Source organism: Erinaceus europaeus, chromosome 10 (genome assembly GCF_950295315.1).
Source record: "Erinaceus europaeus chromosome 10, mEriEur2.1, whole genome shotgun sequence".
Classification (NCBI taxonomy): Eukaryota; Metazoa; Chordata; class Mammalia; order Eulipotyphla; family Erinaceidae; genus Erinaceus; species Erinaceus europaeus.
The window spans coordinates 124,393,895-124,528,882 of NC_080171.1; the positions used below are offsets into that span (position 1 = coordinate 124,393,895).

Here is a 134,988-nt window from a genome sequence, read left to right on the forward strand (position 1 = left end):
CTGATGTCTCATCTGTGGACTGTGAGTCTCTAGGCTAAGAAGAAAGCGTGAGCTGTCAGTATTTTCTGGAGCAGGAATTTGTGCTGGTAAATTAGGAATTAAGAGCAGCACAGACTGTCTGTTGTCACGGCAGGTGCTGGTTCTGGGTGCTCATCTCTCTAGTGTTTTTACAAAGTGGCAGCCTGAAAGTTTGCAACGCTGTGCCCAGATCCTATTTTTAAACACAGACTCACACACCCTAGTGCCTGTTCACTAGCATTATGGGCAAGCTAGTAGTTTCTTTGTGGCGCTGAGGAGAAATCAAACAGGTTTTCCCCCCAAATTAAAGTATATATTCCTTTGGTCCAAACCTGAAAGGTGTCTGTGACAATTCTATGTGGGTGGGTGGTTGTGTTTTAACTAAAATGGAAAGAAAGTTAAGAGTGGGTAGAAAGCGATGCCTGTCAGCTGTTGAGAGGTTTCTTTGGCTTCCAGGGAAAGGGCAGGACTGAAGACCAAAACTGAACCTACATTTGTAAACATTCCATATTTTAGCTTTTTCAACGTCTGTTTTGCTGGAATGCAAGGGAAACATTTTGCTCCTTTGATTTCTTGAGATTTGGGAATAGGTTTGCCTGTTGCACAACCCTGACGTGCAGATTACTGTAACTGTGTCTCTGTTTATACTGTTTTGCTGGCAGGGTTATTTGCTGCAGCTCAGTGCCAACACTAAGAATCCACTGCTCCTGGTGGTCATTTTTTCCTTTTTTTAATTTTTAATTATTTTTTTGCCTCCAGGGTTATTGCTGGGGCTCAGTGCCTGCACCATGAATCCACTGCTCCTGGAGGCCATTTTTTCCCCCTTTTGTTGCCCTTGTTGTTGTAGCCTTGTTGTGGTTATTATTGTTATTGTTGATGCTGTTCGTTGTTGGATAGGACAGAGAGAAATGGAGAGCGGAGGAGAAGACAGAGAGAGGGAGAGAAAGACAGACACCTGCAGACCTGCTTCACCGCCTGTGAAGTGACTCCCCTGCAGGTGGGGAGCCGGGGGCTCGAACCGGGATCCTTACACTGGTCCTTGCGCTTCGCACTACGTGCGCTTAACCCACTGTGCTACCACCCAACCCCCATTAATTTTAATTTTTTATGTATTTACTTATTTTTAACCAGAACACTACTCAGCTCTGGCTTATGGTGGTGCAAGGGACTGAAACTGGGACCTGAGAGCATCAGGCATGATAAGTGGCATACTAATTCATGCATGTTGAGCACGCCTACTAACTGCCACACGCTAAGCTAAGAGCTGGAGATAGAGCTGGATGCACGTTTTTCTGCCGTGAAGGACCTTATAGCAGATAAGCCAGGACTGCACAGAGTCGCTCTCAGACCTCTGCAGGGCACGTCCGCACAGGCCCCTGAGTCTTGAAGAGCATATAGGGCTTGGCTGGGTGAAGACATCAGGGAGACAGACATCCCAAATGGACAAAAGAGCCTGGAGAGGCTGCGTCAGAGAGAGCAGGCAGGGAGGGCACAGCTTATCCTACTCAGGAAGCACACAACTGGTCCTCTCCAGGTCACAGATACTAAGGAGCTTGCTGCTACTTCCTTTTCTTGATTTTTAAATTTCTTTATTGGGGGATTAATGTTTTACAGTCCACAGTAAATACAGTAGTTTGCACATGCATAACATTTCCCCGTTTCCCACATGACAGTACAGCCCCCACTGGGTCCTCTGCCATCCTGTTCCAAGACCTGGACCCTCCCCCACCCACCTACCCCAAAGCCTTTTACTTTGGTGCAGTCTTTTTTTTTTTCTTTTTTTAATTTGTGGGCCCTACCCACCTGGAAACTGGCTGCCTAATCAGCCTGAGTGTGGGCCCCACCCACCCCTAATCAGCCTGAGTCAGGCACCTGTGGGTGCCACCATGGGCGCACCGGCTGGCTCTGACCTTTCTGACCTGCTGCTTGCTAGAGGAGCCAGGAGAGCCCCACACAACCACACATGGAGGAGAAACTTGAACATCACTGTGAACTGAATTCATTAGCTCACAGTTAATAGACAATTGCATATTCATGTGTGAAACAAATTGTCACTTTTTTACTTTTAAAAAATTATTAGTGGGGAGTCAGGCGGTAGCGCAGCGGGTTAAGTGCAGGTGGCACGAAGCACAAGGACCGGCGTAAAGATCCCGGTTTGAGCCCTGGCTCCCCACCTGCAGGGGTTGGGGTTGTTTCATGAGTGGTGAAGCAGGTCTGCCGGTGTCTATCTTTCTCTCCCCCTCTCTGTCTTCCCCTCCTCTCTCCATTTCTCTCTGTCCTATCCAACTACGATGACATTAACAACAACAACAATAATTACAACAAGGGTAACAGAAGGGAAAATAAATAATAATAATAAATATTGGTGATTTAATCATGGTTTACAGAATCTTAAGATCACAAAGGCATAGCTTCACAGCACACCCACCACCCCAGCTATGCACCCTTGGCTTGCCCTCTCCTCCACGGATGAACACCACAGTTTTCACAATCTTAGCGATAGTTCAGCCACTTTTTTTCTAAAGCAATTTCTTGTGTTTCAGTTATTCATACTACACACATGAGCAAAATTGTCTTCTGGAGAAATGTAGGTCATCTGGTAACAGACGTAGACTATAGCACTAAGCACCTTTGGAACACAACACTGAAGGATAAAATTCCTGGATTTTACCTTTCCCCCTCTCCAACACTTTTAGTGCGGAGTCAAGGGATGGGAGGTAGCACTGTCATTATACAGAAGTTTTCATGCCTGAGGCTTCAGAGTTTCAGGTTCAATCCCAGCCACCACTACCAGCCAAAGCTGCAAGTGCTCTGGTGAAAAGAAAGAAGAAATGAGAAAAGAAACAAAAAAAGGGAAAAAAAATGATAAAACAGTCGGGATGAGTTTAAGACCTCTTGGATACAGGATACCACTGAGTTACTTCACGGGTCTTTTTTAAAGTCACTTTAAAAATGTTGGCACTGAAGACAGTCAGATCCCATGCAGCTAGATGTTGCACCTCTCAGAACTCACTTTTAAAACCCGATATTGTTGAAAGGTCGTCTTGGGCTCATAACACCGAGAGTTGCTGCCTTCTGAGGCTGAGTAAGAGCAGAGCTTCTATTTGACAGCGTATCACTAACTTTTCCCACCAAGTGCTCTCAAGCATTAAAAAGAAAGAAAGAAAGAACGAAAGAAAGAAAGAAAGAAAGAAAGAAAGAAAGAAAGAAAGAAAGAAAGGGAGAGAGAGAGAGAGAGAGAAAGAAAGAAAGAAAGAGAGAGAGAAAGAAAGAAAGAAAGAAAGGGAGAGAGAGAGAGAGAGAGAAAGAAAGAAAGAAAGAAAGAAAGAAAGAAAGAAAGAAAGGAAGAAAAGCTCTTGGTAATTCATATTTGGAAACCCACTTAAGCGTCTTCCTGGGAATTAATGCACTTACCATGTATCACTGAGAAGAAGACGACAGGCCTTGGTGGTGAAGCTCATGCCAGCAGTGGCTACCGCTACAGAGCCTGCCTCCTTCTGCAGTGCTCTGAGTGTAGACTGAGACTAGTTCCCCTTTGCCAAAGACTCTCCTGGCATCTGCTAACTGTGTTAGTTACACCTGCGGGGAAAGGTAGGGAGTCTGGTGAGTGACATCTTGAAGCTGGACCCAGCATTGTGCCTTCATTGGTGGCAATGACTGTAGGGAATTGAGAGACTGAGGACTTCTGTAGCCCAGAAAAACTGGCAAATGACTTCCAAACAACAGTAAATCCTCCAGGGAAATACAGAGCCCTGAGAACAGCTAAGAGCATGTATTTCTCAATCAGATAAAGTACTTCTGGGTTTGATGACTTTATTTAGTGTCCTATGATAATGGCTTTTTCTTCATAATTGATTTCATTTCATTCACTCCACTATCTTCCTTACTCTGCATTAGAATGATATTTCATTGAAACTGAGAATAAAGTATGATTAGGCATGTGTACTAATGTGTTGATTTTCAAATCTCAGTTGTAGAGAAAATGGACAATGTTACAGGAGGCATGGAGACATCCCGCCAAGCCTACAATGACAAGCTCACAGCTGTGGAGAGCGACCTGAAGAGACTAGGTAATATGCGACGACAGTGAGCACTGAGTTGAAGTCCTTGGCTCTGCTTGGTGTGAGTGTCCGTACTGTTAGCAACTCAGCTTTGTCCCAAAAGTCATTAGATTTTTGTGTAAGGCACTAAATATTTCTTCATGATTTCATTCAAAGATTTTTTTTGGCGGCATTAGGATCTCATCCATACACAATTATACCCCTTCCAGGAAGATTTTTTTTAAACTATGTTTATTTTAGACTGAAAATGAGAGAGAGGGAAGCCCCACAGCAGCACTGCGCCACCTGTGCAGCCCCCTGCCATGGTCCACGGGGCGGTGTTGTGCTGTGCCCGTGTGCACTCGCGTCAGGAGAGCACAGAGGGACCTCCTGCCTCCTAATTTAAACTTTCAACATCAAGGACCATCTTTCTTTACTTTTTTTTTTTTCTTTCCATCTGGCTGTCACTGGAACTTACTACCGACACCACAACTCTACAGATTCCAGCAGCCAGTTTGTTCCTTCTTTCCTTCTGATAGAAATGGAGAGAAAGTGTGTGTGTGTGTGTGTGTGTGTGTGTGTGTGTGTGTGTGTGTGTGTGTGTGTGTGTGTGTGTGTGTCAGAAAGAGAGAGGGGGAGAGAGACCTGCAGCCCTGCTCCATTGCCCGTCTCTGGGGAATCAAAGGCTTGGAACTAGAGCTGTGAACGTGGTGACGTGTGCTCTGCTGGGTGCACCCCTGCCTAACCCCTAAGGACCAATTTGTTCTTTATTAGTGATTTAATATTTATGTACAAAAATATAAGATATGCAGGGTATAATCCGCACTGTCCCCACCCCCAGAGCTCTGTGTCCCCACTCCCTCCATTGAAAACTGCAGTGGTTCTCCCAAGGCCACAGATACGGGCTGAATGTTATGTATTTATATATCCACCTTTTCTGTGGTCCTGCTTTCTCTTCCTTTCTAAATCACACCTACACCTGTTACTACATCCAAGTGTCCTTCCTTTTTTCCCCCTCTTCTCTCTCAGGGTCCTGATGGAGTTGGGGTTCAGAGCCCCCTAGGACCAGTCTTTTAGTGAATCCAGCCCCTCAAGTGATTGCCTATACCAGACAAAAATCAAAGGCCAGTCCTCATAAACTAAAACCACAAACAACTTTCACTAAAGGCTCTTTGAGAAGATGCTTGTTAAATGCTAAGGTTCCCTGTATTTTAAATTATATAAAGGAATGCTAGAGGATAATATATATATATATATATATATATATATATTTATTTTCCCTTTTTGTTGCCCTTGTTGTTTTATTGTTGTAGTTATTATTGATGTCGTCATTGTTGGATAGGATGAGAGAAATGGAGAGAGGAGGGGAAGACAGAGAGGGGGAGAGAGAGACAGACACCTGCAGACCTGCTTCACCGCCTGTGAAGCGACTCCCCTGCAGGTGGGGAGCCGGGGGCTCAAACCGGGATCCTAATGCCGGTCCTTGCGCTTCACGCCACATGCGCTTAACCCGCTGCGCTACAGCTTGACTCCTGAGAGTAATTTTTAAGAATGATTACTTTTAAATAAATATCTTAGTAGTACTTATTTGTTGAGTAGAGACAGAGAAATCAAGAGAGACGATGGAGATAGAAAGAGAGAGGGACGGGGGGGACCTGTAGCCCTGCTTCACCACTCATGAAGTTTTCTCCTTATAGATGGGGACGGGGGCTTGAACCCAGATCCTTGTGCACTGTTTCTGTGTGTGCTTAACCAGTGTGCACCACCCAGACCCATAGAGGTTGATTGTTAAATAAAAGATTGCAACCTATTCTATCTTGCTTTTTTGTTGCTGGTTTTTAATATTTTTATTATCTTTATTTATTTATTGGGTAGAGACAACCAGAAATCGAGAGGGAAGGGGGTGGTAGAGAGGGAGAAAAACAGAGAGACACCTGCAGCCCTGCTTCACCTCTTGCAAAGCTTTCCCCTGCAGGTGGGGACCAGGGGCTCGAACCTGGGTCCTTGTGCATTGTAACGTGTGCTCAACCAGGAGTTGAGTACACGCCATACAGCCCCTATTATTGTTGTTGTTTTAAAGGAATTTTGGTGAATTTAACAGATTGTTTCCTTCTTGACACTCTGCTCTAGTGTCACGTCTAATACCTTCTTGATACATGTGCTCTAGACACAAGAAAATTCCCCTCTTCCTGATAAAGTTTTTACCCGTTAGTCCTTGTACCCAGCACCCGCTCAGTTTCCTGGGGATCTAATTTCTGTAGGGACAGTGTTACTAGTGCAGAACGGCCTGCGTGGACCCCAGGTGTGACATGCAGCATACCACCAGTCTTTGGGGGGGTGGGGTGGTTATTACATCTGAACACTTCCCCACATCAGCAGTCTAAATAATGGACTGTTTCGCTGCAGGGGACCAGACCGGGAAGAAAGCTGCAGGCACCAACTCCGAGCTCTCTACCTTCAGAGCAGACATTCTGGATCTGCGCCAGCAGCTCCGCGAGGTCACAGAAAAGACCAGCAGGAACAGAGACACGCTGGAGAAGCTGCAGGCGAGCGGGAACGCGCTGGTGGACAGACAGAGTCAGCTGAAAGAAGCTCTGGAGAACAATTCCTTCCTCATCACCACCGTGAACAAGACCCTGCAGGCGTACAACGGCTACGTCAGCAACCTGCAGCAAGACACCGGCGCCCTGCAGAGCCACCTGCAGAGCCAGATGTACTCACACAACGTGGTCATCATGACCCTCAACAACCTCAACCTGACGCAGGCGCAGCAGAGGAGCCTCATCTCCAGCCTGCAGCGCTCCGTCGACGACACCGGGCAGGCCATCCAGAGAGTCAAGAGCGACTTCCAGAGCCTGCAGCAGGTGCTCCTTCAAGCCAAGAAGGACACCGACTGGCTGAAGGAGAAAGTACACAGCCTGCAGACGCTGGCCGCCAATAACTCTGCCTTGGCCAAAGCCAACAACGACACCCTGGAGGACATGAACAGTCAGCTCAGCTCATTCACAGGTCAGATGGACAACATCACCACCGCCTCACAGGCCAATGAGCAGAACCTGAAGGACCTGCAGGACGTGCACAAGGACGCAGAGAACAGAACAGCCGTCAAGTTCAGCCAGCTGGAGGAGCGTTTCCAGCTCTTTGAGACCGACATTGTGAACATTATTAGTAACATTAGTTACACAGCCCACCACCTGCGGACACTGACAAGCAACCTAAATGAAGTCAGGACCACGTGCACAGATACCCTGACCAGACACACGGATGACCTGACCTCCTTGAACAGCACATTGGCCAGCATCCGTTTGGATTCTGTTTCTCTCAGGATGCAGCAAGATATGATGAGATCAAGGTTAGATACGGAAGTGGCCAATTTATCTGTGATTATGGAAGAGATGAAGTTGGTGGATTCCAAGCACGGCCAGCTCATCAAGAATTTCACAGTACTGCAAGGTAAGTGAAGAGCCTGGTTTCATGTCTAGGTTAGACAGCTACTGCTGTGGGACAAGTCATTCTAGAACCAGCCAGCTTGCGAGCTCATGGTTTCTCTGAGTCAGGAACTCAGGAGTGCCTCCGCTGAGTGATTTTCGCTCCATGTCTCTCATCATGCTGTGGTCAAAATGGTGTTCGTCTGAAGCCTGACCTGACATGAAGGGGCCTGTTCCCACAGTGACTCAGTCACAGGCCTCTGGAGCCCACAGCCCCCCATGTGGTGCTGCCTCAGTGTCCTCACAACATGGCAGATTAACTTCTCAGCAGAAGGACTAAGAAGGAAGCCAGTTCATTTTTCTATAACAAGATTTTTTTTATAATTTTTTAAAAAAATTGTTGGAGGATTAATGATTTGCAGTCAATAGTAAGTACAGCTGTTGTAACGTGTAACATTTATCAGTTTTCTGCAAAATACTCCTCCCCCCAGCTAGTTCCTTCTCCACCATCACACACCAGGACCTGAGCCCCCGCCCTGAGGCCTTGACTTTGGGGCAGTACACTAAAGCCAGCCCGAGTTCTGCTGTGTGTTTCCTCTTCTGTCCTTCTTTCTCAACTTCTGTTCATGAGTGAGATCATCCCATATTCATCCTTCTTTTTCTGGCTGATCTCACTTAACATGATTCCTTCAAGCTCCATCCAAGATGAGGTGAAGATGACATCATCATTCATCAGAGCTGAGTAGTAGTCCATTGTGCATCTAGACCAAAACTTTCTCATCTGTGAAGAGATCCAAAAGGCCAACAGACATATGAAAAAATGCTCTAAGTCATTGTCAGAAATGCAAATAAAGGCAACAGGGAGATCCCACTCCACTCCTGTGAGAATGTCACACATCAGAAAAGGTAACAGCAGCAACAAATGCTGGAGAGGGTGTGGGGACAAAGGAGCCTCCTGCACTGCTGGTGGGAATGTCAGTGGGTCCAGCCCCTGTAGAGAGCAGTCTGGAGAACTCTCAGAAGGCTAGAAATGGACCTGCCCTGTGACCCTGCAATTCCTCTCCTGGGGATAGATCCTAAGGAACCCAACACACCCATCCAGAAAGATCTGTGTACACCTGTGTTCATAGCAGCACAATGTGTAATAGCCAAAACCTGGACGCAACCCAGGTGTCTACTTATTTTTTGACTTGGCTTCAGACCATCACTTTCACCACATTCCTTTCTGAGAAATAGTCCTTAAATACAACCCACAGGGGAACTGGGCGGTAGCGCAGCAGGTTAAGCACACGTGGCTCAAGGCGCAAGGACCGGCATAAGGATCCCGGTTTGGGCCCCCGGCTCCCCACCTGCAGGAGAGTCACTTCACAAGTGGTGAAGCAGGTCTGCAGGTGTCTGTCTTTCTCTCCTCCTCTCTCCATTTCTCTCTGTCCTATCTAACAACAACCACATCAATAACAACAACAATAATAACTACAACAATGAAACAAGGGCAACAAAAGGGAATAAATAAATATTTTAAAAATACAACCCACAGTCAAGGGAGAGAAATTGCATTCTGTACCCTTTTTTTAATTGAAGGAGCATCACAACATTAAGAAAATTTCAAGTGTATATCATTAGAAGCCAGTGTGTCTGTCTGTCTGCTACATCATGCTGACCACTGAAAGCCAGTGTGTCTGTCTGTCTGCTACATCATGCTGACCACTGAAAGCCAGTGTGTCTGTCTGTCTGCTACATCATGCTGACCACTGAAAGCCAGTGTGTCTGTCTGTCTGCTACATCATGCTGACCACTGAAAGCTCAATTCTGCCCTCCAACACATGGCTCTCTGTGCCCAGTGTGGCTACCTCTCTGCCTCCCCTTCCACTTCTGGTGATTCCTGAGAGTTCATCTTAGTTGCACTCAGTCAGTCATCTGCTTGCTTGATTTCTCTGTCTTCCACATATGAGTGAAGTCACGCTGCGTTTGGCTTTCTCTGTCTTACTTTAGGAAGCATAGTACCTTCAGCTTCATCCACATTATTGCAAATTCTGGGATTCCACCTTGAATCTCACAGTTTGAAAGGAGGCATGACTAACGATTTGCAGACAGCATCTAAAGTCACTCCATAAAAAGCTTGTTGAATGAGGGGTTGGTTGATTTGGTTTTTCTCAGTCCCGGAGCTAGTTTTTTCCTCTTATCATTTTATCAGGGAGTTATCAGCTCTCAGTCCTGGAGCTAGTTTTTTCCTCTTATCATTTTATCAGGGAGTTATCGGCTCACAGTCGCACAGTTTGGGAAGGGGTTGAGCATGCTTTGCAGACAGCTATCATGGAGAGAAGGACATGCCTGAGCTACTTTGATGTCACTACGGGCCGGGCTCCTTTGAAAGGAAGATGAAGTACTTTAGGTCAGAGGGTCACCACTGAAAGCCTCCTCCTTCCACAGACCACAAGCAGATGAACGGCTGGCACTCACAGTAACTAACTGTAGGGCCAAAAGGAAGGCCTCGCACCTGGAACCTGAGGGTTTTAAAAAATTTTTTATTTTCCCTTTTGTTGCCCTTGTTGTTGTAGTTATTATTGTTGTTACTGATGTCGTCATTGCTAGATAGGACAGAGAGAAATGGAGAGAGGAGGGGAAGACAGAGACGGGGAGAGAAAGATAGACACCTGCAGACCTGCTTCACCGCCTGTGAAGTGACCCCCCGCAAGTGGGGAGCTGGGGGCTCGAACCTTACGCCGTTCCTTGCGCTTTGTGCCATGTGTGCTTTACCTGCTGTGCAGGTAAAGGGGTTAAAGGTGAACTGAATCTGTCCTCAAGTCTAAGGAAGATTTAAGAAGTGGTTACTGAAAGAGTAATTTACGAGTTTTCAGAAAAGTAAAAATCATAGGGATGCACTCTCTAAGATAAATGAACTTTATTTTACATCTTCACATTATCAAAGTTACTTGACTGTCTAAACTAGGAGAATGAAAAATAGCATTCCTAAACTTCTCCAAAACATTTGCCACTGACACCCTCAAGAACAAGATGGAGAAACAGGTGCTGGGTTTCAGCACAGTTGACTCATTTTTTTCATGCATTAGTGCTTATATCTTTTCCTTGAGCTGTGTAAAGAAATAGGAATTTTTGCAAAGCACAAGGACCCGCATAAGGATCCCGGTTCGAGCCCCGGCTCCCCACCTGCAGGGAAGTTGCTTCACAGGCGGTGAAGCAGGTCTGCAGGTGTCTGTCTTTCTCTCCCTCTCTCTGTCTTCCCCTCCTCTCTCCATTTCTCTCTGTCCTGTCCAACAACAAGAACAGCAATGATAATAATAATAACAACAACAATGATAAACAGCAAGGGCAACAAAAGGGAAAAATGGCCTCCAGGAGCAGTGGATTCATGGTGCTGGCACCGAGACCCTGCGATAACCCTGGAGGCAAAAAAAAAAAAAAAAAGAAGAAGAAGAGAAAAGAAAAGGTAAGATGTGCCTGCAGGAGACTGGGTGGTAATTTCCCCAGGAGAGCACACACTTTACCACATATGAGGACCTGGGTTCAAACCCCTGGCCACCACACAGAAGGAAGGGGGGCTGCTGGAGCAGCGCAGAGCTATGGTGTCTATCCTCTCTGTGTCTCTTTACTTCTCTCACCCTCTATTTGAGAGGAAAAAGATTCTTCCAGAAGTGCTGGTGCTAAGTCTAGAAACATTTCCCAGCAAGGGAAAGGGATGATTTTTACTTTCTATTAAAAGCAACTGATGTTGGTGGGTTGGCAGTGGTTCACAGTCCTGTGAGCTCGCAGGGTGTAGCTTCGCAGCCCTGTGTGTGTGGCTCACTGCACCCATCACCAAACTCCCAGCTGTCTGCTTCCCATCTGATCCTGCCCATGGTCTTCACAAAGTCTGAGTTCAGTTACTCCTTTTTGTGAGAGTTTGCTTGCTTTAGTTAGCTAGATTCCACATGTGAATGAGACCATCAGTAGTTGTCTATCACCTCTTTTTTACTTAGCAGAATCACCTCTAGTTCCATTTTTTCACACTGAATACAATGCCATCTTTTTATATATATTTATTTATTCCCTTTTCTTGTCCTTGTTGTTTCGTTGTTGTAGTTATTATTGTTACTGATGTTGTTGGACAGGACAGAGAGTAATGGAGAGAAGAGGGGAAGACAGAGAGGGGGAGAGAAAGACAGACACCTGCAGACCTGCTTCACCGCCTCTGTAGCGACTCCCCTGCAGGTGGGGGGATGGGGCTCGAACAGGGATCCTCATGCCAGTCCTTGAGCTTTGTGCCACGTGCGCTTAACCCACTGCTACTGCCCGACTCCCCAATGTCACCTTTTTAAATTGCAGAGTAGTATTCCATATATTCTTTATCTAATAGTCTGTCAACAAGCATTTAGGTCGCATTCATATTTTGGCTTCTTTCAAACTGGTGCTCTCATATCCTTTAGATATATGTCTATGGTATAAGCTGTACTTATTAACCTTACGGGATATATCTTCTTTTTAAAAAATACTTTCACCACTTATTTGTTATTTGAGAGGGATGGGGAGAGAGACAGAGAGATGCCTGCTGCAGCTCTGCTTCACCACTCACAAAGCTCTTCCCCTGCAGGTGGGGACGGGGGCTCAAGCCTCTGTGCCAATGCCTGGTGACGTGCGCTCAGCCAGGCGTGCCACTGCCCGCCCCAAACGTAATCATTACTGTGCTGGGAAGCCCAGAAAGTCACATGACTCGCTGTACTGTAATATCGTCTTGCTGTGATGGTCCAAAACAAAACTTGCACGCAGCTAGTGAGCCCCCAGGGATTGGTAGCGGGTCTGGCTGGTAAGCGGCAGCTTTGCCCGTGACTGAGAAGAGGACCCACTCAGCCGGTCCTCCTGTGACATCAAGCTCTGTATGCCGGCTGGCGGGTGTTGGGGTCGTAACCTCAAAGCAGACGAGTCTCAGCTCACTGGAAGGAGCACAGTGTGTCTGCCGGGGAAGCTGGTGTGACCGCTGACAGTGCAGTACAAGCAGGATAAGCAAAATGGTGGGGGGGTGGGGGTTACTCTTCAGTCTGACAGGACCATTCCTGTCAGGAGTCCTGGGAGACTCCTTTCCAAACAGCCTTCACAGCCCTGCGCGCTGAGGAAATATGCCAGGATGCTGGAGCGCAGACTTCCTGGGCTGTGAAAACGTACGGCAGGTCTTGGGAACCCACCTGGTAGGGAAGGCCTGTAAGTGGAGAATAAAGCTGCTTGTCTACAGTTGTGTGAGGACTGTCACATGGAAGAGATTGTAATGGCATCTGTGGACTTCCGAAGGCTAAGACAAAGACTAGTGTATGTTTGTTAGTGTCAGGTAACTTTTTAAATTATATTTAATTCCCTGAAATAAAGTGGATGTTCCTGAACATATAATGGTTTCCCTGAGCAACTCCAGAGAGGCAAAATAATTTCAAATCTGTGATTTGCAGCTTTGAGTCTTATCTTGAGTAAGGGGTGGACCTTCAGATGATGAGACATTTCTTCAGGGCTCATTTTCCAGATCTTTCATTCTCAGCAGATGTGCAGCCTCAGCATTAATATAAGAGCTGTCTAAACTTTCTTTTTTTTGCCTCCAGGGTTGTCACTGGGGCTCACCTCCAGCACTACAACTCCACTGCTCCTGGCAGTATTTTTTTTTCATTTTATTGGATAGAAACAAAAAGAAATTGAGAGAGGACGAGGGAGATAAAGAGGAAGAGAGACACCTGCAGACCTGCTTCACCACTTTTTTCTTAATATATTTCATTTATTGATTTTTGGATAGAGACAGCGAAATTGGGAAGGAAGAGGGAAGATAGAAAGGGAGAGAAAGATACCTGCAGCACTTTCTCATCACGCATGAAGCTTCCCTCCTGCAGGCAGGGACTGGGAGCTTGAACCTGGGTCCCTGCACATAGTGGTGTGTGCACTCAAGTAGGTTCACCACCGCCCAGCCCTGAGAATTCCACTTCTAAATGGAATGCCTTCCATCCACACGCTAGAATATGCATGTCTAATCTGAGAGAGAAAGAGAGAGAGAGAGAGAGAAAGTAAATGAGATGGAACAGAACTGGGTTAATGTTGGCTTTTGTTGGGCTGGCTTCTGCAAGATTCAAAATATTCTTATAGTTTCCAGGAAACTCCTGCTGACTCACACTTGATAGACGAGTATAGTTCAGTCCTAGAAGATACTTGTCTCACTAGAGTAATATCTGAAGCTGATGGCACTGAGCCAGATAAAAAGGATCTCTTTGTCCATACATTTTAAAAAGACCTTTTAAAGAAATCCTTCTTATTTTCTGTCAAATGCTATAAAGACTTTGGTCCTACTTATGGGCATGGAGGATGTAATAACTCATACTGTACATCTCGGGCAGGAAGTTTGTCTCACATCTTGAGCTGGGCCTCTGCAAGCTAAGGGAACAGAACGTACATCATCATAATGCGATCCTGGGGCTCCCTGCATCTGTTCCTCTGGTCCTGGGCCCACACTTCCAGAGGGATAGAGAATAGAGAAGGGGCCGGGTGATGGCGCACCTGGTTGAGCATACATGTTACAGTGTGCAAGGACCCAGGTTCAAGCCCCTGGTTCCCACCTGCAAGGGGAAAACTTCACAAGTGGTGAAGCAGGGCTGCAGGCGTCTCTGTCTCTCTCCCTCTCTATCACCCCCTTCCCTCTCAATTTCTGGCCATGTCTACTAGTAAGTAAATAAAGATAATAAAAAAAAATAGAGGAGGGTTGGGTGGTAATGCTACAGATTAAGTGCACATGGCGCAAAGCGCAAGGACTGGCATAAGGATCCTGGTTCGAGCCCCCGGCTCCCCACCTGCAGGGGGGTCACTTCACAGGCGGGTGAAGCAGGTCTGCAGGTGTCTGTCTTTCTCCCCCCTCCCCCCACCTCTCTCCATTTCTCTCTGTCCTATCTAACAACAACAGCATCAATAACAACAACAATAGTAACCACAACAACAATAAAACAACGAGGACAACAAAAGGGGAAAAAATAGCCTCCAGGAGCAGTGGGTGCAAGGTGCAGGCACTGAGCCCCAGCAATAACCCTGGGGGAGAGAGGGGGGGGGAGAGAATGGGGAACTTTCCAATGGAGGGGATGGGATACAGAACTCTGGTCGTGGGAATTGTGCCAAATTATACCCCTCCTGTCCTACAATCTTGTTGATCATTATTAAATCACTAATTTAAACAAAAAGAACAGGAATCCAGGACAGATCTGCCTAGGAGCTTCTCAGATTCTGTGCCTTGGCTTTGTCTGTGCCAACCCTTCAGCTTTATTGGGACGTGAGGGAATAAAGAATGCAGTACCTCACAGAGGGCTAGTTAATATTCAGACCGATATGACTGAGCTCAGGTGTCAAATCCTTGTCCAAGACCTCCCTGCTTTTGAACCCCCACCAACATTGTAGTAAAAACACCGGGTTCATGAAAAAAGGAAGAAAAACAGATAGGAGTCTGAGTTTTTTTGGTTCCTAATCTGATACCCAGCCCTAGGTAAAAACCAAACTCAGTGACACAAACCAGCTTTCGTGTGTGTGTGTGTGTGTGTCTGTGTCTGTGAATATATGTGTGTGAGTACAAGTGTGTGTCTATGTGTATGTGTATATCTGAGTGTATGAGTGAGTGTATATGTGTGTGAGTGTATATGTGAGTTTGAGTGTGTATATGGGTGTATGTGAGTGTGTATGTGTGAGTGTATATGTGAGTGTGTGTGTGTCTGAGAATGAGTGTGTGTATTGTGTATATGAGAGTGTGTGTGTATGTGTATGTGTGTGAGTGTATATGTGTGTCTGAGAGTGAGTTTGTATATAAGAGTGTGTATGTGTGTCTGAGTGAGTGTATGTGTCTCTGAGAGTGAGTATATATTGTATATATGAATGTGTGTGTGTCTGAGAGTGAGTGTGTATGTCTGAGAGTGTGTATATGAGAGTGTATGTGTGTCTGAGTGAGTGTATGTGTCTGAGAGTGAGTGTATATTGTGTATATGAATGTGTGTGTGTGTGAGAGTGAGTGTGTATGTCTGAGAGTGTGTATATTGTATATGAGAGTGTGTATATAGTATATGAGAGTGTGTATGTGTGAGTGAGTGTATGTGTCTCTGAGAGTGAGCGTATAGTGTATATATGAATGTGTGTGAGTGTGTGTGTCTGAGAGTGAGTGTGTATATTGTATATGAGAGTGTGTATGTGTGAGTGAGTGTATGTGTCTCTAAGAGTGAGTGTATATTGTGTATATGAATGTGTGTGTGTCTGAGTGAGTGAGTGTGTTTCTGAGAGTGAGTGTGTATATGTGTGTATGTGAGTGTGTGTGTCTGAGAGTGAGTGTGTGTATTGTGTATATGAGAGTGTGTGTGTATGTGTATGTGTGTGAGTGTATATGTGTGTCTGAGAGTGAGTGTGTATGTCTGAGAGTGAGTGTGTATATGAGAGTGTGTATGTGTGTCTGAGTGAGTGTATATGTCTCTAAGAGTGAGTGTATATTGTGTATATGAATGTGTGTGTGTCTGAGTGAGTAAGTGTGTGTGTCTGAGAGTGGGTGTGTATATTGTATATGAGAGTGTGTATGTGTGAGTGAGTGTATGTGTCTCTAAGAGTGAGTGTATATTGTGTATATGAATGTGTGTATGTCTGAGAGTGAGTGTTTATGTCTGAGAGTGAGTGTGTATATGAGAGTGTGTATGTGTGTCTGAGTGAGTGTATGTGTCTCTGAGAGTGAGTGTATATTGTGTATATGAATGTGTGTGTGTCTGAGAGTGAGTGTGTGTGTCTGAGAGTGAGTGTGTATGTCTGAGAGTGAGTGTGTATATGAGAGTGTGTATGTGTGTCTGAGTGAATGTATGTGTCTCTGAGAGTGAGTGTATATTGTGTATATGAATGTGTGTGTGTCTGAGAGTGAGTGTGTATATGTGTGTATGAGAGTGTGTATGTGTATGTGTGTGTATATGTGTGTCTGAGAGTGAGTGTGTATATGTGTGTGAGCGTGTATATGTATGTGTATGTGTGTGTATATGTGTGTCTGAGAGTGACTGTGTATATTGTGTGTGTGTGAGAGTGTGTATGTATGTGTATATGTGTGTCTGAGAGTGAGTGTGTCTATGTGTGTATGAGAGTGTATGTATGTGTATGTGTGTGTATATGTGTGTCTGAGAGTGAGTGTGTATATGTGTGTATGAGAGTGTGTATGTATGTGTGTGTATATGTGTGTCTGAGAGTGACTGTGTATATTGTGTGTATATGAGAGTGTGTAAGCCACTGCACCCACCATGAAAATCTTATTAACCCTCCCTCCAACAGCCAACGTAGTTTTCACAAAGGCTAACACACAGTTTGGTTGTGATTTTTTTGCAAGTTTGTTTGTTCTTGTTATCTATATTCCACATATGAGTGAAGCCAGACAGCAATACATGCTCGCTCTTTCCTTGTGTCACCTAGTAGGATCACCCCTGATTCCTTCCATTCTGTCCCAGGCTACACAATCATTTAAATTTTTTTAATTTATTTTAAAAAGGAGACATTAAGGATAAGAGGGGTACAACTTCACACAATTCCCACCACCAGAACTCCATATCCCATCCCCTCCCCTGATAGTTTTCCTATTCTTTATCCCTCTGGGAGCATGGACCCAGGGTCATTGTGGAGAGCAGAAGGTGGAAGGTCTGGCTTCTGTAATTGCTTCCCCGCTGAACATGGGTGTTGACAGGTGGATCCATGCTCCCAGCCTGTCTCTCTCTTTCCCTAGTGGGGCAGGGCTCTGGGGAATCAGAGCTCCAGGACACAATGGTGGGGTTGTCTGTCCAGGGAAGTCTGGTTGGCATCACAGTCACATCTGGAACCTGGTGGCTGAAAGAGAGTTAGCATCCAGAGCAGAGCATCCAGAGCAGAGCATCCAGGGCAGAGCATCCAGAGCAGAGCATCCAGAGCAGAGCATCCAGGGCAGAGCATCCAGAGCAGAGCATCCAGAGCAGAGCATCCAGGGCAGAGCATCCAGGGCAGAGCATCCAGGGCAGAGCATCCAGGGCAGAGCATCCAGGGCAGAGCATCCAGAGCAGAGCATCCAGGGCAGAGCATCCAGAGCAGAGCAGCTTGCTGACTGACCCCATAGTTTCTGTATCCAGTCACCTGCCAATGGACACAGAGGTTGCTTCTCTATTTCCCAACCCCTCTATCATTCTGTATTTCCTGTGAGTGGAGGAGAGAGAGAAAGGAGATCCATAAAAGCAGTGCTCACCATGCATAGAACCCCCTTGCTGCTGTCCTTGGTGCTCCCATGTGGTGGCTGGAACTGAGCCCACTGAGCTTGGGAAGGCATGCACTCCACCCATTGAGTGACCTCCCCGCCATGCACTCCACTCATTGAGTGACCTCCCTGCCACAAGCACACTTATTTTTTAACCCATGTTTACTGAGTAGCTGCAGTGTGCCAGCCATGCAGATACTCAGTAAACCATTTGGGTAAGTTTCTGCTTTCAACATTACTTTTTTTTTTAAGAAAGGAGACATTAACAAAACCATAGGATAAGAGGGGTACAGTTCCGCACAATTCCCATAACCCGATCTCTATATCCCATCCCCTCCCCTGATAGCCTTCCCAGTCTCTATCTCTCTGGGAGTATGGATCCAGGGTCATTGTGGGTTGCAGAGGGTGGAAGGTCAACATTACATTTTTAAGGTACTGATTATCATTTCCCATTCTTGAGGGAGAAAACGCACAGAGGGCCTACGTAGTTTGTCGGAGGTCAAACAGCTAGGATGGCCAGCAGAGTTAAACTCTTTCCAGTTCCCAAGCCTATGTTTCCTCTGTCTCCTCACCATCCAGTGATGATTTACGAGGGGAGGTTAAAATACAAGAGACTTTACAGAGGCCAGGTGGTGGCACACCTGGTTGAGCGCACACATTACAGTGCACAAGGATCTGGGTTCCAGCCCCTGGTCCCCACCTGCAGGGGAGGAAGCTTTGTGAGTGGTGAAGCAGGGCTGCAGGTGTCTCTCTGTCTCTATCTTCCCCTCCTCTCTCAATTTTCTGTCTCTACCCAATAATAAACAATATATAGGTATATATTTTTTAAATATGGGAGACTTTATTTTCAGGAGAGCAGTCAGAGCTTCAGTCAGTTAAGACTGGACCTGGGGAGATTCATAGCAAGACTGAAAGCAAAACAGATCAAGCAGGAGGCCTCAGTGTCTCCCACTGACCACCCCACCCCACTGCAGACTACTGTGCACCTTCACTTTAAGGTACATAGAGGACCAGTGGGGTCAGAGTGTTATGTGGAAAACTGAGCAATGTGACATGTGTACCAACTACTGCACTTTACTGTCTACTGTAGACCATTCATCCCCCAACAAAGGAAAACATGCTTCATCCTTTCTGCCATAAAGGCCGTCTGCTTCTATAGAAAGAGCAAGTCTGGTTCTCTTCCACTTCAGTATGAGAAGACTTAAATTCCTAGCCCAGCCCCACCATCAGTTTCTGGAGAACCATGTTGTGCTTGCCGGGCTTGTGCCCTGAGCAGCTAAGTAGCCCTGAACAGAGCTCGGCGTCTCTGCCCTGCGCGTCCACAGATATGCCCTGTCATAGGAGACCAGGTGACCTGTGTGAAAGCGATGTCCAAGACAGTCCTGGCTGTGGCCTACTTGTGGATGTTCCTGGGACATTCAGTGACGTGAACAGAGTGGCCCATGGGCATCTCTATGGAAGAAGCAGGGTGAGGAGGAACTCGCCCTCCGGGAGTTGCTCTTGGAACTCTTAAGTTTATCCTGGTAGTCTTGCTTTGTATAGTTTAGTGAACATTTTTCTTCCTACTTGATTGACGTACCCCCTAGACTGCCAGGCCCTCTGTTCCCCTTGGTGCTCGAGTGCAGGCATGCTCCCTTTTTATTTGGACTTTATGATAGTTTGCACAAATATCTGGACTTGTGACCTGAGCTCTTCCCATTGTCTTTAAAATATTGTGGGTATTTTAATTATATTTTTGCACTCACAGAAGCCACCAAAAAAAAAAGGAATGACTTTCTTCCTTTAGTGGAAATTTGTCACTTTCCCTCCCCTGCCCACTTGAGGGTCACTGATTTTTTTTCCCTCCAGTACACCTTCCGGTTGCATGATTACACTAACCGACCAAAGATATTGCCCTGACATTGCTGAGCCCTGGCTAAGGCCAGGGAGCTTCCCACAAGCACCTACTGTCTCCCCCGCCCAGCGGCTGGTGCACAGCGACCAGAACTCAGCTCTAAGGACCAAGTGTCCACAGACACAAGCGAGAGGACAGGAGCTCCAGGTGGGAGGTGACTGAGGCAGGAGCCTGGGCTTGGTGCGGGAGAGGGCAGACTCTGCACATCCAAGGGCCCTTCCTGTGGACTCTAGCTCTTCTATCTCACAGCATGTGCTTGTCCTGGTAGAGGCCAGTAGTATCTGTCAAGCCAGTGAGAAGAGGAAACAGAAGGAATTATTCCATGGGCCGCTCAGCTCTTCTGCTAGTGGCAGAATGGTCCCCAAGGACAGGGAGAACCCCGAGTGGCATGTCCACGGTGCTCTGAGCGCAGAGTCCTCTACGGCTGACGCACACAGAAGTGGCTGTGTATTGTTACGGTATATTCTAAGCGTCGAGGCAGGAAAGGCTCGCTGCTTAGAGAAGTTTGTTGTTAAAGAAAGATACCAACAAGAACATAGTAAAAACAGTAAGCAGTCCTTAATCTATGGAATGTTTTTTAGTCGGCATTTTGATAAGACAGAGTCCTCACAGTGAAGCCTGTGTTTATGTCATCTCCTTTTTCTGTTTTAGGTCCTCCTGGCCCCAGGGGTCCAAAAGGTGACAGAGGACAGCAAGGACTCCCTGGTGCCACTGGCAGTAAAGGACAGAAAGGAGAGAAAGGGGAGCCTGGTCCCCCCGGCCCTGCTGGAGAGAGGGGCTCTGTTGGACCCATCGGCCCCCCTGGCGAGCGCGGCAGCAAAGGCTCCAAAGGCTCACAGGGCTCCAAGGGGTCAAGGGGATCCCCGGGAAAGCCCGGCCCTCAAGGCCCCAGTGGGGACCCTGGCCCAGCAGGCCCACCAGGCAAGGACGGACTCCCAGGCCCCCAGGGCCCTCCCGGCTTCCAGGGACTACAAGGCACCGTGGGGGAGCCAGGGGTCCCCGGACCCAGAGGGCTTCCAGGCTTGCCCGGGGTGCCAGGTATGCCAGGCCCCAAGGGGCTCCCGGGACCCCCAGGCCCATCAGGGGTGGCCATGCCTTTGGCCCTGCAGAATGAGCCAACAGCTGCTCCTGAAGCCAATGGTGAGTGTGCATCCTTCCTCACACCGCACACAGGGTCGTGCGCCCGTCTCAGACCAGCCCCATGCGGAGCTGACACACCGCTGTCTTTGGCCAGAAAGCCATCGTGGGAGAAGGGGCCAGGCGGCGGTGCACCTGGCCGAGTGCACGTGTTACAGTGCTCAAGGACCCAGGTTCGAGCCCCTGGTCCCCACCTGCGGGGGAAAGCTTCATGAGCGGTGAAGCAGGGCTGCAGGTGTCTCTGTCTCTCTTCTCTATCTCCCCCTTCCCTTTTGATTTCTAGCTGTCTCTATCCAATAAAAAAATAAAGATAAAATAAAAGCCATCATGAGGGGGCTGGGCGGTAGCACAGCGGATTAAACATACGTGGCACAAAGCGCAAGGACCACCGTAAGGATCCTGGTTTGAGCCCCTGCAGGGGAGTCGCTTCACAGGTGGTGAAGCAGGTCTGCAGATGTCTGTCTTTCTCTCCCCATCTCTGTCTTCCCCTCCTCTCTCCATTTCTCTCTGTCCTATCCAACAATAACAATAGCAACAACAATAATAATAACGATAAAGTACAAGGGCAACAAAAGGGGAAAAAAAGCTCCAGGAACAATAGTAACCCTGGAGGCAAATGAGTAATAATAATAAGCCATCATGAGAGACATTCACAGGCCAGGTAGTGCCACTTGGGCACATATGGTTCTCTTTCTACACTGTCAGCTTCTCTGGTGCTTGTTTACTTAGCCAAGCCCGCCCCTCAGGGACAGACATGCCCCAGAGCACTTCCTTTGTGAAAGCTGGAGGCTTCCCACCTCCTGGTGGCCCCCGTCCTCATTTTTATTTTATTTTATTTATAAAAAGGAGACACTGACAAAACCATAGGATCAAAGGGGCACAATTTGACACAATTCCCATCACCAGATCTCCGTATCCCACCCCCTCCCCTGATAGCTTTCCTATTCTTTATCCCTCTGGGAGTATGGACCCAGGGTCATTGTGGGAAGCAGAAGGTGGAAGGTCTGGCTTCTGTAACTGCTTCCCCGCTGAATATGGGTGTTGGTAGGTGGATCCATACTCCCAGCCTGTCTCTTTCCTTAGTGGGGTGGGATTCTGGGGAATTGGGGCTCCAGGACACATTGGTGGGGTTGTCTGTCCAGGGAAATCTGGTTGGCATCCTGCTAGCATCTGGAACCTGGTGGCTGAAGAGAGAGTTAACATATAAAGTGAAACAAATTGTTGACTAATCATGAACCTAAAGGCTGGAGTAGTGCAGATGAAGAGTTGGTGGGGGGCATGTCTCTGTTTTGTAGATAGCTAGTAGGCATATTGTAGTTATATCACAAAAGGCCTGTGACTAGATTAGTTACTCTTTCTCTCAATCTCTCTCTCTCTCTCTCTCTCTCTCTCTCTCTCCCCCCTGAGCCTGACATCTGATATGCAGGTGGATCCAAGTTATTGTCTGGGGAGATGATGTCATGGCTGGAAAAGGACCAGAAAGCTGGATCAGGGAAGAGAGTAGCTCCCTAATATGGGAAAGGGGTATAAATATTGTTGACTGCACCATCCTCATTTTATGCCCTTCACTTGGGGACCACTGGTCCTCGGTACGTGCAGTGTAGCCTGTTCTGATGCCCAGTTCTTCTCTTTTCTTTTCTTTTTTTCCCTCCAGGATTATCACTGGGGCTTGGTGTTGGGTCTAGGAATCCACTGCTCCTGGCGGCCTTCACCCCTCCCCTAATTTTACTGGATAGGACAGAGAGAAATTGAGAGAGGAGGAGAGATAGAGAGGGAGAAGGAGAGACACCTTTGAACCTGCTTCACCACTTGTGAGGTGTCCCCCTGCAGGTGGGGAGCTGGGGGGCTCGAACCAGGATCCTTGAGTGGGCCCTTGTGCTTAGTGCTATGTGTGCTTAGTTGGGTACACCACTGCCTGCGCTGCCCTCCACCCCACCCCCGCGGTTTATTTCTTTTGGAGATGGTGATATAGCACCTTCTCATCTCAAACCTCTGGTAGAACTCTCCGGTCCTCTCCCTTGGCACAACCCTACCTTCACCGTGTTTCCTGCTGCAGAACTCAGGGCGGCTCTATTCTGCGAGCTTGGCTTGGGTTATAGGGTCCATGGACCTCAGACTGATGCTGACCCCTGCGTCTGCCCGGCTTCTGCTGCTCTGTTGTTCCTGCCACTGTAAAGACTGGTCCAGGACAGAAGAGCAAACCCCCCATGTAGGTGTTTTCCAGATTCACAGCTTTGACTGACTACAGCAGCCGCTTCCTGAACCCCACACACGTACCCACAGGAGGGAGGCAGGGCCATCACGGCAGCTTCTGGGACGTGACTAAGAGAAGTCCCAGTGCTCTTCTTCCCGTCAGCGCTGTTAACTTTGTACTCCTAGGTTGCCCACCCCACTGGAAGAACTTCACAGACAAATGCTACTACTTCTCTGTTGAGAGAGAAACTTTTGAGGAGGCAAAACTTTTCTGTAAAGACAAGTCTTCACATCTCATTTTCATCAACACAAGAGAGGAGCAGGTATGTTCTGGCAAACGTGGTTGGGGAAGCTGTAATTTACGGGTCCGTTACACGTGGGAATTGCACACTGACTGAGGATCCAGACGCCAAGAGTAACAAACACAGAAGGCTGAGGTATGGAGACTTGGGCTTGACTAGATGTGTTCAGGACGGGAATGCTGTCCTTGCTTCCACTCGGGGCATTTCGCCGGTCAAACTGGAGACACGTGCGTCCCACAAAGGCTGTCGAGCTTGAAGCAGGAGAGACACAAGGAGGCACGGACGGGGGGGGGGGGGGGGAAGGGGAGGACAGGGGACCAGCTGGGTGTGACACAGCAGAAGAGCCTGCAGGGCTGAGCCCTCCCGAGACAGCTGCAGAGACCGTTGGCTTGGCCTGGTACGGGGCTTTTTTCTCTCTAAGCCTCACAGTTACCCAGCACTCTTTCTTTGCTCTTTGTCATGTCTTTACTTATTTGTATGGATAGTGGATAGAGCAGAAAGGGAGAGGGTGATGGGGAGACAGATCCCTGAAGCCCTGTTTCCCCCTGCAGATGGGGGTCACAGGCTTGAACCTGGGTCCTTGCACACGGTAATGTGTATGCTTACCCAGCTGCACCAGCGCCTGCCCCACTTTGCAGAGAAGAAAGCTGAAATCAGAGGGTTAGCGGCTTTCTTTAAGGACAAGTAGATGAGGACAGAAATGGAAACCGAGCCCTCCTAGCAGCGAACGCCTGAGTCTTTCTCTGACGCCATCTGAGCTTGGTGGTCCACCCTCGGGCCTGCACTCCCCCTGGCTCAGCGCCTGTTCCCTCGGCCGTATGGGCTGTGGTGCAGCACAGAGACTGTAAACCCCACACAGGCTCTCCACTAGAGGAGCAGCTTTGAGCACCATGAGTGCTGCTGTCTTACTGAAATGGTTGCAGACAGGAATTCAGTTGGTGGAATTCACTGAGTTTTCTGGAAGGATCCAGAGGAAGAAAAATATCACTTAAATTTCATCTGTAATTTTATGATTGGGGGGAAAATGTCAGTCCAAAATAAGTACAATAAAGAAATAAAAGGACATCAACATCACTGCACATGTTCTGACAAACATCCTCTGATAAACTTTTTTTTTTCTTAAATGTTAAAACAAACAAAAAATGTCCCTTGGACATCTGTCTCAAAAAATAATACTTCTGGGGGCCGGGCGGTAGCACAGCGGATTAAGCACACATGGTACGAAGTGGAAGGACTGGCATGAGGATCCTGGTTCAAGCTGCCGGCTCCCCACCTGCAGGGGAGTCACTTCACAGGCGGTGAAGCAGGTCTGCAGGTGTCTCTCTTTCTCTCCCCATCTCTGTCTACCCTCCTCTTTCAATTTCTCTTTGTCCTGTCCAACAACAACGACAGCAATAACAACAAGGGCAACAAAATGGGGAAAATGGCCTCAAGGAGCAGTAGTGCAGGCCCCAAGCCCCAGAGATAACCCAGGTGGTAAAATAGATAGATAGGTAGGTAGGTAGATAGATAGATAGATAGATAAAAAGAAAGAAAGAAAGAAAGAAAGAAAGAAAGAAAGAAAGAAAGAAAGAAAGAAAGAAAGGAAGGAAGGAAGAAAGAATAGTACCTCACTGTCACTGCCATATCTTTCAGCAATGGGTGAAGAAGCAGATGGCCGGGAAAGGCAGCCACTGGATCGGCCTCACGGATTTGGAGCAGGAGAACGAGTGGAAGTGGCTGGACGGGACACTTCCAGAGTTCAGGTGAGTGTGCAAATTGGTGGCTGGGAGAAACAGCGCCACTTGCCATGTTGGTTCCACTTCCTTCCTGACTGTAGGTCCTGGACACTCTTCACACTGAGAGCCGGTTATGTTTCCACGTGGAGAAAATTCTAGCGGGGAATAAATATGCTGTGAAGCAGCTATTCCCCCCACACTTTTTTTTTTTGTCACCAGAGCTTCACTGCTCTGGGCTGACTTTTTCAGACAGACAGACAGACAGACAGACAAGGAGACAGACAGAAGGAGAGGGAAAGGCACCACGGCACTACAGCTTCTTCCAGAGGCCAGAGACTGGGCTCACATGACAAAGCCGCCACAACATCCAGATGAGCTGGCTTCCTGAACTTTTGTCAAGTGGATTTTCATTTTACATCTGTGGAGAATAGAACTGAGAGACTGAAAAGCACAGGCTGACATTCTCCCAAAATGCAGCTGTAAACATTAAGGAGGCCCAGGCCCCGCAGGCATGTTTGGAGCCCGCCCAGCCGTGCTCTGCTGAGGACTCAGCACCTCCCTTAGGGCCGCACAGCCAGTGCACCCCACACAGCTGGGAACTTGGCCAGAGGGATTATGAATTATGAATCTAAGTCTCTCCTACAGAGGGAAAGGCAGGTGTTTGTAAAGGCGTGAAAGAGAGCTGCAACAGAAGCTGGCCTCTGTAGAGGTGATAGACACCACAGTGGAAGCCCTCTAGCTACTCCAGTCCTGGGGCACAGACCTCTGGAAGCACCTCATTCTACCCCGGGGTGTGTCCCGTCAACTCCTTTTTTCTAACTCTTTAAATTTTACTTAATTTACTATTGGGTAGAGACAGGCATTGAGAGGAGAGTGAGAGATAGAAAGGGAGAGAGACAGCCCTGCTCCACCTCTTGTGAAGCTTTCCCCTTGTAGGTGGGGACCAGGGGCTCAAACCCAGGCTCTCGACACTGTAGTGTGTGCGCTCAACCAGGTGCGCCACAGCCCGGCACCCTCAACTCCTCACTAAACATGTTGCGTCGCCACCAGAATTCCACTTCCTCTCACTCCTGCTTTGCCTGCAGCGGGGTGAAAACATGCAGCCGAGAGCCAGCAGAGCAGGAGTGTGAGCAGTGTGGCTTTACCAGGTCAGCTCCGCTGAGGCTGACGCTGCCACAGCAACTGTGATCTTGCCCTGCAAGGCCACAACACAGGAAGCTGGGCAAGGAGGGCGGCTCAGGTCTAGAACAGTGGCACAGCCTTCAGGCTCAACTGTCAGGGTCTCAGGCCAGAAGATGCACTGGTGTGTGTGGGGGGAGGTTAGCATGTTTCTGTGTGCTCCTGCCTGGTGAGTGGGGGGTAGTTAGCATGTTTCTGTGTGCTCCTGCTGGTGTGTGGGGGAGTTAGCATCTTTCTGTGTGCACCTGCTGGTGTGTGTATGGGGAGTTAGCATGTTTCTGTGTGCACCTGCCTGGTGTGTGGGGGGAGTTAGCATGTTTCTGTGTGCACCTGCTGGTGTGTGGGGGAGTTAGCATGTTTCTGTGTGCACCTGCTGGTGTGTGGGGGAGTTAGCATCTTTCTGTGTCCACCTGCTGGTGTGTGTGGGGGGAGTTAGCATGTTTCTGTATGCACCTGCCTGGTGTGGGGGGGGAGTTAGCATGTTTCTGTGTGCACCTGCTGGTGTGTGGGGGAGTTAGCATGTTTCTGTGTGCACCTGCTGGTGTGTGTGTGGGGAGTTAGCATGTTTCTATGTGCACCTGCTGGTGTGTGTGTGGGGAGTTAGCATGTTTCTGTGAGCACCTGCCTGGTGTGTGGGGGAGTTAGCATGTTTCTGTGTGCACCTGCTGGTGTGTGGGGGAGTTAGCATGTTTCTGTGTGCACCTGCTGGTGTGTGGGGGCGAGTTAGCATGTTTCTGTGTGCACCTGCCTGGTGTGTGGGGGGGGAGTTAGCATGTTTCTGTGTGCTCCTGCTGGTATGTGGGGGGAGTTAGCATGTTTCTGTGTGCTCCTGCCTGGTGTGTGTGTGGGGAGTTAGCATGTTTCTGTGTGCACCTGCTGGTGTGCGTGTGGGGAGTTAGCATGCTTCTGTGTGCACCTGCCTGGTGTGTGTGTGGGGGAGTTAGCATGTTTCTGTGTGCACCTGCTGGTGTGTGGGGGGGAGTTAGCATGTTTCTGTGTGCTCCTGCCTGGTGTGTGTGTGGGGAGTTAGCATGTTTCTTTGTGCACCTGCCTGGTGTGTGTGGGGGGGGAGTTAGCATGTTTCTGTGTGCACCTGCTGGTGTGTGTGTGGGGAGTTAGCATGTTTCTGTGTGCTCCTGCCGGCACATGTGAGTTTAAGATACCACTCTCTCTTCCTGCAAGTATGAAGTATGAAGGCTCAGTAACTGCAGCCTAATTTACTGTGACATGTAATAATAAACACGGCACAGTCTAGGAAAAGTCAGTGCCGTAGCAAGCGCACAGCTTGCCCCAGGGTGGACAGGTCTCGGGTCCAGGCATTGGCCCCGCACTCATAGCTGTGGGACCTTGTGGCCATGGGCAGATCTCACACGCAGAGCCCTCCCTCCGTCCCTGACGGTCCGTGTGGACCCAAGGGGGTGCTCAGGAAATGGCACGTGTCACACTGGTGCTGCCGTCACCACAGCTCCTGGAGTAGTGAGGTTTGCCTGCTGGCCGGCAGTCCCACCGCTGCGCCGCCAGCGCTGCTCTGCAGTTGAGTGAGTGCCACACGTGATGACCTCCGCTCACAGCCGGCTTACCACGTCCGAAGCACCCCTGCCCTGCACCCCCATGCGATGGGGCTGGGCCTCAGGCTCTCAGTCTGCCTCCCCACGTACTGTCCTGATGCACATTCCACCTTCAACCTGTTCCTCTTTGCATCTGTGCCCTCCATGCACTGGCCCATCCTGCCCTCCCCATAGCAGTGCCCACACCAGAGAAAGGCAGTCTCAGGGGTCGGGTGGTAGCGCAGCAGGTTAAGCGCAGGTGGCTCAAAGCACAAGGACCAGCATAAGGATCCAGGTTTGAGCCCCCGGCTCCCCACCTGCAGGGGAGTCTGCAGGTGTCTGTCTTTCTCTCCCCCTCTGTCTTCCCCTCCTCTCTCCATTTCTCTCTGTCCTATCCAACAACAATGACAGCAATAACAACAACAATAATAACTACAACAACAATAAAACAGAAAGGGAAAAAATAGTGTCTAGGAGCAGAGGATCCGTGGTGCAGGCACCAAGTCCCAGCAATAACCCTAGAGGCAAAAAAAAAGAAAGAAAGGAAGGAAGGAAGGAAGGAAGGAAGGAAGGAAGGAAGGAAGGAAGGAATAAAGAAAGTCTCCTGACTTTCTTCTTGCTCTGTTTCCCCAACACACACGTGCACGCACACACATGCACACACACGCACAGGGAAGGGGGAGGTTTGAGATTGTTTCAAGACTTCTGGGGGTTGCTCTTAAAAAGGAAACAGATGAGGGGAAAAGTTCTCTCCTCTGCATATCGCTGCCTCTCATTTCACAATAGACTGAAAGGACAAAATGGCTACATGTACTGAATGGCTAAGGGGCAGAGCACTCGGCTCATTTCCAGTCAAACGTGCGACCAGACCTGCTGCAGTGTGTGATTTTTTTTTTTTTTTTGCCTCCAGGGTTAATGCTGGGGCTCGGTGCCTGCACCATGAATCCACTGCTCCTGGAGACCATTTTTTCCCCTTTTGTTGCCCTTGTTGTTTTTATCATTGTTGTGGTTATTATTATTGTTGTTGCTGTCATTGGATAGGACAGAGAGTAATGGAGAGAGGAGGGGAAGACAGAGAGGGGGAGAGAAAGACAGACACCTGCAGACCTGCTTCACCGCCTGTGAAGCGACTCTCCTGCAGGTGGGGAGCTGGGGGCTCAAACCCGGGATCCTTACACTGGTCCTTGTGCTTTGTGCCACATGTGCTTAACCCGCTGCGCTACCACCCAAATTCCTGCATTGTGTGATTGTCAGGGGTCCTCTGTGATGGCTCAGGACAGTGCCAACGGCAGGGGTTTTTGGTGAGCACTCCAGCATAATTGCAGAAGTAAGACTGGGGGTCTGGTGTGCATGACCAAGGTCTTATTTAACAATGAAGGACATAGTTTTTAAAAAATTTCATAACAACAGATCTCAACATCAAAAAACAAAGTCTACAATCTTTTTTCCTGCTTAAAATTTCCCTTTCAGTTCTTCTTTCTCAACTTCTGTTGATGAGTGGGATCATCCCATACTCGTCTTTGTCTTTCTGACTTAGCTCACTTCACAGAATTCCTTCTAGCTCCATCCAAGGTGGATTCATTGTTCTTAATAACTGCGTAGTATTCCATTGTGTATATATACCACAGCTTTCTCAGCCACTCATCTACACATTCATATAAACCTTCTCCACAGAGAGTTGGGCGGTAGCGCAGCATGTTAAGCGCATGTGGCGCCAAGCGCAAGGACCAGCATAAGGATCCCAGTTCGAGCCCCCGGCTCCCCACCTGCAGGGGAGTCGCTTCACAGGCGGTGAAGCAGGTCTGCAGGTGTCTGTCTTTCTCTCCCCCTCTCTGTCTCCCCCTCCTCTCTCCATTTCTCTCTGTCCTAGCCAACAACAACAACAATAACTACAACAATAAAACAACAAGGCTACAACAAGGGCAACAAAGGGAATAAATAAATAAATATTTTTAAAAACCTTCTCCACCTGATAACTCACTAGAGATAAAAAAAATTGGGGACTGGGTGGTGGCACACCTGGTTGAGTGCACATGTTACAATGTTCACGGACCCGGGTTCAAGTCCCCCCTCCTCACCTGCAGGGGGAAAGCTTCATGAGTGGTGTCTCTCTGTCTGTCTCCCTGTCTCCCCCTTCCTCTTAATTTCTGGCTGTCTCTATCCAATAAATAAAGATATTTTTTTAAGAAATGTAAAAAGATAAGGAGTTGAAATGTACCGGACTTCCTCTGTCTCTATGGAAAGAGAGACTATGATGTGGAGAGCCTGCCTTTAGGAGGCGAAGATATTCACACACACGCGCGCGTGTCTGTTAGCCTTCACCTAACTGTGGAATAGATGTGCTTCCTGTTAAGAGGAAGCAGCTCGGTGATCCGACTTCCTGGTGGCAGAGAGAACAAGGAGGCCGGGGTGCAGCCCTACTCACGGCTCCGCCTGCCCAGATGGGAGCATGGGCGTTCGGCAGCGTGTCTGCCTTCCAGGACGAGGACAGGCTGCAGCTCGCTTGCTTTGCGTTGATGGGCCGTGGGGCTGTACAGGCAGTACTAAGTTTCTCTTTTGTTGACAGAAACTGGAAAGCTGGGCAGCCAGATGACTGGGGCCATGGCCACGGCCCAGGAGAGGACTGTGCTGGGCTGATTCACGCCGGCCAGTGGAACGACTTCCAGTGTGAGGATGTCAATAACTTCATTTGTGAAAAGGACAGGGAGGCAGGTAAGCAGTCGATGGGAAGAAAGAGCCGCACAGCCTCTGCCCCATCAAACAGTGAGTGCGGGTGGGTCTAGGGCCCTGGACGCACGCTCCGAAGTGTGGGCACCTGGGTGAGTGCACACACCACAGCGCACAAGGAAGGACCCAGGTTCAAGCCCCCGGTCCCCACCTGCAGGGGAAAGCTTCACGAACAGTGAAGCAGGGCTGCAGGGGTCTCTCTGTCTCTCTGCGTTTCTGCCTCCCCCTCCCTCTCAGTTTCTGTTTCTGGCCAATAATCGATACATTAAAACATGTAAGTGTGGTTCCAGTCTTGGTTCTGCCTCTTAAGAGCTCAGCAGGTCGCTGATCCCCACACCCAGTGACAGTCCCCTCTCTCCGGTCATTGTAAGGGTTTGAACGCATCAGTAAGTGTGCTCGGTGTGTAGGAATGACACTGGGCTGCCGGGCCTTTATCTCAGACGGCAGTTCAGAGTTCTTTTTGTTGCTGTTCTTTAACACACACATCAGTGTTGCGTCTTGCTTACAACATTCTACACACAGATAGTTTGGGTGGCCAAACGTGCAATTCTGTATATTTTGTAATAGCGTTTTATTTATTTAACCTTTACATTTTTTTTAATTATCTTTATCTATTTGATAGAGATGGCCAGAAATCAAGAGGAAGGGGGAGACAAGGAGGGAGAGAGACAGAGAGACCCCTGCAGCCCTGCTTCACCACCTGTGAAGCTTTCTCCCTGCAGGTGGGGACCAGGGGCTTGAACCTGGGTCCTTGCTCACTGTAACATGTGCACCCAACCATCTACACTACCACCTGGCCCCTCTTTATTTTATCTTTTATACAACAGAAAGAAATTGAGAAGGGAGATAGAGAGGGAGAGAGACAGAGAGACACCTGCAGCCCTGCTTCACCACTTGTGAAGCTTTCCCCCTGCAAGTGGGGACCAGGGGCTTGAACCTGGGTCATTGTGAACTATAACATGTGCGCTCAACTGCATGTGCTACCACCTGGCCCCCAATTCCTTGCATATTTAACTGAGCATCTACTGTGGGCCAGTTGTGCCAGATAGCAGAAGGGTACAGTCTGTAACCCCTTTTAACCTCATAAACCAAAGAAGCTGTTTGAATTTCAAATGATCCTTACCTAACGCTTTATCTAAGGTTGGTACATGACCTCCTTGGGTGCTGTTTCTTATTTTTCACCATCAGAACTAGACTTTAAAGTTTATAATGGGAGGAAGATAAAATATTGAATGTTTGGGGCCAGGCGGTGGCATACTTGGTTAAGCGAGTACATTACAGGGCACAAGGACCCAGGTTCAAGCCCCTGGTCCCCACCTTCAGGGGGAAAGCTTCACGAGTGGTGAAACAGGGCTGCGGTGTCTCTCTGTCTCTCTCCCTCTCTATCTCTCCTCTCAATTTCTGTCTCCATACAATAATTAATTAATTAATAAAACATTAAAACAATTTTTAAAAAAATATTGAATGTTAATTGTGTGGGGTTTTGGGGGGTTTGATGAAAATGTCTTAAAATTAGTTCTAAGATAGTTTTGTGCATATACTAAAACTTTATTTTAAATGGGTAAATAATATTTCAGAATCCCCCCCATTTTTTTTCTTTCTGTCACTGGGGCTTCACTGCTCTGAAGTCAGTTTTTCGGGTAGAAACAGACAGTGGCCCAGAAGGTGATGAAAGTTTTGTTTAAGGTGCAGTGACTAAAGGGGTGGGCCTAAGAGCTCAGGGTCCCAAGGCCAATCCCTGTATCTCATGTACAAAAGGGCGCTCTAGTCCTCTCTCCTTGACAAATAGGTGAAGGTTTAAAAAGAAATAAAGGAAAGAAAGGAGGGAGGAAGGGGAGAAAGGAGGGAGGGGGGAAGGAAGGAGGGAGGGAGGGAGGGAGGAAGGAAGGAAGAAAGGAAGGAGGGGGGAGGAAGGAAGGAAGGAAGGAAGGAAGGAGGGAGGGGGGAGGAAGGAAGGAAGGAAGGAAGGAAGGAAGGAAGGAAGGAGGGAGGGGGGAGGAAGGAAGGAAGGAAGGAAGGAGGGAGGGGGGAGGAGGGAAGGAAGGAAGGAAGGAAGGAAGGAAGGAAGGAAGGAGGGAGGGGGGAGGAAGGAAGGAAGGAAGGAAGGAGGGAGGGGGGAGGAAGGAAGGAAGGAAGGAAGGAGGGAGGGGGGAGGAAGGAAGGAAGGAAGGAGGGGGGAGGAAGGAAGGAAGGAAGGAAGGAGGGAGGGGGGAGGAAGGAAGGAAGGAAGGAAGGAAGGAAGGAGGGAGGGGGGAGGAAGGAAGGAAGGAAGGAAGGAAGGAGGGGGGAGGAAGGAAGGAAGGAAGGAAGGAGGGGGGGGGAGGAAGGGGGAGGAAGGAAGGAAGGAAGGAAGGAGGGAGGGGGGAGGAAGGGGGAGGAAGGAAGGAAGGAAGGAAGGAGGGGGGAGGAAGGGGGAGGAAGGAAGGAAGGAAGGAGGGAGGGGGGAGGAAGGAAGGAAGGAAGGAAGGAAGGAGGGGGGAGGAAGGGGGAGGAAGGAAGGAAGGAAGGAGGGAGGGGGGAGGAAGGAAGGAAGGAAGGAAGGAAGGAGGGAGGGGGGAGGAAGGAAGGAAGGAAGGAAGGAAGGAAGGAAGGAGGGAGGGAGGGAGGGGGGAAGGAAGGAAGGAGGAAGGAAGGAAGGAAGGAAGGAAGGAAGGAAGGAAGGAAGGGGAAGGAGGCCTCACAGCACGGAAGCTTTCCCAGTGCAGCAGACACCAGGCTTGAATCTGACTGTGCGCGCAGCATAGTAGGTGCTCCCTAGGTCAGCTTGCAGCCCACGGCCCTTCATTTTAAGATGGTAGCCAACAAGAGCTTGAGTATACTTTTCTGATTTATTGTTGGCAGTAGCCAGGGCATAAGCTTCTGTGTAGCCATCTGGCAGCACTGCGGTCACCTCAGTGTCTAATCTAGAAGTCTTTACTTTTTATTGATTTAGTAATAATTGACAAGATTGTAGGATACAGAGGGTACAGTGCGATACAGTTCCCACCACCAGAGTTCTGTATCCCATCCTCTCCACTGGAGATTCCCCATTATTTTTCTTTCTTTCTTTTTTCTCCAGAGTTATCGCTGGGGCTTGGTGCCTACACTATGAATCCACTGCTCCCGTGGCTGTTTTTTTCTCGTGGATGTTCCTATTGTTGTTGTTATTTTTGTTGTTGATAATGATGCTTCTGCTGTTGCTGTTGTTGGATAGGACAGAGAGAAATGGAGAGAGGAGGGGAAGACAGAGAGGGGGAGAGAAAGACAGACACCTGCAGACCTGCTTCACTGCCTGTGAAGTGACTCCCCTGCAGGTGGGGAGCTGGGGGCTCGAACTGGGATCCTTGTGCCGGTCCTTGCGCTTCCCACTATGTGCACTTAACCCAGTGTGCTACCACCCAGCCCCAGTTCCCTATTCTTTACCCTTCTGGGAGCGTGGACCCAGGATCATTATGGGGAGCAGAATGTGTTTCTGTAATTGCTTCTCTTCTGGATATGGATGTTGGCAGGTGGATCCACACCCCCAGCCTGTTTCTTTTTTTTTTTTTTTGCCTCCAGGGTAATCGTTCGGTCTTGGTGCCTGCACTATGAATCCACTGCTCCTGGAAGCATTTTTCCCCATTTTTGTTGCCCTTGCTGTTGTTATTTTTTTTCCTCCAGGGTTATTGCTGGGCTCAGTGCCTGTGCCATAAATCCACCACTCCTGGAGGCCATTTTTTCCCCCTTTTGTTGCCCTTGTTGTTGTAGCCTCATTGTGGTTATTATTATTGCCATTGTTGATGTCATCATTGTTGGATAGGACAGAGAGAAATGGAGAGAGGAGGGGAAGACAGAGAGGGGGAGAGAAAGACAGACACCTGAAGACCTGCTTCACCGCCCGTGAAGGGACTCCCCTGCAGGTGGGGAGCCGGAGGCTCAAACCAGGATCCTTATGCCGGTCCTTGCGCTTTGCGCCACATGCGCTTAACCCACTGCGCCACCGCCCGAACCCCCTTGCTGTTGTTATTTTTGATGTTATTGGATAGGACAGAGAGAAATCGAGAGGGGAGAGAGAAAGACAGACACCTGCAGACCTGCTTCACTGCCTGTGAAGCAACCTCCTGCAGGTGGGGAGCCAGGGGGCTCGAACTGGGACCCTTATGATAAGAATATAGCAGACGAGATTTGGGGTCTCTGTTTTGGAGAAAACTAGTAAGTCTATTTTAGGTATATTCCAAGGGGGGGCCATGACTTTACTAATTTTTGTCTGAGCCTGACAGCTGACATGCGGGTGGGCTAAAGGTGTTGTCTGGGGAGATGGTGTCAGAGCTGGGAGTAGGGCTAATAGCTGGATCAGAGTATGGAAGAGAGTAGCTCCCAAACATGGGCAAAGTGTATAAATACTGGTGACTGTAGACGCCATCGATCCGATCTGGGACGCATATCTTAACATAAACAGTAAGAACTTCCAGTCTGGCCAACTGCAAGGACTAGCCATGAATCTCCACACAGCAGATCTCAGTAGACAGAGTGGTAAATACTGCAGGCTCATCATTCCCCTTGTTGACCATTTGGGGTTTGATTTGGTGCTAAGTTTGCACCAGTAGGCTCCTTCGAAATGAAACTTACTTTTTCCTTAAGTGAGAATCTATAGAGGTTTCTTTGAAAAATTGAATACTGTGGAATAATATAGTTTAGATTCTGTAAAATACATTTCCCTTTTTTGAATTGTACTTTAGTCTTATTCTTTAAGGAAAGCTAATTCGCATCCTTTCTCCTCTGTTTCAGTGCTACCCGCCACACTCTAGTGGGCTGGGGTTCAATAACGTGAGCAACTTGAGAGACAACTCAAGGACAAAGGACACTTCTGTTGGCATCACCTTCTCACCATTGAAAAGGGCACCGAAAGCCAGTTACTGAAAAAAAGTTGACAGCTATGTTTTTCCTGTCCATCATTACTCAAGGACTTGGGGACTAAACTGCCCCTCTGGAATTGACTGTAGTATGCACGTGGACTGAATCACATAGATGTCTCTCAGCCAAAAGCCATACAAGTACAAGCCTTATCTTCCAGAGTATATGGAGTGTTCCAAGCATAAAAAGACTCATTGGTTATGAGTTATTGGAAGAACAGATACTGTGTGAACAGTACCGTACATTCCTAAAATCTCAAAGGTAGAAAAGTAGGCAGACATACAGATATATAGGCAGACTCTTAGTATGATATGAAGTGTACTTAAAGAGCTTTGAAAACCTTGTATTTTTGTACAAAATATGTGCCTTTTATATTTTTACTCTATTTTTTTCCTTTTGTCTTTACCAATATAATACATGGAGCCAAAGAATACAATAATGGTACTAATAAAAACTCATAGGGCTTCTTAATCAGATTCAATTATACTAGCCACAAAGAAATTGTCTAGTTTGCATTTAAAAATAGATTAAATCTTTCTGGGTATATATGTTGATGTATAATTTCCCCAGAGGAATCAGACACTTGACATGCCTGGGCTGTCTTTGCACAGAGCAGCTCAGGCCCAGCATATGTCTGACTCAGTGGAGGGAGCTGTGCAGAACAGCCTTGCCGGGTGGCGGCCACATCCAGGGCAAGTGGGCCACTCGGGGGGCGTCTGCGCCCCATTTGGTGAATGAGTCGGGGTGGCTCAGAGGAAGCTGTTGGAAAGAACAAGACAGCAGAGCCTGGCTCGGTGGGCGAGTGCCCACAGCTGGTATCTGCCACACTGCGGCTCACAGTGACTGTCCACACCTGAGGCAGCATGTGGGCCAGAGGCAGGGGAGCCCGGAAGACGGCGCCAGCTCTGCACTCTCTGGAAAGATCTGTCGTGCCTTAGGTCAGGTTCTAAACATGTGATTCCAAGGCACATGCCTGATGAGATAGATGCAAGAGTGGACTGAACACTGACGCGTCCCTCTGGACACACACCTCTGCTACTCTGCCAGTGAGCAATCACATGTGAAAGGTGCTGAAAGCAGGCACAGGAGGCCAGTAGGCTCAGAGCTAAAGTCTCCACCCAACAGGCTTTTCTCTCCTCCCTCCCATGGAGCTCCCCAGAGAATGCTGCTGGCGTCCCAGATAAGAATGGCCAAGTTGGGAGTCCTCAGTAGCCAACAGTGCAGCGGGTTAAGCACAGGTGGCGCAAAGCGCAAGGACCAGCATAAGGATCCCGGTTTGAGCTCCCGGGCTCCCCACCTGCAGGGCAGTCACTTCACAGGCGGTGAAGCAGGTCTGCAGGTGTCTGTCTTTCTCTCCCCCTCTGTCTTCCCCTCCTCTCTCCATTTCTATTTGTCCTATCCAACAACAGCAGCAATGACAACAACAATAAAACAATAAGGACAACAAAAGGGAATAAATACATAAATAAATATTTTTTAAAAGAATGGCAAAGTAGACAAAGACAGTTTGATTTTACAGCTGCAGCCCTGTGGGTGTGTTCTCTTGTCCTGAGTTGCCACTCATACCATCTGAGTAGCCCAGGGATGGTCAGCAAACAGTCCCCCGACGCCAGCTGCCCCCGTGCAACCCTGACAGGCTGGCAAAGCCCAGTGTCTGAACCACTCGGGTTACATGGCCTCTGTATCATTTTGTTGTTTTCAACGGGCTGGCTTCACGGGCGGGTAACAGACGACCAGGGACTCATGGTTGAGCTGTACACAGTATCTCTTTATTCATGCAGGACGCAGCGCAATCTATACCAAGCTAGACTAAAACTAACACAACCACCAACTTCAACTTACCACTAGCAAAACGAACAATGTTGTTCTTATATACTTTCCAAGTAGGGTATAAACAGGATGTGATGTAGAGAGGGTGGAGAGAAAAGTGACTGGTGAAAATCAGGGTGTGACAAGGAGAGGGGGCGGAGCAGGCGAGAATTCTACCACTGAACCACCAATGCCCTGGAGGGAGTGTGGTGCTTTATGTAAATGTAAAAGTGATTTATGTAAATAGACCGCTTTGAATGGGATCAAACCAATCCCTATACAGGCATACTGGTGCTTGGTTAAGCAGAAGTCAGGGGGAGCTGGCATACTACCCAACATCATTTCAGTTTCAAACCTCTTACACACTGCACTCAGTCGTGTTCAAATGAAACTTGAAATATTTGAAACAGTCCAGGTACTGTTTCTCTTACCTGAGAGAGAAGGGACAAGAAGGAAGATGCCTGGAGGAAGTGAAGGCTGTGCTGCTGGGAAATTGAGGGAAAATATATATACATGTGGACATAGGTATTACAGAGTCAGCCCATGTACATGCAGACATGGATATTACAGAGTCAGCCCATGTACACGCGGACATGGATATTACAGAGTCAGCCCATGTACACACGGACATGAGTATTACAGAGTCAGCCCATATACACATGGACATGGGTATTACAAAGTCAGCCCATGTACACGCGGACATGGATATTACAGAGTCAGCCCATGTACACGCAGACATGGATATTACAGAGTCAGCCCATATACACGCGGACATGGGTATTACAGAGTCAGCCCATGTACACACGGACATGGGTATTACAGAGTCAGCCCATATGCACACGGACATGGATATTACAGAGTCAGCCCATATGCACACGGACATGGATATTACAGAGTCAGCCTATATGCACACGGACATGGATATTACAGAGTCAGCCCATATGCACACGGACATGGGTATTACAGAGTCAGCCCATATACAGATGGACATGGGTATTACAGAGTCAGCCGATATACACACGGACATGGGTATTACAGAGTCAGCCCATATGCACATGGATATAGGTATTACAGAGTCAGCCCATATGCACACGGACATGGATATTACAGTCAGCCCATATGCACACTGACATGGATATTACAGAATCAGCCCATATACACACGGACATGGGTATTACAGAGTCAGCCCATGTACACGCGGACATGGGTATTACAGAGTCAGCCCATGTACACGCGGACATGGGTATTACAGAGTCAGCCCATGTACACGCGGACATGGGTATTACAGAGTCAGCCCATGTACACGCGGACATGGGTATTACAGAGTCAGCCCATGTACACGCGGACATGGGTATTACAGAGTCAGCCCATGTACACGCGGACATGGATATTACAGAGTCAGCCCATGTACACGTGGACATGGATATTACAGAGTCAGCCCATATGCACATGGACATGGATATTACAGAGTCAGCCCATATGCACATGGACATAGGTATTACAGAGTCAGCCCATATGCACATGGACATGGGTATTACAGAGTCAGCCCAAGTACACGTGGACATGGATATTACAGAGTCAGCCCATATACACACAGACATGGGTATTACAGAGTCAGCCCATATACACATGGACATGGGTATTACAAAGTCAGCCCATGTACACGCAGACATGGGTATTACAGAGTCAGCCCATGTACATGCGGACATGGATATTACAGAGTCAGCCCATGTACACACGGACATGGGTATTACAGAGTCAGCCCATGTACACACGGACATGGGTATTACAGAGTCAGCCCATATGCACACGGACATGGATATTACAGAGTCAGCCCATATGCACACGGACATGGATATTACAGAGTCAGCCCATATGCACACGGACTTGGATATTACAGAGTCAGCCCATATGCACATGGACATGGGTATTACAGAGTCAGCCCATATGCACACGGACATGGGTATTACAGAGTCAGCCCATATACACACGGACATGGGTATTACAGAGTCAGCCCATATGCACATGGACATAGGTATTACAGAGTCAGCCCATGTACACGCGGACATGGATATTACAGAATCAGCCCATATCTGTGCCCTTGGGAGAACTCTGCAGCTTCAGTGGAGGGGCTGGGACACAGCTCTGGGGGTGGGAGCCATCTGAAATTGTACCCCTGTTATCTTACAGTTTTGTAAATCAACATTAAATCACCAGTAAATGTTTTGATTCTGTCATGAGTAGGGAACAGGACTAGCTAAGGCACCTCTCTTCCAGTCTAATACTTGTCAGGCACTGTTGGAATTCAGTCTCACCATCTCTCCAAGAACCCCCCCAAAGCAGGCAGGCCTCTGCTCACATTTTATAGAGAAGAGAGGGGCCCAGAGAGCTGTTGTCACACTGTCACTCGGGCGTAGGGCAGAATTCAGACATGAGCTTTGGGAAGCGCAGCTCTCTCTGGGAACGAAGTCATCACATTATGAGATGCCGCGTGCACACGGCACCCGCCGTGATCTGCATAGCAGCTTCGCTGCACCGCACCCAGCTGACACTCGGGAGGATGGTTTGAGTGAAATAGGAGGTCTGCAAGCACCTGACTTGCTATGGGCTAGGAGGAGATGGAAAAGATTTTTCTCTTTTCCTTTTCTTTCTTTCCCCCTCTCTCTCTTTTTTGTTGTTGTTGTTGTTTTGTTTTGGTTTTTATCATTGCTGTTGGGAGGTTAATAGCTTACAGCACAGTTGTTAGCACATGAGCACGATTTCTCATCTCACCAAGACAGTTGCCTAAGGAAACAAACACTCATCCAAAGAGCTCTGTGTGTCCCCATGTTCACAGCAGCGCAGACTCAGAAGCAGCCCAGCTGATGAACATTTCTCTTTCCAAATGGCGCAAAAAGAATTCATTTTGGGGAGTCTGGCGGTGGCGCAGCGGGTTAAGCGCAGGTGGCGCAATGTGCAAGGACCGCCATGAGGATCCCAGTTCAAGCCCCAGCTCCCCAACTGCAGGGGAGTCGCTTCACAGGCAGTGAAGCAGGTCTGCAGGTGTCTGTCTTTCTCTCCCCCTCTCTGTCTTCCCTCCTCTCTCCATTTCTCTCTGTCCTATCCAACAACGAACAACATCAATAACAATAATAACCACAACAAGGCTACAACAACAAGGGCAACAAAAGGTGGGGGGTATGGCCTCCAGGAGCAGTGGATGCATGGTGCAGGCACTGAGCCCCAGCAATAACCCTGGAGGCAAAAAATAATCATTGATTTTAGGGCTGAGTGGTGGCACAAGGACCTGAATTCAAGCCCCTGGTCCCTACCTGCACCGGCAGTGCTGCAGGTGTCTCTCTGTCTCTCTCCTTCTCCATCACCTTCTTCCCTCTCAACTTCTGTCTTTCCAATAAGTGAATTAAGGTAATATTTGTAACTAACTTCTAGAGCACGCAATCTGTTGTTTCCCTCTTGTGTAAGCAGTGTTCAGCAGTTGCCCCCAATCTGCCTTCCAATCTGTAGCAACTGGAGTTTAACTTCAAGCAAGCAAAAAATAGGAATAGCTGCTCTCACAGAAAAACAAAGAGCAGGCGTTGGAGGGTGTGGAAAGCTATTTCATCCTGCAGCAACACCCAGAATGGACGTTTTGTCTCCGATGGCAAAGTTCTACTGTTCTTGAACTACAAAGCATGTCGAACACACACAACAGCAGTGTGCAGATACTTAGCACCGTCTCTCCTTATGCGTCCACAGCCCTACATCCCTGTTTCAGAAGGAAACTTGGACGGGATAAGGAAAGACACTGTTAGGCCTGCTGACTGCCCACATCACGGTCACCGCTGCTTTGCCACAAAGCAAACTTGCCGGGTTCCACAGTCTTACACCCCAAATCCAAGTCCACCCCACCCCAAATCCATAGCATCATAATTTATTGTCTACTTATTTACTATTTTATTTTTAAAAGATTTGGGGCTGGGGGTGGTGCACCACCTAGAAAGCACATGTGACAGTGTGCAGGCACCCAGGTCCAAGCCCCCAGTCCCATCTGTGGACGGGGACTTCATGAGGGCACTGTTGCAAGTGTCTCTCTTTCCTCTCCTTCTCTCTCTCCCCCCCTCTCAGTTTCTGTCTTTATCCAAAATTAATGAATAATTAAATAAAATATTAAGATTTATTTAAAATATTATTTATTATTCAAAATATTACTTATGGGGGGCCAGGCAGTGACACACCTGATTGAGAGCTCACATTACAGGGCACAAGGACCCAGGTTCAAGCCCCTGGTCCTCACCTGCAGGGGAAGCTTCACAAGTGGCGAAGCAGGGCTGCAGGTGTCTCTCTGTCTCTCTCCCTCTCATCTCAATTCCTCTCTGTCTCTATCCAATAAATAAATAAACAAACAGAAATATTTTTAAAAGATTATTTATGAAAAAGAGAGGAAGATGGTATTCCTCTGGCATGCATGTGCCAGGCCTAGAACTCCAGATCTCATGCTTGCAAACCCGGCAATCTGTCTACTGTGCCACCTCCCAGCCTGCACTTACTGATCATGTTAAATGATGCAATCTCCAAGTACACCATCAAAATTCTGTCGTGTGAGAACAAACTAAAAATACTAGGAGTCTGAATAAAACTACCAAAATGCCAAAATGAAGAATGTATAAAAGGAAAGACTGGTGGATTTTCTTAAATAAATTTCTTTATTTATTGAACAGAGACAGAGGGAAGTTGAGAGAGGAGAGAAAAATAGAGAGGGAGAGACGGAGTCGGGCGGGGCGCAGCGGGTTAAGCGCAGGTGGCGCAAAGCACAGGGACCGGCATAAGGATCCGGGTTTGAACCCCCGGGCCCCCACCTGCAGGGGAGTCACGTCACAGGCGGTGAAGCAGGTCTGCAGGTGTCTGTCTTTCTCTCCCCCTCTCTGTCTTCCCCTCCTCTCTCCATTTCTCTCCATTTCTTTCTATTCTATCCAACAATGACAGCATCAATAACAATAAGGAAAACAAGGGCAACAAAAGGGGGAAAAATGGCCTCCAGGAGCAGTGGATTCATGGTGCAGGCACTGAGCCCCAGCAATAACCCTGGAGGCAGAAAAAAAAAGAGGTAGAGACAGAGAGACACCTGCAGCCCTGCTTCCCCACTTATGAAGCTTTCGCCCTACAGGTGGGGGTGGGGGTTAAACCTGGGTCCTCACACACTAGCGTCTGCGTTCAACCAGGTGCGCCACCACCTGGCCCTGACTGACGAGTTTCCCGACCTCTATCAGCAAGGCCTCTGCTTTCAGGATAAAGCACGAGACAAACGCTGCTGGGCACACGCAGACCTGCCGTTCTATTCCAAGAAGGCAGCTCATACGCTGGGCTGCAGAATTCGTCTCTGACTGGCTGATCCCCGGAGAGAGAAAGGAAGGGGGTGGGAGGAGCGTGGTTTTTCATCTAGCTGAGACTCAGACCCCTGTCAACGCTGCAGTTACATTATGCTTCCTGTTTACTTTGGTGATTTATCAGGATAACTTAAAAACTAAATTCACTCAGTCACTTAGGAAAACATCCAAGCGGCTTATGTGTGGAGCAACAAAGTGCCAACGCAGCTCCTCAGCAAATGGCAGCCATGTGTGACTCGGCCTTTTCACAGCAGGGAGAGGACGTGGCTGAGCCTTACAGATGGTGCTTCTCTCTGTCACTCTCACTCTGAAGGGATAATGAGTTTCTGCCGGTGACGCGGCGGTCAGGGGAGAGGTGGTTTAGGCCACTTCCAGAGCTGCCTGATGAGGCGACCAGAACCCCAGCGCTGAATCCGCATCTGCTTTGAGCTCAGCAGGCCAACGCTGTCGTCCAGTCGTCCACGTACTGCTGCCCTTCTTCTTCTAGCGTTTGCCCTTCTTCCGTAGCCAGTCAACAGCGTCAGGTTGAGCCTGATGTCAAGTTTCAAGACCTCCTTTGAATGAGGAAGCACAGTCCTCTGGGCTCCGGTCAACTCCTCCCTGTCTACACTGTAAGGGAGCAGCCTTACTCCTCACGGCAATTGGGATCAATTTGTGAAAATGTAAAAAAATCATTTACTGGTTTTGCCAGGTCTTCTACTTGCATGAGGAGCCTGTGAGGTGTTGACCATGCCAAGAGCTTCCAGATCAAAGACTGCCTGGGAACCAGCACCTCCAGTATGAGAGTCTAAAGTTCCCTCACCCCACTAGGCAAGGGCAGAGACAGGCTGGGGGTGTGGATCCACCTGCCAACACCCTTGTCCATCGGAGAAGCAATTGCAGAAGACAGAACTCCCACCTGCTGCTCCCCATAAAGAATTTTGGTCCAGACTCCCAGACAGGGAAAAATGTTAGGGGAAGATGCCCAGAGGGCTCTGAACTCTTAACTCCATCAAGACCCAGAGAGAGAAGAGGGGAAAGGAAGGGTAATTGGAAGTAGCACTAGGTGTAAGTGTGACTAGGAAAGGAAGGGAAGGGGTCCAGGTGGTGGCACACCTGGCTAAGTGCACACAGTACTAAATGCAAGGACCCAGGTAAGATCCCCGCTCCCCACATGGAGCAGGGCGACTTCATGAGCGGTAAAGCAGGCCTGCAGGTGTCTATCCTCCTCTCCCCTCTCAATTTCTCTCTGTCCTATCCAATAAAATGGAGGGGGGAGGGTAAAATGGCCACCAGGAGCAGTGGATCTGTAGCGCCAGCACCGTGCCCCAGTGACAACCCTGGAGACGAAATAAATAGTAAAGGAAGGCAAGAAAGACATGGGGGGCAAATATGCATCCTGGCATCTGAACCAAGCAGGCAGGCCTTGCTCCAGAATCCACACCAGCCTGTGTCTCAGGTTTCTTCTCTTTCCGTGCAAAGCGAACCCCCAAGTGCATTGCTTGATTCTCTGCCCAGTGGGCAATGACCCTCACTGTTCCCTTTCAAGTCCACACTGGGACGGGCTGTACCACAGCTGCAGTTCATCTCTGACTACCACAAGACGGATCCTTTTCTTCCCTGTGCTGATAAAGGGATGGTTGGTGGCAAGTTAACTTTCCTGCTGTGGTCGGGTCAGGACAGAGATGCCATGCAAAAGGCTCTGGCCCTGAGTCTGCTGCCGCCGTGCTGAGTGAGTGAGGGCTAGGGCGTGGAGGATCTCCCACACGGCCCTTGTCTCTTGCCCAGCGGGCATTTACTCTGCCCTCGTGCCCAGCCAGAAACACACATGCTTTGCACAGCGGTCAGAGAAATATCTGTGCCCCAGACAGCCCTTGCCCAGTTTGGGAACTGGGAGGCACCATCTAGCTAGACTGTGGCTGGTGTTACCAATTTTAACGTCACTGCTATAGAAAAATAAAAAACCACAGTTTGGTTTGGACCAATCCTGACTCACAAATTGTGTTCCAGCTCGCTGAGAGACCAGCATTCCTAGGAGACTAGAGGAGTCTGTAAGAGGCCTGCCTCGTGTTGATTTTTCCAGGGATGTAGAAGTTGTTGGACGCTTCAAAGTATTAAGTGACTAATTTCGCTTCCTTTTGACTAAGATCTCACATAGTAAGCATTTATTCCCAAAAAAGCTGCCAAGCGGGTCATTTTTCAAAGTGGGGACGTTACTTTAGAACGTAAAATGAAGGCCCAATAGCAACTATCATCAGCGTCGGCGCTTTGACCTACATACAAGTCGAGAAATCTTACCTTCTTTTAGCGGAGGGCTCAGGGCTTAGACCGTCCAAGTGTTTCCGAGCTGCTTATTCTGCTCCAAAATTCAGACTTGCTTATGAGGTTGGAATGGTCATTCCAGGACAGTGGAAACTCTAGGTAAAATATGCCACTGGTGTGTTTTTAATTGTGTTATTATACCTCTCGGGCCACAGGTGCAGATTGGCAGTGGCCACGAGAAGGGAGAGGACTGCTACTCACACCCTCCCTCTAGGGAGGCATCCAGACAGAGCTTGGGGCAGAGCCACCCTGACACTGGCCCAAGACAAGCCTCCCTGTGCCACCCTTGACAGGAAGCACCCACAGAACCAGTGTCCACGTGAATCCTCTCCAGATAGACTTGTCTGGGAACATGCAGCTTAACTAAGGAGTATCTGTGTCCCCAAAACTCACTCATTGGAAGAGACTGGAGAGGGCCCAGGTGGTGGTGCACCTGGTTAAGCGCACACATTGCAGTGTGTGAGGACCCAGGTTAAAGGGCCAGCTCCCCACCTGCAGGGTGAGCTTCGCTAGTGATGAAGCAGGGCTGCAGGTGTCTGTCTTTCCCTTTCCCTCTCTATCTTCCCCCTCCCCTCTCAATTCCTCTCTGTTTTATCAAAAAAATTAAATAAAATTAAAAAGTGAAAAAATGGCAGCAAGAGCAGTGGATTCATAGTGCAGGCACTGAGCCCCAGTGATAACCCTGGAGGCAAAAAAAAAAAAAAAAAGCTTTGGATTTCAAATATGAGGTCCCAACTTCAGCCCCCAGTGTTGCATGTACCAGAGCTATGCTCTGGCTTTCTCTTTCTTTTCCTCCTCTCTTATTAATAAATCTTTTGAGAAACAGCAAGAGAGCGAGAGAAAGGAGAGAAGCCTTTTCATTCCTAAAATGTCTCAAGAATAAGACATATAATTAACCTGGAAATAAAAAATATTTTTAAAAGACCAAACTACATATCAAATGAAATATACTTTGTCTTGCACATTTTGAAAGTGCTTTGACTAGCAAGTCACATTATTTATGGGCTGCTGGAAGACCAATCTTTCCCTGCACCAATTACAACTGGTCGTTTGGGAAAGGTCAGTGAGAACTCGCACGCACTGATGCAGAAGGACGCGCCAAGAATGACCCAGGTGTAAGAAGGGGCCGGCCCCTCTAGATGCCTTTCATGGCTGAGCGGAGGAGGTTGCTCTGCGGCCTGGGAGCTCCAGTGATGGGCAGACAGGGTGGGAAGGAGCACTGAGCATAGGAGGCACAGAGGAGAGGTCATCTGGATCTGAGGGCTCAGACCTCATTAGGAAGACAACAGGTAAAAGGACTCCATGTTGCTAATTTTTCCCAAAACTGCTCTCACACTCCTGAAAATGTAAGTTCGACTAGATAGCACACGTGGTTGCAAAACAATCACCCACTCATAGCTGCAGCTTCTACTAAGAAGAATGTACAAGTTAGAATGGCATGAGTTGCAGGAGTCGGGCGGTAGCGCAGCAGGTCAAGTGCAGGTGGCCCGAAGTGCAAGGACCGGTGGAAGGATCCCGGTTCGACCCCCGGCTCCCCACCTGCAGGCGATGAAGCAGGTCTGCAGGTGTCTGTCTTTCTCTCCCCCTCTCTGTCTTCCCCTCCTCTCTCCATTTCTCTCTGTCCTATACAACAACAACAACATCAATAATAACTACAACAATAAAAGAAGGGCAACAAAAGGGAATAAATAGTATTAATTGCTAAACAGTCTCAAAAAGTGTATAATGAATCAAGAAAGAGGGAAATGTATTTCTTGCTCATAGCTCCTAGTAAGGAAGATCTCCCTAGTTACTTAGCAGCTTGAGTCAGAGTGGCTCAGAGCCCAGGCCCCCAGGGTACTGCAGTCAGGTGAAGTGGTGAAGCAGGGCTGCAGGTCTCTCTCACTCTCTCTCTCTCTCTCTCTTCCTCTCCTCCTTCCCTCTCAATTTCTGGCTGTCTCTATCCAATAAATAAAGATAATTTTAAAAAAGAATAACTAGGCATATGGTCTGCATTAGGCATAAAATAAGAGTATTGTGTGCTCATGAACATGTAAGACTCATGTGATAGGCATCACCTTGTGGACAGTTTTGAAAGTGGAGTTAATCCTATCAGCACTTGAAAATTATTTGGACCGCTGAAGGATTTTCAGCTGGGAGCGGGTTGATTGGGTTTATGTTTTCATTTAATAAACAATTCAGGGGGCCAGGTGGTGGCACACCTGACTAAGCGCTTACATTACAGCGCACAAGGTTTGAGCTCTTATCCCTCACCTGCAGGGGGAGGCTTCACAAGTGGATAAGCAGGGCAGCAGGTGTCTCTCTGTCTCTCTCCCTCCTCTCTCAATTTACCTGTCTCCAAATAAATAAATAAATACATAAATAAAATATTTAAAAACAATTCAAAGGGGCTGGGCGGTAGCGCAGCGGGTTAAGCACACGTGGCACAAAGCTCAAGGACCGGCATAAGGATCCCGGTTCAAGCCCCCGGATCCCCACCTGCAGGAGGGTCACTTCACAGGCAGTGAAGCAGGTCTGCAGGTGTCAGTTTTTCTTTCCACCTCTCTGTCTTCCCTTCCTCTCTCCATTTCTCTCTGTCCTACCCAACAACAACGACAACAATGACAACAACAATAATAATACAACAACAGCAATGATAAACAACAAGGGCAGCAAAAGGGAAAAAATAGCCTCCAGGAGCAGTGGATTCATAGTGCAGGCTCTGAGCCCCAGCAATAACCCTGGAGGCAAAATAAATAAATAAATAAATAAAATAAAAATAAAAAACAATTCAAGAGCAAAGTATAAAGTGCTCATCACGGGAGTTGGGCGGTAGCGCAGCAGGTTAAGCACATGTGGCGCAAAGCACAAGGACCGGCAGAAGGATCCCGGTTCAAGCCCCTGGCTCCCCACCTGCAGGGGAGTCGCTTCACAGGCGGTGAAGCAGGTCTGCAGGTGTCTGTCTTTCTCTCCTCCTCTCTGTCTTCCCCTCCTCTCTCCATTTCTCTCTGTCCTATCCAACAACAACGACATCAATAACAATAATAACTAAAACAATAAAGCAAGGGCAAAAAAGGGAAATAAATAAATATTTTTAAAAGTGCTAATCACTTTCTGTAAGGTGTCTAACAAAAATATTGCCGTGAGCTTCCCAGTCTATAGTTCTTGCCATCAGCACTGGCGATTTGGTGTAGTCAGCTGCTGACTTCAGAACAGAAATCTCTTCACTGCTTTCGATTTACAACATGGGTGGAAGGAAACCAGGGTTGAGTGAAGAAATATTCTATTATGTAGTAGGAGACTAACTAGATATGGTAGATGCTGTTCTACTTCTAAGGATTTTCTAGCCTACTTCTATCCCAAAATGAATTAGTAAAATTTGTATATGTTAGAAGGAAGTCACAGCATGATATTGAAATAATAACTTGTTTTGTTTACAAGAGACAGAAACAACATCATTTTACTTTATTTTTAAATGAGAGTACTACTCAGCTCTGGTTCAAGGGGGTGCAAGCCTGAGAGTCTTTTGCCCACTATGATACGATATCTGCTCCACCCACAGTAATAAGAATGACTTACGACTTCCCACGGAAGTAGGTTTGTGTCCTTTTCTTTTTTGAACTGACATAAAAAACCACTAGAGGAATTTCTTGAGGAAACTGGATTTTAGTAACATGAAGTGGTTAAATTGCTCAAAACTAATGAAAAAGATGGAGGTAGACAGAATAATGGTTATGCAGAAGACTTTCATGCCTGGGGCTCTGGAGTCACAGTTCACACGCATATGCAGTGCTCCAGTTAAGAAAAAGGGGGGAAAATGATAAAAATGGAACTTAAATTCTTCCCTTAGAAAAAGAATAAGAGAAAGAAAGAGAGAAAGAAAGAAAAAAAAAGGAAGGGAGGGAGGAAGGAAGGAAGGAAGGAAGGAAGGAAGGAAGGAAGGAAGAAAGGAAAGAAGACATCAGCATGGAGTAGTGAAGTTCCAACTTAAAAAAATTTTTAAAAAGCAAATAAAGACAAATATTCTAACAACACAATATTTCTTTAAACAATAGCCTTAAAAATTGCACTGACTTGAACAGCTGAGAGTCAGTTCCAGAATTCACTTCAGGTAAAAAACTACATCTAAATTCAAAATTCTTTGTTTCAAATTCTGTCTTCATTTTTCTCAATCTAATTTGGAGGAAATATTCCCAGGCAAATGCTGACCTCTTGTGGTATTATCAGTTACTTCAAGGAAAGATATTCCAATTGTGCTTTTATGGATAGGAAAGACGTGAACTAAGTGATAATCACATTTACTTTCAGTGAAGTAAATCTTTGTACACTAAATTCCCTTAGGAATTCCCAGAAGCCCCTGTCCTCACCTGCATGGTGACATGTGCACCCTATGGGGCAGGGCGCACAGTGTCCATCCCCTTGTACCTTACATTTCTTTTATTTAAATATTTCTTTATTTATTCCTTTTTGTTGCCTTTATTATTTTATTATTGTAGTTATTATTGATGTCATTGTTGTTGGATAGGACAGAGAGAAATGGAGAGAGGAGGGGAAGACAGAGAGGGGGAGAAAAAGACAGACACCTGCAGACCTGCTTCACCGCCTGTGAAGCGACTCCCCTGCAGGTGGGGAGCCAGGGGCTCGAACCCGGGATCCTGACGCCGGTCCTTGAGCTTCGCACCACGTGTGCTTAACCCGCTGCACTACAGCCCGACTCCCTGCACCCACATTTCTACTGAGAATCATGAAAGCAAAGTATGATCACTCCAACCAGTGGATGGTTCTTTCTAAAATAATTACATCTAGTTCTTTCATTTCACACTGGTTAAATTAATGTTTCAAAATTATCAACTTAGAGGCCGACTGGTGGCACACTTGGTCAAGCGCACACATTGCCATGTGTAAGGATCTGGGTCCAAGCCCCCAGTCCCTACCAGCAGTGAGGATACCCCACAGGCCGTGAAGCAAGTACAGCAGATGTCTCTCTATCTCTCTCCCTCTCTCTTTTGCCCTTCTCTCAATTTCTCGCTGTCCTAATAAAGAAAAAGAAAATAAAAAGGGAAAAAATGTCATCAGGAGTGGTGGGTTTGTTATGCAGGCAACCCAGCCCTGGTGATCGCGCTGTTGGCAGTAAAACATAAATAAACAGATATGGACTTATTGGGTGAAATTCAGTTTCCAATTCTGTAGCATTACTAGTATTGGTAGCCAGTAATGTGTTCAAATAGTTTATTGTTTGTTCACTTGCTCTGTTTGGGCTGACTGGCAGTGGTGCACCGAGTAGAGCTGAGACAGGGAAGGAGCGCCACACACTCCCAGAGACCATCAGTGGACATGGGCAGGTGCCAAAGATGACCCCTGTTGCTGCTGCTGCTTTTTTTGCTTCCAGGGTGATTGCTGGGGCTCAGTGCCTGCACTATGAATCCTCTGCCCCTGGATGCCATTTTTTCCCCTTTTGTTGCACTTGTTGTAGTTATTTTTGTCATAGCTGTTGTTGTTGGATAGGAAAGAGAGAAATGGAGAGAGGAGGGGAAGACAGAGAGGGGGAGAGAAAGACAGACACCTGCAGACCTGCTTCACCACCTGTGAATCGACTCCCCTGCAGGTGGGGAGCCGGAGGCTTGAACTGGGATCCTTCTGCCGGTCCTTGCGCTTTGCACCATGTGCACTTAACCCGCTGCACTCCCGCCCGACTCCCAGCTTCTTTATGTTATTGTAATAATTACGATTCGTGCCCCACCCCATGGGGTTTCTGGATGCATCATGGGTAACCACGTGTGCAGAGTGCTGTTGATTACGGAAGTCCCAACCTCTTGATCTCAACCTGTAATCTCAAAACTTCTCCGAAACTTGTACTTTAAATCATTCAGTCTTGTAGTTAGTAGTCCATCTCCTCTCAGTATAAGCCTTCTTCTAGAAGAATAACTCTGCTCACTAGCACGGCAATAAAACTCAGCTTCAACGCTTGCTGTCACAAGGACTAAAGTAGCTGCAGCTCCTGAACCATTTTTATCCACTTTTATCAAATTTAAAAAACCAAACATAAAAGGGTAACATGAACAAACCTTCATAGCCAAAAGGAGATTTTGCGATATACATAAAATGTATAACACACATAAAAGTTACCGTTTAACATGAATGGAACAGATTAAGCTTCTCTCAAAGCACTAGTAGTCAGGCATGGGCAAGTGTGGATGCAAGACAGGATATAAATGCAGAGATCATACACTTACTCTTTTTTGTTCTTTCTTTTTTTTTTTTTTGCCTGCAGGGTTACTGCTGGGGCTTGGTGCCTACATCACGAATCTACTGCTCCTGGAGGCCATTTTTTCCCTTTTGTTACCCTGGTTGTTTTTATCATTGTTGTGGTTATTATTATTGTTGCTATTGATGTCATTGTTGTTGGATAGGACAGAGAGAAATGGAGAGAGGAGGGAAGACAGAGAGGAGGAGAGAAAGACAGACACCTGCAGACCTGCTTCACCGCCTGTGGAGCGACTCCCCTGCAGGTGGGGAGCCGGGCCGGTCCTTGCGCTTTGCGCTACGTGTGCTTAACCTGCTGCGCTACCGCCCGACCCCCACTTACTCTTTTTTCTTAGTGATTTAATATTCATTTACAAAACTGTACGATAACAGGGGTATAATTCCACACCATTCGCATTACCAGAATTCTGTGTCCCATTGGAAGCAGTAGTTTTCCCAAGAGCATATGGGCTGACTGTAACTATTTATATCTATATTTTCCCCATTTTTCCCATGGTCCCGCCTTCTCTTCCTTTCTGAGTCACACCTACACCTATTACTACTTGCAAGTGTCTTTCTTTCTTTCTTTCTTTTTTTTTTTTTTTGTCTTTTTTCCTCTTCTCTCTCAGACATGAGACACAGCTCCTGGCTTCCTCTAGTATTTCCTAGTCACTTCCCTTTTAGTGATGGGATAAGAATAAAGTTCCTGGTGAGAAACACTTTGGGTGCTGGTAGAATGGAGGTTATTTCCCCCATCACTTACCCCTCTGGGAGTATGAATTAAATCTCTGTTTGGGGTGCAGAAGGTGCTTCTCCCATGTGGGTGTTGGCAGGTGGGTCCACACCCCCAGCCTGTTCTGTCTTTCCCTAGTGGGGCAGGGCTCTGGGGAGGGGAGGCTCCAGGACACACGGGCTGTCGGGAAATTGTGAGGATATGATTGATTGAGCATGGTGTGGGACCTCCTATTAATATGTGGGAGCCTGGGTGGCACGGCCTTTCCTGTGAGTCTCTCCCTACTTGAGACTGAGCATGGAGGGACAACGACCACCAGGAAACATCTCCTCTGAAGCCTCCCTGCTTCACAAAGGACCCTGCATGCAGCCTGTTTCCTTGTTCTCAAACCAGTCGGTTCGTTTACTCAGAAGTTAACAGAAGTCCTTCTTCTCTGACCATACATGGCCCACACATTATTGTTCTGCTCTGTCAAACTACAACCAAGAACATCCTCTTTACTCCCAACACACTCCGGACCTTCTCATCCTACATGATCTATCTCCTCTCTTAAGGATCCTCTCTGTCTGCTATTGTCTCCTCTCCTCTCCTCTCCTCCTTGGTGATAACCCTACTTGGTGGCTGAAAGTCAGTAAGATATAAAGCAGGACAAAATGAAACCATACACTTTTTTTTTTTTGCCTCCAGGGTTATTGCTGGTGCTGGCACCATGAATCCCACTGCTCCTGGTGACCATTTTTTATTGGCTAAGACAGAGAGAAATTGAGAGGGGAGGAGAGATAGAGACAGAGAAACACCCGCAGACCTGCTTCACTGATATAAGGTGTTCCCCCTGCAAGTGGGGAGCTGGGGACTCGAACCAGGATCCTTGATTGGGTTCTTGTTCTTTGTACCATGTGCACTTAACCTGGTGAGCTACTGCCCGAACCACACACTTTTCATAATCAAAGAAAACTATTGTCCTCAAAGCAAAAATTTCAAGGGGAAATATCCATGATATTGAAGAAACCCCTCTTTGAGTAACTTTCTCCCCTAGAGTATCCCCGGACTTTTCACAAGTATCATATCCAACTATTCATAAGTTTTAAAGGGGCAATACAGACTAAATTGTCTGAGGCCAATAGACACCCTGGTTTAAAAAACAAACTTGGGGGGGGGGCTGGGTGGTAGCCCAGTGGGTTAAGCACACATGGCACAAAGTGCAAGGACAGGCTTCAAGGATCCTGGTTTGAGCTCCGGCTCCCTACATGCAGGGATGTCAATTCACAATAGGTGAAGTAGGTCTGCAGGTGTCTATCTTTCTCTCCCTTTCTCTGTCTTCCCCTCCTCTCTCCATTTCTCTCTGTCCTACCCAACAACAATGACAGCAATAACAACAATAATAACAATGACAGCCAATAAAACAAGGGCTAAAAAGGAAAAAAATAGCCTTCAGGAGCAGAGAATTCATAATGCAGGCACCGAGCCCCAGCAATAACCCTGGAGACAATAAATAAATAAATAAATAAAATAAAAACAAATTTGTGTTGGGCTAGGTGGGGGTGTAACCAGCTGACAGCACATTGTCATCCACAAGGGCCTAGGTTCAAGCCCACCTGTAGGAGGGTAGCTTCACCAGTGCTGAGGCAGAGCTGCAGGTGCCTATCTATCTCCTTCTCTATCTCCCCTCCCCTCTATGTTTCTCTATCTCTATCCAATAAATAAATAAATAAATAAAAATAAATAAATCTGTGGAGGGCAGGCAGTGCCACAGCAAGTTACCTGCACCTAGATCCCGGTGCAAGCCCCCAGTCACCCGCAGGTGCAGCCCCGCCCGAGTGCACAGACGGGATGGACAGTCACCCGCAGGTGCAGCCCCACCCCGAGTGCACAGACGGACGGACGGACACCCGCAGGTGCAGCCCCACCCCGAGTGCACAGACAGACGGACATTCACCCGCAGGTGCAGCCCCGCCCGAGTGCACAGACAGACGGACGGACACCCGCAGGTGCAGCCCCACCCCGAGTGCACAGACAGACGGACATTCACCCGCAGGTACAGCCCCGCCCCGAGTGCACAGACAGACGGACATTCACCCGCAGGTGCAGCCCCGCCCGAGTGCACAGACAGACGGACATTCACCCGCAGGTGCAGCCCCGCCCGAGTGCACAGACGGACAGACGGTCACCCGCAGGTGCAGCCCCGCCCGAGTGCACAGACAGACGGACGGTCACCCGCAGGTGCAGCCCCGCCCGAGTGCACAGACAGATGGACATTCACCGGCAGGTACAGCCCCGCCCGAGTGCACAGACGGACAGACGGTCACCCGCAGGTGCAGCCACGCCCGAGTGCATAGACAGACGGACATTCACCCGCAGGTGCAGCCCCGCCCGAGTGCACAGACAGACGGACGGTCACCCGCAGGTGCAGCCCCGCCCGAGTGCACAGACAGACGGACATTCACCCGCAGGTGCAGCCCCGCCCGAGTGCACAGACGGACGGACATTCACCCGCAGGTACAGCCCCGCCCGAGTGCACAGACAGACGGACATTCACCCGCAGGTGCAGCCCCGCCCGAGTGCACAGACGGACGGACATTCACCCGCAGGTACAGCCCCGCCCGAGTGCACAGACGGACAGACGGTCACCCGCAGGTGCAGCCCCGCCCGAGTGCACAGACGGACGGACGGACATTCACCCGCAGGTGCAGCCCCGCCCCGAGTGCACAGACAGACGGACATTCACCCGCAGGTGCAGCCCCGCCCGAGTGCACAGACGGACAGACGGTCACCCGCAAGTGCAGCCCCGCCCGAGTGCACAGACAGACAGACATTCACCCGCAGGTGCAGCCACGCCCGAGTGCATAGACAGACGGACATTCACCCGCAGGTGCAGCCCCGCCCCGAGTGCACAGACAGACGGATGGTCACCCGCAGGTGCAGCCCCGCCCGAGTGCACAGACGGACGGACGGACAGTCACCCGCAGGTGCAGCCCCGCCCCGAGTGCACAGACGGACGGACAGTCACCCGCAGGTGCAGCCCCGCCCGAGTGCACAGACAGACGGACGGACATTCACCCGCAGGTACAGCCCCGCCCGAGTGCACAGACGGACGGACAGTCACCCGCAGGTGCAGCCCCGCCCGAGTGCACAGACAGACGGACGAACATTCACCCGCAGGTACAGCCCCGCCCGAGTGCACAGACGGACGGACATTCACCCGCAGGTACAGCCCCGCCCGAGTGCACAGACAGACGGACATTCACCCGCAGGTGCAGCCCCGCCCGAGTGCACAGAGGGACAGACGGTCGCCCGCAGGGGATGAAGCACTGCCCGCCTCTTCCCCGCGCACTTCCGCTCTTCACAGGCCGCCGCCTCGCGCCCCGGGTCACCCCGCAGACTCGTGCGCAGCCGCGTCCCCGCCGGGTCCTCCGGCACGTCGGTCCTCCCGGCCTCCACAGGGCGCTCTAGCCGCGCGGTCGTCTCGCTGCTCCGCCTGACGTCATCCGCGGGCGACGCGAGGGAGGCGGGCACGCGCGCCGGGAAGATGTCTCCGATGCCGCCGCTCTTCAGCCTGCCCGAGGCACGGACGCGCTTCACGGTAGGCGGCGGCGGGCGTCGCTCCCTCGCCTCTGCCGCCCGCAACGACGGCCTGCACGCGGGCGCGCCCGGGCTGCGGGGCGGGGACTGCGGGGCGGCGGGTCCCCACGGCCGACACCCTTCGGCCCGTCTCCGGAGGCCTGGAGCCGCCGCACCCGGAACCACAGCCGGGACCCCCGACCCACACCGGGACCCCCAGACCCACAGCCGGGACCCCCGACCCACAGCCGGGACCCCCGACCCACAGCCGGGACCCCCAGACCCACAGCCGGGACCCCCGACCCACACCGGGACCCCCAGACCCACAGCCAGGCCCCCGACCCACAGCCAGGACCCCCGACCCACAGCCGGGACCCCCCGACGCACAGCCGGGACCCCCCGACCCACAGCCTAGACCCCCGACCCACAGCCTGGACCCCCCCAGACCCACAGCCGGGACCCCCCGACCCACAGCCGGGACCCACAGACCCACAGCCTGGACCCCCGACCCACAGCCTGGACCCCCCCAGACCCACAGCCTGGACCCCCGACCCACAGCCTGGACCCCCGACCCACAGCCGGGTCCCCCAGACCCACAGCCGGGACCACCAGACTCACAGCCGGGACCCCCAGACCCACAGCCGGGACCCCCCGACCCACAGCCGGGACCCCCCGACCCACAGCCGGGACCCCCCGACCCACAGCCGGGACCCCAGACCCACAGCCGGGACCCCCAGACCCACAGCCGGGACCCCCAGACCCACAGCCGGGACCCCAGACCCACAGCCGGGACCCCAGACCCACAGCCGGGACCCCCAGACCCACAGCCGGGACCCCCAGACCCACAGCCGGGACCCCCAGACCCACAGCCGGGACCCCAGACCCACAGCCGGGACCCCCAGACCCACAGCCGGGACCCCCCGACCCACAGCCGGGACCCCCGACCCACAGCCAGGACCCCCGACCCACAGCCGGGACCACCAGACCCACAGCCGGGACCCCCCGACCCACAGCCGGGACCCCCGACCCACAGCCTGGACCCCCCCAGACCCACAGCCAGGACCCCCGACCCACAGCCGGGACCCCCGACCCACACCGGGACCCCCAGACCCACAGCCGAGACCCCCAGACCCACAGCCAGGACCCCCGACCCACGGCCAGGACCCCCGACGCACGGCCGGGACCCCCCGACCCACAGCCTGGACCCCCGACCCACAGCCTGGACCCCCCCAGACCCACAGCCGGGACCCCCAGACCCACAGCCGGGACCCCCCGACCCACAGCCGGGACCCCCAGACCCACAGCCGGGACCCCCGACCCACAGCCGGGACCCCCGACCAACACCGGGACCACCAGACCCACAGCCGGGACCCCCGACCCACAGCCGGGACCCCCCGACCCACAGCCTGGACCCCCCCAGACCCACAGCCTGGACCCCCCCAGACCCACAGCCGGGACCCCAGACCCACAGCCGGGACCCCAGACCCACAGCCGGGACCCCCGACCCACAGCCGGGACCCTAGACCCACAGCCGGGACCCCCAGACCCACAGCCGGGACCCCAGACCCACAGCCGGGACCCCCAGACCCACAGCCGGGACCCCCAGACCCACAGCCGGGACCCCAGACCCACAGCCGGGACCCCCGACCCACAGCCGGGACCCCCAGACCCACAGCCGGGACCCCCAGACCCACAGCCGGGACCCCCAGACCCACAGCCGGGACCCCCCGACCCACAGCCGGGACCCCCAGACTGCCAGGACCCCCAGACCCACAGCCGGGACCCCCAGACTGCCAGGACCCCCAGACCCACAGCCGGGACCCCCCAGACCCACAGCCGGGACCCCAGACCCACAGCCGGGACCCCAGACCCACAGCCGGGACCCCCAGACCCACAGCCGGGACCCCCAGACCCACAGCCGGGACCCCCGACCCACAGCCGGGACCCCCAGACCCACAGCCGGGACCCCCGACCCACAGCCGGGACCCCCCGACCCACAGCCTGGACCCCCCGACCCACAGCCTGGACCCCCCCAGACCCACAGCCGGGACCCCCGACCCACAGCCGGGACCCCCCGACCCACAGCCTGGACCCCCGACCCACAGCCGGGACCCCCGACCCACAGCCTGGACCCCCCCAGACCCACAGCCGGGACCCCCGACCCACAGCCGGGACCCCCGACCCACAGCCGGTACCCCCGACCCACAGCCGGGACCCCCAGACCCACAGCCGGGACCCCCGACCCACACCGGGACCCCCAGACCCACAGCCGGGACCCCCAGACCCACAGCCGGGACCCCCAGACAGCCAGGACCCCCAGACCCACAGTCGGGACTCCCCGACCCACAGCCGGGACCCCCAGACACACAGCCGGGTCCCCCAGACCCACAGCCGGGACCCCCAGACCCACAGCCGGGACCCCCGACCCACAGCCGGGACCCCCAGACCCACAGCCGGGAACCCCAGACCCACAGCCGGGACCCCCAGACCCACAGCCGGGTCCCCCAGACCCACAGCCGGGACCCCCAGACCACAGCCGGGACCCCAGACCCACAGCCGGGACCCCAGACCCATAGCCGGGACCCCAGACCCACAGCCGGGACACCCCGATCCACAGCCGGTACCCCAGACCCACAGCCGGAAGCCCCAGACCCACAGCCGGGACCCCCAGACAGCCAGGAGCCCCAGACCCACAGCCAGGACCCCCAGACAGCCAGGACCCCCAGACCCACAGTCAGGACTCCCCGACCCACAGCCGGGACCCCCAGACACACAGCCGGGTCCCCCAGACCCACAGCCGGGACCCCCGACACACAGCAGAGACCCCCATACACACTGACGGGACCCCCCAGACAAACAGCCGAGACCCCCGACCCACAGCCGGAACCCCCGACACACAGCCGGAACCCCCCAGACCCACAGCCGGGACCCCCAGACCCACAGCCGGGAGCCCTGGGACTCAGCCGGAATCCCCGGCCCACAGCCGGGACCCCCGAACCACAGCCGGGACCCCCAGACCCACAGCCGGGATCCCTGGGACTCAGCCGGAAAACCCGAGGCCCATGGCTGGGACCCCCGACCCACAGCCGGGAACCCCAGACACACAGCCGGGACACCCCAAACCACAGCCGGGACCCCCAGACCCACAACCAAGACACCCGGACCCACAGCTGGGATCCCCCCAACCCACAGCCGGGACCCCCGACCCACAGTCGGAACCCCTGACACACAGCCGGGAGCCCCGGGACTCACAGTTGTGTCCTAGTCCCCCAGGAACCCAGACACAGGACCCCATACGGGGCATCGCCACTGCCGGGTACCCACACTGGGGCCTCCCCACATCTGCCTACCCCCCAACCTCCCTGACCCGGGCCCCCAGGCCAGTCACACGGTCTCCACAGAGGACCTGCCCCAGAAAACCCCCCTCGGACCCTCACACCTGCGGCCCAGCTCTCCAGGAGAGGGTGCGGGCATAGCATGAAGGTCTGGCCAATGTTTCTGAGCCTCACGGACAACAGATTCAGCATTTGGAGACCCCTTAGCATCAGTAGTGAACAGCCGCTGTTCCAAGTCTCAGGGCTGTCAGGATGTGGCTGTGTCACTGTCTGTACTGCTGAGGGAAGAGGGAGGCCTCACTCCTGCCTGTCACTGTCTGTACTGCTGAGGGAAGAGGGAGGCCTCACTCCTGCCTGTCACTGTCTGTACTGTGTGAGGGGAGAGGGGAGGCCTCACTCCTGCCTGTCACTGTCTGTACTGCTGAGGGGAGAGGGAGGCCTCACTCCTGCCTGTCACTGTCTGTACTGCTGAGGGAAGAGGGAGGCCTCACTCCTGCCTGTCACTGTCTGTACTGCGTGAGGGGAGAGGGAGGCCTCACTCCTGCCTGTCACTGTCTGTACTGCTGAGGGAAGAGGGAGGCCTCACTCCTGCCTGTCACTGTCTGTACTGCTGAGGGGAGAGGGAGGCCTCACTCCTGCCTGTCACTGTCTGTACTGCTGAGGGGAGAGGGGAGGCCTCACTCCTGCCTGTCACTGTCTGTACTGCTGAGGGAAGAGGGAGGCCTCACTCCTGCCTGTCACTGTCTGTACTGCGTGAGGGGAGAGGGGAGGCCTCACTCCTGCCTGTCACTGTCTGTACTGTGTGAGGGGAGAGGGAGGCCTCACTCCTGCCTGTCACTGTGTGTACTGTGTGAGGGGAGAGGGGAGTCCTCACTCCTGCCTGTCACTGTCTGTACTGTGTGAGGGGAGAGGGAGGCCTCACTCCTGCCTGTCACTGTCTGTACTGCGTGAGGGGAGAGGGGAGGCCTCACTCCTGCCTGTCACTGTCTGTACTGCGTGAGGGGAGAGGGGAGGCCTCACTCCTGCCTGTCACTGTCTGTACTGTGTGAGGGGAGAGGGAGGCCTCACTCCTGGCTGTCACTGTCTGTACTGCGTGAGGGGAGAGGGGAGGCCTCACTCCTGGCTGTCACTGTCTGTACTGTGTGAGGGGAGAGGGAGGCCTCACTCCTGCCTGTCACTGTCTGTACTGCGTGAGGGGAGAGGGAGGCCTCACTCCTGCCTGTCACTGTCTGTACTGCTGAGGGGAGAGGGGAGGCCTCACTCCTGCCTGTCACTGTCTGTACTGCTGAGGGGAGAGGGGAGGCCTCACTCCTGCCTGTCACTGTCTGTACTGCTGAGGGGAGAGGGGAGGCCTCACTCCTGCCTGTCACTGTCTGTACTGCTGAGGGGAGAGGGGAGGCCTCACTCCTGCCTGTCACTGTCTGTACTGCTGAGGGGAGAGGGAGGCCTCACTCCTGCCTGTCACTGTCTGTACTGTGTGAGGGGAGAGGGAGGCCTCACTCCTGCCTGTCACTGTCTGTACTGCTGAGGGAAGAGGGAGGCCTCACTCCTGCCTGTCACTGTCTGTACTGTGTGAGGGGAGAGGGAGGCCTCACTCCTGCCTGTCACTGTCTGTACTGCTGAGGGGAAAGGGAGGCCTCACTCCTGCCTGTCACTGTCTGTACTGCTGAGGGGAAAGGGAGGCCTCACTCCTGCCTGTCACTGTCTGTACTGTGTGAGGGGAGAGGGGAGGCCTCACTCCTGCCTGTCACTATCTGTACTGTGTGAGGGGAGAGGGAGGCCTCACTCCTGCCTGTCACTGTCTGTACTGCTGAGGGGAAAGGGAGGCCTCACTCCTGCCTGTCACTGTCTGTACTGTGTGAGGGGAGAGGGAGGCCTCACTCCTGCCTGTCACTGTCTGTACTGCTGAGGGGAGAGGGAGGCCTCACTCCTGCCTGTCACTGTCTGTACTGCGTGAGGGGAGAGGGAGGCCTCACTCCTGCCTGTCACTGTCTGTACTGTGTGAGGGGAGAGGGAGGCCTCACTCCTGCCTGTCACTGTCTGTACTGCTGAGGGGAGAGGGAGGCCTCACTCCTGCCTGTCACTGTCTGTACTGCGTGAGGGGAGAGGGAGGCCTCACTCCTGCCTGTCACTGTCTGTACTGCGTGAGGGGAGAGGGAGGCCTCACTCCTGCCTGTCACTGTCTGTACTGTGTGAGGGGAGAGGGAGGCCTCACTCCTGCCTGTCACTGTCTGTACTGCGTGAGGGGAGAGGGGAGGCCTCACTCCTGCCTGTCACTGTCTGTACTGCGTGAGGGGAGAGGGAGGCCTCACTCCTGCCTGTCACTGTCTGTACTGCGTGAGGGGAGAGGGAGGCCTCACTCCTGCCTGTCACTGTCTGTACTGCGTGAGGGGAGAGGGAGGCCTCACTCCTGCCTGTCACTGTCTGTACTGCGTGAGGGGAGAGGGAGGCCTCACTCCTGCCTGTCACTGTCTGTACTGCGTGAAGGGAGAGGGGAGGCCTCACTCCTGCCTGTCACTGTCTGTACTGTGTGAGGGGAGAGGGAGGCCTCACTCCTGCCTGTCACTGTCTGTACTGTGTGAGGGGAGAGGGGAGTCCTCACTCCTGCCTGTCACTGTGTGTACTGTGTGAGGGGAGAGGGAGGCCTCACTCCTGCCTGTCACTGTCTGTACTGCGTGAGGGGAGAGGGGAGGCCTCACTCCTGCCTGTCACTGTCTGTACTGTGTGAGGGGAGAGGGAGGCCTCACTCCTGCCTGTCACTGTCTGTACTGTGTGAGGGGAGAGGGGAGTCCTCACTCCTGCCTGTCACTGTGTGTACTGTGTGAGGGGAGAGGGAGGCCTCACTCCTGCCTGTCACTGTCTGTACTGCGTGAGGGGAGAGGGGAGGCCTCACTCCTGCCTGTCACTGTCTGTACTGCGTGAGGGGAGAGGGAGGCCTCACTCCTGCCTGTCACTGTCTGTACTGCGTGAGGGGAGAGGGGAGGCCTCACTCCTGCCTGTCACTGTCTGTACTGCGTGAGGGGAGAGGGGAGGCCTCACTCCTGCCTGTCACTGTCTGTACTGCGTGAGGGGAGAGGGGAGGCCTCACTCCTGCCTGTCACTGTCTGTACTGCGTGAGGGGAGAGGGGAGGCCTCACTCCTGCCTGTCACTGTCTGTACTGTGTGAGGGGAGAGGGAGGCCTCACTCCTGCCTGTCACTGTCTTTACTGTGTGAGGGGAGAGGGGAGGCCTCACTCCTGCCTGTCACTGTCTGTACTGTGTGAGGGGAGAGGGGAGGCTTCACTCCTGCCTTTCACTGTCTGTACTGCGTGAGGGGAGAGGGGAGGCCACACATACACTGGCCAGTAGCTAATTTACCTCCTTGAATTTACCGGCTTCAGACTCAAGATGTGTTTGTTATTGGTCTTTGGTTTGTTGGCTTCATGTCATCAGAATGAGCTTTTTCTCAGCTTTTCCCTGGTACTCTGAAATCCACCGTGATCTGCTAGAAACATCCAGCCTCACAGTCATCGTGTTTTTGGTTTTGCTCAGTACTCCCCAACCCCCACTGTGTTGACGTCACCTGGAGATCTGTTTGAGTAGCTTTTAGTCCAGCAGGCTTGTGATGAGTGTTGAGATCTGTATTCTAATCGTTCCCAGGTGATGCTTTTGCTGGTTGTGAGGATCTACAACTCTTGCTTAGTTGGTAAAGAAAATGAAGCAGAGTGGGCAGGGCTGTAGTGCAGTGGGTTAAGTGCACATCGTGCAAAGCACAAGGACCAGCTTAAGGATCCCTGTTCGAGCCTCCAGTTGTTTCACAAATGGTGGTGAAGCAGGTCTGCTGGTGTCTTTCTCCTCTTCTCTGTCTTCCCTTCCTCTCTCCATTTCTCTCTGTTCTATCCAATAACAACAACAGCAATAACAACAACGACAAACAACAAAGGCCAACAAAAGGAAAAAAATTTAAAAAATAATTAAAAAAAAAAAAAGAAAATGAAGCAGAGATAAAAGGGACATGCCTAAGGTGATGCAGCTTATTTGGGACAGTCAGGAATAGACATTCCCAGTATAAGTCTAACTCCCATGATTCATAAAGCAACTTTAAAAATGTCTGTAAAATATCTTTCAGTTGTTAAGATGATCAGCTGGAACTGTTTTCAGTGCTTAAGTGTGTGTGAGGTACTGTGCTGAACAAAGTCTACCTAGAGGTAGGACTTTAGTTCTTGAAGAACCATAGGGTTTGAGTGGGCAGGTAGAAAGAGCAATATGAATGTGTCCATATAGAGTAAACATGATAAGAAATGGTGAGAGAGATGACTAGACTTTAGTAGAGAGAGTATGTGTGTGTGTTTGGGGTTGGGGGGGACAGAATACAACTGCATTATCAGGGATCTAGAGGGAGCTATGACATTTCAAGAGCTATAAATAAGGAGCCTTTTTTTTTTTTTTTTTTTACCTCCAGGGTTACTGCTGGAGCTCAGTGCCTGCACCATGAATCCACTGCTCCTGGAGGCTATTTTTCCCCCTTTTGTTGCCCTTGTTGTTGTAGCCTTGTTGTGGCTATTATTATTGTTGTTGTTGATGATGTCATTCGTTGTTGGATAGGACAGAGAGAAATAGAAAGAGGAGGGGAAGGTAAGAAGAGAGAAAGAAAGACCACCTGCAGACCTGCTTCACCACTTTTGAAGTAACTCCCCTGCAGGTGGGAGCTGGGGGCTTGAACTGGGATCCTTATGCTGGTCCTTGCGATTTGTGCCATGTGTGCTTAACCCGCTGCGTTATCGCCCAACCCCCAATAAGGAGCCATTTAAGGCTTGTTTTTTTTTTAAAGCGGAATAGAGCAAGTTCTCAAATAATGTTTTTGAATAACATTGTGCCATTTTAATATGGGAGAAAATCCTGGCCATGACTTGATAAAGTGAAGCTACTCAAGGACTCATAGGTTCTTTTGCTTAAAGTCACATTTTTAAGAATCTGTCAACTTACTATACCCTCATGAATGTGAATAACAGATGGTGACTGGGAAAAGGTGAAAATTAGAAAATCTAGGAAGCTCTTGCCAGTCACAAGTGATGAGAGTCTAAAATAGTTAAGTGGCATATCTACCAGTAGAATGAGTGTTTTTTCCTGGGGTAAATGTTTTTATTTTGGCATGCTATTGAAGACTGATATATTTTTCAGCAAGTAATAGGCAAAAACTTTCCACTTCATGTTCCTAGAAGTCTACCAGGGAGGCCTTGAACAACAAGAGTATCAAGCCATTGTTGAATACCTTCAGCCAGTTACCAGGCAGGTAAGGCACTGATAGCCATAAAATAGGCTTGCTTGAGCCTTTATACATATCCTGGGCTTAAAAAAATATATATATATATGTTTTGTTTTCAATAGTGAAAATGAAAAAAAATGTACCCTTGACCAAGCGTTCAGAGTTGTCCTAGAAGAAGAAATTGTAAGTATGCCTTTCCATTCTTACTACATTTTTGCTGGAAAATTAATAAACCTTATTTTTAAAATTGGTTTTCTTAGAATAGGGTTTTAAACTTTTCCTTTTTCTGGAGTGAGCTTGCCACTCAGAAAACGTGAGTTGATAATACTGTGGGAGTTATGTAATAAGGTACACAGGTACAGTTTGAGTTTGGTTTGATTATTGAAGAGATCCTTTTCCAAGTGAATATAAGAAATGTTAATGTGAGTCTTACTGAGCAAGAATTAAAAGTTAGAGGTAGGCCTTCAGACTAGCAAAATAGCTCACTTGGCTAGTGTGCTGCTTTGCCATGTGTGCCCCAGGCCAGACTGTGACCTTCACTGTATGGAAAGAAACTTTAGGGCTGTTTTCTTTCTCCCTCTTTCCTTTTCTTTTCCCCTTTTCCCCTTCTCCTTCTCTCCCTTTTCCCCTCTCCCTTTTTCTCCTTCCCTACCTCCCAGCCTCCCTGCTTCCCTGTCCCTATCCATGAGGGAAAGGTAGGCCCTCTCACTTTGATGTGTAAGTTATAACTTCCTATAATGACATGAAAGGTATAGTCCAAGGATATTTGGTATGGGAGTTGGGATTCATGCTCTCATTTCCCTCTGGTGTCCTCACCAGTGAGCATATTAAAAATAACGAGCTCATTCTACTTCAATAGAGAAATTTAGCCCCAAACAAACTGAATTTATTTAACATTTATGGGACACCCGAATGAAAAATTTAGCAATTTGTCAAGGTCCCCTCCCAAGGATTGAGCGATCCTCTCCCCAACCCCTTTTGTATTATTATTACTATTTTTACATATAGTACCAAGGGATGAGGTCAGGATTTCAAAAGTTGATAAAACTGCTGAGTGGACTCTTGAGCCTAGCTTTTCCACTTTTTGTTTAGAGGGAAAGAAGAGAGATTCCATAGCTCTCTTTTACCATCCATGGAGCACCACCAGTGCCATCTGTGGTGCTCCCTTGTTCTGCTGGGCCTCTCACCTAGGACCTTGTGCATGGTCAGGCACCCCTACTGGGTGGGCTGACTCTTGGCCCTCTGTCCATTCCTGTGGATAGAATAGTGGCCCCTTCCTTCAGGAACTTATATCAGGACATTTTCTTTCCTCTTCTTCAGACATAGTGACTTGTCTGTTACTAGGCACTGAACAGACTGCTTTGCTTTTCTTGAGCTTCAGTTTTCATTTATAAGAGGAAGAATACCATTTTTTCAGAGATGTTAAACAATACTTGATGAACATTCAGTAAATGCTCATTTGTGATGTTACCAAACCTAGACACAACCCTCCTTTCACTAAACCCCTTCTTTAGACACACTGATGCACCGGATCAATCAATTCCACAGGCCCTGCCTTTTGCTTGTGTCACTGATTGAGTTATGGCCTCAGCGCTTTGTGCTTGACTACCTTACAGCCTTACTCAGCTAATAACCATTTCCCTGTGGCCATTAGATTTTAAGTGGGTCAGCAACTTCTTTGGTATATTTCTGTACTTAGTGACTTATTGTTCATTTTTTGTCTTCTCATCATAGGTACTAATTTTATCTTATTTCTGAAGTATTTTTATTGCTTGCTTATGATAATTTTTGTCAGAGGACATGTTTTTATTGCTATCAAAGTAGTTTTAACTCTAGCCCATAAATTGAATTGTTCTTTCCTCTATTGGTAGATAAATCATTCATCATGTGAAAACGTTTTAGCTATTATTTCTCTTGCTATTGGGGGAGTGACTGAAGGTAAGTGTTTATTTATTTTTAAGTACTTTTGGGTATGACGTTCTAAAATTTAAATTTAGTGTCTCCACACCTTTTTCCACCTGATTTTGTTCATCTGATTCTGCTGGACTCTCATCTTTGTCAAGAAGTGATTAAAAAAAAATTGGTTATAACTATTTTCATGCTTTTTTTTTTTCACTTTTTAAAAAATATTTATTCCATTTTGTTGCCCTTGTTTTTTTAGTGTTGTAGCTATTATTATTGTCGTCTTTATTTGGATAGGACAGAGAGAACTGGAGAGAGGAGGGGGAAGACAGAGAGAGGGAGAGAAAGATAGACACCTGCAGACCTGCTTCATCGCTTGTGAAGCGACTCCCCTACAGGTGGGGAGCTGGGGGCTCGAACTAGGATCCTTACGCCAGTCCTTGCGCTTCGTGCCGTGTATGCTTAACCCGCTGTGCTACCACCCGACTCCCCATTTTCTCATCTTTGAGATATATGCAGCACACATTTTGATGCTCCCTTTGCTCTCCAGTTTCATTCAATCAGTAAGTATTTATGGAGCATCTACTATGTGCGTGATACTGAACCAACACTTGGGGATTCCATGGTGAATAAATATCCTCTTCCATAAAGAATGTAATGGCTCATGGAATCATCTTAATGTGTTGTGACTACTGTGACTGAAGTGGCTCTTCAAACTTCAGAATCAAAAGAAATGTAAAGATATCAAAGGAGGCCGAACAAACCAGCATCATGAATTTATCAGAAACTGAACAGAGGAACTATCAGTATATAAAGGCTAAGTTCAGCATTGCTAAAGGACTATAGAGTGGAGCAGAGAATGATGAGGAGAGAAGCAAGAGACATAGAACAGGTCCATTCATAAAGGATGTAGGGGAAGAGAGAGGTTGTAGACTAGTGAACTAGGAAGGGAGCTACTAAATGAAGTGATGGCAGGTAGGGCTAGACACATAGTACTTACACAGTGCCCAACACATAGAGCTTAAAGGTAGGGGAAGTCAGTTCTCACAAAACTCTTTAAGGTTTGATTAATTCAGGAAACTTATGTGCAAGTGCCTTCTAATTAGTAAAACATTACTCTCATACTTGTTATTTTAATACACATCTCTATAAAAATTAGAATTGCTAAGGTAAAAGTGGCCTTCTAGTGTAGCAGCAAGCTGCTTGGTGAACTTAAACATAGTTCATGTGCTTTGTCACATGTTAAACTTTTCCACAAGATATTTTTCATTCTCTCATTAAGTGTATTTAAATCATTTCACAGAACAGTTTCTGTCAATTTGTTGCGATGTATGCTTAGTCCTCTAATTAACTGTGTTACTCTTGTAAACTGGTAATGATTTTAATGTTACAAGTTCATATTTAGACTTTTATTTTCCTTGAGAAAGATGAGGACGTAAGAACCCTCGTAGACTGTAAATAAAAGCATAAATGTAATTTTGATAGGGAAAATTTCTTTTTTTATTATATTTATTTATTTATTGGATAGTCAGAAGTTGATAGGGGAGGGGAACGTAGAGAGGGAGAGAGACAGAAAGACACCTGCAACCCTGCTTCACCACTTGCAAAGCTTTTCTCTGCAGGTGGGGACTGAGGTTTGAACCCTGGAGGGAAAAGTCAGTCAAGAGTCAAACAGCTAATATGGGTGCAGACTGGTGTACCACCACCCAGCCCCCCTTTTCTTCTTTAAGATTGACAGAAGAGACACCATAGCACTGCCATAGTGCTTGTGAAACTTCTGAGCAGATGCTCCTGTGTGGTGACAGGGGGCTTCAGCCCAGGTCCTTGCCTGGTAAAATGTACACTCTGCTGGGTTAGCTCTTTGCCAGCTTCCTTTGTTAAATTCACCTTAAAAAATACAGTGTGTGTTTAATATTTTTATTTATTATTGTATAGAGAAAAATTGAGAGGGAAGGGGGAGCTGGAGGGGGAAGAGACAGAGAGACACCTACAGCCCTGCTTCACTACTCATGAAGCTGCAGGTGGGGGCCAGGGGTTAGAACATGCATCCTTGTGCACTGTAATGTGACTGCTTAATCAGATGCACCAGCCCCTGGCTCCCTGTGTGTTTGTTTTTATTGGGGTTGGGGAAATGGGTTGGAAGATCATGTTTACCCGAAAAATATTTGTTGAGTATCTGTTTACTGTCAAAGACTGTATTGGTTATACATACAAAAATGCCTACCTTAAAAAGTTTGTATTCTGTGGGACAAAGATCAATAGGGTGTGATAAATAATGGAAGTTATATCCAGTGTGCTTCAGAAGCGTGGGTGAGGTGGCCTCATGAACAGTGTTGCATGTGTCTCCTACCTTCCTCTTTATCTATCTGACTCTCACCTTCAATCAAGAGGGAAGGAAGGAAGGAAAGGAGGGAGGGAGGGAAGAAGGAAGGAAGAAGAGCTGTTGGGGTCAGTGAAGCAGCGTAGGCAGTGATATCCCTGTTGGGAAAGAAAAGCCACATCAGCAGGGGGTATAAATATAAACATAAGTCTAGGGGACAGTAAAAGCCCAGCTGTTCATAGAGTGTGTTCAGAAAAAGAATCTTTCCAACTCTACAGAACACACTAGGCTCACACATGGAATATGATATGGGCAGGACTGCTTAGAGCCAGTGGGCAGCACAAGGCAGATTTCATTCAAACAGCATAAAATCAGCAAGACAATGAAAAAAAGCAGGTCAACAAACTTGACTAGACACTTCTCCAAAGAAGATTTACAGATGGTTCACAGACATGAAAAAATGCTCGGGGAGGTGGGGGTGTAGCGCAGCAGGTTAAGTCGCATGGCACAAAGCACAAGGAGCAGCATAAGGAGCCCGGTTCGAGCACCCGGCCCCCCACCTTCAGAGGGGTCACTTCACAGGCTGTGAAGCAGGTCTGCAGGTGTCTATCTCTTCTCCTCTCTGTCTTCCCCTTTCTCCATTCTCCATTTCTCTCTGTCCTATCCAACGACAACGATAAAACAAGGGCAACATAAGGGAAAAATATAGCCTCCAGGAGCAGTGGACTTGTGGTGTAGGCACTGAGGCCCAGCAAGAACCCTGGAGGGAAAAAATAAGCTCAGAATCTAGAGACATGCAACTTGAAACCACAATGAGATGCATCTCAAATTAGTGAAAATGGCCTACATCAGAAAGATCAGAAATGAGTGTTCTTCATTATATGAAGAATAGGCAATGCTGATACCATGGTAGTAGGAATGCAAACTGGGGTAGTCCCTATACGACAGTATTAACAGGTGCTTAAAAAAAATCAAAATGAGATACCTTATGAAGCAACAGTACCACCCAAAAGATACAAAAACATTAAATGCAAAAGAATATATCTACCCCTAAGTTCACAGGTCCACTATTCGCAGTAGCAAAAACAGGAACTTAATCTACCTGTTCACTGACAGATGGTTAGATAAGGAAGTTATGGGACATATATTCTTGATATATTACTCAGTCATTAGAAAAGATGGTATCTTTGGACAAAATAGATGGAACTGGAGGTGATTCTGCTAAGTGAAATAAGAGGCAAAAGAACTACTGACTTTAGGATGATTTTCATCAGGAATGGAATATAGATAACTAAAGCAAATAAACTTGTGAAAACAAACAAAAAAACTAAAAGAAAAAGTGATCAAACTTGTTGCTTAGGACAAGGAGTGTTAGATACGGTGTTGGACTCTCAAATCTGAGGTCCTAAGTTCATTCGTAGGCATTGCATGTGCCAGAGTGATACTGTAGTTCCTCCCCCACTCTGCCCTGCCACAAATAAATTTTAAAAGTATTTAAAAAAAACAAAAAACCTCTCCTAGACTCTGTGAAAAGCATGATGGTTATCAGAAGGAAGGAGGTAGTGGGGGATAGTTCAAGGTGTGTACGAACTTTGAACCAGTCAGTGTATTCAGTGAGTTGGTCACACATACAGTTAGACGGTGTGAAAACTGTATTCTGAAGTCTTACAATTTTATCACATGCACGTGCGCTTACTCCATTATGTGCACAGGGGTATTACAGAGAAGCAGTTTAGCAGACATGAAGCTGTGCTAAATGACTCTGAAGTCCTATTTGCAACTGGTGATACCATGTGACTAAACACCCAACAGATTTGAGAAGCATATCTCCTGTCCTTATATGCAATATAGTTCATATAAATTAACTCATTTAAAAATGGAACAGAAAGATATTTCAGTCAGTTCTATCACAGAATTTGCTTAACTCAGGCCTCACAGCTCTAGGTTCATACCCATACCATAATATGCCAGGAGTGCTCTGATATCTTTCTCTCTTCTTAAACTTTCCTTCTAAATAACTAAAAATAAATAGGGAAATAGTTCAACTGGTATAGTAATGGATCTGCACACCTGAAGTTTCCAGTTCTGCCCCTGGCACAGATTATCAGAGAGAAATTTCTCCTGCCTCATAAGAAACTCTATCATGGTTTTATTTACAATGTTTTGTTTTTTTTTCTACCTAGTTTTTCTTCTCTTTATTACCTGGCAGACTCCTACTCCACCAGTCAAAGTTCCTCTAAAATACATACCAGCTCTTCTTAAAAAAAAAAATAGAACTCCTGAGAAAAATTAGAAATTATTATTATTTCTTTCTGTTATGTTTGTGGAAGATGATCTTTTCAAGTCACAAAGATACTTAAGCAACATTGTAGAACATGTGAAAATACTAGTCGTAACTCCTCTACTTAGAAAAAAAAACTCTGCATTCATTTTGATAGGATTTTAGTTTTACTAATCATAATTCTTTAATGTAACCATAATATATTTAGTTTTAAAGTCTTCCTTTTTCACTTATTATAAATATTTTCCAAGTTATTATAGTCATAATAACCATCATTTTTAATTGGTTGCATTATATTCTCTTGAATAGCTTAGTGGTGAAGAAAACAGACTGGAGCCAGACTGCTTGGGTTCGTATCCCAGCTCTACCATTTACTGGCTCTGATCTTGGGCAAGTTATTTTTCTCTGTTTCGACTTTCCCATTCTATTAACTAGAGGTAATATTTCCTTCATAGGACTATAAGGACTGAGTGTATTAATCTATGTACAGCACTCAGTATGACTAGAGCTCTCTAGTAGCATTATCAGGAACCACTGCCATCATTGAGCGTGTAAACTGAAACTTACTTTTGGGGAATTGGGTTGCTTTCATGTCTTCAAACCATGGTAGGATTGACCTTTAAAATACTTTCAGAATTACTTTGCAGTGGAATATTTTATTGGACTGTATTTTCAACTTTAATTGGCTTGTGCTCCACTTGAAGGTATTTGTACTGCATCTACACCTTTTGTGTTGTTGGGAGATGTTTTGGATTGTCTTCCTTTGGATCTGTGTGACACAATATTCACTTTTGTGGAAAAAAATGTTGCTACTTGGAAATCAGTAAGTATAGATTGTTTCCACCCCCACCACAGTATCTAGTTTAAAAGATTTTTTGCATGAGAAAAAGCAAATGGCATAGTTGAATCCCGGTGCATGTTAATATTCTTTAACATTTTACTTCTTGTGACTTACTCTTGAAGGATGTACAACAAATTCTAAATGCTTGCAATGATTTCTGTCTTCACTTCAGAATACATTCTATTCCGCTGGGAAAAACTACTTACTACGTATGTGCAATGGTAAGTAACTAAGTAAATATGTAAATATGATTACCATTAGAGGTGATTGAATTAAAGATAATAAAAATTTAAAATATATTATTGTCTTTTTAAAATTACAGGCTGCTTATTACTAGAGGTCATTCACTTAAAATTATGCCATTCCTGGGGGGTCCCCTTAATTAACCCCCCCCCCCAAACCACTAAGGCTTTTTTTTTTTAAATTACTTTTTTGTTAGAATTGGTGATTCACAAGACTGTGGTCCCACATATATGCAGTTTCATTTCTCTCCCTCCACTACTTAGTCATCTTGGATTCTGGTCCTCAGCCCCCTCTGCCTTCTTCACCCTTCTTGATCTGTTCCACTACAGTGGGCCATACGTAGCTAGTTTCACCCTCTTGGATGGGGGTAGATAGCATAATGGTTATGCAGAGGACTCTCATGCCTAAGGCTCCAAAGTCCCAAGTTTAATCCCTCGCACCACCATAAGCCAGAGCTGAGCAGTGCTCTGGTTAAAAAAAGAAAAGAAGCGAGTCAGGTGGTAGTACAGTGGATAAGTGCACGTGGCGCAAAGCGTAAGGACCAGTGTAAGGATCCCGGTTAGAGCCCCTGGCTCCTCACCTGTAGGGAAGTCGATTCACAGACAGTGAAGCAGGTCTGCAGGTGTCTGTCTTTCCCTCCCCATCTGTCTTCCCCTCCTCTCTCTCCATTACTCTCTGTCCTATCCAACAGTGACGACATCAATAACAACAATAATAATAAATACAACAACAATGAAAAACAAGGGCAACAAAAGGGTAAATAAATAAATATATTTACAAAAAGAAAAAGAAAAAAAACCCTCTTGAGACTGCTTAACAAACTTACAGTTGTAATAAACTTAGAGGAATCTCTTTTTTCTAACCTTCATTTTTACTTACTGCTAGATCTCCTAAGAAGATTATCAAAATCCCAGAATACAGTCTTTTGTGGACGAATTCAACTCTTTTTAGCCAGGCTTTTCCCTTTGTCTGAGAAATCGGGTAAGTTTTTCTACATTAAATAATGCTTTGTAGGAAACTATTTTTCACTGTTTAACGTATTGGAATCTTTCATGGTGATAATGAGAAGTGTTAAATGTACAGTGGTAATCTACAGTGTTGAAAGATTGCATATAAAATTTATCACTTTTATTTTCTTTTACTTGTAAATAATAACACTGGTCCTACATAGCATAGGTAACCCTTTAACAAAGTAATTTTTTATTAAAACTTTTTTCTGTTTTTATTTTGAGAAAGGGAAAGGGAGAAATAGAGCGAGCAACCTTTCACAACTCATTTCCACATGAGAGGTGGCTAGAATAACTCAGGGTTTCACGGACAACAAGTGTGTTCACCTGCCAGTTCCTGATAGTTCATAATAAGTTCAAAGTCCATTAACACGTGTATTCATATAAGCTAACTGAACACTGTAGATATGCACATCATCTCTGTATTTACCTGGCAATGTATGGATTTCATTTACATTTTCTACTAACCATATTTGTCCCCCCTTTTTTTCTTTTACACTGAAGTTCCATGCCTGTGTGTTTCTACTGCCCTCCCCATCTCCTTTTAAATTCAGAGAGGCATAGGGAGAGAGAGGGAAAAGGAAAGATACACAACACAGAACAGTCATTCATTAAGTGTCCCTTGCATGGGCTGCCAGGGGCTTGGACCTCATTCCTTGTGCATGGTGAGGTATGCACAAGTTACCTTGGCCTCCGGGATCATAGATCATGTACCTCCTAAGGTTTTTGAGGTCGAAGAGGCAGAGGATACAGAGTGGGGAGGTGTAGGGTGTTTATTGGGGCTCCAGAAAAGCAGAAGGGAGCACACGTAGTATTTTTGGAGGTAATGGCTCAAGTTTTTATAAACTCAGTGAAAAGCATTGATCGACAAATCTAATGCCCGCAGTTAGCAGGTACGATGATTACAAAGAAATCCACAACTAGATATGTGGAAAAAACATCTTAGAAAAATCTAGGGTTACCATCAAAGAAGTTAGACTGGCATTTAAGTCATCTATAAGAAAACAAAGGCACTCTAGAGTGTGAGATTTCCATGATATCTTTTATTCAGTGCTTACCTAAAGTCTCGTTATCTACTAAAACCAATCTTCAAAAATAAAGATGGAATCTAGGCTGAGGAGATAGCATAATGCTTCTGCAGATGACTGACTCTCATGCCTGAGACTCTGGGCTCCCAGGTTTCTTTCCCCAGCACCATCATAAACTGAACAGTGCTCTGGTGTGTAAAAGAGAGAATAAAGATGAAGATTTTTACCAGCAAAACATTGGGATACATTTAAGAAGGACCTGAAGGGGAAATGACCACAGATGAAAGGTCAGAAATATAAACAGTAGATACCTTCATCACACCTGGTAGAGCACACACGTTACCTGGTGAAGACCCAGGTTCAGACCCCACTTCCTGCCAGCAGGATGGAAGCTTCATAAGGGCTGGAGCACTGTTGCAAGCCTGTTTGTCTGTTTGTCTGTCTGTCTGTCTGTCTGTCTGTCTCCCCCTCCCCCATTTCTGTCTTTATCATAAAAATAAAGAAAAGAATGGCTGCCAGAAACAATAGCATAAGTAGAAAAGAAAGAAAAACAACGGGAGTCAGGCGGTACCGCAGCAGGTTAAGCGCAGGTGGCGCCAAGCGCAAGGACCGGTGTAAGGATCCCGGTTCGAGCCCTGGCTCCCCACCTGCAGGGGAGTCGCTTCACAGGCGGCGAAGCAGGTCTGCAGGTGTCTGTCTTTCTCTCCTTCTCTGTCTTCCTCCTCTTCTCTTCATTTCTCTCTGTCCTATCCAACAATGACGACATCAATAATAACTACAGCAATAAAACAACAAGGGCAACAAAAGGGAATAAATAAATAAAATAAATATTTAAAAGAAAGAAAGAAAAACAACATGCACATAGCATGACAAATAGCAAGCACAGAAAAGCCACAGCAGACATGCTGCAGGTCCCGCCACATGCAGGTACTACTGTAGGGACCTCACATACTTTAACCCATTCATTCCTCACAACATGTCAAGTAGGGAGCATATTAGCCAATACCAAGGAAAGGAAAACTGAAGAAATACTAAAATGAGGTATGTTTGGGTAATATGATAAATCTGTTTAAATTCTTGGGAAACAGTCTTCCAAAGACACTGTACCAACTTAATTCCATACTCATTGCATGTGAGTTACACACTAGTACTGTTAACTGTTTCTTTTCTATCACAGCCATTCTGCTGGTTGTAAAAATTATATCTCATTACAACAACAATAATAACTACAACAATAAAACAAGAGCAACAAAAGGGGAAAAAATCAGTATTTTTTAAAACATGAAACTCGGTGCTGGGGAGATAGCATAATGGTTATGCAAAAAAAAATTACATCTCATTATGGTTGACATAACTGTGATACTAACTTCATTTGTCTTAGTTCTGTTTTCTTCTTTGCTTTGTTTTTAACTCTAAATAGCTTAAGGCTGGTGAAGTATGAGTAAGTCCCTTGGATGATGTGTTCTGCCATAGCATGACCCAGGTCTGAGCCTGGTCCCTGCATACTGGAGTGCCGGGGGCCCTGAAAGATGAGGGGCGTTGGGGAGAGTGAGATGAGAGACACGTCAGCCACTTCAAGAGCAGGAGAGAGACACCTCTACCTTGCTCAGGCAGAACTTTATTTGACAGTCTCATAAGGCTTGGATCATTAAAACAAAAACCACCAAGGTATAGATTATTAAAACAAAAGTCACCAAGGTTTTGGCCACTAATACATAAATCACCAAGGCTTTGATTATTAATACAAAAGTCACCAAGGCTTTGATTATTAAAACACAAATCACCAAGTAAGAACAGCACAGGCAGGGAACACCTCCTGCTTTGGGGAACATTCACATTCCTGGGGCACTTTTCTCCCTAGAGATCACATCACAGTTTCTATGTCTTTTGTTATTCCTGTACCTGTGTGCTAGGCAGATGTCCTGTTGATTAAGATTAAAAGATTTCCTAGATTGCAACCTTTTTATTTGCCATGAAAAATTTTCAATGTCAGTCAAGAATTAAAATAATTTTAGAGAGAATTTGACTCTCAAGTGTGATATTAGTTCTGCTAGTCTTCTATGGGCTTTGTATGTTTTGGTTATAAAGTGACAAAGTTATATTCTTTAACAAGCTTAGTTGTTTAGTGAATTTGCTTTGAAAAACTTTTTTTTTTGTTAAATAGGTCTTAACTTGCAGAGTCAGTTTAATTTGGAAAATGTCACTGTTTTCAACACCAATGAGCAGGAAAGCACCCTGGGTCAGAAGGTGAGGCATATACTTATGAAGACATGTTTATAAATTTGTTATTGAAGTAATTTATGAATAGCAGTCATAAATCATAAAAAAGTACTTTACATTATAATTTGTAGAAATAATAAGTATTCAGTTAAAAAAATGAACAAAATGAAAAAACTATTAAAGTAGAAAGTACGTTGTCTTACTGGCACATAAGAGGTCTTTAGAAGGACATAGCGCCATCAGCTGCCACCATTCTCAGTGTTCTCTAGGAGTGAAGAGGTGGGAGCAGCGTTATGTAAGTGGTATTTGTGCACTGTTGCCAGTTCTGGAAGTGGAAATGCTTTTCCCAAGTGGTGTGTATATATCAGGATTTGGCGTTGCTGCCCAGTTATTTCTCAGAAAGATGATGCCCATTGGAGAAAGCCTGCACACTGATCCGGAGCTGGAGCCGTGGGGCAGCACTGGGCTCTCAAGCACGAGAAAGCCTGTGTGAACTCTGCAGCTTCATGTCAACACTTGGGGTCACCAGCTTCTTTAGAGTCTTTGACTGATGCCACACTTGGCGAGGTCTTTGTGTTTTAACCTGTGTTTTCTTGATTATTAGTGAAGTTGAAGACTGTGATTTTTAGACTTTTGTGCTGACTAAAATCAGAGGAAAAGTCCCCAGGGTCCCATTTGCCCATTTTGTGGTTGAAATGTCTTTTTATAATTGTATGTAAACACTTGACAGGTTATTATTTTATTCAACATTACATGTTAAGATATCTTTTCCAGTTTATACTTTTTCAGAGAAATTTATGGACTCTGCTATATAGAACTTAATTTTGGATATAGTGTTAACAGTTGTTAGTCTTTTAATGTTTACGATCTTATGTCATGTTAAACTTCTACACAAAATGACATGATCTCTTTGTTTTCATCTGGTGCTTTTATGATTTTTTTTTTTCCTTTTGGCTTTTTGGTCCAGTGGGAATGCTGAGGTTTGAAATAAACTTGAGTTTTATATAATTTTTTCCAAGTAGTAAGCCATTTATTTAGTTTAGACTCATTTAATTATCTGTCATTTACATACTGATTTTTACAAACTCGTAAGCTGTGATCAGATCCGTTTTGAGCCTTTGATCTACTCAGAAGGTGGTCCAGAGCTGGCGTTTGTCAGCATGCAGCACCTGTTCTTCAGGAACAGGCTTAAAGAGCTGCTGACTAAATGCGACCAGTCAGACCTCACATCATGCATCCCTTAAAATGTATGCATTAGCAGTTTGGAAATGATGCTGTTGAGTGGTCCAGATGATGGCGCAATAGATTAAGCACTGGACTCTCAAGCATGAGGTCCTGAGTTCAGTCCCCAGCAGCACATGTACCAGAGTGATGTCTGGTTCTTTTCTCTCTTCCCTCCTATCTCATTAATTAATAAATAAAGTGTTAAAAAAAAAAAAGAAAAGAAATGATGATATTGCTTAAGATGTTTAAAATCTTTCACTTTTAGTTACTTCATCTATTCCATACATAGTTATTTTGAGTTTTTCAATATAGATCTGGACTCCACATATACCCTAAAAGTTTCTAACCAGCATATTGTTAAGTGTTCCTGAATAATAAGATGTTTTGTGTGTGATTGGGGAGGTTATTTCCATGGCCAAACTAAAGCTGGACATAAAAACTTTATCTCCCTCTCTCCTCCTCCCCCGGCCCCTCATTAACAAAACTTAAAAAAAGTTTTTTGTTTTTTTTTAACTAGATTAATGGATTGGAAGAGAAATTCACGGGGGAGAAAGACCCATATTGACCCTGGCACAGGATGGCTCTGGCGCTTTGGTCCCCAGGCCTTGCCACCCCCATGCCCCCAGTTCTGTATCTCAATGAAAAAGCAGCCTAGAAGTAGTGGAATCTTGTATTCACAAGGCCTTGTCTCATTATTTCTCTTAAATCATTTATTTATGGCTAACAGTTGCTGTGACTCTCCCAGTGCATAAACGACATTCTACCACTTCTTGCTTGACAGCTGCCTTGTAACACTTGTTTTTTTCTTTAATTTAGCATACAGAGGACAGAGAGGAAGGAATGGATGTAGAAGAAGGTGAAATGGGTGATGATGAAGCACCAACAACTTGGTAAGTTTCTTGAAATTCTGTTTTTTTGTTTGTTTTTGTTTTGTAACGTCAAAGATAATGCTTTAAGGACTTAACTAGTAAAGTGAGAATGTAGATAAGGGGAAGGAAATGGTGCTTATGGATTTGATTTTTAACTTTCATGTATAGTACTTAAATTACAAATCCTAAATCACGAGGGGACAGCACAGTGCCAGTTGGTTCCTAAGCTGCAACAGACAGCTCGATGTTCGTGTTTTCCTGACATCTCCTAGGCTGCCCCAGCAGTGTGGCTGCTCCTCCTCCAAACCTCTGTGCAGCTTTGTGGACCCAACCCCATGGGTATTGGACGGACTTGGTCATGCGAGAGGAGAAATAACAGACTTTTCTCCTCCTCCTTCCCCTCTTCCCTCCCCATTCCGTCAGGGTCCTATCTAGTCCTCTCTAGCAGACCTTCCTCCCCCTCCTTCCCCTCTTCCCTCCCCATTCCGTCAGGTTCCTATCTAGTCCTCTCTAGCAGACTTTCCTCCCCCTCCGTCCCCTCTTAACTCCCTATTCCGTCAGGTTCCTATCTAGTCCTCTCTAGCAGACCTTCCTCCCCCTCCTTCCCCTCTTCCCTCCCCATTCTGTCAGGGTCCTATCTAGTCCTCTCTAGCAGACCTTCCTCCCCCTCCTTCCCCTCTTCCCTCCCCATTCTGTCAGGTCCCTATCTAGTCCTCTCTAGCAGACCTTCCTCCCCCTCCTTCCCCTCTTCCCTCCCCATTCCGTCAGGTCCCTATCTAGTCCTCTCTAGCAGACCTTCCTCCCCCTCCGTCCCCTCTTCCCTCCCCATTCCGTCAGGTCCCTATCTAGTCCTCTCTAGCAGACCTTCCTCCCCCTCCGTCCCCTCTTCCCTCCCCATTCCGTCAGGTCCCTATCTAGTCCTCTCTAGCAGACCTTCCTCCCCCTCCTTCCCCTCTTCCCTCCCCATTCTGTCAGGGTCCTATCTAGTCCTCTCTAGCAGACCTTCCTCCCCCTCCTTCCCCTCTTCCCTCCCCATTCTGTCAGGTCCCTATCTAGTCCTCTCTAGCAGACCTTCCTCCCCCTCCTTCCCCTCTTCCCTCCCCATTCCGTCAGGTCCCTATCTAGTCCTCTCTAGCAGACCTTCCTCCCCCTCCGTCCCCTCTTCCCTCCCCATTCCGTCAGGTCCCTATCTAGTCCTCTCTAGCAGACCTTCCTCCCCCTCCGTCCCCTCTTCCCTCCCCATTCCGTCAGGTCCCTATCTAGTCCTCTCTAGCAGACCTTCCTCCCCCTCCTTCCCCTCTTCCCTCCCCATTCCGTCAGGGTCCTATCTAGTCCTCTCTAGCAGACCTTCCTCCCCCTCCTTCCCCTCTTCCCTCCCCATTCCGTCAGGTCCCTATCTAGTCCTCTCTAGCAGACCTTCCTCCCCCTCCGTCCCCTCTTCCCTCCCCATTCCGTCAGGTCCCTATCTAGTCCTCTCTAGCAGACCTTCCTCCCCCTCCGTCCCCTCTTCCCTCCCCATTCCGTCAGGTCCCTATCTAGTCCTCTCTAGCAGACCTTCCTCCCCCTCCTTCCCCTCTTCCCTCCCCATTCCGTCAGGGTCCTATCTAGTCCTCTCTAGCAGACCTTCCTCCCCCTCCTTCCCCTCTTCCCTCCCCATTCCGTCAGGTCCCTATCTAGTCCTCTCTAGCAGACCTTCCTCCCCCTCCTTCCCCTCTTCCCTCCCCATTCCGTCAGGTTCCTATCTAGTCCTCTCTAGTTCTACGTGTGGGTTGGTGTAGAACGCCTGACTTCTAACAGATTCAAATGAGCTTAAACAACATAGAAATCGGACTCATTCATGTAGAAATGTGGAGATAGATGTGGGCTGGTCCTAGAGAGGCTGTTTGGGTCCTTTGTTCTTCCACTTCTTTGTTGTTTGCTCTTCTTCCTGGGCGGGGGGTGGGGGTGGGGGGTGCTGGAGAGTGAACAGCCACATACTAGCCAGCAGAAAAGCAGCGTGGCAGACAGGGTGTCTCTAGCTGCAGGAGAGGCTGTGAGACATTCTTTGTCTCTGCATAATGACAAGTAAAAGTCAGGTGCTCACCACTGTGAATTAAAAGAATCTTTCTCTATCTTTGAATCCCTTGAAACTTTTTTATATGTATTTATGAATGCCTATTTTTCTGGGGGAAGAGTCATAGCTCCCATCAGCTTCTTACATGTGCTTGTGTCCCAGGAAACATAACTTATTTAATGTAATATTTATCTTATTAGTTCCATTCCAATTGATTACAACCTGTATAGAAAATTCTGGTCACTTCAGGATTACTTCAGAAATCCTGTTCAATGCTATGAGAAGATTTCATGGAAAACTTTTCTCAAGGTGAGAGGGAAAAAAAAAAAATCACAGATGACAAAAAAAAAGTCCCAATATTCCAGATAGTGGATAGCAAAACCAAAACTGTACTATTATCCAGCACACTTTTCACTATATGATTTTAATTATACTTTGTATCTATTACATCTTATATAGAAGTAAATTATAAGTTAATATTTAAACAGCTGTTTTATGGAATAGTTAATAAATGACTTAAAGATTTATTTTTTATTTTTTATTATCTTTATTTATTTGCTGGATAGAGACAACCAGAAATCAAGAGGGAAGAGGGAGGGATAGAGAGGAAGAGAGACAGAGAGACACCTGCAGCCCTGCTTCACCACTTGTGAACCTTTCTCCCTGCAGGTGGGACCGGGGACTCGAACCTGGGTCCTTGCATATTGCACTCATGTGCGCTCAACCAGGTCTGCCACCACCTGGCCCCATGACTTAAAGATTTTAAAGTTTATTAATTATACCTCTTTTGTCTATTTTGGGGATTCTTTGTTCTTTTTTATTATCTTATTGGGTAGAGACAGAAATTAAAAGGAAGGAGGGAGAGAGACAGACACCTGCAGCCCTACTTCACCACTTGCAAAGCTTTCCCTCTGTAGCTGGGAACTGGAGGCTTGAACCCGGCTCCTTGTGCCTGTAACATGCGCTCCTCCGAATGTACCACCATCCAATCCTGGGGGTTCTTTTTTAATGAGTATTGTCAGTATATATTGATGAAATTTTGCAGAATACTTTCTTTGCACAGAATTGGGCTTTCTGTTTAGAAGAGAAAGTATCTTGAGAGCTGTGACCCTGGACCAAATCTGGCTGCTTCCTATAAACGACACAGCCACATAGCTGTAACCATTCACTCAGAGCTGTGACTTTTTTTGTGCTTTAATGGCAGCTTTGAGTACTTACAAGTTAAACCATATTTCTTTTTTTCTTTTCATATATATACTTTTTTTTTTTTTTGCCTCCTGGGTTATTGCTGGGGCTCAGCACCTACACGATGAATCCACTGCTCCTGGAGGCCATTTTTTCCCCTTTTGTTGCCCTTGTTGTTGTATCATTGTTGTGGTTATTATTATTGTCATTGTTGTTGGATAGGACAGAGAGGAGGGGAAGACAGAAAGGGGGAGAGAAAGATAGACACCTGCAGACCTGCTTCACCGCTAGTGAAGCAACCCGCCTGCAGGTGGAAAGCCGGGGGCTCGAACTGAGATCCTTACCCTGGTCCTTGTGCTTTGTGCCATGTGTGCTTAACCCTTGGCGCTACACTTGACACCCCCCCCCCCTTTTTTTTTTTCCTTTTTTTGACAGCGATGGCTACCAGAGCTCTGGTCAGCTTTGGTGGTACTGGAAATTGAACCTGGGACTTTAGAGCCTCAGCTTTGAGAGTCTTTTGCATAACCAATATGTTGTTTCCCCCATATTTCTTTTTCTTGGCTAAGTCAGATCAGTGTTTCCTTTTAATTGTTTTTAAAAAAAAAAGTTAATTGTAAAAAACAAGTACAGTTAACTGGCCTTTCTGTTGTAATCAAAACCCCAAATTGATAAATACTTCTTAAAAGTATGGTTTGTATTATGTGTTATTTTCAAATGCTTATTTGCAATACCTTTTTCTTTGCCTGCCGTCTCAGTTCAAATGAATTGATGCGTAGAAAAATCATTGGCATTACCCTTACTGGGATTTGACATCACTGTTATTTGGTCAGAGGTTTTTAGCACAGATGTTTGAGAGCTTCCTTGTTCACTGGTCAACTCCTATCAGAGTATTTCTGTTCACTGTCTACATAAACACATTTCATCAGGGGTGGAAAAGTCCATTCCTGCCTGTATGATACCATGCAACATATACAGATTTCACTTTAAAAAAAAAAAAAAAAAAGCACTGCTCAGCTCTGGCTTATGGCAGTGTGGGGCATTGAACCTGGGACTTCAGAGCCTCAGGCATGACAGTCTCTTTGCATAACCTTTATGCTATCTACCCCCACCAAATTTCACCTTTTTCTACCCTAATTTTTCTTTATTTTAGAATAGGCATACTAGCTAAATGGTTTCATAGAGAACAGCTCTAAGCAAATCCCTCGGCAACAATGCCAAATAAAAGTAATTGACATTTTTATTTTGCAGTATTCTGAAGAAGTACTGGCTGTTTTTAAAAGTTATAAACTAGATGATACTCAGGCCTCAAGGAAGAAGATGGAGGAGCTAAAAGCAGGAGGAGAGCATGTGTACTTTGCAAAATTCTTAACAAGTGAAAAGGTAGAGACTGTTTCTGCCAATGTCTATTTTTTAAATTTAGCTTCTATACTGTTAAAGTATAATAGACATACTTCTTACTTTAGTTGTGGCTAAAATTGATAAGTATCTGTGAGTTCTATATTTTCGTATATAAGTACAAATAATTTGATTTCAAAGGTGAAAGAGGTTTTGTATTAAATCTGCTTTATAGCCTTATTTAAAACAAATAGTTTAATAACAGTCACACATAGATATTTTGAATATCAAGCTGGGGTTTTAATTTGCATGTGTGAAAGTAATGTTTTACAGTCTGTCTGTAAAACAGACATTGTCCTTCATTAGTGAACACCCGTCAGCTCTGCTGTGGGCTTCCTGCAGGGCCTCCACAGTGAGGGATGACACCCCTGCTACTGTGTTGATTGTGGACTCTCCACCAGCCATTATTTCTTTTTTTTTTTTTTTTTTAATTTTTTTTTAATATTTTATTTATTTATTCCCTTTTGTTGCCCTTGTTGTTTTTTTTTTTTTTATTGTTGTAGTTATTATTGTTGTTGTCGTTGTTGGATAGGACAGAGAGAAATGGAGAGAGGAGGGGAAGACAGAGAGGAGGAGAGAAAGATAGACACCTGCAGACCTGCTTCACCGCCTGAAAAGCGACTCCCCTGCAGGTGGGGAGCCGGGGTTGGAACCGGGATCCTTATGCCGGTCCTTGTGCTTTGCGCCACCTGCGCTTAACCCGCTGTGCTACAGCCCGACTCCCCATTATTTCTTTATATATGGAAAAGTGGCTCTTGTGCTTTCATTCTGTGCCTTATTTTATCCTGACTTAGCATTACTCTGCATCAGCATCGTTACCTCACAGCATAAAATGTTTAGGAAATCAGTGAGAATTACTACTATACCCTGGGGTGTGGGCAGTAATGCTCCTCTTGAGAGTAAGCTCTCAACAAGTGATTTTCAAATTGAAATCTTCTAATTCTGTAATATCATAGCCTGCACCACTAAACAAGAGTCTAATGTGTTTTTGTTTCTTGTTTTTATAGTTGATGGATTTACAGCTGAGTGATAGTAATTTTCGTCGACATATCCTGTTGCAGTATCTCATTTTATTCCAGTATCTTAAGGGGCAAGTCAAGTTCAAAAGGTAAGTCACCAAAGAGAAAGGCTTGCTTACCGATAAATTTCATTCTGTGGACCACATCTCTGAAATATCTCGAGGACAACAGCATTAGAGCATTGCCTGCTGGAGTCTGTGTTCAGTGTGCAGCATACTATGTTTTGTTGGTTATGTGAAGAGTGTGTCTTTACTACCTTCTGGTTTTGATTCCCACTGTCATCACTAAGTGTGGTTTGCTTTTAGACTTTTCCTTATGAGATGACATAGAAGTCTGTGAAAGTGTTGATTGTCCTGGCTGTTGCGGAGGTCTGGGAAAGCAAAGATCGAGGCTTTGGGAGCCAGACCTCACTCTGAACTCAAACTGTTGTGGCCTCAGCCAGATGATTGAGCCTCTGCTGGCTTAGTTTAAAATCCACACTGCTGTGAGAGTGAGCTGGGTAGCAAACGCCAGGAGCACCTGCAGAGCGCACTGTGAAGGCTGTTAGCAGTCTGGGTCTGCGTCTGCCTGTCTCAGGGTCTTGGCTCTTAATCTTTTTTTTTTTTTTTTTCTTATTTTGCTTTTTTTTTTCCCCCTTTGTTGCCCTTGTTTCATTGTTGTTGTAGTTATTGTTGTTATTGATGATGTTGTTGTTAGGGCAGAGAGAAATGGAGAGAGGAGGGGGAGAGAAAGACAGACACTGCAGACCTGCTTCACCTCCTGTGAAGCAACTCCCCTGCAGGTGGGGAGCCAGGGGCTCGAACTGGGATCCTCACGCTGGTCCTTGCGCTTCATGCCATGTGTGCTTAACCCACCATGCTGCCGCCCAACCCCCAGGGTCTTGGCTTTTATGAATGCTGAGGAAGCTGCCTTAGGAATGTGCAGCTAGTGACATGCCCGTGTTGCCTCAGGTTCCCGTCCCTTGCTAACATGAGTGTTTGTAGTTAAGATGCTTTTCCTGTCATACCTTCATATTTTGATTCTAAAACTAACAGCTTTCTCCTACAGTCTTCTCAATGTCTTGTGTTTTTTCAAGACTATATAAGTTTTAAAGTTGAATATATGTTGTTGTAACTCAAGAATGCTTCTTTTGCTTTGTTCTCTAGTTCAAACTATGTTTTAACTGATGAACAATCACTCTGGATAGAAGATACTACAAAATCAGTTTATCAAGTAAGTTCAACACGCAACAAACCCATGATTGAACAAAATGGAAATTTAGAATTTTCTTTGTTTCAGCCCCAAATAGGAAAATAAGGATAAAGTTAAGCTCAGGTACAAGACCACAAACACTTCTTGGTTCTCTGCCTACAAACCACTCCTAGGATGCAGAAAGTTGTTGAAAGCTTAGTATATTCTTTCTAATCACAGCTACTATCTGAAAACCCCCCTGATGGAGAAAGATTTTCAAAGATGGTAGAGGTATGTACTTCAGATTTACATAGTTTTCTTAGCTCCAAATAGATTTTAAAGGCTTCCATTACACAGATTCATTTGTTTTTCCCAGCATATATTAAATACTGAAGAAAACTGGAACTCATGGAAAAATGAAGGCTGCCCAAGTTTTGTAAAAGAAAGGTAAAATATGTATGTATACTCAAACCACTGTGAAAAAAGAATGTCAGCTTTTGATTTGGCGTGACTTTTCATCATGTTCAGATGTGTGCATGTATACTTGAAATTAGAAGTCGAACTTTATGAGAGTCTAACGCCTTTGATAAACTTCTCTTTGAGGGTTTTACCTCAATTTTTTGTCATCAAGATTACAGTACAAATAAAATCGAATACTCACTACTGAAACGAACACTACTACATGCCCACTTGTAATATGGTTCTGGTGTGACCTTTTGTCTTCTGTCTGATCAGTGTTCTGTAAAACTGCAAAGTGTTGTCCTCTTTTACTAGAAAGAAGCAGTTTTTGTTTGTTTGTTTATACATTCAACACTCTTCCAGGATTCGAGAGATAGCTCAACAAGTAGGGTGCATGCCTTACCGTTACATGGCCTGGGTTCGCATCCTGCACCTCATAAGTGCCATGGTGTCCGTCTTCCTATTTCCGTCTATATGTGAGTGACTAAAAAGTGACCAGACACAGGAAATCACACGTACACAATGTCCCAGCTTCACACAGCAAAGCACTCTTCCTCCGCTGGCCATTTGTAACCCTAATGTCTTGTTCACCACAGAACAGCAGATGCCAAGCCAGCGCGAGTAGCTCGGAAGAGGACTGCGCCAGAAGACTTCCTAGGGAAAGGGTCTAACAAGAAGATTCTGATGGGCAAGTAGGTTCACCTGAGCTGCATCTGCTACTTACTCTTAGGTTTTAAAGATGCTGCTGTGAGAATTCACCAGTTTCCCCAGGTTTGAATGTCAAATATATGTAAAGACGACTGAAGAAAACATGTCCCCTCCGCATGTTCTGTGGCTTCATAAGCTGCGCTTCCCAAGGCCATGGCCCGGGGTAACCATTTCTGTCACAGGCTGTACACTTGCTCAGACTAACCCGGATTGTAGCTGTGGTTTAGTACCGCGATCCTTGGACTTCTCTGACCTTCCAGTTAACTCTTCATTCCTTTACCTCAAGCTTGATGTTTCTTGGGTGAAAGAGTGACTGTGCTCTCAGGAGATAGCATACATCACTGCAGATCCACTGTTTACGTGTGTGTGTAGTAAGTGCTTCTACACAGTTTTAGTATCTAGATGGTTAAGATACATATTCATGGGGCTGGGTGGTGGCACTGAGCACACCTGTTACCATGTGCAGGGACCCTGCAGGGGGAGGCCTCGCAGTGAAGCAGTGATACAGGTGTCTCTTTACCTCTCTCTGGATTTTCTCTGTCCTACCAAATTAAAAGATGATAAATATTTTTAAACAGACATGTATTTACTATTTTACAGTGAGGAGTTAACAAGGCTTTGGAATCTATGTCCTGATAACATGGAAGCCTGTAAATCAGAGACAAGGTAAGCTCAAAATGGTCCGATGAAGTATTGCTCTTCCCAGATGCTATCTAGAGTAACTTGAGCCTTCTGCTAACTGTAAATAGAGCAGCTTAAATGTAAAGTCTTTGAATTTGGGCACAACAGAATATGGCTTCCACCACTGAACCTAGAAGTGCTGATAATAGGAACTAGCAAAAGAAAGGACTGAATTCCAAACTGTGGAATGATTTTGTAGTTACCTCGAAAGTAGCTAGCTTTTACTTTAGGAAACTCGAGTATCAGCAGCAACAGAAAGGAGGGGACAGTAGATCTTAAGCCCACACAGAATTATGACTTGAGTTCCCCTCCTTTAGGACTGAAACTTTTAAGCGCTGCACTCACAGGAAGAGGCTAGACTGGGTGAGGCAAGGGCTGTGGATTTTGGCACAGGAGAGAAGGAAACTTCTCTGTGATGATAATCATTTCTGCTCTCATCCAGTCTTATAATTTAAACGGATACTTCCAAGTGGTTTAAAAGAAACCCCAAGCTGGGAGTCAGGCAGTAGCGCAGCGGGTTAAGCGCACATGTCGCAAAGCGCAAGGACCGGCGTAAGGATCCCGGTTTGAGCCCCGGGCTCCCCACCTGCAGGGGAGTCGCTTCACAAGCGGTGAAGCAGGTCTGCAGGTGTCTGTCTTCCCCTCCTCTCCATTTTTCTCTGTCATATCCAACAACGACATCAACGACAACAATAATAACTACAACAATAAAACAAGGGCAACAAAAGGGAATAAGTATTAAAAAAAGAAAAAAGAAATCCCAGGCTAATGGTCCAGGAAAAATCAAAGACCGAAAAGTTGGCCTAAGAGTAGTGGACTTGAGCATGTAAGGTCTCAGAGCAAAGAAAAGAAAAAAGAAGAAACAACAAAAGAGAGGGATGTGACACTATCAAGAAGAGCCCAGAAAACGCATTGGGATGGAGATGCACAGACCTGCTGCAATGGCCGTCTGGATTCTGAAGTCTTAGTGGAGCCTGGGTAGAAGTTGTGGCTTAGTCTGGCTTTAATGAAAAAGTATCCATGAATGGGAACTTGACTTGAAAATGTTCTGCTGGCTGTTCCATTCCCGCCTGCCTCCCTGTAGCGAGTAGCACAGTGTATATTAGAATGCCTTGTCACGTGGAGTAGCATGTGGTGCAGCAGGGCATGGAGCCACAGCACCCCTGCGAAGAGTTAGTTCTCTCTGGACACTTTGAGTTTGAGCTACTAACTCTCTAAACTTCAAGATTCTAAGAAATAGAAATGTAACTCAAGTGCGGGCAACATTTAAGTCTGTTACTATCTTTTGCCTCCAGGGTTATCGCCAGGGCTTGACGAATCTACTGCTCCTGGAGGCTTTCCCCCCCCTTTTCTTCCCCTTGTTGTTTATCATTGCTGTTAGTAGTATTGTTGTTGTTGGGTAGGACAGAGAGAAATGGAGAGAGGAGGGCAAGACGGGAGGAGAGAAAGACAGACACCTGCAGACCTGCTTCACTGCCGGTGAAGTGACTCCCCTGCAGGTGGGGAGCCGGGGATTCAAACTGGAATTCTTACACCGGTCCTTGCGCTTCACGCCATGTGTGCTGAACCCGCTGCGCCACCGAATGGTGCCCTCCATTATATCTTTAATGAGAGGAGATTGGACAGAGACCACAGTCCTGTCAGCTCTGTTGGATGGTGGTGCTGGAGATTGAACCTGAGACCTTAAAGACTCAAGTGTGAAAGTCTTGCAGAACCATTGTTGATGCTAAAGACACACAGGAAATTTACTATTTGTTTTCAATGTCCAGGGAATACATGCCAACATTGGAGGAATTTTTTGAAGAAGCTATTGAACAGGCAGACCCTGAAAACATGGTTGAAAGCGAATATAAGTAAGTTTCCATGAACTGATCCTTTTCTTAGAGCTTTTACATATATGAAATAAAGCTTATTACGGGAGACAGGCTGTAAATGAGGAAAACAGCAGCACTTGGCACATCACTGGATGCCCTCCCGTGACCACCCCCATCAACTCACAGGCGTGACTTGGCCCTCATGAGCCCACGTCTGTTGTCACCTCTCGCAGCATCTTCCAGCAGTTGGAAGAGGATTTACTGCACCCTCCGTCAGAACTGTCCTGTCCACTGAAACAGCTCCTCTCCTTAGTGTTAGATGAGTGTTTTCTTGCTATCAGACTACCTTTTTTCTATTGTTTTGTCTCGGTGTCTATCTCCATTGGTAGCTCCCCAACTTCTGCCTAGCTGTTACATTTTAGAGTACGATTAGAATTCATTCTAAACATCTTCTTTATCAGAATCTTGGGCTATACCACACAGCCCCCACAGTTCTGTTTTTTTAATTATTATTTATTTATTTTTAAAAAATGTTTGTTTATTCTTTTGTTGCCCTTGTTGTTTTATTGTTGTAGTTATTATTGTTGTCATTGTTGGACAGGACAGAGAGAAATGGAGAGAGGAGGGGAAGACAGAGAGGGGGAGAGAAAGACAGACACCTGCAGACCTGCTTCACCGCCTGTGAAGCGACTCCCCTGCAGGTGGGGAGCCAGGGGCGCGAACCGGGATCCTTTGCGCCACATGCACTTAACCCGCTGTGCTACCTCCCAACTCCCGAGTATTATTTATTTTATTGGCTAGAGACACAGAAACTGAGAGGAAGGGGAAGAGGGAGACCCTGCAGCATCACGGGTAAAGATTCCCCTCTGTAGGTGGAGACCAGCAGGGCTTGAACCTGGATCCTTGCACATGGTAACGTGCTCAGTTGGGTGCGCCACACCTGACCGACCCCGCAGCCCACGGCGTTTATGTCAGATGAGGTTTCCAGTTCCACCCAGGACTCCGGCACCTCCATCATCTGTTAAAGGGGACTAGAAGCCATTCCACCATGCCACTTTACGTGCAACACCTCACTCTGAAGCAGGACTAGTATGTGGCTAGCACTCCTGAATTGCAGTGGGCATGACGACAGTGCTCCCTTCCTCCATCCTCTGGTATGGCTTAGAATTGTTTATGTGGCGCAAAGCACAAGGACGGTGTAAGGATCCCGGTTCGAGCACCCAGCTCCCCACCTGCAGGGGGTTTGCTTCATAGGCAGTGAAGCAGGTTTGCAGGTGTCTTCTCTCCCCCCCCCCCCCCCGTCCTATCCAACAATAAAAACTACAACAATAAAACAAGGGCAACAAAAGGGAATAAAGAATTGTTTATAACACTAGGATAACTGTACTAGAACATAAAAGACCTCCGTGACTTGACTCCGAGACACAAACACTATGGGTGAATCAGTTCTTGGTGTCTGTCTTAAGATACAATGAGCCAGGGAAGTGGTTCAACAGTACCACACATACACAGGTCTGGGTTTGATATCCAGCACATGAAGAAAAAGTCTGCACTCCATAAAGCAATGTGTTGAGGAAGGCAAAAGTGCCTGGCGTAGTACGACCCCCAGAGCCCTCCCCGCTGTGTCCGAGCACCTTGCAGGTGCCAGCACAGGTCAGATAAACCTCCTTGCTACTTGACGTGTGGGTGCCGGGCATGTGAAACTTAGACTTGATAAAGCTCTCAGAAATATGTGCTGTGGACTCTGCTGAGCTTGGCGACTTCACTTCCCTGCACACATTACTGTGGTCCCGGCATCCTGCCTGCTGACCTTGGGGATGTTCCTCAGCCCCATTTCTAGCAAACTTTCCAAGTTTGAACTACGAAAGCAGATACTGGTTAAGTGAAGATTCAGGGTGAAACTATATGTGGAGTTTGTAAAGCGTCTTCAGGTTTACCCGTCGGGAAGCAGGCTACAGGCTTGTGTGGCTGGTCACCAGCATCTCCAGCACACAGCATGTAACCAGCAGGGGACACATGCTAACTGATTTTTTAAAATCATTATGTGTAAATTTTTTAAGATTTGTCTGTTGGACGTGAACTTGCCTCCTAAGTGAATTGTATACTCAGGTTCTTTAGATTAAGGGGAATGAAAACCGCTGCTTTAGTTACTTAAAATAGCAGTGAGAACTGTTAACAAGCTTGAAATCTTTCCATAGGGCAGTGAACAATTCCAACTATGGCTGGAGAGCCCTGAGATTATTAGCAAGGAGAAGTCCTCATTTCTTCCAACCAACCAATCAGCAGTTTAAGAGCTTGCCAGAGTATCTTGAAAATATGGTAATAAAGCTAGCCAAGGAATTGCCAGTAAGTAATATAGTTCATTTTTTTGTATCTTTCAAACTATCACTATTTGAACAACAAAAAAAAATCACATTATCCTGTGTTTTAACACAAGTGTATGTTTATATACGTACATGAAATGCTACTATGTGATCATATAAATAATTATTAGTGAAAATAGCTTAAATGTATACATATGGGTTATCAACTGGGGCTCAGTGTCCAGCGCTGCCCCCCCCCCCCCCCCCCGTTTTGTTTTGCTTTGCCTCGCGCCTGCACTACAAATCCACTGTTTTGGAGGCCATTTTTTCCATTTTGTTGTGGTTATTGTTGGATAGGACAGAGAGAAATGGAGAGAAGGGGAAGACAGGGAGAAAGACACCTGCAGACCTGCTTCACCACTTTTGAAGTGACCCTCCCTGCAGGTGGGGAGCCAGGGCTCGAACTGGGATCCTTACGCCAGTCCTTGCACTTAACCCGCTGTGCTACTGCCCTGCATCTCCCGTTTTTATGAGGACAGAAATTGAGAAGGGGAGAAAGATACCTGCAGACTTCCTTGGCCACTTGTGAAGGGTCCCTGCTGCAGGTGGGGAGCAGGGGCTCTGTTCGCAGTAATGCCCAAGGCGCCTGGGCCAAATACACCCTTCCATTGCACGGCGTTCTAAGTAGTGCCCGTTCTGTCTATAGCATCAGGTTTCTTGTCAACAAACCACATGTGTGGTCAAGGAAACAAGCCCATTTTTCCTAAGCAAAAAACCCAGAAAGCTTCCAGGCAGGGCCTCTTACTGCCCTTGTGTGTCACTTTGGCAGATTCCTGGAAGGTGGCTATTCTTGCCACTTGTACTCAGATGTTGGTCTTCAGTTCTCCAAAGCACCACACGGCCATCGAGTGAGGAGACAGGAATAGGCAGCTTGTCTCTCAGCCGAGAGGCTCTCAGAGTGCTCCTCCTCAGTACAGTGCAGAGCCCCACCCGCCAGGCTTTCCTGCTTCCAGCTCGCACGTCTTCCCTGTCCACTTCTACAAGTGGACCCTGTCCCATGGCAGTCACTGGACACTAGTTTTCAGTGTTCTCTGGTCGAAGCCAAAAGTATTCCTAACTCAAATAGAAGTCAGTGCTCTTTAAACATGATTCATTTTCCTTCCAGCCTCCTTCTGAAGAAATAAAAACAGGTGAGGATGAAGATGAGGAAGATAATGATGCTTTACTGAAGGAAAATGAGAGTAAGAACTGAATTTTCTTAGCTATTTTACAAAATTGGGGACAGCTGGGGTTCTTTGTTGAGAGGTACGTTATTTAACTTGATCTACTCAACTTATAGTGAAGATTTAAAACACTGTGTGACAACTGAAAATGTGGACATTGGTAGTAATGATGGGATTAGATTTGAATGAAACTCACCTTGGGGTGGGGGAACAGCTTCAGGGTGGTTCTTCATAGTTAGAAACTGCCTAATTGTGTTTTTTTTTTAAGATCAAAAAAATTTTTTCCTTTTGTTGCTTGTTTTATTGTTGTAGTTGTTGTCATTGTTGGATAGGACAGAAAGAAATGTTGAGGGGAAGATGGGAGAGAAAAGACACCGGCAGACCTGCTTTCACCGCCTGTGAAGTGACACCCCCCTGCAGGTGGCGAGCAGAGGGCTCGAACCGGAATCCTTAAGCCAGGCCCTTGGACTTTGTGCCATGTGCGCTTAACCCGTTGCACTACCGCCTGATTCCCCCAATCGTGGTTTTTAAGAATAGTATTCAGGGAGTCAGGCGCTTTGCACAGTGGGTTAAGTGCACGTGGTGCGAAGTGCAAGGGCCTGGCTTAAGGATCCTGGTTTGAGCCCTCCACTCCCCACCTGCAGGGGAGTCACTTCACAGGCGGTGAAGCAGGTCTGCAGGTGTCTGTCTTTCTCTCCCCGTCTTCCCCTCCTCTCTCCCCTATCCAATAATGAATGACATCAATAACAATAATAACCACAACAAGGCTACAACAAGGGCAACAAAAGGGAGGGGAAGGCCTCCAGGAGCAGTGGATTCATGGTGCAGGCACTGAGCCCCAGTGATAACCCTGGAGGTAAAAAAAAAAGAGAGAGAGAGAATGGTATTCAACCATGGAGTATGTAGAATGTTTTTTAAATAAAGCTGTGCCGTCCTCAAGTAGATGAGTATCAGTACCACTCAGTTTCATCGTATAGGTGCTCACACTTGATGTCTCCTTCGCTGCCTAGGTCCTGACACCAGGCGAGACAAGCCTGTGACGGGGGAGCAGATAGAGGTGTACGCCAACAAGCTGGGTGAACAGTGGAAGGTCCTGGCCCCTTACTTGGAGGTGAGAGATTCGGAAATCAGACAGATCGAGTGTGACAGTGAAGACGTGAAGCTGCGAGCAAAACAGCTCCTGGTTGCCTGGCAGGATCAGGAGGGGATCCACGCAACACCGGAGAATCTCATCAGCGCACTCAACAAGTCTGGACTGAGCGAGCTTGCAGAAAGTTTAGCTCATGACAGTGAAGCAAATAGTTAGCTCATTTTTCTCCTTTTTTATTAAAACTGTGATAAGATTTTGTTACCAAGCAGCATTTCATAAGAGGTCCACTGGTTTTGGTAAACAATAAACATTTTTATAACAGCTGTTGTACAGTTTGGCTGGTACTCCAAGAACAAAATGCATATTGGCTTTTTTATAAATGAACCAGTGTGGGGAGAAGCCAAGATAAAGCGACCTCAAGATCACATTGCCAGATAAATGTGTAGTTAAACCAGTAAGTATTGTAGGGCATGTCTTCTAAAACATACTGATCAGTGTACTGTGTGACATTAATACTTGTAGAATTCTACCAAAAGCTGAACAGAAAGTCACACAAATTAACCTACTGTTCTGAGAGTAAAGCTGTATGACCGTGCTCTGCTCGCCGTCTCCAGGATCCTCGCTGGGGCAGGGTGCCAGCACTACGAATCCTCCTCCCTACCCACCCTCACTTTATCCCACAAGACAGAGATTGAGAGGGGCAGGGAGACAGACACCAGCAGACCTGCTTCACCGCTTGTGAAGTGTCCCTCCTGCTGGACAGGTGGGGCGTGGGGGGCTTGAACCCGGATTGTGCTTTGTACCAGGTGTGCCGCCCCACCCCTCATTTATACTTTAAAGCAGACCGGCGAATACGAATGGTCCGCCACCACTTCTTAGTGAAGCTCTACCTGCACACCACCACTCTCCGTGTCTGCAACAAGACTGGGCTTCAGAGCCTAAAATACACAAAATGTCTGCAGGTACTCACTGTTGAAATAACAGGTCTATAACCTAGATCATTCTAAGTTTATAAAAACTGACTTACGTCATTAAAAGATGCTTATTGCAGGGGTTGTAAGAGTCAAACAATACGTATGTGAAACTCCCTCTACATACTAGAACAATGGGTAGGCATCTACTTTTCCTGTTTCCACCAACATTCAGGGCTCTAATACTAGGCTGTCTTGCTGATTCTGAATCCTTTACTAAGTGCATTTACACCAAAAATCTTAACTCAGGCTTCACTAGGCTGTCCAACACCAGAATGGCACCACGAATACCAAAAAGGCCTCAGTGCTAATGGCACAGCATGTAAGGCGCACATTCAATACAGGGTCGAGGTCAGATAGCATAACGGACATGCAGAGACTCACTCGTGTGCGTGAGGCTCCAAAGTCGCAGGTTCAACCCCCTGTACCACCATGAGCCAGAACTGAGCACGGCTCTGGTATTTTAAATAAAACAATAAACTTTCTTCACTACTTCCTAACACTATATGCAAGACTAAATTAGCTGCACATGGTATATAGCTTCTTATGCTTAAAATGTTTGGGATAGGGGCCAGGTGGTGGCGTACCTAGTTAAACGCACAAGGTCCCAGGTTCAAGCCCCTGGTCCCCACCTGCAGGGGGGAAGCTTCTCGAATGGTGAAGGAAGGCTGCAGGTGTCTCTGCCTCTCTCCGCCTCTGTATCAAATACAACTAATTTAAAAAAACCTGGAATAATTTTAAAATTCTAATTTTATTTAAGGTTTGTGTAACTGCTCTAAAGCTACCTATAATCTAGTAGGCATCCTGCATGTCAGAAAAAAAGTCACAGAAATTAGAATTCTTAATCCTCCAAGTTATTTTTAAGCCTTTATATTAGTATTGATGGGAGAAAAACAGAAGTCAAGAGGGAAGAGAGGAAAGACACCTACAGTCCGGCTTCACTGCTTTGCCCTTGTAGCTGGGGACCTGGGGTTTGAGCCCGAGTCCTTGTGCACTGTAATGTGTGTACATTATGGGGTGCACCACCTCCCAGCCTAATAACTAATTCTATCCTGCACTTTCATCCAAAAATGGAGTTTAGACTGTAAAAATGAGCACTTAGCTTCTTCTTCTTCTAGCGTTTGCCCTTCTTCCGTAGTCAGTCAACAGCATCAGGTTGAGCCGAAAAGGTTATTTGTAAATGTTTCCCTGAAATGTTTATTTATCCTCAACTGTTGTCAGATTTCACACTGTTCAAACTAAAAACTTTTTTTTTAATTAAATCCCATTATTCCCTAGGAATCTACTGTCTTTGCACAACATTTGAATAGCATAAACAGATTTCATGATAATCCCTTAAGTTTTTAATATGAACACCTTGACTAAAAATCAGAGACAGATAAGCTAATTCCTAGCAATCAAGATGGGGGGGGGGTAAGTTAGAATAAAAGATAAGCCGTCACCACGTCAACCTTATTTCTCACCGCCTTAGAAAGCACTGGTACTAAGTTTGAAGAGTTTGGGAGCTGACAGCACAGATCTGTTCAAGACAGCACCCAGAAGACAGGAGATCTAAACAAAACCTGGACCAAGGACAGATCTGTTCAAGACAGCTGCATTCAGCATCCAGAAGACAGGAGATCTAAACAAAACCTGGACCAAGGACAGATCTGTTCAAGACAGCTGCACTCAGCATCCAAAAGACTTGTGCGTTTGTATTTCTTGTCACTCTAGGTGAGCGGGCAAAAATAACATTTACCACTGAATGCTCAACAGCAAAGGCAAATTAACCAGCTGGAAAAACATACCTGAACTTGATCCACGCTCAACACTCAACACACAGAAAGACTTGAGGTCAAGGCTGTTAGTCCCTCTTTTTATTATTAAATATCCTCATTTTCTAAAAATAACCAGAGCTGATTACTACAAAACCATTGCAAAGTTAAATGTACAAACCATAGTACTTCCGAGACACAGTAATAACTGTATAATCAAATGTATTGTTATCGATCACAATTTATTGTAAAGTCATGAAAAGCCAGCAGTCAGGCTGGGCAAATACTTGATTGTACCCATGTGCCCATGGGGTGTGGACAGCAGCATGAGTTACACAATGGAGAGCAGCACATCCTCACCGCCTCCGACAACATGTCAGATAAGGCCAGGGATGGGCAGCTAGCTACTGAGTGGTGGCTGAAACCATGCAAGGACAACAGATAGCAACAGGTGTGCAATAAATACCTTACTGCTCAATCTCAGGGTGGAAATCTGTCATGGTTGACAGACATTTCAACTCAGGATTTAAACAAATCAACATAAGCAATGCTTTAAATGTCTTCCTGCCACCTGTATGCAAGGCAGCGAAGTCCAAAGACAATTTTCACTTCTGCAATTCTCTATGTTGATAAAGAGAGTGGCCCGCTTGCACCCTCGTGTCCCAGTGAGGGGAAACCTGTAAAACCATCCACACGTATCCTCTGAAGCCCCAGATTATAGGTAAGATCAACAGGGAACATTTATTCCACACCTAGTCATAATAGCTAAAATGAAGACTACTGTTCGGTTTCATCTTCTATTATCTCAACCCTGCGAGGCCCATACAATAAAACATAAGCTATATGCCAATCTCCACCGCCAGAAAGCCGCAAGATGTCTTCGGGTGTCACAATGCTGACCTTGTCGTCGTCAAACTTGATCCACTCATCTAAAGGGGAGAGAAGAGAGAGAAGTGAGCCGACACACAGTGACTTGATCCGCTCATCTAAGAGGAGAGAGAGAAGTGAGCGACACACAGTGACTTGATCCGCTCATCTAAGGGAGAGGAGAGAGAGATAGAAGTGAGCAACACACAGTGACTTGATCCGCTCATCTAAGGGAGAGGAGAGAGAGAGAAGTGAGCCGACACGGTGTTCTCAGAACCCAGGCAGCCACCCATGTGTACCAGCATCCCATCTGCCGAGCCAGTTCTCAAAGTGTGCGACCAAGAACACTTTAGGGTTCCAAGGAGGTACAGACCTTATTATCATGAATATGTTCTCTGTCCCTCCCGATTCTCCACAGACCGTGTTGTGAGTTTTCCACAGGGGATGAGCGACAGTGTGCAACCCAGGAGACGGGTGGTGCGTAAAGTGCCAGAGAGGCTTTGGTCATCCTCCCATGCCCACCCACTAATACGGTTTTCTATGTTAAGTAGTGAATACAGACACGGGAGAACTGAACTCACACAGTTAGCCAGGCATAACAGATTAATAAAAACGTGAATTGGGAGTCGGGTGGTAGCGCAGCAGGTTAAGTGCAGGTAGCACAAAACACAAGGACCTGCGTAAGGATCCCAGTTTGAGCCTCTGGCTCCCCACCTGCAGGGGAGTCACTTCACAGGCGGTGAAGCAGGTCTGCAGGTGTCTGTCTTTCTTTCCCCCTCTGTCTTCCCCTTCTCTCTCCATCCTATCTAACAATGACATCAATAACAACAACAATAACTACAACGACAATGAAAAACAATAAGGGCAACAAAAGGGAAAATAAGTAAATAAGAAATGTGAATTATGTATTTCTTCCTATTTTGTTTCAGAAAATATTTTGATTTTTAAATGTTATTGTAATATACAATGTGTTTACTACTACCAGTTTTGAATCAATATCTCAGTTTTAATTTTAACTGTAGTCAATGTTAAGACTGGGGTCCTAAGTAACTAAGAATGTGAGGGGGGGGTTCAGTTCCAAGAGCAAAAGTTAAGAACCAGTGTCCATAAAATGCAAAGCAAACTGTTATAGCAACTGAAAGCAAAATCTTTACCTTGTTTTCTTTTCACCCAAGATACATAGTGACCTGAAGAACTAGACCTTCCCTGGTGTGTTAGCACAGCTTGTAGATCATAGTATCCACAGTTATTGGAGCCAATGTCTAAACAAAACAAAGATAAAGCCAGTACTATCAAAGATGGTGAAATGAGTACTTCCTAAACCTACTGATTTAGACTAGAGAATACGTTATTATTAGAACCCATTAAGATACTGCTGTGCAGTATCTTAATACTGTATCTTAATACAGATAAATACAGTATCTTAATACAGATAAATCAATATTTATCTTTTTTTCAATACTTATCATTTTGTAAACAATTTTAAAAATAAGATACCAATCATGCAACAATCTCCTAAAAAGAGCGCTAATTATATACCATAAAAGGTATTTACTCTCCTAAGTATAAGTGGCAAGAAACTATTTAACCTAAAAAAAAGTACGGGGGCTAGGCGGTAGCACAGTGGTTTAAGTGCACATGGCGCAAAGCAAAAGGAACAGCATAAAGATCCCCGACTCCCCACATGCAGCGTAGTTGCTTCACAGCTAGTGAAGCAGGTCTGCAGGTGTCTGTCATTCCCTCCCCCTCTTCTCTCCATTTCTCTCTACTATCCAACAATGACATCAATAACAACAGTAACTACAGCAACAATAAAATAGCAAGGGCAACGAAAGAGGGGGGTGAAAGCAAATTTAAAAAACAAAAAACAAACAAACAAACAAAAAAAAGCAAATACACTGTCCAGAGGATAACTAAATTAAAGTGAGTACATTTCACTTACCATCAGCAAATGAAAAGGGTTCATATTTAACTTCTTTCTGGGGACTACCCTTTTTATCAGCCTAAGACAAAAAATATATTTAAATTAGCATATAAAAATAAAATCTCAGTGAGTATTCAACTTTCACAAGTATTTACTGTCTAAGTGTAAAATAGTGAGGCAGAACACAATCTACCTTAGATCACTAAAATGCTATGACTCTAATAAAAGTAAATTGTAAACCCAGAGGTCTCACACACTAACAATATCTAGTTTTCTATGTAAACAACAGGTCATGATTAAAGCATCAACTTAAGTCAGTAAAGCTACAGCATGCCAGAGAATACAGCAGTACAGATAAAGTGCTTTAGAGTCAAAATTAGAGAAATTCAGTTCTATAACTTTAACATAACACTAGATAGTCCTGCAGGTTTAAAAGAAAACAAACCGGGAGTTGGGCGGTAGCGCAGCGGGCTAAGTGCACCTGACACAAAGTGCAAGGACCGGCGTAAGGATCCCGGTTCGAGCCCCAGGCTCCCCACCTGCACGGGACTTATTTTACAGGCGGTGAAGCAGGTCTGCAGGTGTCTGTCTTTCTCTCCCCCTCTCTGTCTTCCCCTTCTCTCTCCATTTCTCTGTCCTATACAACGACGACATCAAGAACAACAATAATAACTACAACAATAAAAAAACAAGGGCAACAAAAGGAAATAATTAAAAAAAGAAAAAAAACAAACAAAACCAGGAGCCAAACTGCTGCAAATAATTGAGCACACATGTTACTGTGTACAAAGACCCAGGTTAAAGCCCCCAGTCCCCACCTGCAAAGGGGGAAGATGTCTTAGTTTCACAAGTGGTGAAGCAGTGTTGTGGGTCGGTGTCTTTCTCCCTTTCTCTCTCTCTTTCCCCCTCACTCCCTCTCTCTATCCAGTGAGTAAATAATATTAAACTAACTAGCTCTGACCACCTGCTACTTCAGCCCACGTTACTTGAAATACTGAATTCAGTCAATGTTGACTTTCCTGCTATTTAGATGAGAATCTTCAGGTGGGAACTCCCTGCCTCAGCCCATTGCAGTATAGAATACAAAAACAAACACTGGCAAAAAATGTAAAGGTTCTACCCACACACACAAATGTTGACGATTAGAGTAACCATTCCTTTTAGTGTATACAGAGAGCAGAGCCACAACAAAATAAAAAGATGTTCAAGAATTTTGGATAGACTACTCCTAAAAAGTATTGTGACACACAAGCAGGCAAAAAGAAAAGCATATCAGTAATTACATTAATGTAAATAGTCTAAACAGACCTGTAAAAACAGAGATTTAAAGACATGGCAGCATCTGCTACCTGTAAGAAACTGTCTTCCAGGGAGTCGGGCGGTAGCGCAGCGGGTTAAGTGCAAGTGGCGCAAAGCGCAAGGACCAGATTAAAGATCCTGGTTCGAGCCCCCAGCTCCCCACCTGCAGGAGGGTCACTTCACAAGCAGTGAAGCAGGTCTGCAGGTGTCTGTCTTTCTCTCCCCGTCTTCCCTCCTCTCTCCATTTCTCTCTGTCCTATCCAACAACAATGATAACAATAACAGCAACAACAATAAGAACTACAATAAAATAACACAGGCAACAAAAGGAATATTAAGAAAAAATAAACTGTCTTCCAAACAGCAACGCAGGCAGATGCAAAGCCAAGTAACTAAGCAAAAGCAGCAGTGCATAAACCACAGGCACAACAGTAACACTCAGCAGTCCTCGATATTCAGGCACCAGACAACAGAATGACAAGAACACACACCAGAGAAACACATGAACCCACAACTGCAGCTTTACATTAGGACACTTCATCACTGCTGCTTTTACTCAGTTACAGAGCTCTGCATCTGCCCTCCACAGCAGAAGACACACACTGTTGAGAGACAGACACCGCAGAGCTCATTCCAGTGCCGCAGCACGTCTCCTGAGACGGGTAACCTTCATGGCTACTGACAGACCCTCCTGGTGAGCAGTGGCACCTGTGGGTCCTCCTCGACACTGAGCACGTAGGTCACCTTGAGGAACGGGGAGGTAGCTCACCTGGTAGAGGAGACCTGGAGACACATGGGAGCATCAGGAGCCCTATGGATGGTGGAGCTTGGCTCTGATGGCTCTCCTGTCTCCAGACAAGTAAAGTAAAATAAAACCTGCTTTGAGGGCTGAGGAGACAGCGCAACAGCCCTGCAAAAGACTGCTGCTTTAAGCACTAGGCTCAATCCCCAGGACCACTATAAGCCAGGTGAGAAGTGCAATGGCCAAGGTAAAGAACAAGGAGGCGGGCGGCAGCACAGCAGGTTAATAAACGCACGTGGCGCAAAGCACGAGCACCGGCATAAGGATCCTGGTTCGAGCCCCTGGCTCCCCACCTGCAGGGGAGTCGCTTCACAGGCGGTGAAGCAGGTCTGCAGGTGTCTGTCTTTCTCTCCCCCTCTCTGCCTTCCCCTCCTCTCTCCATTTCTCTCTGTCCTATCCAACAACAACCCCATCAGTAACAACAACTACAACAATAAAAAGAAAAACAAGGTCAACAAAGGGAGCAAGTAAATATTGAAAAAAAAAATTTTTTAAAGATAAAGAATTAAAGAATTGCTTTGAACATAACAGATAATCTACAAGGTGATCTCATTTAATTTTTTCTTTGCCTCCAGGGTGGGTTATTTCTGGGGCTCGGTGCCTGCACTAGGAATCCACTGCTCCTGGAGGCCATTTTATTTTCCCCATTGTTGCTATTGTTGTCGGATAGGACAGAGAGAAATGGAGAGAGGAGGGGAAGACAGAGAGGGGGAGAGAAAGACAGACACCTGTAGACCTGCTTCACCGCCTGGGAAGTGACTCCCCTGTAGGCGGGGAACCGGGGGTTCAAACTGGGGATCTTACGCCAGTCCTTATGCTTTGCGCCATTTGTGCTTAACCTACTGTGCCCGACACCCCCCCAACCTAAAACTTTTAAGTACGAAATTACCAAAGTGATCATTTTAACGGTTATAGGAATAACAGCAACAGATATTAAAGATAATTTTAAAAATCACAATAGACATGAATGAACCAGTATTTTGTGTCATCAGTTCCATCTAAAATTAGAAATAATTCTGTATTTGGCAAAGAAAATATTAAGATAGACCAAAAATTCTGGCAAGCTTTTATATGGACTGTTTTGAGGAGATGAGTACGAAAGGACAGGTTATGCTGTTTGGGAGGGGGCGCAGCGGCTGAGGCACTGGACTCTCAAGCATGAGGTCTTGAGTTCCTCTCTTTTCTTTCTTTTTTTCTCTTTTTCTCTAGAGCACTGCTCAGCTCTGGCTTATGGCGGTGTAGGGGATTAAACCTGGGACTTGAGAGCCTCAGGCATGGAAGTCTCTTTGCAGAACCATTATGCTATACCCCCACCCTGAGATCTTGAGTTCTATCCCCAACAGTACATGTACCAGACTGATGTCTGATTCTCTCCTATCTTTTTAATAAATAAATTAAAAAATCGTCCCCACCAAAAAAAAAAAAAAAAAAAAAAAACCAGCTTATAAGGGAAAGAAAATACTGAGCTATTAGTGCCTATTTATACCATAATTATTTTTTATTCCAAAATACACAAATAACTTTAAAGATTTGTACTTAACCTACTGGTTTTGGCTGCTGGTTCACTTTTTTATCTTCTAGATCCTTGAATTTTGATCGGAAAGAGACCATTTTCTCTTGGAGTTCTGGTGTACACAGTTCATATACATCCAACATAAGAGGAAACTTGACATCCTACATACAAACAAAATAAAAATGTTGAAAAACATTTTGAAAAATGTTGAAAAAGTTGAAAAACTTTAATAGTTTACTTTCAAAAATGATAGTTTTCTATTTTTCCATTAGATAGTTTACAAAAAAACTGACCACTGTGGGGCTACTAAAATGTTTATCACAAAAGTAGTATTTTAGAAAGATTATACTAGGGGCTGGATGATTTATTAAAAACACGTCTACGCAGCTCTCAAGAACAATGAACCCACCTTCGCAGACCCATCTTGGACAGAGCTAGAAGGAATTATGTTAAGTGAGCTAAGTCAGAAAGATAAAGATGAGTATGGGATGATCCCACTCATCAACAGAAGTTGACTAAGAAGATCTGAAAGGGAAACTAAAAGCAGGACCTGACCAAATTGTAAGTAGGGCACCAAAGTAAAAACCCTGTGGTGAGGGGTAGACATGCAGCTTCCTGGGCCAGTGGGGGGTGGGAGTGGGCGGGAGGGAAGGGTCACAGTCCTTTGGTGGTGGGAATGGTGTTTATGTACACTCCTAGCAAAATGTAGATATATAAATCAGTAGTTAATTAATATGAGGGGGAAAATTAATTGTATGTCTCAAAGTTTTTCCAACACAAACTGAATCTTTTCAATATATAGGCTGTGTAATTGATATGCGGACTCTCTTAAAAGCCTAGACCAAGTAGATCAGAAGCAACCAATAGCACAGCTATATACAAGATATTGGGTACTGTACAGCAAACCCTAACAAAGGGACTTTTCAAAGTTAACCCAATTACCAAATAATGTGATGATAATATTAACTATCGATTGTCTTTTTGAACCCTAAGACAGCAGGAACCTCACATCTCCACTATAGAGCCTCTACTTCCCCCCAGTCCTGGAACCATTGGATAGGGCCCACTTTCCCGTATGCCTCTCCCAATCCATACCAAATAATAATGCATCTGCCAATCACAACCTAACCAACACAACGACTGCCACCTCAACATGCTTCACTTCAGACTGTGTCCAGAGACTTCATGTGTGGAATGACAATCCTTCAGCTTCATTACTCGGGTGAGACCTTTCCTTTCATAGTACACTCTAATTCCATCCCAGGTGGTTCACTTTCTAACAAAGTCCCAAAACCTAGATATACACCAGTTTCTGTGAGAGAGAGCTTATGTTCACACGTATCCATAAACTACTGCAAAATATATACCTGAAAGCAGAAGTACACTAGAGTTTGCAGTGAGTACCCCCCTAACACTTCTTCTCCACTATTCCAAGCTTTGGGTCCATGATTGCTCAACAATTTGTTTGGCTTCGTATGTTAACTCTCTTTTCAGTCACCAGGTTCCAGATGTCATCAGGATGCCGGCCAGGCTTCCCTGGACTAAAGACCCCACCAATGTGTACTGGAGCTCCGCTTCCCCAGAGACCCACCCTACTAGGGAAAGAGAGAGGCAGACTGGGAGTGTGGACCGACCAGTCAACGCCCATGTTCAGCGGGGAAGCAATTACAGAAGCCAGACCTTCCACCTTCTACATCCCACAATGACCCTGGGTCCATGCTCCCAGAGGGATAGAGAATGGGAAAGCTATCAGGGGAGGGGGTGGGATATGGAGATTGGGTGGTGGGAATTGTGTGGAGTTGTACCCCTCCAACCTTATGGTTTTGTTAATTGATCCTTTCTTAAAAAAAAAAAAAAAAAAAAAACACTTGTCTAATGTTAATAGCATCCCAATTTTATTATTTAAAAGAAAGTTTATCTCAAAATAATAAAGATTTATTTATTTTTATTAAAGATTTTATTTATTTATGAGAAAGGAGAGAGAAAGAACCAGACATCACTCTGGCACATGTGCTGCCGGGGATCAAACTCAGGACCTCATGCTTGAGAGTCCAAAGCTTTATCACTGCGCCACCTCCCAGACCACAATAATAAAAATTTTAAGTTAAAAAAAAAACTTTACTGCATAGAAGTTCAACACTGACCTTAAGAACTTTAGCATTCACAGATTCCTTTTCTTTATAAAAAAAACGAACCATCTGGATAGTCAGGTAAGCAGGCAATCGGCTGATCTTGGACTTAGGAGAAATGGAAAGTTAATTATATGCAAATACCAAAAAAGTTTTTAATTCATAGATTTGGTAAAAACAAAGATCAGATAACATTAACTAGAAACCATACAAATGAAATTAAAAAAACAGAAAACTCACAGATTTGATATACAAAGCATTTCTTTGCAATGTTGGAGACTGCTTAGTAATTTCTTCTTGAAGTCTCTAAAGAATATAAGATCAAATATTAGCTTTAAGCTTTTTCCTGAAATATAGAGTGACAATTCTAACTACTGTTACTGTTTTATGGTGGCCACATTTTTACCACTCTGGAATGGCTTATTCAGACAGAGAGATGAACAGAGAGACAGACAGAAAAACACCAAAGCAGTAAAACCTGCCCTAGTGTTACAGGGTGTGAGTGCCACCTGGCTCACTTCCAGGTGAATTCTTTTTGTTTTAAAGCTTTTATTTTAAACTTATCTTTATTGGATAGGCACAGCCAGAAATTGAAAAGAGGGAGAGCTAGAGAGGGAGAAAGAAAGACACCTGCAGCCTTGCTTCCCCACTTGCGAAGCTTTTCCCCTGCAGGTGGGGACTGGGTGCTTGAACCTGGGTCCTTGCACATTGTAACATGTGCGCTCAACCAGGTGCACCACCACCTGGTTCCCAGTTTATCCACTGCTCCTGGTGGCCATTTTATTTTCCCCTTTGTTGCTATCGTTGTTGGATAGGACAGAGAGAAATGGAGAGAGGAGGGGAAGACACAGAGGGGGAGAGAAAGACAGACACCTGCAGACCTGCTTCACCGCCTGTGAAACGACTCCCCTGCAGGTGGGACGCCGGGGGCTCGAACCGGGATCCTTATGGCGGTCCTTGCGCTTTATGTCACGTGCGCTTAACCCGCTGTGCTACTACCCTACCCAGCAGGTGAACTATCTTGGCCCAACTTTAACTTTCTTTTTAAGCAGTATCTGGCAGAAAATGTATGAAAGCTAATAGATTTATACTTGGAGAAACTATGTGAGTAAGACAGAATGGAAGGTTGAGATGCAGTTCGAACATTTAAGGCATAAAGTAGCATGTACTGGTACTAGCTCCTTAGAGCATGATTTAAAAAAAAAAAAAAAGAAAAGTACAGTCTTTTTGGACCTTGTGTGGGGCAACATGTGTCAGGCAAATCAGCTCTGCAACACCAGTACTGATGTTGGGACTCCACACTGGCTTTTAGCCAAGTGCAACTTAGCAAACACAGACTGGGGGTAATGCAAATGAGGATCCCTTGGAATTCTCCATACCAATTTAAGTCCTGTAAAAAGATACTTGACTTCTTGATTGATAAAACAGCTAAGCTGAAGTTGATTTTCCTTTCCTTTAGTGACTTCTTCTTCTTCAGATTCTGTGCACTTCATGCTTTCAGAAATAAGATAAGGAATGTCCAAAACTGCATTCAATTTGCTATATAACCTTGAATATTACCCCAGTGCTACTAAAATTAATAGTCTTTTCCAGCTGTATTTGTTTAAAGCTTTGGTCTCCCAAAGATTCACTTCAGCTCATCCAGGGGCTGAGTGGTGGTGTGCGTGGCTAAGTTAAGTGCACAGGATACTATGTGCGAGGACTGGGATTCAAGCCCCTGTTCCCCACCAGCAGGGAGAAAGCTTTGGAAGCGGTGAAGCAGGTCTCTCTGTCTCTCCTCATTTCTCTCTGTCGTGTCAAATTAAATAAAGTTAAAAAAAAAGCTCATTCACTTGACAATACTTAATGACTATGTGTAAGAGGATGAACACTAAACAGATATAAACTGATAATTAGTATGGTCATAACAACCAAAGAAACAAACAAGTCTTATTCTAAATTTCTATGCATAACCTAGAAAATACTAATACTCTGGAATTAATTGGTTCACTTTCATATATATTTTTCAGTTGGATATACTCCATACCGTAGTTAAATTAAAAATACATATAGTTGGTTGAAATGTTTAGAAGACTGTCATTGTCTTAGGAAGAATCACTCACAAGGTGTTCTTATGGAAAAAAGATAAATTCTTTCATGCAACTCATTCACCTAAACCTCACTCCACTGGATGTATTCACCAAATTCCTGACTTCCTTTTGGCACCAAACTGAACCCAAAGCCTCCTGTGAGAAGCTTGCATTCTATATATTATTGTATTGTCTTAAGACATTAAAAATGTGAAGGATTTGTCCTCATTTCACACCCAAGACACCAATGTCATCAAGCCTCTATGCCATTTATGCTAACTCACTGTAATAACTATGAGTAAAGTCTATGCAAGTCTGAGCTCATAAGGATACGTAGTTTCAAATTCAACGCCAAAGAACTGATCGATTAAACTCTTCTTTTTAGAAGGAGTCACTGCTGATGAAGATGGTGAGTCTGTCTGCAAAAGTTAAAACAGAAGAAGTGTTATAATTTACATCAGCACACACACATATATACATATTACTGCTAAAATAACTGCCCAACAATCTATATACACTAGTGTTGAGACGTGTACTGCATATTGATGTGATAGATCAGATAATAAATATCATTGTATTTTGCTGTATATTGCTATGTATTTATTCAACCACACAATCCAATTTAGCAAGACATATTTAACGTTTAAATGTGATCCTTTGCTTTTCTATAATTCTGTTATACCAAGACAATGGCACTCAACAAGTTTCACCAACAATGTAGCAAATTCATGTTAAACTCAAGTCTTCATATTTTAGCTACAGGTTTAACATTTAATGCATTCCAGAATGTCTACAAATTAACAGAAATTTGGGGAATATCCAGGTACACTGAAAATCTAATCACAAATACCTCTTTAACACAATCATCATCTATGGCCTCCAACTTCTGTTGCAATACTCGCATCATCTGTATCCAACATTCATTAGCATCCTGTTAAAAACAAAAGATACTGCACAATGACAAAGTTTGGTTCTGGTTTTCGCTATTGAAATCATGACTGAGAATGGTCCGGGAGGTGGCACAGTGGCTGAGGAACTAGACTCTCAAGCATGAGTCCTGACTTCAGCCCCCAGCAGCACATGTACTAGAGTGATAGCTCTCTCTCTCTCTCATTAATAAATAAAAAATCTTTAAAAAGACATTACTGGGGCTCGGGCAGTAGCGGAGTGGGTAAAGCGCACGTGGTGCAAATCGCAAGGACCAGCGTTAAGGATCCCAGTTCAAGCCCCCGACTCCCCATCTGCAGGGGAGTCACTTCACAAGCAGTGAAGCAGGTCTGCAGGTGTCTGTCTTCCCCTCCTCTCTCCATTTCTCTCTGTCCTATCCAACAACGAATGACATCAACAATAACAATAATATTCATAAGGCTACAACAACAAGGGGAACAAAAGGAGGAAAAAATGGCCTCCAGGAGCTGTGGATTCATGGTGCAGACACTGAGCCCCAGCAATAACCCTGGAGGCAATAAATAAATAAATAAATAAATGAATAAATTTTTTTTTTAAAAGACATTACTGAGAAAGCTGTCTTCTTAGGGGCCAGGAAGTGGAGCACTGGATTAAGCACACATAGTATGAAGCACAAGGACCTGAACAAGGATACAGATTCAAGCCCTGGCTCCCCACCTGCAGGGGGAATCGCTTTACAAATGGTGAAGCAGGTCTGCAGGTGTCTCTCTGCCTCTCTCCCTCTCCTCTCTCAATTTCTCTCTGTCTTGTCCAATAAAATGACCAAAAAAAAAGAGGGAAAGAAAAAAAGACTGTCTTCTTTGAGAACACTAAGCCAAGTTAGATTAGTACATGATCTTCAAAACAATGAAGAATTCCATAGCAGTTTATGCATTCATTAAACAGTAAGTTACTGAGGAGGTGGGGAAGACAGCACAATGTTTATGCAAAGACTCTCATGCTTGACGCTCTGAAGCCCCAGGTCAGTCCCCTCACTACCATCAGCCACAGCTGAGCAGTGCTCTGGTTAAAATAAAAGGGAAAGTGACTTCCTTAAACTTTACAACACAGGTAGAGTTTATCAGTTATTTAGTTCACGTCTCCAGCCTTGATTTACATATTTTGAAACAGAACTCTTTAAACCCTCATACAGACTTTCTCTTTGATCTCCCAAAAATGTGTACATTTCCTTGGCCACAAGGTGAAGCGTACTTAAAGAGCCCTTAGTCATACCAGATAGTGAAGTTTTACTTGTTTCTTCTCAGTATTCTAACACACTGTCATTAAATCTGATCTCAGAACTGAAGAAATTTACTATATTGTGACAAACATTGCTCTTAACAACAGGAATACAAAGTGATGAACAATATAGGCGAAACCCTGATGAATGACAAAGGCAAACCAAATAGAACATAAGTCCAAGTAAAGACAAGAGCACTGAGGGGAAAGGTATTTAAATACAGCAATCATGAACAGAACATCCGAGTGTGGGGCCAGGGTTAGGTAATGTAAGTGTGCTATTTCAGTTTCCCTGAGGCCACTGAGTGAAAACAGTGAGGAGCAAGGCACAACTGGAGGGTGTCATTCACAGGAAAGAAGCCTGCTAGCGGAGGAAGAAAACGGCACAAAGTCAGTTCAGAAATAGGCAGGGGCCTGATTACTTAGGAATGGGGTGGGGTATCACTTGCAAGTATTGAGTAAAAGATCAACACAGTGTAATGCAATCTAAAAGAGGAATCTGAAGGTTATGTGGAGAAACTAGAGGACTACTGTGAGCCCTCAAATATGCCCCCACCCACAGCAAACTAGGCAGAGAGTCAAATCTCCCATTTACAAAGCGAAAGCCAAACTGCCGATTACCTGTTGGAGATACTGTCCTTGCTCGCCCTTCTCAGCAAACTGTGGGAAGGCCATGTGCAAGAACTGCAGTAGTATAATAGGCGGAATACTAGAAGAAGTTTTATCCATGGAATCAAACAGATCTCTAAGGGCTTAAAAATAAAACATAGTTAAAAGAAGTGACACATTTAATAAATATTGCTGTAAATTATCAACCACTATAAATAAAAAAAGTGTTTGGTAACTACTTTTATTTAGTTTTTTCACAACTGTTTGATTCCAAGTGAGAAAAAGATCTATTTTTAAATTTAATCTCACCAGCTGACTTTATAATGCAATGAACAGCTACAACTTTAGCCTGGTCCCTTCCGTGTATGCTGGCTTTTGTCTTCCCAAACAAAGATGGATATATTCATTCAAGACAGAGAACACAAAACCTCTATCTAGGGATAAAATAGGAAATGTTACTATTCTGTCACTATGCTGCCATCACTTCCCCAATTCCAGACCATATGCCTTTAAAGTCCACACTTGGGCTGGGGAGACAGAACAATGGTTCTGCAAAGAGACTCTTGTGCCCGAAGCACCAAACGTCCCAGGTTCAATCCCCAGCACCACCATAAGCAAGAGTTGAGCAGTGCTCTGGTAAAAATAAATTAATTTTTAAAAAGTCCATGGGAGTCAGGCGGTAGCACAGCGGGTTAAGCGCACGTGGCGCAAAGCGCAAGGACCGGCATTAAGGATCCTGGTTCGAGCCCCCGGCTCCCCACGCACGAGTCCCAGAGTTGATATGAGGCACGACATGCAGTTCAGGGGTGCTCTGGCATCTCTCCTAAGAAATAAACTGTAAGTCTGACTGCAATGAGGCACTACTTTCACAACCCTAGAATGGTTCTCATCAAAGATGGACAGTATCAACTATTAAAAAGGATGTGGAGAAATCAGAACTTTCATTTCCTGTCAGGATAAAGTAAAATGATACAGCTGGTCGGAAAAAAACAAATCCAAAAGCTTACTGTTACTACATGGTCCAACAACTCTACTTGTCAACACACACCCAAGAACAATGCAAACACGTGCCTGAGACTTGTATGAGAATGGTCAGCAGGGAACCAGGCAGCCAGGCAGCTGTGCACCCAGTGCACTTACAACAGGGTGACTGCTGAATACTGTCTTGTAAGAGTGAGGACAATCCTCTCAGACTGATTTATGATTGCTGGGAAACAGCTATATACTTTAAATGAGTGAGTTCTATGATACATCAACTGTAACTCAAGAAACTGTTACAAAAAAGAAGAATTAAAAAGACTAAAAACCCAGGGTTGGGCAGTAGCACAGCAGATTAAGCACACAAGGTGCAAAGCACAAGGATCCTGGTTTGAAGCCCCGGCTCCCCACCTGCAGGGGGGTAGCTTTATAGGTCATGAAACAGGTCTGCAGGTGTCTTTCTCTCCCCCTTCTCTGTCTTCCCCTCCTCTCTCCATTTCTCTCTGTCCTATCTAACAATGACGACATCAATAACAATAGTAACCACAACAATTATAAAAACAAGGGTAACAAAAAAGGAAAATAAATAAAATATTTTTAAAAAACACAAAAAACTAAACACCGGGGATTGAGCAGCGGGTTAAGCGCACGTGGCGCAAACCGCAAGGACCAGCATAAGGATCCCAGTTCGAGCCCCCAGCTCCCTACCTGCAGGGGAGTCGCTTCACAAGTGGTGAAGCAGGTCTGCAGGTGTCTATGTTTCTCTCCCCCGTCTTCTCCTCCTCTCTCCATTTCCCTCTGTCCTATCCAACAACGAAGGACATCAACAATGATAACTACAAGAAGGGCAACAAAAGGGGGGGGGGGAGGATACTCTCCAGGAGCAGTGGATTTGTGGTGCAGGCTCTGAGCCCCAGCAATAACCCTGGAGGCAAAAAAAAAAACCAAACAAAAACAAAACTAAACACCCCACTGACCTTGCCCTATATAAAAAAAAAAAAGTACTAATCCCTAAGAATGATAGCAAATAGATAAGGAGATAAGACATGATCTTGTGTTAGGAGAAGTGCTTTCCATTATTTGAGAATTTATTACCTACAGTGCCTTTTCTAAACAGCACTTCAACTATAGTAAAATCTCTGGGTGTCCCTGAAACTCACCAAAGATGTACTCTACTAACAGAACCTAGCCCAAAGAATGGAATACTGCACTTTTTTGTTTCCTTCAAAAAGTGCAAATACGAAGCTCATTTAAATCTTCAACAATAAAGTAAGTCCCAGGTTGCTTGATGCAAGTGTAAGTAATCCAGTGCCGGCTAGATGATGTTTTACAGGGTGTTTATAGACCAAAGGCTCCAGCAAACTGAGTGCACGTGTAGACGTAGTTCACTAAGGTACTGACCTGCAGTGATATACTGTGCTGACGCCATCTCCCCCGAGGCTCTCAGGGCACCTGCGTACCTAAGGAAGAGTGAGGTGGGGGAAGCAATAGGGTTCAGTTCACTCTGGACTCAAAGGGCCAGAAAACTGTTCAAAGTATTTAGCTGACACCATGACCCCCAAGCTTCTCAGAACTGTCCCCACCTTTCTAGCCACTTTTCTCTGCATCTTGTTCCTTGAAGCATTGCAGGGGTAAGTCTACTTTGAAATCTTTCACACAGTTTAATAATTTTTTTAATTTTTGAAAACTGTATATGAGAAAAAATACACATTTAATATGCACTATTACAGAAGCTGGGAAAGCAGCAGTGGATAAAACATGAGGTCCAACAAGGCAAGTGCCAGAGTGATGCTCCAGGTGCCCTTTCATTAACAGAAACCCTCTCTCTAGCTGTGTTGAGTTCTGCAGACCACCTAGTGGAGCAGAAGTCACTAATATTGCTGTGGAAGTCAAGTCACAACACTACTGATACAATGAACACAGCAGAGGAGTCTCAAAATACAGTGCAGAAGGAACTAAGCCAGACCAAAAAAAAAAAAAGAAAGGATCTTTTAAATTAGAAGATGCAAAAAATTAATATAAGATCAGTAGCTGCTAGAAGAGTTGGTTGGTACAGGCTGTGAGAATTGGGAAAAAACAAAAAAGAAACTTTCTAAAATGACATTTTCTGTAATTTAATTAGAAAATGGGCTAAATGAAATTTGCTCTTGTCAAAACTGATGTATGCATTTCATTAAATGTAAATTATACTAAAATTAAAAAAATCAAGTATGTGCTTATATGAAAGTAATCACAAGATATATTTTACATTGTATTCAGTCAGACTTTTTTTTCCTGTTGATTTAGATCTTTTGGAAACTGCTGTGAATAAAATATTTTTTGATTTTTATCACAAAGTTAAGTCATATTGTCTAAATTATGTTTATTTTTTTAAAAATCAGGTCAATGGCACAGCTATTTACAAGATACTGGGTACTATACAGCAAACCCTAACAAAAGGACTTTTCAAAGTTAACCCAATTATCAAATAATGTGATGATAACATTAACTATCCATTGTCTTTTTGAACCCTAAGACAGCAGGAACCTCACATCTCCACTATAGAGCCTATATTTCCCCCAGTCCTGGAACCTTAGGATGGGGCCCACTTTCCTGCATGCCTCTCCCAATCCATATCAAATAATATTGCATCATCTGATCACAACCTAATCAATGCAACAATTGCCACCTCAACATGCTTCAGCTCAGACTGTGTCCAGAGACTTCAGGTGTGGAATGACAACCCTTCAGCTTCATTACTCGGGTGAGACCTTTCCTTTCATAGTGTTCTCTAATTCCATCCAAGGTGGATCACTTTCTAACAAAGTCCCCAAACCTGCAGACCTGCTTCATCTCTTGTGAAGCGACCCGCATGCAGGTGGGTAGCCAGGAGCTCGAACCAAGATCCTTACGCAGGTCCTTGCACTTTGTGGCACTTGCGCTTAACCCGCTGCTCTACCGCCTGGTTCTCACCACTGTATATATTTTTAAAATTGCATTCAGGGCTGGGAAGATAGCTTGTCTGAATAGTGTGCATTAAGTCAAGTTTCTGCCCGTGCAGTAGGAGCCAGGGGCTATCCTGAACCAAGCACATGACTGGTTCAAGCTCCTGGCTACCCACCTGCATGCGGGTCGCTTTACAAGAGATGAAGCAGGTCTGCAGGTGTCTTTCTCTCCTCCTCCTCCTTCGATTTCTCTGTTCTATACAACTACGGCAATAATAATAACCACAACAACTATAAAAAAACAAGGGCAACAAAAAAGGGAAAAAATGGCCTCCAGTAGCGGTGGATTCATAGTGCAGGCACTGAGACCCAGCAGTAAGCCTGGAGGCAAAAAAAAAAAAAAAAGCATAGTGGTTTACAAGACTATAATGTAACAGGGATACAGTTCCAAATTCTGTACCCAAAATTCTGTACTAACCATAATATAATAATTGTCATAACCATAATTCTGTCATAACCATAAGCACTATAGTTCTCTCTCTCTGGTCAGCTCTGGCTGATGGTGGTGTGGGGAACTGAACCTGGAATCTCAGAGCCTCAAGCAGGAGAGTTTGTTGACCATCATGCTGTCTCATCTCCTCTGCCCCTACTATAGCTCTCTCAAAGTAGTAGAAACATGTTAGGAGCTTTTCCCTACAAGCTTCCTAATGCAATTGTGACTTCCAATGTTTTCTATCTACAGTGGGTTTATCTGGACATTTCTAACTACAAACTGAGGAGGATCCTTACATCTCAATAAAAGTGATTGTGTGTGTGTGTGTGTGTACACACCCAAAGTTGAGCTTCCTTTACCCAAAAAGACTACAAGCATTTCAGTCTTACCTTTTAAGGGCATCTTTGAGTTCAGGCACTGAACGGATACACTGAACTGTAGCATTCATGTAACAAGTGTTACCAAGATTTGTCAATCCACATGGTAACTCCATCTAACAAAGAAAAGGATTAAATCACTTTTATAAATGGTGTAGCAGCATATATAGCATGTCACATAACATCAACTTGTTAGGTGCTTAAAAGGAAAGTCAGTCCCATGTCAGGCACCATCTGGAGCTATAGAGATAGGTCTGTGTGGGCTTTCTGCCAGCATTCCGGTGTCTCAGGCCTCAAGGGTGCACCTAAGTCTGTTAGTGCATCTACATTATCCCAGTGCTCAGTGGTTGGGTGAGGGTTCACAGCAGCCAGGAAATGGCCAGTTTAGAGTTGCTTCCAGACTTGCTAGGGCATACTCCCATGGCCCTGCACGGGAATAAGCTAGGTGGACAGTAAGTGAATACAGACTTTTCCTTAATATTGTGAAGGTATTGGATCTTAGCAATGCTTTTAACATCAGCAAAATGTTATTCAAGCTTAACTCTTATTTACTTTTATTAGATGATGATAAAACCACCTTTATTACATGTCATTCTGCTTAAAGCCAGTTGTCAAGGTGAGGTCCCATTATAAAAATCACTAAGCTCACACATATTTTAAGTATAATTTATCAACTCATATTTATTGATATATCCCAGCTAAAGATATCAGTATTCTATTTCCACAACAGAAATTTCAGTTGCATTGCATTTACAATCAGTTTTAATTCCCTTATTGAAAGAACATTCTGTTTTCCTGCCTGTGTCATTAAACAGGGTAGCAAGGTCTCCAGAGCAGCACATCCGTCACAAAATGCTAGTCAGGCCTGAGTGGGGTACTGAACTTGGAAGCATGAGGTCCTGAGTTTAATTCCAAGCATTCCACATGCCAAAGTGATGCTCTGGTCCTTTCTGTCACTTTCCCTCATTCATTAACTTGTGTTAATAAATAAAAATCATAAAACGTGGGGAGTCGGGCGGTAGCGCAGCAGGTTAAGCACACGTGGCGCAAAGCGCAAGGACCGGCAAAAGGATCCTGGTTCGAGCTCCTGGCTCCCCACCTGCAGGAGGATCGCTTCACAGGTGGTAAAGCAGGTCTGCAGGTTACAACAATAATAACAACAACAATAACTACAATAATAACTACAACAAACAACAAGGGCAACAAATGGGAAAATAAATATTAAAAAATAAACAAGAACAACAAATGGGAAAATAAATAAATATTTAAAAAATTAAATAATAAAATGTAAAAAGTAGCAAGTATGTGTTAGTTTCTAAATCAACACTGCATTTAAATTAAGGACAGACTGTCTGCATTTTCAAAATGGAGAATTCTAAGCTTTTCTTTTTCTTTTTGGGGCCGACCGAGTAAGAGCATCGTGCATGTGTGATGTGAAGGCACCAGGCACACCACTTTCTCTGCTGCAGCGGCGCCCCTGCGACATCACAGCCCAGCCCTGGACTCTGTGCAAGGCAACACTGCACGCTATCCCTCTAGCACACAACGGCACCCGTGACATCACAGCCCAGCCAGCCCTGGACTCCATGCAAGGCAACACTGCACACTGTCCCTCTAGCACACAACGGCACCCGTGACATCACAGCCCAGCCCTGGACTCCATGCAAGGCAACACCGCACACTGTCCCTCTAGCACACAACGGCACCCGTGACATCACAGCCCAGCCAGCCCTGGACTCCATGCAAGGCAACACTGCACAGTGTCCCTCTAGCACACAACGGCACCCGTGACATCACAGCCCAGCCCTGGACTCCATGCAAGGCAACACCGCACACTGTCCCTCTAGCACACAACGGCACCCGTGACATCACAGCCCAGCCCTGGACTCTGTGCAAGGCAACACCGCACGCTGTCCCTCCAGCACACAAGACCTTGAGCGCCTCTGCATTTACTTTCTTTACCTCTGAGACTAATTTTCTTTAACACAGTATACACTTCCGGGAAGAGATACAGCTCACCAGTTATGATGAGCATCCCAGGCCTGAGCCTCATTACCACATGGGAGAGGATGTGACACTGGAATATGCTCTGGTACCTCTCCCTTACTCCAAACTGGTGAAACTGCACATGTGTGATAAGGTGAAGAAAAAGAGAAGCTACCTGCTGGGCAGTTTTACTGTACACATGTAAGCTTAGTTTACCTTTTCAAGTCCAGTCATCACTTTACTGTCTCAAAGGTAAATTTTTAAAAAATATTTATTTATTTACTTGTTCTCTTTTGTTGCCCTTGTTGTTTTATAGTTGTAGTTATTATTGTTGTTATTGATGTCAGCATTGTTGGGTAGGAGAGAGAGAAATGGAGAGAGGAGGGGAAGACAGAGAGGGGAGAGAAAGACAGACACCTGCAGATCTGCTTCAGCGCTTATGAAGCGACTCCCCTGCAGGTGGGGAGCCAGGGGCTCGAACCGGGATCCTTAAGCTGGTCCTTGCACCTTGTGCCACCTGCGCTTTAACCCACTGCGCTACCGTCTGACTCCCAAAGGTATATGTTTATGTCATACCCCAAGCCTCAACTGTAAGATATGGCTAGGCAGAGGACTTATATATCAGGCTTTTGAGACTTGAAAGCACAAACTCTGAGCTAGAAATTTTATGTTTAATGCTAAAGTTAAAGAAAGTTTCACTTGGGAAGTAGTAATGAGATTAGGATGGAAAACTAATACGTAATTACAGAAGGAATCAAGTCAATTTCAAAAATCAACTCTTACTTCTTGCTACAAACACACACCTTGGTATTAATGACTAAATCTTCAAAATACTTAGATGGTTTCTTAATGACATCTTAATAGCTGTACTTCTGAAAAGACATTATCAAATCTATAAAATGGCTTACAGCAGATGCTAGCTGTTCTTCTGTCATGTCTTCTACAAAGACAGTTTTAGCAGAAGGTTCTTCAGGAAGGGCATCTGCTGACCCCATCATCAGTAGAGTCGTTCCCTGCGTTAAAAAAAGAAAAGTTAAAATGTACAAAAGTTGACCATGTTTATAACCAACAAAAGAAACCAGACATAGAGAAACATGTATTACAGAAAAGGGAGGTCTGCATGTACAGAGATGCACAGGAGAGTCACGGGGGAGGAGAGTGAGTGGCCTTGGGGGCCCAATGGGTGTGGACACCCATGGCAAGAAGATGAGAACATGCACCCATGTGGTAACTCGTGTCCATCACCGTTTTCCTGGTTTAAAAGAAGGGGGGGGGGGGCTTTTAGGTCCTGCTACACGACATGGACCGACTCTGAGAGTGTTTTGCAGACACCTATCTTGATGAGATGCCAACAACTATACTGTAAACTTTCCAATAAAAAAAATAAAGGGGGGGGGGGCGTCGGGCTGTAGCGCAGCGGGTTAAGCGCACGTGGCTCAAAGAACAAGGACCGGCGTAAGGTCCCAGTTCGAGCCCCCGGCTCCCCACCTGCAGGGGAGTCGCTTCACAGGCGGTGAAGCAGATTGCAGGTGTCTGTCTTTCTCTCCCCCTCTCTGTCTTCCCCTCCTCTCTCCATTTCTCTCTGACTTACCCAACGACGACGACAACAATAACTACAAAAATAAAACAAGGGCAACAAAAGGGAATATTAAAGAAAAATAAATAAAGGGGAGGGTGGAGGGTAAATAGCATAATGGTCATGCAAACAGACTCTCATGCCTGAGGCTCCAGAGTCCCAGGTTGAATCCCCCGCACCACTATAAGCCGGAGCTGAATAATGCTCTGGTAAAAAAAATAAAAAAATAAAGGGGGGAAAGGAGGCATTGGGTTGACAATAGGAAAAAGGAATAACTTAAAATGAATATTCATTTCTTTCTGGGTAATGGAAATATTCTAAACTCAGACTGTGGTAAAGATCTTACAATTCTGGGGGGTGGGGCAGTTGGTGCACCTAATTAAGCACAAATATTACTATGCAAAAGGAGCCAGGTTCTAGTCCCTTCTCACCTACAGCCAGGATGCTTCACGAGCAGTGAAGCAGGTCTGCAGGTGTCTGTCTGTCTCTCTTCTTCTCTATCCCCCCTTCCCTCTCAATTTCTCTCTGTCTATCAAGTATAATAGAGGAAAAGAAAAGGAAAAGAAAAAAGGAAAAAAAAACGGCCACCTGTACTCAGGAAGAAAAAGTATATCTGTAATTCTCTAAGTACATTTACAGTTATAGAAACTCTATCCTAACTAGGGTGTGGCTACATAAATAACCAAAATTTATCATACTGCACACATTTTTAGAATAGTTTACTGTGTAAATTAGATCTCAATAAAACTAAGGGAAAAACTATCCAAGAAGTTGAGATCATTCATAATATGAAAAGCAAGGAATTCCTCAAATAGTCATTACCATTTAACAGCATTATTTCCCTCTATAAAACATGAACTTAGCACTGGAAGATTCTGTCTCAACTGCCTATTATGCAACTATAGCATTAACAATACACCCTCTGCTAATAGAAAGCAACATTAGTTCATAACACCTCACTTCATAATTCTAGACTTAAACCTTGTTTTTCATGCAAGTACAATGAAAAGTCAACCACAACAATCCAATCCAAAGTGGGTAAAAGATCTAAACAAATAATCCCCCCAAGGAAGCATGTAAATCTCCCACAGACACACAAAACGAAATACCATGTGAACCAGCAACTCCGAAGAACATGGAAATAGTGATTTGAAAGCGTGTGTAGCGCCACGTTCACTGCAGCACTATGTACAGCAGCCATGCTACAGAAGCAACTCCAGTTGACTGGATAAAGACGTGGCACATACACCCAGTCACGACCCAGCTGTATAAAACAAGGTGCAATCTAACCATTCGTGACAACGTGGGTGGAACTTGAGGTGATCAGACCAGGAGTAAGTCAGAAACAAACAGAAAGGTATATACCACATGGTCTCACTCGCATGCGGCATATAAACAAAGCAAACGGAATACACACAGCTTGGAGAAGAAACAGTCATCTCTGGAGGTGCAGGGGCAGAAGCACAAGGAATGGATAGGGGTCGATTTGACACTGGCACTGGGATAACTGGAAAACATATCAAATAGAATAGTGTAAGTGTTCTTGATACTCACATTTTTAATTTTGATGTTTCCCCAATCATCATCCTGTTTTAAAGACAAAGAATATTTAGATGGCCTTGTTCAATCTAAGCATAATCTAATAACTTAATTTCAAGCTACTTAAAAAAAGAGTATGTTTTTCCTGTATACAAATCTGACTTAGTCACTCTGACCAGAGGTATCTTTAGGAACATGGAACCCTTCACGCGACAGAGCACACATGCATGCCGGCTCAAGACCCTGGGTCTACGCCCAGCGTCACGTGAGAGCTCCCTGACGCATGCACAGTGGAGTGGAACTGTGGTTTTCTCCTGTCTCTGTCTCCCTTCCTTTTCCTCTGTAAAACCTGAAACAGAAAACTGGACTGGAGCTGCAGCTCAGCAGTACTGCATCTGTGCAAGCCCCTGGGTGTGTTCCCTGGTGCTGCATTAAGGAGAAGGGGATCGTTCACTTGGATAGCGCCCTGCTTGTCCTATGTTGAATCCACGTTTGAGCCCAACACTCAGTGCACTGAAGGAAGCTTTGGTGCTGTGATTTATTTCGTTCTCTGCCTCTATCTAAAAATAAAATAAAATTTCCTAAGAAAAGGAAAGCATGTTAAAGTTACGAAATGTGACAAATGCTTAAACCACTAAGACGACATGCTCTACTAGGCAGTAAAACTGGTTGTAGTCAAAGTACCAAACCCGCCTGACGGTTCAGAACTCATTTTATACGCCTGGAAGCAGCAAAGCTAATTACTATCAATAGCTATGTGGTAAGAATGAATCTAAGTTATAGCATAAGGTCTATAGCCTAGGATGATTATAAAACTCATCACACAAACTAGAAGACTATTTTATTTTTTGCCTCCAGGGTTATTGCTGGGACTCAGTGCCTGCACTATAAATCCATGGCTTCTGGAGTCTATTTTTTCCCTTTTGTTGCCCTTGTTCTTTATTGTTGTTATTATTATTGCTATTGCTGTCATTGTTGGATAGAACAGAGAGAAATGGAGAGAGGACGGGAAGACAGAGAGGGGGAGAGAAAGACAGACACCTGCAGACCTGCTTCACCACCTGTGAAGTGGCCCCCCTCCAGGTGGGGAGCCGGGGGGCTTGGATCCTTATGCATCTGGGCACTTTGTGTCGTGTGCGACTCGCTGCACTACACCCAACCCCGAGCTACTGCCTGGCCCCCGAAATCTCATTAGAATGAAAATGTTGGTACAAAAAAAAAGTGACCACTGGTTGAGATAGTAGCTCAAATGTTAGCATCTAGGACTTGAAGTGAAGGTACCAAGACCCAACAATAACCCTGTATAATCCTGGTGGCAATTAAAAAAAAAAGAGAAAAAGGGAGTCCGGCTGTAGCGCAGTGGGTTAAGTGCAGGTGGCGCAAAGCACAAGGACCGGCATAAGGATCCCGGTTCGAACCCCGGCTCCCCACCTGCAGGGGAGTCGCTTCACAGGCGGTTTGCCACAGGCGGTGAAGCAGGTCTGCAGGTGTCTATCTTTCTCTCCTCCTCTCTGTCTTCCCCTCCTCTCTCCATTTCTCTCTGTCCTATCCAACAACGACGACTACAACAATAAAAAAAAAAAAAAAAACAAGGGCAACAAAAGGGAATAAATAAATAAAATAAAATATTTTTTAAAAAAATTAAAAAAAAAAAGAGAAAAAGAAATTATCACACTCTTTTGCTTTTGTTAACAGATAAAATGTTTATCCCATATCAGAAAATACAGATTTTTTTACTAGTCCAAATAAAATCAATGTTTTTAGCATACCCAAAGAAAAAAATTCAAACGATATGGATAAATGGACACCCACTCTCCTGACTCTAGAAGTTATAATAGAATGAATTTTTAAATGCAATGTTAATGATTTATAATGTTTTAAATGGATACAATTTACTCCTGTACAGTAACATAAATAAAATAGCTGTGATCCCATAAACAATACCTTCTTCCCAGATAAAGATCTCAGACGCTCTATGTATCTTACTTCAAATATGTATCACAGAATGAGGGCTTGCAGAGAGCTCAACTGGCAGAGACCCCAGATCTGAGTCCCAGCACATGGGGGCACAATAGCACCATGGCAAGCTACAAAAATAAAGCAAGAAGGCTGCGGGAGCCGGGCGGTAGCGCAGTGGGTTAAGCGCACGCGGCACAAAGCGCAAGGACTGGCATAAGGATCCAGGTTTGAGCCCCTGACTCCCCACCTGCAGGGGAGTCGCTTCACAGGTGGTGAAGCAGGTCTGCAGGTGTCTGTCTTTCTCTCCCCCTCTGTCTTCCCCTCCTCTCTCCATTTCTCTCTGTCCTATCCAACAACAATGACATCAATAATAACTAAACAATAAAAAAATAAAGTCTACATCCCTCCCTCTTAAACTAAAGTGAAATAGCCTGCCTCGTGCATTAGAATCATTCATACACAACTCCCCAGCAGGCCCGTCCGTATCTCTTCTTTTCTTTCTCCTCCTTCACACACACACACACACACACACACACACACACACACACACACACTATACAAAGAAATATGGTCTATATTTTACCTTCAGTGTTCCTCCTTTCACCATAACTTTCTGTCTGGCCGGCTGGACTCCAGTCAAGGCAAAAAGCTGAGCCTTGAACACCATTGGAGGCTCCTCAGTGTTCAGTTCTACACCTTCAAATTTTTCCTTCCCCCATTTCACAGTAACTGAAAAAAAGAAGTCATAGTTTATAATTTAGAAAATAATGTTTCAAATTTAGACCAATTAAGCTAGTTCTTGACATTCATCTTTGTTGCTACTGTCACTTCTGGGAGCCACTGATCTAAGCTAAAGTCTTGGGGGGGGGGGGTCAGAGACAGGAAGAGAGTGTGACTCCCAACACTGAAGCTTCCTCCAATCCAAAAATGGAGTCAGGATCAATGGGTCACACCCACGAGAAGCAGACACACTACCTAGTGAGCTATTGTGCCTATCCAAAATTCATCTTTTAATTTTTATACCTACCTACCTAACCTGCAGTGCCCTGAACACAGTAGATGATGAATAAAATGTAACTGGATCTAGTTCAATTTCTTATTTAATAAACATGGAAACGAAGACTTAAAGAGTAGTTAATTTACAGGGCAGGGGAGACAGTATAATGGTTATGCAAAAGAGACTTGTGCCTGAGGCTCTGAAGTCCCAGGTTCAATCCCCCAACCACAAGCCAGAGCTGAGCAGTACTCTGGTTAAAAAAAAAAAAAAGTAGTTAATTTACAAATATCAAAAAGACTAGTTAGCAAATAGTCATCATCTTCTAATTCTATCCCAATAACCTCTGCCTAATATGATCACATTAAATATTTCATAGAAGGCTCAGGTTTCAAAATATATCCAAAGGAGGGTCAGGTGGTGGTGCAGCTGGTTAAGCACACGCATCACAATATACAAGGGTCAGTTTCAAACCATTGCTCCCCACCTGCAGGGCAAAGTTTCACAAGCAGTGAAACAGTGCTCTAAGTGTCCATCTCTACCTTCCTTGTCAAATTCTGTCTCCATCCAAAATAAAGAAATGGTATTTCTTTGAAAAGGGAAGAGGAAGGAAGGAAAATAATTTCAGAAAAAACCTTCTTGAAAGGGCAACATGTAAAACAGATTAAGGAATACAGGTACTTGAGTGCAAGAATAGAAATGATGTAGAAAAAATGGAAGGTATGTTGCTTGAATATACCTACAAGATAGTGAAAACATTAAGAAAACTCAAAACCATGAAGTATAGGGATATGACTTAGGGTCAGAGTGCATAAAACAGTGGAGCGTTGTTCTGGATTCAGTCTCTTAACTGAAATTAAATCCAAGGGGGCAGGCGATGGTGCACCAGGTTAAACACACATATTACACTGTGCAAGGATCCTGGTTCAAGCCCCTGGTCCCCACCTGCAGGGGGAAAGCTTCACAAGTGGTTAAGTAGGGCTGCAAGTGTCTCTCTCCCTTTTCAATTTGTCTCTATATCTAATAATACATAAGTAAAATATAAAAAATCAAATCCAGGGAGTTGGGTGGTAGCACAGTGGGAAAAGCGCAGGCAGTGTAAAGTGTAAAAGACCGGCGTAAAGGTCCCGCTTCAAGCCCCCAGCTCCCCTCCTGCAGGGGTGTCACTTCACAGGCGGTGAAGCAGGTCTGCAGGTGTCTGTCTTTCTCTCCCCCTCTCTGTCTTCCCCTCCTCTCTCCATTTCTCTCTGTCCTACCCAACAATGACGACATCAATAACTACAATAAAACAAGGGCAACATAAGGGAATAAATAAAATTAAAAAAAAAAATCAAATCCATAAAAAAAAGTTATTAGGGCCAGGTGGTGGGATGCCTGATTTAGTGCACACATTACATGACAAGGGTTTGAAGCTCCAGTCCCCACCTGCAAGGGGAAAGCTTTACAAGTGATGAAACAGGACTTTTAGTACAAAGTATTAAAAGATAAGAACTGCCAAACAGAAATACTCTATCCTGCTAAATTGCCCCAAGTATGAAGGAGAAATTAAGATCATTTAGATTTCAGAAACTGAAGGAATTTAGAAACATTTAGAAACTGAAGGAATTCAACACTATCAATCCTGCCATGCAAGAATTAATGAGAGGAGCCCCACTTGAAAAGAAGTAAACTTTTAATGAAATGATCAGTAATAAAATAAAAGCAGAAACACAGTAACATGGAAAACACAGATATAGGAAAGGGGAGAATACAATGGACAGAGCAATACCATCAAATGTTGGTGATCCATGGCCAATTCTAAAGATTGTTGTATGTGGAGAGTAGACTGCATAATGGTCCTGCAAAGAGACTCATGTCTATGGGTCCAAAGTCCCAAGTTCAGTCCCCTGCACTACCAGAGCTGATGAGTGTTGTAGATATTGAAAGTTAGACACGGGAGTCGGGAGGTAGTGCTGCGGGTTAAGTGCATGTGGCACAAAGTGCAAGGACCAGGTAGGAGACCAGTTCAAGCCCCCAGCTCCCCACCTGCAGGGGAGTCACTTTACAGGCAGTGAAGCAGGTCTGCAGGTGTCTGTCTATCCCCCTCTTCTCTCTCAATTTCTCTGTCTCTATCCAATAATAAATAAATAAATAAATAAAAAGAAAGACACAACACTTATAATAACCACAAAACAAAATATAACACAGTGACAAACTGGAAAGATCATTACAGAAAACCATCCACATACAAGCAGAAGCAAAAGTATCTCTGCTATTATTCAAAAGATTCCTCCAGGTCCTTGTCATTGCAAACAACATATTGGCAAAGAAATGGGGGGGGGGGTGCACCTGGTTGAGTGCACATGTCACAAAGCGCAAGGACTCAGGTTCAAGCCCCCCGGTCCTCATGTGGAGCCGAAAAGTTCTGCAAGTGGGGAAGCAGGGATGAAGGTGTCTCTCTCCCTCTCCATCTTCCCCTTCCCTCTCAATTTCAGGCTGTGTCTATCCAATAAATAAAGATAATAAAACTATCCCTGTTTGCTGGAGACATGATAGTATACCCAAGAACCCCAAAGGCCACCAAAAAACTACTGGAAATAATAAATTCAGTAAAGTAGCAGGGTAAAAAAATCAATATATACAAATCTGTAACACTTCTGTAAACAAGGAGTCAGAGGAAAGGGAAACAAAAGACTCAATCCTATACAGAATTAAACCCCAAATGATAAAGCACCTTGGGGTGAACCTCATAAAGGAGGTGAAGAACCTTTACAAGTGAAATTAAGATAGAAAAGGCCACACAGGGCACCGGGCAGTGGTGCAGCGGGTTAAGCGCACGTGGCACAAGGCGCAAGGACCGGCATAAGGATTCCGGTTCGAGCCCCGGCTCCCCACCTGCAGGGGTGTCACCCGTCGCTTCCCAGGCGGTGAAGCAGGTCTGCAGGTGTCTGTCTTTCTCTCCCCCTCTGTCTTCCCGTCCTCTCTCCATTTCTCTCTGTCCTATCCAACAATGATAACAGCAATGATAAACAACAAGGGCAATAAAAAGGGGGGAAACAGCAAAGAAAAAAAAAAAGAAAAGAGAAAGAAAGAAAGAAAGAATGAGACACACAGTGATGAAAGAGTATTCCTTATTTCCTGGTCTGAAAGAATAAACATTATTACAATGGCCATTCTATCAAAAACAACTTAGTTTCAATGCAATTACTATTAAGATCCCAATAGCATTTTTCAAGGAAACTGAACAACTTGTCTAAAAACTTGTGTGGAACTACAAAAAACCATGACTAGCCAAAACACTTCTGAGAAAAACAGAAACAATATGGAGGCATCACGCTCCCCAACTTCAGTTTATACTACATAGCAATAATAATTAAAACAGAATGGTACTGGAATAAAGATGGACACTGGGTTCAATAGAGCAGAATCAAAAGCCCAAAGGGGCAGGCGGTGGCACACCTGGTTAAGCGTTCATGTTTACAGTGTGCAGGGACCCAGGTTCAAGCCCCTGGTCCCACCTGCACAGGGAGAGCTTCACAAGTGGTGACTAAGGGCTGCAGGTGTCTCTCTGTCTCTGTCTCTACCTCCCCTGCCCCTCTCAAATTCTGTCTCTATCAAAGGGGGGGAAAAAGAAAGAATCAAAAGCCCAGAAATGAGCCCACACATCACAAACACCCAACATATGACAAAGGGACAAAACCTTTCAATGGGGTAAAGAAAAGAAGCCTCTTCAACAGGTGGTGCCGGGAAACTGGCCAGCTCATGTACAAAAGTGAACCTAGGGGCCGGGTGGTGGCGCACCTGGTTGAGTGCACATGTCGCAATGCGCAAGGACCCGGGTTCGAGCCCCTCGTCCCCACCTGCAGGGGGAAAGCTTTGCACGTGGTGAAGCAGGGCTGCAGGTGTCTCTCTGTCTCTCTCCCTCTCTACCACCCCCTTCCCTCTCGATTTCTGGCTGTCTCTATCCAATAAATAAATAAAGATATTAAAAAGAAAAGAAAGAAAAGTGAAACTAGACCACCACCTAACACCACACACCAAGGTCAAATCAAAATGGGTCAAAGACCTGGATAATAAACCAGAAACTATCAAACTCATAGAAGAAAATGTCATCGAAACTTTACTGGCTCTCCATGTCAACTATGCATTTGGAGACTGAAACCTCTGGGCATGGGAAATGAAAACAAGAGTCAATAAAGCCTTTTATTTTCAGGTGGCCCTGAAAATAAAAGGCTTCTACATAAGGATAACATCTGACAAACAACTGACATCAAACATCTATGAAGAAATTGGTACAGCTCTACAAAATAAAAAACATAGTATCTCCGCAAGGGCCGGCTTAAGGATCCCAGTTCGAGCTCCCGCTCCCCACCTGCAGGGGAGTCGCCTCACAGGCAGTGAAGCAGGTCTGCAGGTGTCTGTCTTTCTCTTCCCCCCTCTGTCTTCCCCTCCTCTCTCCATTTCTGTCCTATCCAACAACAATGACATCAATGACAACAACAACTACAGCAACAATTAAAAAAAGGGCAACAAAAGGGAAAATAAAAAATAATAATAAAAGAAAAAAAAATATCCCAACAAAAAAGTGGCCCCAAAAAATTAAAGTTTCATAAAAAGAGACACACAGCCCACAGATACATGAATAAATGCTCCTCTTCACTTATTAGAGAAATGCAAATTGAAACTACACCAAAATTCCATCTCACACCTGAGGATGGTCTACATCAATGAACCAGGAAAGGACAGGTGTTGGAGATCTGTGGAGAAAAATGGAACTCTGCTCCATTGCTGGTGGGAATGCAAATTGGCTCAGCCATTTATAAGTCTGCAAGGAGAGTCCCTAAACAAAACAAAACAAAACAAAACAAAACAAAACAAAAAAGGAATACCTTATGACCCAGCAATACCTTAGATAAATACCTCTTAGGCATTTATCCAGTGGACACCCAAACACTGATTCAAAGGAACATCTGCACCTATGCTCACAGTTAAGTTATTCACAATAGCTAAAGAATGGAAGTAACTTAAGTACCCATTGGCTGATACATGCCTAAAGAAGTTATGGGGTATATACTCAGTGGACTGCTACTCTGAAATAAAAAAAGGTAATATTGTGTCCTCTAGGACAAAATGGATGAACTGGAGGTGATGATACTTAGCAAAATAAGTTAAAGTGATGAAAGACAACTACTAGACGGTTTCACTCACATGTAGAGAGAACTGATTCAGACAGGGAGGGTGGGACCAGAAGCAAGCAAACTATTTTTTAAAAATATTTATTTATTCCTTTTTGTTGCCCTTGTTTTATTGTTGTAGTTATTATTATTGTTGTTATTGATGTCATCATTGTTAGGACAGAGAGAAATGGAGAGAGGAGGGGAAGACAGACAGGGGGAGAGAAAGACAGACACCTGCAGACCTGCTTCACTGCAGGTGGGGAGCCGGGGGCTCAAACCAGGATCCTTACGAAGGTCCTTACGCTTTGCACCACCTACGCTTAACCCACTGAGCTACTGCCTCACTCCCTTCAAGCAAACTATTTCTAAGACTTATGAAAACTCAGGTGGTTATCTTTGGGAAGTGGGAGAGCGAGGATTCGAACTCTGGTGGCGGGTGTGGCGTGGAACACTAATCTTACAATCTAGTAACACACTTAGTAACAAAGTCAACAAACTGAGAAAGACCAGTGGAGCAGCCTAAGAGGTAGCACAGTGGATAAAGCAATCAACTATCAAGTTTCCTGAGTTCAACCCCCAGCATTGCATCTGCCAGAGACGTTCTCCTTCTCTCTCCCTCCCATAAACACATCAGTCTGATAAAATAACTTAGAGGTATGTAAAAATAAGTATCATAGATAGGTGCACACAGTTTTACAATGGAAACTTCAGACCTATTCAAAGTGAGCATTCAACTAGTAGTTGTTTTGATTCTAAACCAGAAATCTGAGGAATAGTAAGAGAGCTCACCCAGGAGGGCAAACACCTTGGCATGTGAGGCTCTTGGGCAGAGTTCCTGTACCCTATGCGAGCACCACATGTGCTCCACATGGGGGAGCAGCACTGTGGTGTCTCTCCTTTTATCTCTTTCTGAAATTAAAGGAGGGGCATGGTAAGACCCAGCAGCAAGAAGCAATAAAAAATCATAATTTCAAAAACAGACCTTGATTTCAAGTCCCAAGTCTTTCACAAGTACAATTTATATTATAACTCAAATTCAATGACTAGAAACAGCTATTAGTTATTCACAATGACTTTATAGTCTAATATCACCATCAATTCTGAACTGACCTCTCACAGAAAAGTAGGTGATAAAAACAGTGAATAAAAGCATCTCTGGAAAAGACAAACAAACAGCAGCAACAACAACAACCTGAAAGGCATAAAGCAACACAGTGTGCTGGAAGATGTAAGAAATTCAAACTGGAGACCTGCCAAGGACCAAGTGACGTGACGGTAACACGGCAAACGCCCCCAGCTCGGGTCTGGCAGGGCACTGGCAGCCCGGTTGGCAGTGGTAGGAGCAAAGTCAGGCTGCGGAGAACTGAGGCTGAGCTTGAGCGTGGTGCGGATGGACCGCCTGTGAAGAAAACGGGTGCCTGCAGGTAGTCAACCCGCCAGGTCAGTCTCCACCACCAGGGGTCGAGCAGGGGGTCTTGGTCTCCGTCTCCAGGATTCTATCCCTTTCAGTCTCTCTGCCCCACAAGGACCCCCACATTCTCTAACACAATAGTTTACTTCCCTGTTCCCAAACCAGTTGGTCTACAGTTACTAGAAGCCCCCTCACCACTTCCCTGTCTCCAGTTCCTTTTGACCATATACGGCCAGATCCCCCCTGCCCACACAAAGGCCCTCCCCGCTCCCCTGTGCCTGCTGATAATCTCATTCCCAAACTAGGGCTAGGGCTGACTGCAAAGCGGGGAGACCAGGACTAAACTGAAGGCATTTCTCCTTACACTGATAATTGAAAGACCAATTGGCTACTGAAAATACACAGCTATGACCTGAGAACAATGGTGCAGGCCTGTGTATGGCACGGCCCCAGCAGGCTAGGGCTGACTGCAAAGCGGGGAGCCCTGGACTAAACTGAAGGCATTTCTCCTTACACTGATCACTTAAAGACCAATTGGCTGTATTGGATATGCACAAATATTACCTGGGCACAATAGAAAGAGATCCCCAGGGGAAGTACATAGTGACAACTGAAGGCATTTCTCCTTACATTGATCACTTAAAGACCAATTGGCTGTATTGGATATGCACAAATATTACCTGGGTACAATAGAAAGAGATCCCCAGGGGAAGTACATAGTGACAATAATTATGGGCAGTGAGTGTAAAAAGACTAAAAATGGCCTAGGAGCAGAAGCTGCTGTATCCATTTAAAGGCTTTCAGAAAGGGAGCTACTTATCACCACTACAGCTTCTCAATCAGTTGGACTCAGACCAAAAGCCAGAATTATGGGTGGCTTACAGTGTGAGTGACAGACTGTGGTCTTCTTCTTCTTCTTCTTTTTTTTTTTTTTTTAAGATTTTATTTACTAATAAGATAGGAGGAAAGAGAAAGAACCAGACATCACTCTGGTACATGTGCTGCCAGGGATTGAACTCAGGACCTCATGTTTGAGAGTCTGTGCTTTATCCACTGCATCATCTCCTGGACAACAGACTGTGGTCTTCATTTAGTTATAAAAGGTTCTATTGCTGGCCCTCACCCACACACACCTGCTTCCACTTACAGACACACATGATGAGTATTAGGTTGTGCAGTTAAATAGCTGATATTGGGATATATGGGTAGAAGTACGTAAACTTTCATTAGCTAAAAGTTAGTGAACATTCATATATGCAAAGGTTGACCAGAAGAGAGCCCCCAAGGTGTCTGCTTGCTTTGCAGCAGCAGATTTCTTTAGGTGGACGGCCTAATATTGTAAGGAAATTGTGAGGATGTGGTTGAGCTTGGCAGGGCTTGACTTGAGGGGACATCCACCCTGTCAGTCTCTCTCTCTCTCTACTGAGAGGCCGAGCAAGGAGGAACACAACCCCCCAAGTTTGCCTCATCTTATCAGACTCCCTGCCTCACAAAGCACCCTGCACTCCCGACACTATGGCCTGCCCCCTTATTATCTACATAATCATTGTTTTGCCTGAAAGATCCCCATCCATTCCATTCCTTTGATCTATCTTCTTTCTACCCTCAAGACCCTCCCTGCCTGCAGGGTATTATTATTAATCCTACCGGTTAAAACCCTCCCAACAGTTGCTAAGGAAGTTCCTACCTTTCCCAGCCCCTTTGCCTTCCTCCACCCCTTTCCAAACCATTTCCGTTTCCGACTTGCCGCTTCCGGGTCCAACTCTTAAAAGCCTTGGCTCTCTGATCAATAAAGAACTGAATCGCCTCACCACCACCAGCTCTGCTCCTGGGTCGCTGAGTGAGAGGCAGGCCAGGCTGGCTCCGGTCTCATTCTCTCCAAGCCAGAGAGCACAGCAGAGAAGAGGCACCCCCACGCTAGCCCGGCACACTATGATCTAGTTAGACCCATCCAAGAAAAGCTACTAGTTTTAGCTCCAGAGAAAAATGTTTATTCATACAGCTCAGAACAGGGAGATGGTCAAAACAGAGGGAACTTTCAAGGGTAGATTTAGGCTACCCCAGACCCAGGAAACTTTCAAGGGGAGATCAGGATGCCCCCAACCTAGGGAACTTTCTAAGGAAAACATACCTATAATAACAATAATGTTGTCTGAGGTTATTCTCGATGTTAATGAAAACAATTATACGTGATGTCATCTGTATCCTCGATGTAAATGAAAATAATCTTACATAATGTCAACTACATCTGGGCAAAAAGTGTTTAGCAGACAGAGGACAGAGACGCCTCTCTCCTGCACCTCAAACAGTTGGCATGTCTCCCTTTCCTTCAGGCCCCTGAACTACTTTCCCAGCACAGCAACAGGGAGGATGGAGCCCGAGGCGCACAGCCGGCAGGGAGGAGATGCTACAAGCCTGTAACAATGTTTTTGTTACTCACTAGTGTTGCCTAGGGTAAATCACTTCCACTTTCTGCTTACAGTGGGGAGTTATGCAATTTCACATTATCTTGATGATTAGAACAAAGCAAGGTATGAAAAAATGAGTCTTGCGGAGTCGGGCGGTGGCACAGCGGGTTAAGCGCAGGTGGCGCAGAGCGCAGGGACCGGTGTAAGGATCCCGGTTCGAGCCCCCAGCTCCCCACCTGCAGGGGAGTCGCTTCCCAGGCGGTGAAGCAGGTCTGCGGGTGTCTGTCTTTCTCTCCCCCTCTCTGTCTTCCCCTCCTCTCTCCGTTTCTCTCTGTCCTGTCCAACAACGATGACAGCAATAACAACAGTAGCTACAACAATAAAACAAGGGCAACAAAAGGGAATAAGTAAATGAATTCTTAACAGATTTTTACCTATTTATTTATTTACGAGAAAGCTAGGAGGAGAGAGGAAGAACCAGACATCCCTCTGGCACATGTGCTGCCGGGGACTGAACACGGGACCTCGTGCTTGACAGTCCAAAGCCTGACCACTGCGCCACCTCCCGGACCACAGTAAATGCCTTTAAAAAGCGAGTTGTGTCCTAAGTGCGTGCGCCTTCGCGCAGCCCTGAGAAACCGGCCCTGGGCGGCGGCCGGGCGGCGGCACACCGGCCCCACCCCGTCCCGCAGGGGAGCCGCACGGCGGCGACGGTGCCACCAGCGGGGCTGCAGGGGTCCCCTTTCTCCCAGTCCCGGCTGTCTAAGCAAACAGAAAGACGACTCGGAGCATGCTCCCGGGAGAAGCTGCCCGCAGAGCGGCCTCCGCACCCGCGGCCGTGCGGGAGCAGCCCCGGGGCCGCCGCGCCGCGCGCTCAGCAAAGGGCGCAGCTGCCATCTTGACTCCGGCTGCTGCGAAACGCGCCCGCGGGGGCCCGTGGCCCGACAGGCCGGCGGCTCCACAGACCAGCGCTCGGCGGGAGCTGCGGGCTGAGCTCGCCGCAGGGGCCCGACACCCAGCGCCCCGCCATCTCGACGCTCGGACGCGGGCAGCGGCGGTGCAGAGTCACGGCTGGGGCGGCGCCGGCGCCCCCACCCCCGGCTGCAGAGACCCAGCGGCGGAGCTGCGGGAGCGGACACTCACCGGAGTACAGCGGCATGGCGGGCGGCGGGCGGCGGGCGGCGGGCGGCGGGCGGCGGGCGGCGGGCGGCGGGCGGCGGCGGCGGGTTCGGGCCGAGGGCAGGGCCGCGGCAGCTCGCGGCGGACCAGGCGGAGGCGCAGGGGAGGTCCGAGCGCGACGCGAGGCTCATTCAAACCGGCCACTGCCGATGACGTAGCGGCGCCCGCCGGCCCCAGGCCGAGCGCGAGAAACGGGGCGGCGCCTGCTGGCCGCGGGGCTGGACCCAGAGACGCTGGGTCTCGCGAGACCGGGAGCGAGCGCCGACGCGTGGCCCGCGGGCTGCAGCCGCGCCTGTGCGGGGCCCGACGTCATCACGCCTCATCGCTGTTGGCTGACGTGGCGCCGCCGTACTGGAGACTGTTCCTGCTGCGGTCGGGGCGGCGCGCGGGACGGAGCGCCCGCGTTCAACGCAGGAGAAGCGGGTTCGAGCCCCCGCTCGCCGCCTGCTGGGGGAGAGCTTGCCGCGCAGTGGAGCGACGCGGACATGAAAGGAGAAGCGCTTAGCCGCCGTGCTCTCGGCGCTGCGCCCCAGCCGCGTGGCGTCAACGCGTGTTCCTCCCGGAGGAGCAGGACGCGACGGGCGGATGGCAGCGCCCTCAGCTACGCAGACCCGGTGCTGGTGCGCTTGTCCTCCCTGACCGCGGGCACAGGAGACCCCGCCGGCCGCCCCTGACCGCGGGCACAGGAGACCCCGCCGGCCGCCCCTGACCGCGGGCACAGGAGACCCCGCCGGCCGCCCCTGACCGCGGGCACAGGAGACCCCGCCGGCCGCCCCTGACCGCGGGCACAGGAGACCCCGCCGGCCGCCCCTGACCGCGGGCACTGGAGACCCCGCCGGCCGCCCCTGACCGCGGGCACAGGAGACCCCGCCGGCCGCCCCTGACCGCGGGCACAGGAGACCCCACCGCGGCCGCCCCTCACTTAGCGGACAGGAGACCCCGCCGGCCGCCCCTGACCGCGGGCACTGGAGACCCCGCCGGCCGCCCCTGACCGCGGGCTCAGGAGACCCCGCCGGCCGCCCCTGACCGCGGGCACAGGAGACCCCGCCGGCCGCCCCTGACCGCGGGCTCAGGAGACCCCGCCGGCCGCCCCTGACCGCGGGCACAGGAGACCCCGCCGGCCGCCCCTGACCGCGGGCACTGGAGACCCCGCCGGCCGCCCCTGACCGCGGGCACAGGAGACCCCGCCGGCCGCCCCTGACCGCGGGCACAGGAGACCCCACCGCGGCCGCCCCTCACTTAGCGGACAGGAGACCCCGCCGGCCGCCCCTGACCGCGGGCACTGGAGACCCCGCCGGCCGCCCCTGACCGCGGGCTCAGGAGACCCCGCCGGCCGCCCCTGACCGCGGGCACAGGAGACCCCGCCGGCCGCCCCTGACCGCGGGCACAGGAGACCCCACCGCGGCCGCCCCTCACTTAGCGGACAGGAGACCCCGCCGGCCGCCCCTGACCGCGGGCACAGGAGACCCCACCGCGGCCGCCCCTGACCGCGGGCACAGGAGACCCCGCCGGCCGCCCTCACTCTGCGGCCTCCCAGCTGGGGCTGCAGGCTGAGGTCACAGGCCTACAGGGCACACACAGCACAGCACTGCTCCTACCGCCAAGTTTTGTGCCGGCCTCCGGCCATCACCACCACAGCTCTCATCTTAGACTCAGTTTGTGTTTTCCTTTGCAAGAGCATGAGAAAGAAGTCAGAACACTCAGTTTTCTGTATATTCTGTTGGGTAAATAGTGATCTGTACACCTGCCGTAGGCACAAGTGCGACTTGCCGTCTCTTCCCGGGAGAGGCGTCCGTGGCCGCCCCCGTGTCCTCGCACATGGCCTCGCCTGGCCCTGGCCCTGGGCTTTGCTGCAGCAGCTCGCGTCGCGGCCACACGCCCTTCCCCTTTCCTTTTACGTCGCAAGGCTGATTCCATTCGTTTCTCAGCTACTTGTTCAATACCTAACTTTAAATTTCAACTCACTGTTTTCTCTTTGACACGAGACTTTTTAATGTCTTCATCCAATTTACTATTATCTCATTGAAGACACCTGCACCAATGTCCACGGAAGATATTGGCCAGTAGCACTTTACGATGTGCTTGTTTGACTTTAGAGTCAGTAGAATGTTGGTTTCATACCATGTATTCGGAAGTTTTACCTCCTTTTGTTGCAGAAATTATCCCCGAACACGAGACCAGATGGTTGTGGTGATAGAGAAGTTTAATACACCAGTACCTACACTGAACTTCTACCTATACCTACACTGAACTTCTCTGTTCCAGACTCTTGGAAACCCGGCTTTGACCTAGCACGTTATGATTGGGCCCTCCTCAATCGCTATCGAACAGGCCACGGCTGGTGCGCCGCTATGTTCCATCACTGGGGAGCCAGAGACGACCCAAACTGCCCCTGCGGCTACAGACAGACTATGACCCACATAGCCAACGACTGCCACCTCTCCAGATTCAAAGGAGGTCTCGAAACTTTACATCAGGCTCAACCTGACGCTGTTGACTGGCTACGGAAGAAGGGCCAACGCTAGAAGGAGAATACACCAGTATGTGTAGGAGATCCAGGGCACTCCGGGAATTTCTCCTGAACCTTGGAAAAGCACGGGTTTTGTTTTTTTAATCTTTATTTATTGGATAGAGACAGCCAAAAATCGAGAGGGAAGGGGGTGATAGGGAGAGAGACAAAGAGACACCTGCAGCCCTGCTCCACCACTTGTGAAGCTTTCCCCCTGCAGCTAGGGACCAGGGGCTCGAAACCCGGGTTCTTCCTGTAACATGAACACTCAACCAGGTGCGCCACCACCCGGCCCTGAAAGACACAGTTTTATTCTGGCAACATTGCCGTCCTCAAAAAGGGGTGGGGTACAGACCAGATGGACATATCTCATTCCTTCAGAGTAAGCAGGAAGCACACAAAGACCGTCTTTCACATAGTCAGTGTACGTGCCCCTGGTCCTTGGCCTTGCTGCAGGCGGAGAGGGAAGCCTAGTAGGAGTCAGTCCC

General features: G+C 46.8%; 3 protein-coding genes across 4 annotated transcripts in view; 2 read left to right on the forward strand and 1 right to left on the reverse strand.

Annotated features, from left to right (window-relative positions):
* COLEC12 (collectin subfamily member 12) overlaps positions 1-35,832 on the forward strand; it is a 202,089-nt gene extending 166,257 nt beyond the window's left edge. For both annotated transcript variants that reach the window (XM_060200768.1, XM_060200767.1), the window contains 7 exons: positions 3,990-4,088; positions 6,465-7,511; positions 20,263-20,751; positions 23,128-23,264; positions 24,879-24,988; positions 30,254-30,399; positions 35,161-35,832. In XM_060200768.1, coding sequence (XP_060056751.1) covers positions 3,990-4,088; positions 6,465-7,511; positions 20,263-20,751; positions 23,128-23,264; positions 24,879-24,988; positions 30,254-30,399; positions 35,161-35,180 — 2,048 coding nt within the window. In that variant the 3' untranslated portion in view covers positions 35,181-35,832. The remainder of the gene's footprint in view (positions 1-3,989; positions 4,089-6,464; positions 7,512-20,262; positions 20,752-23,127; positions 23,265-24,878; positions 24,989-30,253; positions 30,400-35,160) is intronic.
* Positions 35,833-55,178: 19,346 nt separating this feature from the next.
* THOC1 (THO complex subunit 1) lies at positions 55,179-93,208 on the forward strand. The gene is made up of 21 exons (XM_007537079.3): positions 55,179-55,294; positions 63,806-63,879; positions 63,975-64,035; positions 65,724-65,790; positions 71,060-71,178; positions 71,369-71,417; positions 72,325-72,420; positions 75,639-75,721; positions 77,735-77,808; positions 80,041-80,149; positions 82,274-82,405; positions 83,428-83,528; positions 84,585-84,651; positions 84,850-84,900; positions 84,986-85,056; positions 85,665-85,760; positions 86,377-86,442; positions 88,227-88,310; positions 90,470-90,617; positions 91,740-91,815; positions 92,808-93,208. The coding sequence occupies exons 1-21, from the start codon at positions 55,241-55,243 to the stop codon at positions 93,101-93,103; spliced, it is 1,974 nt and encodes a 657-aa protein (XP_007537141.1). The 5' UTR covers positions 55,179-55,240; the 3' UTR covers positions 93,104-93,208.
* Positions 93,209-95,835: 2,627 nt separating this feature from the next.
* Positions 95,836-121,593, reverse strand: USP14 (ubiquitin specific peptidase 14). Its single transcript, XM_007537081.3, has 15 exons — positions 121,427-121,593; positions 118,900-118,932; positions 116,678-116,782; positions 113,796-113,899; positions 111,391-111,449; positions 109,024-109,154; positions 107,066-107,146; positions 106,549-106,634; positions 105,526-105,640; positions 104,387-104,452; positions 104,162-104,254; positions 102,050-102,178; positions 98,422-98,482; positions 97,634-97,741; positions 95,836-96,541 (listed from the first exon to the last, which is right to left on the reverse strand). The coding sequence occupies exons 1-15, from the start codon at positions 121,508-121,510 to the stop codon at positions 96,390-96,392; spliced, it is 1,407 nt and encodes a 468-aa protein (XP_007537143.1). The 5' UTR covers positions 121,511-121,593; the 3' UTR covers positions 95,836-96,389.
* Positions 121,594-134,988: the final 13,395 nt, after the last annotated feature.

Excerpts from the sequence above, each read along its gene's own strand:
- THOC1 (XM_007537079.3), top strand. The coding sequence starts at position 55,241 with ATGTCTCCGATGCCGCCGCTCTTCAGCCTGCCCGAGGCACGGACGCGC. Across the intron at positions 82,406-83,427 it reads AATTCTTAACAAGTGAAAAG|TTGATGGATTTACAGCTGAG; the intron begins GTAGAGACTGTT and ends TTGTTTTTATAG. Across the intron at positions 90,618-91,739 it reads AGCTAGCCAAGGAATTGCCA|CCTCCTTCTGAAGAAATAAA; the intron begins GTAAGTAATATA and ends TTTTCCTTCCAG.
- USP14 (XM_007537081.3), bottom strand. The coding sequence starts at position 121,510 with ATGGTGTTCAAGGCTCAGCTTTTTGCCTTGACTGGAGTCCAGCCGGCC. Across the intron at positions 109,155-111,390 it reads AGCACAGTATATCACTGCAG|CCCTTAGAGATCTGTTTGAT; the intron begins GTCAGTACCTTA and ends TTTATTTTTAAG. Across the intron at positions 104,255-104,386 it reads ATGCTTTGTATATCAAATCT|TCCAAGATCAGCCGATTGCC; the intron begins GTGAGTTTTCTG and ends ATTTCTCCTAAG.